Source organism: Rhamphochromis longiceps, linkage group LG15, assembly GCF_057381845.1.
Source record: "Rhamphochromis longiceps isolate RC_006_pf linkage group LG15, R_longiceps_female_GT1.1, whole genome shotgun sequence".
Lineage (NCBI taxonomy): Eukaryota > Metazoa > Chordata > Actinopteri > Cichliformes > Cichlidae > Rhamphochromis > Rhamphochromis longiceps.
The window spans coordinates 11,056,407-11,178,302 of NC_140571.1; the positions used below are offsets into that span (position 1 = coordinate 11,056,407).

The window sequence follows — 121,896 nt, forward strand, 5'->3', positions numbered from 1 at the left end:
CTCCCATCAATAGACACAGAATTGGAATTCATAGTTTTCCTGATCTAAAATCCACCTTGCCAAATTTGACCTGGAATAGCCTCAATCGACAAAATGTTGCAGCATCTGTCCAACTGTATAAAATCAATATTATGTATTTTGGATCATTTTAAGAGAATATATAAAGTTTTTCAGTTTTTACACGCTTACATACACACGCAGTTAATGTCCCTCCATTTACAAAGGCAGAGGCTTCACGGTGTGATTATTTTACGTGTAGTTGTTTTTTTCCTGTGTAATAATATTCAACATTGCTGTCAATACATTTTTCAAAAAAATACCTCTCTGTGCAAAATGGATTTAAACACATAAACAGCTGTGGGATACTGTTTGTCCGTGATTTGAACCAGGGAACAAATCGTGGCAGGATCAGCCTGATATTCGTATATCTCCAAAATGTCAGGAGTAGTTAGTCATTACAAGAAGTGTTTGTGAACTAAAAATCACGAATGTGGGATGCTGTTTGTCCGTGATTTAAACAGCCCAGCGCTGCTCCCGATGAAGGGAAAACCAATTCTGCAGGGGAGACCTACCTCGGCACTTGTGCAGGTGAAACCAAAGGGAAGATATGCTTCACCATATTTTCTAGTCTTTGGCTTAGAATGAAGTTGGTTTGGAAACATATTCAGCTATGCTTCATCTCCTGCTTTGCGTTTCTGTAGGCGCCCGTGCTAGCAGTGTCCAAGCGTTTTGTTTTTTCCCCCCCTTTTCATCCTGTGCCCCCCTGCCAAGGCTCTGCGCCCCCCTAGGGGGGGCACTTTGGGAAGGTCTGGTCTAGGGAGACATACCATTTGGTCATCAAAAACCTTCCCCTACACTCTGAAGACATTTATACAACCTACGTTTTCAGCAAAAAATAACTGTTACATCCCCCAGCCCCTGAGTATGTTCATGCAGTCTTTATTTATTAACTGTAAAGCCACATAGGATCAATAAAACACTGGTTCATATCTATTAAAGACATTTTGAATAACATATTGTATACATCATTTCATGATGTTATGAGCTATGACTAAACTGCTGGTTTGTCGTCGAAACTGACATAAATCCTCTTGTGCAGAAACAAGTGTGTGCGCGTGTGTGTTTGTGTTGGGGCGGGGGGGTTGTACACTAAATTATTTGATGTCTCGCTTAATCTATATTTATGTTCAGCTGCAGTTGAGGAATGTACATTGATGAACTTGCAAGGTTTACGTAAAAGTGGTTGGAACTGTCCCTAATGAGCAAAACACTGTAGTAACAACGTAGTAGGTGCCAAACATCTTACCCAGTCAACTGCAGATGTTGAGAAGTGCAGCTGGGGCCAACATAAACTGTATAGAAAGAACGAGAGAGAACACTGAAAGCTCTGGCATCATTTGAGATCATTTCCTTTCTGTTCTCCAGATATAAACTTTAAGCAACCATTTTGTGCTACAGAACATCTGTTTATTGCCATTTTTTATGAAATAATAAAAAAAGTCTCTCTGTGTCTGCTGCCAGCTGGCTCCGTAATCAAAAACATAAAATAAATGAAACCTACTGTAGGTTACGTCTTTGAGTCTGAAGTTTTCTTTACAGGTTTAAAATCAATCCTGACAGGGAAGCTTCACTCAGAGACTTCTCTTACAAATAGGTGGATCTTATCCGTGGTGTTGAAAGACTGAAATAACAATACAGGTCGGGGATTTGACTCCCTATCATGCCACGCATTTTACAAAAAACCCAAAGAGTGTTTACCAAGGAAAACTTTGCATACTGCAAAATATAAACAAAGAAATAAAAAGAAAAAAAGGAAAGAAAATGTATAATTGTGTATACTTAGTTTTAAAGGCATTCAACTCAGTATGATTTATGTACTGCTGTAGGAATAAAAAACAATCACACCACATACAGATAAGACACATGAATTCTTCACCTTTTAACATGAGAATGTGACACTGCTGAAAATTTAGCATCAAGAAAAAGAGTAAAAAAAACCCCAACCCACACAAAAACACATACATTCAAATTTTTTGACTAATCTGTCCAACACACCCTTGCAATCAAAGGAGCTTGCAAAGAAAAGCGTCTGGACTTCTTTCAGCTACTTGAAGACGTTTCACCTCTCATCCGAGAAGCTTCTTCAGTTCTAAGGTGAAATGGTGGAGAGTCCCAGATATAAACCTAGTGGGAGTATCCCCCCACAGAGGGACAAAAGGACCCCCTGATGATCCTCTAATCGCCTGAGCCAAGGTGTGAAACTGGGTGTGGGTCCCAATCAGCCAGAGTTTCGGGTGAGTTCATTGTGAAACCTGGTCCCACCTTATCATGCGAATTCCTGAGATCAGATGGCCCAGGATGTGAGTGGGCGTTAAGGCATCTGGGAAGGGATCTCAAAACTGGATTATAGATGGCAGAGAGTTGGTGTCGTAAACCACCGCCTCTGTTCAAAGATGGTCGCTCACAGTGGACATAGATGGCTTCTTTCAATCCTCTTTCAAACCATCTGTCCTCTCTGTCCAAAATGTGAACATTGGCATCCTCGAAAGAGTGTCCTTTATCCTTAAGATGCAGATGGACTGCTGAGTCTGACTGGCTGATTGGGACCCACACCCAGTTTCACACCTTGGCTCAGGCGATTAGAGGATCATCAGGGGGTCCTTTTGTCCCCCTGTGGGGGGATACTCCCACTAGGCCCTATAGGGCTTTGGAGTTGACGTCATGCCGCAATGCATTATGGGAGCGCAGCGCCATTTTCGGGGTCTACGAATCAAACCAAACACACTGTGTTGGAACGACGACTACAAGAAAGATGCTTAAAAGCAGCTCAAAAGAGAGTGAACTGTATAGAGACCGATTTCATTCAGAGGCGAAGCAGCGGTACTTGCAGAAAATAGCGTGCATTGGAAATGTGGACCCGTATGAAATACGGCCGTGGAGTAGAAACCCTGAAGACCAACCGCTACTGACGTAGCCTGACATATTTTCGTACCTTATCTGTGGAATCAGCGCATACAAGTCGTCATTCAAGCAAAGGTAAGTCAGCTCGAGTACTGCGAGTGAAATGCGTTTGATTTCCTTGCAAACATTCAGATTAGTGCAGCATAAATTCATTCATGAGGGGAAATTACAGTGAGAACATGTGGAGGCTGTTAGGTGGATAACATAGCGAGTTCAGTGCATTGATGTGACATTCTCCTGAAGGATTGTTATTCTTTATGGTTAAAGAAATTGCACTAATTTATTCATATTTATTATAAATAATCCTAATTAAACATCTTGCTTCCATGTTTGTATCTTGTGTCACTAAAAATACAATTTATTTTAATTTTATATATTGATCAATGACCTGCAGAATCTCCTTATCATATTAAGGGATTCATAATTGTCACTTTATGCTTTCTCCATCTCTAAAGTGATGACATCCTTGCATTACCGGTACATACTTTAGGTTCATTTTCTGCAGGCAGATTTACACTATAACATGCAGCGTTCTATAGATGGACACATAAAGAAATGAAAAATTACATGTATGTGCTAACTTTCTAAACACTTTGTTACATTTATGATAAAGTAGACACATTTCACCAAGCATTTCACTACATATCGTACTGTGTATGACTGTGTACGTGACAAATAAAATTTGAATTTGAACATTTACGTCGGCCTTGGCTCATAGTTCTTGTCTTTAAATGAACTTTGTCTGTGTGTGTTTCAGGTGCTGCACTCTCAAAGACTGAATGAACCAGCATTGCAGCCATGGGTCACTGTGAGCATCACAGGGAAGGTTGAAGCCGCCCACTGCACCTGTATGGCCGGAGTCGCAGAGACCTGCAGCCATGTCGCTGCTCTTCTGTTTAATGTAGAAGCAACAGTGTTGATCCGTGGCACAAGGACTGTTACAGATGAACCTGCATACTGGGTTTTGCTGGGTAATATGACCAAGATACAGCCAGAGGTTGGCCATAAGATAGACTTCTCCTCTTCAGCTGCCCAAAAAAAGGCTCTTGATCAAAACCTAAACAGACCATCTGTAGTGACAGGTAAAAGGAGCTGTCCTCAAAACAGAAAAATCCCACCTGCTACTTTGGAGGAGTTGTCACTGCTATTGGATACTTTGCTGGAACACAGTAAAGCTGTGGGTTGTGGGAATGACCCATAATGTTTTATCTAGGGGTCTAGATTTATGCCTGTAGTGCACTGCCGTGTAAATAATTTGCATTTACTGAATATATACTGACTGAGTACCACTGTTCAAAAGTTGAATAAAGAAACAAACTAATTTTTGCCTCTTTTTTTTTTTTATTGAAACCACCTTATAGAACATCACATCAGTTACAATGTAGAATCCATGTCATTTATAGTTTACAAATGACAAAATGTTTACACAAAATCATGAGTGTTTACATGACATCACCCACTACTAACATTATTTACTGTATCTTTTGAAAAAATACAGCAATTTTAACAGCACAAGACTTAAGAATATTTAACAGGAGCAGGTTTCATTCTTCCCTGGTTTTATTATCACACTGTTCACCAAAACGCAGCAAACCTTCACCATCTTATCCAGAAGGGTCCCCTCTTCACCCTCACATGGAAGAAGTAATCTGATTGGCATGGTGGTATGTTTGCAGCAGGTCCCTTGTGTAGCGCTGGAACCCAGTCACGATGTTTCATCCATTTCATAGGCTGGTTTGCTGCAATAATGCCAAATAATTAGCATCTCTATAGATAGAAGGTAGTTCTGCAAAATCACTCAGTAGGATGTTTGTTCTAATTTGCTATGACCTCAGAGCGCATAGAAAATAAAACTAATAGGCTATAAAGAGTGATATGAACATATTTAGAACTTACCGGAATGAAAATGTCTGGAGCACCAACAGATATTTGGAGATGGAAGAGAACTGCACGTCAGCTCGTCTCACAGCTGATATCCAGGCTAGACGCCTTCGTTTGGTAACATCAATACACGAGCTGCTGAATGAAAAGATAAACCATTTTCAACCTTATTCTCTTGCCGGTCGTGTGATCGAACATTGCAGCCGACCACACAGCAAATACGAACCATGGCTGGTGTGTGTGACTTCGCTCCCTTTTCACTTGCGCTAGACCCCCAAAATGGCAGATCGGGCCAAAATCCTTTCCACGCCCACCCCCCGTGACATCACGCTCCAAAGCCCTATATCTGGGACTCTCCACTATTTGACCTTAGAACTGAAGAAGCTTCTCGGATGAGAGGTGAAACGTCTTCAAGTAACTTAAAGAAGTCCAGACGCTTTTCTTTGCAAGCTCCTTTGACTACGATGACCTGGATGACTGAGAACCTTCACAGACACCCTTGCAATAGACTGCTGTAGACGTAAGAATGATGGTGACAGTAAAGCCGATCATTTCCACACTTGTATTCATTCTCGATGTGCCAAGCTGTGCAGTGTATTCTCTTTGCTTTTAGAGGGACTTTAAAATTTAGTTCAGAGGCATCGATTGCAACTTTCTGCCTCGGGAACCTCTCCCCAAAAATGTAAACTAACCCTTGACTCTCACATGTCTCGAGCACATATTGTTGAGTTATTTTTGAAGCAGTATTCAGTCTCTCAAAACATGCCGTCATGTTATCCATGACAAAAGAAGCTGCTGAGAAGTGCCAGGACCGCCCATTCATTTATTTTGAATAGGAGGTTATGGAGGCATTGTTGCACTGAATTGTTCTGTCAACAGTGCGACGCTGAGACAATGGCTTCTGTGCAGTGGATTGGGATGTGGAAAACTTGTAGTAGGGTTGAACACTTTTCACTGATCATTATGTTTGAAGAGTTGCTGCAATGTAGAAGGCCCAAGTTCCTGCCGGGTAAGTCCACTGCCATCAGGGAATGCTGTTTCTATGTGTGACAAGCTTCTTCTGCAACATTGTTTAGTTGGATAGTAAACAACAGAGTACATTATTGTGGAAAAGGTCTTGCGTCACCCCTCAGTTCATTATATTTTGCCTCTGAGGAGCCAGAATTTGTTGTAACTTTTCCATTGGTCCTGAGCAATAGTTCTCCAGGTGTTCTGAAGGTCTTTCAAAGGTTTGCTTTGGACATTGGCTGGTTTTTCACTCATTTTCAGTCCATTGTTGTACTTGACCATTTTCAGATGAATGTTTTATTTGTTAATTCATTTAACAGTGACATATCAATCACTTGAGCATCAACTCAAGGGACACCAGTGTTGTGTCCAGAAGACAAATTAGCAAAGAACCAACTTTAAATCTTTATACCTGTATACTCCAGATACTTGCAGCCTGTCATAAAAACACATAATTTGTTCCCATTTCTTTAGTTAAATCTACAAAAAATGATGTTAAAGATAATGATGCCAGGAAAAAATAGTATATGTGTACAAACAAGGTGAATCCCAAAGAGCTATTAGCGGGATAATTGGCATATTTCACCACAATGTGCACTGTGTCCTTCAGATTTGAGGTACCTGGACAAGCAGAAGACAAAGAAAGTATGACTACTGAGAAAACCCCAAAACAAAATACAAAACAATCTAAATCTAAAAGATACATCCTTAAGAAACAGGAAGGAATTTGGCAAAACTCAAAATGCATCTGGCCCTTCAGTTGATCATCTACTGTTTACTGAAGCCTCATCATAAAGGGTCTTGGTGGAACGGTGGCTGTCAAGAAACCAAACTTAAGGAAGTAAAAGAATGAAAAGTTACACAAGAAATGTACTGAACAGATAAATCCAATTTTTTTTTAATTCAAATCATCATTCAATGTATGGAGAATGTCAGAAGAGAGGTACAAAAGTAAGAGCCATCAGCCATCTGTAAAACACAGCACAGACTCTGTTATTGTTTGTGGCTGCACTTCAGGCAGTTGTGTTAGAGATCTTGTCAAAATGGATGGAATTATAAATTCAGAAAGGTACCATCAGAGTTTGATCCCACATAAAGCATCATATGAAAGATGTCTGACTGGCAACCTGACTGATCATCTTGACTGAGAACAACATATAAGGTGGCAAACATCCAAAGAAGACCTTAGAAAGTCCTTCAAATAGCCTGGAGAACCATTTCTGAAGACTAAGAACATTTCAAAATAAAGGTGGTCAATAAATTGCAACCTCATTAGTATCTTCAGGCTTTATTTTCGCCATATATGCTGTTTATTCACTTATAAGTTATTCACTTATAAGTTGCAACAATAAGTTGTTGCATTTATTTGCCATTTTCCAGGCAAAAATAATGAAAAGAGGGATTGCTTAAGATTTTTGCACAGCACAGTACATTCACATAAATGCAGGACTCAAGTTTTCCTAGCAGAACTTTGCATAGTAACAAGGGGATCAGTGACATTCACGTCACCTGTCAGCAGTTTTACTGTTGTGGCTGATCAGTCTATTTAGAATAACTCATGTTTCAACGCTCTCGCCATAAAGTTTTGATTCCTCAAGTCCTGCGCGAGCTTCAGCATCAGCCCTAATGCCATAATCCATATACATGATTCATCTTTGATATGTCATTTTCCCGGCAGTAATCCCAAACTGTTTATTAAAGTGTCTATACTGTTTTTAACTCACTATATTCAACATTTTCCTTATAAACGGCTCATTACATTTGGTAGACATTGTACCAGTTGTTTGTCTTAATTTACATCCATCAGTGTACAATGTACAGAACATTCTACAATATTCAATAAAAAGGTTATCAAGGGTCAATGTGTCTTTGGCTAGCGGGCACCTTTGACAAAGGCACGATGTTCATCTGCAATAGAAATCAGGGATTTTTGTGTGTATTCCCTGTCTTTAATCATAGATTTTCATGATTAATTACCCGCGGAGAATACAAGTCATTCATCAAAACTGATATTAACCATGCAGTTCATCAGCATCGATGTCCAATAACTTGCATGACCTACAGTGCACTGCACAATCTCCTCAGATCTCCTTCTAACGCATGTTTCTTCTTTTATCCAAAGTGTTTTTACTCGCAGGACTGCAGCTGACTGGATGTTGTGCAATATACGGTTCTACATGACAAAAAGAAAGCAGCCATATGTGAGATTCATTAACTGGTGAATTTGGCATCAAAATTCGCACCAACTGAAGCCAGATTTAAACAAGGGAAAGCATTCACTCTAGCCTTCTGCTGCAGAAGAAAAAGGCCTTCTGAAACTAGGGAGGGTACTTAATCATTAATCAGTTGTATGTGACTCATGTGTCTGGATAAGATGAGATGGTTGCATCAGTTGTGGTGTACCTCAAAATGTAGTAACACAGTCTTGTGATAAGCAGTCTCAAGGCGATACATACGTGAGTTTAACACCTGCTTTCACAGAGAAACTCGTAATGTTTCACCAGCTGTTCTGGAGGAGCCTTCAGCACAAGGGACGGAGTCTTGATCAATCTCGATTCACGTGTGCACACCCACACACTCACAACACCACCTTTTATCAGTGCAACACCACCGTTCCTCTTCCTTCCCATCTTTTTAGATAACTTCCATGGATCCAACTGCTCACTGCCAAAACTTAATAGATGCTGACAGATGAATGTAGGCAAAGCACGCCAATATATATATTAAGATTCATCCGCCCGGAAAAACAAATGAGTGATATAAATAAAATTTAAAACAACATTGTAGCCAGGATAAACACCCTGTCAAATCTTTGCAGAGATAAAAAAAAAAAAAAGAATAAAAATGTAGTGTGGACAGAGGAATGATTCTCTCGAGTATGGACAGCTGCACATCTCATGTCATTTTAGCTAATACTGCCTTCTAGTGGTGCACCATCGTTCCCAGAGACTTACTGAAACCACCAACCTGCACATAAACTTTTTAGTTGTTTCTGCCTTTTTTACAATTTTGTATTTTTCATGCTACAAAACAGCAAACATGTTAAATCTATTTGACCTTTATCCATCAATACAGGCACATCGAATGCTGAGGATTCAACCTGAGCTTCCTTCGTGGCAATGGGGGCTACATTTGCTCCTAGGTGGGAATAATAAACAATAAAACTTTGTACAGTTACTTTGTTTGCAAAGAGAGGAAACTACAATGTGAATATTATTCACATCTATTTATGCCTTTCCCATCCCTTGAGGAAAAAGAGCCAGTGCTCAGAGCTTTTTGAAGTCCTGCAGAGTCCTGGCACGATCGAGAGGTGTGGGGAGTTGAAGCTTGCAAGAAACCTGTTGTGCACTGGGGGACTGGCACATCTGATTACACAGTGTGTCCTGCACAGTTTCCACCCTCTGAGGCCCTACTGACAATTCATAGAACTTCAGAGACCCTCCAACCTCCCACAGCTACTGACATGTCAGATAAGTTTAACCAATCTGGGGATACAAAGCTGCAAGAACACGGAATTTATTAAGACTTAAATTTAACCCTTGTAGTACCTTTAAAATTTTAAAAGACAGTTTAACCTCGGGACCCCGAAAGGTCCCAAGGCAACAGGTGATATAGCAATATCATAAATGAATTAATTTTTTCACATCAAATCTTTTCAACAACTTCAGACCTAACCATAGGTATACAGTTTTTCATTAGTTTTTTTTTTTTAATTAATATTTGTATATTTCTATGCCCTTATTGTCATAAAGACCCCTGTTTTTTAACTGGAAAAACCTATAATCTGCAATATTTTTCAAAAAATTAGTTGCAAAATAGAATATTTGGCATGAGGTAATTGCAGTCTTGAATAGGTCAATAATTGACAACATTGATTTGGATGCATTATTATTTTTGGAGCAATGAGAGTTTAAAAAAAAAAAAGATAACTTTTGCCCTCGGGACCCCACATGATCCCGTTCACAAATGTGTTATAACAATGTCATATATAAATTTTCCCCCCCACTTTATTAACATCAAATCTTTTCAGCAACCTTAGACCTAACCATAGGTATAATGTTTTTTATTCTTTTTTATTAATATTTGTATATTTCTATACCATTATTGTCATATAGGCCCCTGTTTTTTTATTGGAAAAAAACATAATCTGCAATATTTTCCAAAAATTGGTTGCAAAACAAAATATTTGGGATGAGGTTATTACAGTAATAGGTCAGTAATTGATAACAACATTGATTTAGATGCATTATTATTTTTGGATCAATGACACTTTTTTGCAAAAACAAACTGAACTGAGCTGAACAAACTCAACAACAAACTGAACAAAGATGTAATTTACTTTTTATAACATAAAGCACAAAGTGTTTTCAAATGGATTTTGCAGACAGGGGCACCACATCTGCTGCAGTTGTTTATGATCCTTTTGCGCTGTTTGCACGATGCGCACTGCATCCGCTTTTTGGAAGGAGACTCCCACTCCTCCTCCTGCTGCTCTTCCTCCTCTTCCTGCTGCTCTTCGTCTTTCACCTGCTTCTGCTGCTCTTTGCCTTGGGCTTGTAAGACCAGGCTGAGTGCGAACGGTGTTCTAGGCAGGTAGTTTCTTTTCATCATGGTCGGGGTGATAAGGGCTCTGCCAACCTGGTCTATGTACAGACGCCGGATATGTCCCTTTCCTCTGTTCCACTCTGTGTCCACAGCAGTGAAGAGGACAAAAGCGTTGTAGCAGCTTACATCAAGCATGTGATACAGCAGACACATGGGCCACCTACGTGTCCTCCGACGGCAAGAGTAGTTGCCACAAACCTGCAAAATAAAGAGAAATGATCAGATGACATGAATAGATTTATACAACCTCCACTGTAACTATCCAAACTATCATCATCACATTTATGTTATCAGATAACTGATGGGACTCTCAGAGTTATAACAACGAGTAACAGTAAATAATTTGGCAAATAATTGATGTATAATTGTGCTTACCTGATCTAGATGATCCACAGCCCCTTTGCACTTGTTATAGTCCAGGATGATCTGGGGCTTTTTCTTGCCAGAGCTTTCGACTTGTGGCTCACGGTGCTTTGTGCTCAACAGGAGAACATTTCTTGATTTCTTTGGCACGTAGGATACCAAAGCAGCGTTGTGACTAAAAGCAAAGACAGAGGACATTAACTCTCTGTGTTGAATGTTCAGCAGCTGTGGGGGCAGCTCAGGTTTGTTAATCCTCAGAGTGCCCACCAGGGCCATCTTCCTTTTCCTCAATTCCTCTGCAAGAGGAAATGATGTAAAAAAATTGTCCATTGTTACTGTGTGGCCCTTCAGTCCGTCTGTCAAATCAAGCACCACCTGCATTCCTTGACTAACCTGCCTCTTTGCTGATTCAGACCTCCCAGTGTACAACTGCAGCCTCCAGGCATAGGCGGTCTTCACATCGCATAGGGCCCAGATCTTTAGCCCATATTTTGCAGGTTTGAGGCGCATATATTGTTTGAATGAACAGCGGCCCCTAAAAGGGACCAGCTGCTCATCCACACATATGTCCCTCCCTGGATTAAAAAATTTGGGCAGGCGGCTACTCCACTTGCTCCATAAATCCTTTATAGGACCCAATTTATTCTCCCTGCCACCTGAACGGGAAAGACGATCGTCAAATCTTAGGGCCTGATTAATTTGCTGGAATCTTTTTTGTGCCATTGTAGCAGAAAAAAAAACACGTCCTGTCACCCCATCCCACAGGCTTATTGTAGATTCATGTTGAGACCTGTACAGACCAGCCAGGATCAGCAGGCCCATGTAAGCCCGCAGCTCCTCCTCTTCTACGTCCTTCCAATCTTTTATCGACCTCTTCCCCTGCAGGTTGGTAAAATGCTGGATTAGCTGCATAAGGTCCTCCGCAAATAAAAGATCAAAAGCACTCACGGGGCTGCTGATCCTAGCAATTGCGTAATGGGTTGGTCCTGGGGTTAAAATGGAAGAAGGAAAATATGGCAGGGTCTCCTCGTGTGTGGGACACCACAGGATTTCCCCATTTTTCGATCTCCACTGACTTTTTCGATCTTCCTTCTCCTCCTCAGACGAGCTGCAAGGCTCCTCATTACCTGGCAGAAATTCCTCCCCTTCTTCATTGCTAGTGCTATCTTTTTCGCTTTCGGAAGACTGCAAGACTGCAGCAACATCCTCGTCTGAATTCGATGTGGGCTTCATCGTGCAGAAATGACCAGTGTTGCAAAATCCTCAGTAAGGAAAATCGCTATCGGTGTCCTTTTTTCTCTCTCCAACTGCATTTACAAGAACAATGGAGATCGACAGACCACGTGACTTTCGCGCATTGCATTGTGGGTACGAGTAGCAACAAAAGTTGAAGTTTTAATCCCTACTTGCATTTTATTTGCCCCCAAAACAGTTATGTACAAAACGAAGGAGAACACGGCAAAGACAAAGACAGACTTGACAAAAAGGCAAAAAAAAAAGTATGAGGAAAAAAATCAAAGGAGTGAAAGGGTTAGACCTGTGGACTGCCATAATGAATTAATTAAATACACCATTAAATAATTAATTAAATGTGGCAATAATTAATTAAAATCGGAAATAATCAATTACATAAATATTTACGACACATGTAATTAATTAATCATTGACATATTTAATTAATTATTGACACATTATTTATTTATTTATTCCACATTTTAATTAATTATTGCCACATTTAAATAATTATATAATTAATTCATTTTGGCACAGTTGACTCCTATGAAACGCCAGGACTGCCATAATGAATTAATTAAATACATCATTAAATAATTAATTAAATGTGGCAATGATTAGTTAAAATCGGAAATAATTAATTACATAAATATTTACGACACATGTAATTAATTAATTAATTATTGCACATTGGAGTTTTGCCTACATCCGGTGATGAGAGTGCTCATTTCATCCTAAACCTATTTTTCATGCCATTAGGTATTCAAGGGAAAAGCATTATAACATGTCAGGATCACAGTATATTTGAAATATATGATTATAATAGAACTCAATGGGCACAAAAAAGGTACGAGAGCAAACAGTGTTGGCATATATGCCAATATCCTTTTCTATACACCAGTCTTTCTCAAACTGTGGTACACGTACCACTTGTGGTGCTTGGGCTCTTCTGGTGGGAAAGGCATTAATACTCCAATTTCTTTCTTAAGATTAAATGATATACCATTGTGGAGGTATGCAAAGGCGACACGAGTCACACTGATGATAAAAACACAGCCCTTTTCCACGGTGCCCTGATCCTAGCCTCCATCGATGAGGCCCCTGGGAGAATCAGTGGGGGCGTGGGAGATGCTGCTGGTGAGTCGGGAACTATTGTCTGAATGCTGAAGCTCCTGGTAGTCAGGAGAATTCAATCTGCTTTTTCTGCGGGTGAGTGGTAACCCTTTGCGGCCAGCAGCAGGGAGTTGGTGAGACCAGCTCCCTGCTGCTGTCGGAGAAAGACGTGAGAAATCCGCTCTCATCTGTTCCTAACAAGGAGTGTGCTCTCCATGAGCTCGAGAGCGGTACCATCACCCAGGCCGTAAAGGGAGTAGCACCGCAGCAGCAGCGCCTTGAGAGCGGTGTATTTTCCATGTAATCGCATGCTAAACAGACAGAACTTCAGTCAGGAGAAGAACTGCAATATAAGGTTAGTCATTAATATACTGCTGCATGGGCTGGGTTGTAGTTACATCGTAAGGTTTTAAAAACTGAGCTTTAAAATGAATAGTGATGATAAAAACCATGAGAGGCCGACAGTGATCATTGAATTATTTAGGGGCTTGTTCAGATTAAATAGAACAAGATACAAAGTGTTACAACATGTTAAAAACACAACAGCTTTAATAAATGCAGAGTAGTTTGGACCCGGAAGCAGGTTTCAATCAGGTCATTAGTTAAAGATTTGATATCCCACCTGCTGTGAATGTTTTAATGTAGTACAGTTGTTATTATTATTATCACTTGTCACATCCTGTTTATGACAGTTAAAATAAATAGCATTTATATAAGAAATAAAATTGTCTGTGTAAACTGTATGTGGCCTATACTACTGTACTTTAATGTTGGTCATAAGGGTGGTACTTCAAGAGCCATTTATTTTATGAGGTGGTACTCATTGTGAAAAGTTTGAGAACCACTGCTACACACCACACTATAGAGGGGATCATTAAATTTTAAAAATAATCCTAAAAAACACACCCTGGCCAAGTTTCATGCAACTAGTGATGCAAATGACTGATATATTGATAATCAAAAAATGAGCAAAATGAACATTTAGGGTAACAGACACCTGGACAATTAAAACGATAGTCTTTTTGAGGGGAGGGGGTGCATTTTAACATGCTTTCACACGTTAAATACAAAACACTAAGTGTCCTTGGTCTTCAGAAATGTCATAGTGTACACAGGTTTTTAACAGTCACAGCCAAAAAACAAAAAAGACACCCATTCCTCAAATTAACCGACATCAATGAAAAAATCCTTTTTAAGTCATACGATGGAACTGACTTTCCATTTCCAAAATTCGGGATTAGCAAATCCGAGTGTCCAAATTCCTCCAAATGAAGCCCATTTATGGACATGCAGAGACGGATCAGTCATTCTTCTCTCTCTTCTCTCTGCGGGCCTTTCTCTTCAGCTGAAGGGTCTTCAGCTCAGTCATAGTGGAAAAGGTCCTGTACACCCACACCATCTGTCAAAGTATATTGTAGAGGGAGAGTTTGATTTTTTTTTTTTTCTTTAAAAAAAAAAAATCATATATGCCGAGAACAAGTGCCAAACATACCACGATGATGACAGCATTAAGAAGAAGAGGAATCGAGAAAACCAAAGATATGAACATGCCCTTGGAATCAAAGTACTGGAAGTTTGAAAAGGACCTGCAAGAAACAGTGAAGCTTAAGAACATTTTCTTGGCTTTGACATATCGCCTGTAATATTTAGCGCAACAGTAGTAAAAGAAAATATGGGTGATCAATGGTGTTACCTCCAGTTTCTGGCAGCCAGCTCATTTAGATATTCAGCACTATAAACCAGGCCAACTGTAAAGAGAGGGGATATCAGTCACAGGTTACACATGTAAATGGTAAATAAATGGTAAATGGCCTGTATTTATATAGCACTTTTACTAGTCCCTAAGGACCCCAAAGCGCTTTACATATCCAGTCATCCACCCATTCACACACACATTCACACACTGGTGATGGCAAGCTACATAGTAGCCACAGCCACCCTGGGGAGCACTGACAGAGGCGAGGCTGCCGGACACTGGCGCCACCGGGCCCTCTGACCACCACCAGTAGGCAACGGGTGAAGTGTCTTGCCCAAGGACACAACGACCGAGACTGTCCAAGCCGGGTACTACATGTACTACATGTAAACATCAAGTCATTTACATTTAAAAACAGCTGAAAAAAACGTGTAAAAGGTATAGCAGATTTACTAATAATGATGAAGTTAACTGGTAGCTTTGAGATTTATCAGTATTAATTAGGCTTAAAGTTAAGAAGCATTACGCTTTTTAACTGTAACTATTTTACATCATCACTATGAGCCAGTAAATATGTTTTCTGAGATTTCAAGGTCAAAAATGAGGGGTTGGGGTTTGTTTCTGCAGTTTATCCATGAGAAAGTGTTCAAAAAATGTCATTTTTCAGACATAGTTTTGAGAGGCATTTGTAGACGGTGATAGTTAAGATAACAAACACTGGAAATGTTGGAAAGTCTGGTTCCTGATTGCATCATTGCTTGGCTGGTTTTGTGCGCAGCAGGGATTCTTACTCTGCATCAAATGGTCCCATTTTCCCTACTGTGAGGTCTTCTTCTGACTTTGGTGCTTTCACGTGTTTTAGGTTGACATGGAAAAAAATTACGCTTCTCAGAGTGTTTCAGCAACACACTGGTAGGTTTTTTGTGTGCTTAAAGCTTTACTTAACATGTTAGCACTACTGCTAATGAGTGCATTTTGTAATGAATCCAGGTCAGTCTATATAAAGAGCAGTTAACAGTTTCTAATACTATCATCATCATCATGCCACATACATCAGGGATGTCAAATTCATTTCGAATTGTGGGCCAAATACACCCCATTTTGGTTGTAAGTGGGGCAGACCAGTGAAACTCCTCTTTCTGTCAGTGTAAAGACATTTGGAGATAATTTAATATAAAAGAGAAGTGCAATTTTAGTAAGGCATTTCACTTTTTCTACTTGAGAAAGAAATGCTGTTTTGGGCTTAAACTGTAATAAATAAATGTGTAAAATAACAGAAAGAGTTCTGTTAGCTCATTGTGCTGACTGTGATGTGATTATAAAGCAGATCAGCAGATTTGTACGGAGTCCCTCTGATGACATGGTGCAAAAAATAAATAAATTGTGACCACAAAATACTGTTTCGAGGGCATGAAATAGGTATAACGTGCGCACGAAATGCTAATTTGTGGGCACGAAACACTTGACCGATAACCGTGATCCTTCCCAGGCCCTTGCAGTTGGTTGACAATAAAATCTATCCCGGCGTCCAGGTCGTACTTACGTCCGTAAATCAACTGGGCTCTCAATATCCTGTTTAAATGTCTCTCCGTAATAATGGTTCGTTGCATTGCCAGGCTTTGCATTTGTAGCTCATTCGCAGCCTAAAATAAAACTCAATCATACTGTCTCTGTCCATGGTGTATAGGTTTAGCCTACTCCTATGCTTATGTCTCTACGCAGCTGTCCAGGAATTGTATCAATATGATGTGCACATGTTATCTATTTTGTTGCCACAAATGCGTAATTCGTTGCCACGTTATACCCAATTCGTGCCCACAAATTAGCATTTCGTGCGCACGTTATACCTATTTCGTGCCCTTGAAATAGTATTTCGTGGCCACAAATAAGTATTTCGAGGGCACGAAGTAGTATTTTGTGGCCACAATTTTTTTTTTTTTTTTGGGCCATGTCATCAGAGGGGCTCCGTAGATTTGAATTGAATTGAGATAGTTTAAAAAAACAGGAACTTATTGTAATTTCACTGTTTATCTGTTACTTTCATCCTACTTTATTCTATTTTATCCACACATTTGTATGGTAGATACAAAGAACCAGGCCTTTTAAGTCATTTACATCTTATTTTCAATGCTTAGAATTAAAAGCTCCCATTATTGATAATAATGTGCGGGTTAAAGTGTCTGACCTGTAGCAAAATGTTGAAAGTCATACCCTTCCCTCTTTTAGCGACCGTGTAAATGTGTGGTTTTAAATCGTGCTTGATGACATCAATAATTGAGCAGTAATTCAGGTAGTTAGGTTTATGAGTTAATGGCAGGTCAATAGTAACAATTAACAGAAAACACATGTATAAAAATCAATGTAAATATCAGCCGATGATATGAGCCGTACCACATATAGGATGGGGTCATTGCTGTCCTGTTTGACGATGCCTTTCAATGGCCTTCATGTTTCCCAGACAATACAACTGAGAACCTCTGGATGTTACAAATTGTTGTATTTACTGTAAGATAATGCTACAGATTGTCCAGGAGCCAAAGGCACAGTCCCCAATCTCATCAGGAGCATGCCCAGGCATGGTCAGGGATGCACAGAAGCACCACTCAGGCACATTATGAAGGAAGTTGCATCAACCTTTGATTTCAATTTTTAACTTTCATATTTGGTGTGATTTAGAATTCCGCTCTCAAATAGTGGATTGTTTTAGTTCCCACTTACTAGGAATAAAAATTGAGAAACGGAGAACTTGAGAGCTGGTTCCAATTTTTCCAATTCATCAGAATCATACAACACTGAGTTTATCAACTCCTTTATCATTGCTTGCAGGTGCTGGAAATGCAAACTGACTGCAAATCAGTAACATCATACAAGCACATTTGGTGTTGCCATAAAAAGGGAGCCATGGGAGAGATTTGGGAGGTGAGAAGCGGTCCAAAGACTTGCTTAATTTGACAGTAACAGCTAGCTTTAATGTCTGCATCGATTATTGCATGATTAACATGATTATTTCAAGTAGGGAGTGGAAACACCAGCAACATTCTGAGACATCTTTCTACACAACATGAGATCCACTTATCTGATCTTACGCCATACATTTCTCGGCCAAGCAGCTCATATGTTACTGACGCCAAATTATAATAAAATCAAAGGCACATTTTACTTGCCTAAGAAAGCCTAAACGGGAATGAATGTCATACAAATATTCTCTATTTTCCCATTGTTAATGTTAATTGAGAGACTGATGCTACAGCTAACAATAGGCAGTAAGCTTGTTTGGGATTTAAAATAATAAGACAGCTGGGTATATATAGATCTGGGTAAAAAAAAAACGATAAAGATGGACCAATAATGGCATAATGGACGCTTGTCTAAAGTTGTTTTTAATAAATTACAGAGCGTATATCAGTATAGACTTTTAACGTGATTATCAAGTTTCCTTCTTCTTTTTGAACAGTGTAGTTTGTTTTGTGACACGTACCTACGAGCAGGAAGTGGCAGATCTGAGCTCTGTAATACTTGCAGGTGAGCAAAGTCAGGAACAAGCACACAGCATGAAACACCAGCAGACCGATAAGCCAGGGCTCGGACCACTGCACCTGCATACCAAGACAGAGACACACATACACAACCGTTAATGGAGCTGCCAAACTTGAATTAAACTGAAAGAGACTCCTGTTAGCTGTAATAGCTGAAGCGTAGTTTGCTAGTCTCCGCTGGAATCGGGGAAACAAAATTGAGCTTACCGACATGAAGAAAGTCCATAACGACGTTATTCTTAAATTGCTGAATCCGTCGATGGGGATACTGCTAATATTGTCTGCTTTATTGACCGTCATCTTCTAAAAATATTAATTCTCCTGTGTGTAAACACCAGCACACTGCGGAAGTGACACGTTAAGTCGCAGCCGTTTGACGTCACAGGACGATTAGTTTCTACCAATGACTGTAGAAAACAGTCGTCGTAGTAAAATATAATAAAAACTGAATTAGAATAAGATTGCTAGGCAAAAAAAAATAAGACTGGGAAAAATAAGTTGAAACGTCATGATTTTTAGTTACCGAATTCGACATTTCGAGCTACAACCTGAAATGTTGTATTACCAAAGGAAGGAAGGTTGGGAAAAGAATCCATGGGTACATAATGACATGTGAAACATTAAAATACTCAAAATCGCATATTTTTTCGGTCTAAGATTGTTTTTCATTCATTTTAATTTTATTGATTGATTGTCTTTGTTACACTTTTTCGTTCTGCGTACTCAGCACAAATAGGGTGTCATCAGGTAAATTGGGGCATCAGGTAAAATGAGCCGTTTAAGGTTTAAGTCTCCTAGCTCTTTAATTTTTTACAGGCAATGGCCGTAAAGAATTTTCAAATTGCTGGCAGAACTGTACTTTAACAAAACAAAACAATTGATTTGATTGCTCTATAGTTGCTGTTGTGGGTGGGGAAATGCTTCACATCCAGCTTGGTGAAAAGAACTGAGGGGTGAGTGTTCTGGTTGACAAATCTTTCTTGAAAATGATACGGTTGATTTAAAAAAAGGAAAGAAAATATACATTGATTAAAAAAACGGGCTAATACTTCATTTTGTGATCGTTTCCACCAGATAGCAAGCATCTTCTTTCTTTAGCTATCTTTTTTTAAATAAAAATACATTTTTTATGGGCAGCTCAATTTACCTTAATGAATTGTGGTACATTGAGTCACCCTTTTCAGCTTAAATGAGCCTCCTTCAGCATTGAAATTTGATGGTTCCTTTTATCAAAAAAACAGTAAATATATCAATACATGTCAAATCATATACTAGATACATTTTAACATCTCCTTTCTAATTGTGCAGATCTAAAGTTTGTGGGTGCTTTAGCCTTGATGTAGTATGCATTGTGAGCAATGCACACTTAGATGCACGCACGCACACACACACACACACACACACACACACACACACACACACACACACACACACACACACACACACACACACACACACACACACACACAGGAAAAGATGAACTAGCCATGACCAGTTCTCCTCAACCAAGGTGCTTGGAGTGGTTGGGCAACCATGTGTGGAGGTCTGTGCAGGTGAGAAAGGTGAAACTACCACTTGCTTTCTTAACAGCCTTCAACGCGGAAGGTGTTTTCAGTTAAAACATGATTATCTTCAAAGGGAAACGACTACGATGTGAGTGGCTCCAACATTGCCCCGAGAATGTTACTGTTCAGGTCTTAGTTAATAGCAGGATAAATGCTGATCTCTTCTTGGAATGGGGTCAGTTGTTTGTTCAGTCATTACCTCAGGATGACGCCAGACCCATCTTGCTACTAATCTGACAGGCAGCACAAAAGCTATTAAAGTCTGAGTTTTTCTCAGTTTTCTGCCCAGCATGCAGAAAGGCTGCCACTGTTGAAAATGCACAGGCAGGGTTCAGAGGGACAGGAATGTTCCCCTTAAACAAACACATCCTCCAAGAAAGTGCTCTTGCTCCCAGTAAAACAACCGAGAGACCCCTTCCACTTACTTCCCCTTCCCCTTTCAGCAAACCCCCAGACATCACAAGCACCACCAGGCAAAACTCAGACAACACTAGCCACTGCCCAGCCGACCCTAGAATCCATCAGCCCCATTCATCACCCTGCAGTGGTATCCGAGGTGCCCCTAATCTTTACATTCTTGGATGCCGAGGCGGTAGGATCTGAAGAAATAACAGTCAACTTTGAATGTGTTCCTGAGGAAGAGATGGTCTTTAACCTGTTCATACCTCAACTTGTGTTACATTCAGTGATCTGTGTTCCCTGCCAAAATGACAGGACTGTCAGGAAGAGAGCTAAGCCTCCATCATGTAGACTACATTTCCACCAAGGCACTGAAATCTAAAAAGAAAGAAAAGACCAGAAGAAGCAAAGGCACAAAGAAGAATGACATGTCCTTCAAAGCATGTAACGCAGTCTATTGAGACAAAAGTGACCCAGAGGCCACTGAGGAGTGGAGTAGCTGTGGGAAATGCAGCGCCTGAGTCCATGAGACTTGTGGAGAAGAAAACGGTATCTGGGCTGATGGTGGATTCTTCTGTAAAGTCTCTAAGAATTTGTCTTTTTAAAAATAGAACATATAGTTGTTATGAAAATGTTCTAATAATTAATTAATTCTAGTTGTTTTTTAGTAAAATGGTAAATGGCCTGTATTTGTATAGCGCTTTACTAGTCCCTAAGGACCCCAAAGCGCTTTACACATCCAGTCATCCACCCATTCACACACACATTCACACACTGGTGATGGCAAGCTACATAGTAGCCACAGCCACCCTGGGGAGCACTGACAGAGGCGAGGCTGCCGGACACTGGCGCCACCGGGCCCTCTGACCACCACCAGTAGGCAACGGGTGAAGTGTCTTGCCCAAGGACACAACGACCGAGACTGTCCAAGCCGGGGCTCGAACCAGCAAACTTCCGATTACAAGGCGAACTCCCAAACTGCCAAAGTTGTTATTCATGAATTATTAAATCAACACGTGAATGTGTTATGTTTGTTAAAATGAGTTCACTCTAATAATAGTAGTAATAATAATAAAAACGTCAATTTCTCTTCAGATGCATTCCTAGTAATGCTTTATTTTAATCAAAAGTACAAACATCATGAATAATTAATAATTTACAAATGATCAAATCTACACACATCTTTAAAAATATCTTAAAAGTCAGAATATTTTGTTCCAAGCAGAGAATTCTTCAAATCTTGGGCGTCACATTACAGTATTTACAGCAAAGTTCTATTTTTGTTTTTTAATTTATATTAGTTTATTTAATTTGTTGTTGTTTTTTAAAAATTGTATCTTATTTAGTTAGCTTTCTGTTTTTGTAAAGGCTTTTGACCGTAAAAGTCATGTAGCCGCCCACCACCCACCAAAACACCCAAAATGAAAAACCTCCTCATACTTGTGTTCTCAAATTTGCAAAAAAGATTTTAACTATTAAAACTATTACTACTAGTTTTGAAAGTAAAAAAAATATTTATTTTGTTAGTTTTCATTTTTGGTTTCAGTCTTATTTCATTTTGTGTTTGTTAAGTTTAGTTTCACAGCAGAATTTGTACACCAAAAAGCACCTAAGTTGTGCCACCCAGAAAAGGACTGGGCCGGTTCCTTTCTGTTTACTTGCTCTTCCAGTATTACTGATAATCACCTCCTTGTTGAGTCTTTCCTGCTTGCAAATCCCTTAAAGAGGTCTCTGGCTTGACTCACCTCACCTGCAGCTACGGTGAATATTCCTGTTATTGCTGCCCTGCTATAGTTTCCACATGCCCACATAATCCCTTTGAACACATGCAGACACTTGATTTAAAAACAAGTGTTTTCAGTATTTAACCTAATACTTAATAAGATTTTATGATCTTGCATATTTCTGCAAATATGACCATGCAGTAGATCTTGTAAGATCTGCAAAAGCAGGGAATTTGAAAATGTAATCTGAATTGCACAATCATTATTCACATTTTTAAAGTCTTTGGTAAGAGTCTGCGAGTTACTGGTATATATAGTATGAAAACAAAGTGGAGGAGATCGACAGAGCTCGAATCAGGTCCTGTTCCTGCTCGGGTGAAAGTCAGGGACAAAAGTAGCAGCCACCGTGATGGGAGTGGAGTATCCGAGAGCAAAGCTGTAGAGACCAAGCATCAAACACTTCCATGTGGAACGCAGCGCCTTGCCGACATTCTGAAAGATAAATTGGAAAAATGACTTAATAAATCCACCTATCATTGACCACATTTTTATGATCTATAAATCGACTAATCCACTCATTCAGAGAAGGCAAGAAAGAAAAGAAACAAGCAGCGGTAACAAATGTGATTGTTTCCACACAGGTCATAATCATTTTTACTTTCGCAGTATTCAGACGCTGCATCAGTTCTCAGAGATTCTTCAAAACGCAGGTGAAAATAACAGAAAATCGAAGTTAGGACATAATTTAAGTGTGCGTGCTTTAGAACAATGGCGCAGCAGGAAGAGTGGCACACTGTGAGCACAATCCTCTTCTGTACTCTCTGGACAGGAAAGAGATAACTGGCTGCAGAGGATGCAGGAAGTCAGAAGTTTTACTGGGGAATGCAACAGTCTGCAATTTAAATTAATCAGTAACAAAACCACAACACACTAAAATCTGAGCACCCTTTTATTTATGATTTATTTACCTGGCCTACATTAATGTTTACAAGAAAGACAGAGCTCACGTTCCATTTCCTTATAAATCACACGTGAGCACTGGTTAAAAAGCAACTTGTTCTTTCCAAAAGGAGCCACAAGCCTTTGCTGTGTTTCCTGCCTCTAGATTTCCAGCTGGGGTTTGTTTTGTCTCATGGTCTAGTGGTTTATACATTTGCCTAACAAACAAAAGGTCCCCAGTTTGTTCCTGGGAAGAGACACAAATCTCTTTAGGCCTTTTGCCATGCAGAGCTAAGAAGAAATTCAAGTTATCATCTTGAAATTTCAACTTGTTGACACAGAATTCTGAGTAAATTGAAATTTTGAGATAATAAACCCGAATATTTGACTTATGGATGGCAATTTTTTCAGTAGTGAAAAAAGCTTCCATAGAGGAAGGACATCCGGTGTACAACTCTTCCAAATCAAACATGGGGATCTACCCACTGTGGCGACCCCTTGTGAATAAGGAAGTAGCCAGAAGTATCTTTATGGGAAATAATTATGATAATGATTATGATAAACAATTCAATAATTGTAGAAAGTAATGATAAACATTAAAAAACAAATGAAGAAAGTGGGGCGCATGCTGTGAGGATGAGAGACTTAATAATTTCAGGACAATTTATAGAAGCGATCTTGGCCATTTTGGTCATTTAAATTTGAATCATCAGCTTGCAAAAGATTTATTAGCCCTTTGTTCAATAAACAGCAGAATGTCTGTGTCACGGTTCTGGGTCCGTTGGACCCAGTATTTTGAGTTTATTATGTTTTGGTGTAATTTTGCATCATGGATTGTTTTCTTGTTCTCTTGTGGTTGTGATGATTATTATTATTATTAGAGTTTCATGTTTCTGTTATCCATGTTTTAGGAATTGTGGTTTCATGTATAGTTCAGTTCCATGTGTCCTTTTCTGTCTCTCTGTGTTGAGTCCATGTCTCTGAGTTGTGATTCATGTTTCCTGTTTTATTGTGAAAGTCTGTCTTATGTTAGTGTGTGTGCAGCTTTGTTTCCCCCGTCTCGTTAGCCCTGATCTCCCCCAGCTGTGTCTCCCTTCTGTGGCCCATTCCCCCATTACTACCCTGTGTATTTAAGCCCTGTGTTTTCCCATGCTCGATGTCGCGTCGTACCCTCAGACCCTGCCTGTGTGTTCCTGCTTGGTTTCATGGTTTGGTTTTTGTTTCATGCCAGCAATAAAAGCTGTGGTTTTAGTTACATTTCGTCTCGGAGTCCTGCATTTGGATCCACATTTCCACCTGCCCGCGCACAGAGCCCTGACAGACTGAATCATTAGTTTAAGGCTCATTGATCACATATTTTTTTAAGTGAAAAAAAGATGGAGGCAGAGATTATTTTCAACTTACCCAAACCAGAACTACAAGAAAAGACAAAAGTTTGAACAGTGTAAGTTTTCTCTTGAGTTCACCACATCATTATATTTTAATGTTACTTAAAAGAAGAAATGACTCCCCATTAATAAAGAATTTGGGAATTTGCTCTTTGGAAGTTGATTCATGGACTCTTATGTTTTGAGTTTGTTTGTTTGTGCGTGTGCACATGTTATGTTCAGGTCATGAGATAAGGTTGTTGTAAAATTGTTGCTTTCCTATCACTCACGTGGTATGGTTATAAACCTCTCTGCTTAGTAAACTGACTGTAGATGTGCACAGGGTTAAATACAGACATGCACTTGAACTGAGAATGCGAACGCTGAGAAGTTTGAGTGCAGGCTGCCTTCATACAGGAAGTGGGAAACTCCTTTGAACAGCATGTCCTGAGCTCTATTGTGTTAGCCTGAACTGTTGTCCACCTCGGTGCACGTGTCGCCACACGGCTGACACATATGAAGCTATAAAAGATCTCTAGAGAGAATAATCTCTGATAACCCAGAAGTTAGTCCTATTTGCCAAAGGAAAGGCCTCTAAAATATGTGCGTCATCATATCAGCCTTTAATCTTACCTATGATAAAAAGCTTGTTGTGATTATTTACGTTGGAGCATCTTAATCTCAAGATACTTTACACAGTAATGCTGAGAACTGTTTTATTAAGAGTTGTTTAAACCTTGATCAAATAAATTAAAATAATTTGATTGCAGCTGATTGATTTCATACTGAAAGCATTTCAACTTACCCACACTGACTCTATGAAGAAGAAAAAAAATTTGGAGAAAAACTGTCATTAGGCTGGATACACACAATGAATTTGCAACTTTAAACTTGGATTTGGAAAATTGCACTGTTAGAAAAAAAATGTGTAAAAATAAAAATACACAAACCTTCTTGACTTTTTTGTAGTTTTCCTTCTTCTTTTTCTTCTTCTCTTCTTTTGCCTTGGCTTTCGCCTCATCATCCACCAGTGGCTCGTACCTCTCTGGCAGGAAGGCGAAAAGTGTTTCTCTGTGGCACTTCTCGTGTTGCCTGTTGCTGTCAGCTGTTTGCTGCCCGTCGTTGGACAAAGATGGATCCAGCAGCTCTGGGTGATCAACGCAGTCCACATGCCGCTCATACTTTGCTGCACTTCTGCTGGGACTCTGGCCTGATGCTGTTGCAGGTGAATCTCTCTGAAACAGCCTGGATGGAAGAGACTTGGGCTTCATGTTTACCCGATTGTTGCAGTTCTCTGAGATGTAAGGAGGGGGGAAGAAAGGCACCAGATTCCTCAGGAGGTCAGGTTTGTTGTCAGCAGACGTTATGTGCATGAGTGGAAGTGCATTCCACTGGACCGCCTTGTGTGCTGGGATCTGGCTCAGAGCCCTTAAAGGTGCAAATCCTTCCTCCTCATTAGGCTGACCTCAATAGGTCACAGGGTTTCAGTTGGAATATTTTAATGAAGTACACTGAATAGTTTACCGCAGAGCAAAGTGCAAATCAATAAACTACCTTTTATCTGCACTTTTCTTAGTTTAGGTTTAGTTCAGAGCTAAGGGTAACAGGGTTTCCCACTCTAGTCCAGCTTGGAGCATTGCATCTCTAAGCTGTTTCTTTAGACTGTCTTAAAAATAGCTTATAGCATTTTAAAGAGAGTCATTTTTTTCTGTTTTCTCTCAGTACTGTTTATATGTGCGCAACATCCATTCATTCATACTCTTCTGCTTATCCTTGTCAGGGTTGCAGGGGCGCTGGAGCCTATCCCAGCTAACATAAGAGGCAAGAGGCAGGCTACACCCTGAACAGGTCATCAATCTAACGCAGGGCTAAAACAGACAGACAACCATTTGCAATCAAATTCACACCTATGGACAATAAGACAATTTAGACCTATGGACACATTAGATTCATCAAAATAGCTTAACCCCACTAAATGCATGTCTGTGGTAGGAAGCCGGAGTACCTAGAGAGAACCAACACAGACGTGTAGTTTGCATGCATGGGTTAGGTTAAGTGGCAGTTTTACACTGTGAAAGTGTGTGTGAAAGTGAGCATCAATAGTTATCTGTTCAGGCTGTATCCTGGCTTTTTCCTCATGGTAGCCGGGAAAAGCTCCTTCAACCCTGAACTAGAGAAACGATAGAAAATGGTTGGATGTTTTTATAAATACAAGCAATTTGACCTCATACTGTATGTTCAAAATGTACAAGGTGATGAGCCTGTATAGTTTTACAAACTTAAACTGTCAATATAAACATGAAAAAATTTTTTAGCAAGAAGTTAGAGAAATGTGTTTCAAAATCTTTCTGATTAATATGTCTGTTCAGATCCCTGTTTTAAATAGCACTGTGGTAGAGTAAGGAAAAACTAGTTACTGCCTCTCAGTTTTACTCCTTTGCTGGACAACCAGCTAACATAAATGTGCCATCATCGTGCATTTATGTCCACACTCATAAAGATGGAATGAGAAGTGAAGCCACAGCAGAAGTGACTTAAACCAGAATTATTTTTAATAGGCACAGGATAAGGGAGCAATATCCTGCAGAAACGCTCAATTTAACAGAGTCAATTTTGGATCGACTGAATTGTAATTATCAGTTTTTTTGCGAATGAACTGATGAAGAAAGCAACAGCATTCAGCTCAATGATTTCACCCATGTAGATCCATCTTTTATAACGTCTATGCTCATAATACCATTGCATCCCCCCACCCAAAATCAGAATAATGTGAAAAAGTTTTAGCTCATCCGGCATGAAGGACCAATGAGTTAATACAACAGGAAGATGTCTGTTGCTCCATGACAACAATCCTCCCAGAGGGAAAGATTCATTGAACTTTGCACACAATAACCAACTAATGTTTCTTCACCCATAATTTATTTTTTAAACTGTAAGCTGCCTGAAGTCAAAGGACGAATAGAAGAGGAAGATGTGTTCGGAGACGGGAATTTGGCACGGAGGACATGCTGACACGTGGTGTGAAGGCAGATGATCCACTGCAGTGACCTTAAACCTTTGCTGACAACTACCTCTGCCCAAAATTCAAGGTGTCCCTAAATATTGCATTCATGAGATGATCATGAAGAACAAAAAAAAAAAAAAAAAGCCGTTTTCTGAAACAGATTTATAAAATTATCTTTAATTATAATTATCAGTGAGCAACAGGTTGAAATGTCAGTGGGGATGAGGGATTACCCTTAAATTCTTTTAATAAGTACTGGGAAACATATCAGTTAATAAATATAACAATATACATAACATAGGCCAATTACAATAACCAACGGGTGCCCTATATCACCCCTTGCTTTGTGCCACAGCCAAACTACCACACAACCCCTGTAACCTTCAGGACAGCACTAGCACAGTAAATGAGATAGTATAACGTAAGACAGTCAAAGAAACCTTTATAAAGACTATACTTAAAAAACAAACAAAAATATGCTCAAAATTTTGGTGTCACAACTGTGTTTTAGGTTTCTTCAGCAGCACCTTAATACACTTACTTGCATTAGACAAACCTGAGGTGGAAAAAGACTCCATGAGGCTACACTTAAAACAAAATAAACCAATTTTGAACTGAATTTAAAGAAACTCAACCCGCGCTTACGATGACCCCATTTACTCCTCCAATGTGCCCGTTTTCAAGTCCGTTAACGGTTATTTTTTCTTGTGGGTATAAAAACACTCCTTCCCTGTAACTGTACTTATCTGAACATACAACATTTTTATTACTGTCTGAATCCAGTATTAGAGAACAAAATCTTTGACAAACAGCACACTGAACAGTTATTTTTGTTTACATGAACAAAGCTGAGGCTTCTCAAAACCGAAGTTTAGCTGAGAAGTAACTAACTTGCGGCTGAAGGCCTTCAATATTACAAACATTTCCGAAAAGCTGGCATCAGTGTTTCAGAGGCACTTTAAGGTTTTATCATGTTAAACAGAGCTAGCAATATTACTGGTCCTCGTCTTCACTTCTCTGCGTATTTCTCTGGCCCCGGTCTGGATCTTTGAGGCGGAGGATGCGGATGATTTTGCTTTCTGGAAGGGAACTTAACATAAAATAAAAATAAATAAAAAATTATGATGTGAATACTGAAACCAAGCAGCGCATTGAAGTCACACGACCTTTACCCTACAGTGGCTTAGTCTACAACGACCAAGTCAATAAATCACATCTGGGTGGTCTAGCTGCTGTAGCACACAAATGCTGTATATAAACACACAGAGGTTGTGTCAGTGGTTACCTCATGTTCTGTGGGGTTAAGAAAATGAACTGTCTGTAGCGCTGACTGGCAGCCACCTTCAGCATCATGTCCATGGATATCCTTCTGTTCACCATGTCCTATTTAAAGAGAACACCCAAAGCCAATGTTATCTTTAAATGGGGCCAAACCCAGTGGGACAGTTTTGCAACTGTAACGAAGTGTTGCATATTCTCTGTCTCCTTATCGTTTGTTGTTTTTACTGATGATTATCTCAGTTTGCAATATGCATGCACCCGCAATCTAAACATAAATATAATGCGAACGAAAACTATTGTATTACCATGTAAACATCAAACTCATCAAGACAGCGGAAAGGCGCCTCTGTGATCGCCCAAAGAGAGAGGACAAAACAAACAGTGGAGAAAGAGCGCTCCCCTCCGGACAGCAAGCGCATGTCACTCAAGTCAGCCTTGTTTCCTTGGCCTGGCTGCACCTACAAAGTTATCATAAGAATAATGAGTCTCTGTTTAAATAATAATAATCAAAAACCTTTAGGCACTTTAATATAAATCTGAGGCTGTAGTGGCCTCTTACTGATGAATGAAAAAAAGGCTTACGGAAATGGAGAGGGTTTCGTTCTTGTGATCAAAGATCATACTTCCACTGTAGCCTCTCTGGGCTAACATGCTATCAAAGTAGTATTTACAGCGGGCTGACAGGAACCTATGATACCAAGAGAGAGAGAGAGAAAAGTAATCATATAACCGCAATCTTAAAAATATAAATATAAAAAATAGAACTTTACGTATAGACTTCAGAGGGACCTGTAGGAGTATTTAACAAATTGTTGTCAAATATGGTACTAAAGCTACTAGAACTACAAGTCCAGGTTTTGAAGAATTAAAAATTCAATTTGATCGATCCAAATAAACATGCAGTGTCTGTGATTAAGCTAGGAGAGAAGATGAAACCTGAAAGTAACTAATGCTCGTGACTAGCTAAACCTGTGTGTGAAGCAGCGCACCCTTTTGGGGAAAGTTTGTGATATGTGTGATGAGTTCTTATCTGCCAATGAACAACGATGTCATGGTCACAGTCAATAGCGATAGCTCGCCAATCAAGGCGACTTTTTTGATGCATTAAAATTAATGTTGTCCATTAGTGCGGGATTCATCCATTTCTTTTCTTCCACTCATCCAAATCCAAGTGTTTGTGTGGAGCAACTATACTGACCCATCATCAAATGATAGGAAACAGCAAGATGTTTGTGACTGTTGAACTGATATTTAAATCTGTGCTTATTAGTGAAAAACTTACATGGTGGGCATGAGACGGGTGAGATATTTTACACAGAAAAAGACCCCAAAAACCTCTAGGCTGTTGTTTTGTTTTAATATCTTGTTCTATCATTTTGTAGTGCAGGGGCTAACTGGAGGGTCATTAGCATGAGCTCCTTTTAAGTACACATATGTGGGCAATGCTTTGAATTTGATTTCAAAGATTCAGTGTTTTATGTTTATATATTCATGTAATTTAAAGTGAGGTTTAAAAAAGCATCAGGCCAAAATACCTTCATTTGAACAGATTTGCACATGTGCTGTCTGGACTGTTAAGCTAACATTTGTTTTAAAAATCTGACTAGTCACTCGGTCTATCCGGTTGTTCAGTCTGACGTCACTAGCCGTGTCTGGGTCTAAACTCCGCTGCAGGTCCATATATCAAACGATCACTATGGCATTACTGAGAGTTGAAAAACTGTCTAAAGTCTTTCATCTTTAATAAAATGATCAGCGTTCTGCTCTACCAGGTGTAACAATTGAGTTTAACATCCAGGCATCCATGAAAACGGAATTTATGACATTTAACGGAGTTAGAAGTTAGCAGGGAGTTAGCTCGCTAGCTTCTATCTAAATACAATATAGCATGTCCTGACTGCGGGGTTTTGGAAACAAATTAAAACGTACAGCTCTGTTATCACTTCCAACATAAATGAAGACAGAAAACTAAACAGCAGTGACGTTTGTAGGGTTACTGAAGTTGGGCTAGCTGGTATATAATGATGTGCTACGTGACAGCTAGCGACACAGCTATGTTAGCATAATATAAACAAGCTAACTTTTTTTCCACTCGATAAAAGTTAACGTGAGTGTTCTCGGTGGTCAGGAACAAATGTAATCGCATGGCAGGATGCTGTAAAAGGACCAAACTTCAGCCAGGAGAACAACTGAGATAATCCATCCACAATACGAGGTTAGTCATTCATATACTGCTGCATGGGCTGGGCTGTAGTTACATCGTAAGGTTTTAAAAACTGAGCTTAAATAAATGATTAGTGGTAATAAAAGACGAGGGAGGTCAACAGTGATCACTGACTGTTTTAGGAGCTTTTTGAGATCAAATAGAAGAAAATACATAACATTAAACATGTTAACAACACAAAAGCCATATTAAACGCAGACTACTTTAGACCCGGAAGTAGGATTCGTCGCGTCATCACTGAACAACCGGATAACTAGACAAAAAAAGTTCCGATTCAGAAGCCACAGTCTTAATAATTTAATAATTATTACCTGGATTACAGATGTAACTATTTACTCTCTTTTACTTTATTGCACAGGTAAGTACATCACTGCAAAATACAAACAGCAAACTATGAATTCACCACTTACCTCCTGAGCTCGGCATAAGCCTGAAGTCTGTGGTTCATAACACTGTCGAGGCTTTTGATGAAGCTGTTGAGGTTCTTCATTTGCTGTGTCATGTTCTTGTAGCTCTCCAGAGCCTCGTGGTACTGCCTGTAAGTGGAAAAGGAAATCAATTCACATTTGGCGTCAAGGAAGGACATCAGTTTAAAATGCGTGTACATTCAACACCTCACAGAAACATCACTGAAATCATGTCAGTAATACACCGTGAGGATCCAATACCTCACAATCTCCTCACGGTCTCCCTGTTGTTCCTTCTGTGAAGTGATCTTAAGCTTGAGACGACTGATCTCGCTGTCCAGGCTCCTGGCTGACCGACGGCTCTCCACACGTTCCAGACAAATCTCTTTGGCTTTGGCCACTGACATCTGAGTCACAGAGCAAAACAAACCAATATTTTAGCTGCTAAATACAGGCAAAACTTCAAGAGACAGTGCTATTTAACTCCTAAAACTAAAGCAGATACATTGTATACAAAGTGCTTTTCTGATACTCATACCTCGTACTCCTTCTCTTTGCTTTTAAGGTTGCCTTCAAGAGTTTGAATGTTGTGGAGATGGGCACTGCGTTTCTCATCATAGTGTTTCTTGTGATGTTTGCATTTTATCACCTCCTGGTCAGTTTTACTGAGATCCTCCTGTATTAAGAGAAAGCAAATAAAGAATTCGGTAAAAACAGACAAACACCAACTCGGAGACAGGGCACGGTGGGCTGGCATGGCCAACACACAAAGAGTTAGAATCACACCAAATTATCAGGGTTGATATAATGTTAGGTAGTTGCATTGACACAATGTCCTTACCAATCTTACTGATCACTGAATGCACTGTAGACTACAAGTCACATTTAGCAGTACGTACACAGGAAAAAAATCATTTAGATCACGTTTGATATCCTGTTTTCACCTTATTTCTTGACTTTACTGCCAACTGTCTCAAATAAAAGAATAGCACATAGTGTCACTACAAGATTGCAACATTAAAAAGTTGTCCCCCCCATATATCTACTGAAAGTTACTTCATTTGATTGACCTGATACCTTATAAGTCAAGAATTTAGCAACTGAAAAACAAAGGTTCTCACACTGGGTCTTTCTTTCAATATTACCTTGACTGAGTCAGCCTCCTCTGCGATAGTGTTAATGCGCTCTTTGTGCTGCTTGTATTCCTGCTCTGCCTTTTCATAAGAACCCTTGAGGTCGGCCATTTGGGCCAGTCCCTCATCTAACTCCACTCGCTTGGACTTGATCTTGGTAACAATCTCATGAAGATCCTCCTCCTGTTGAAAATTAGAGATAATGGTGTATCATAAGAGTAGATCTGGTTGACATTATGTACAATATTTAAAAACTCTAAACCAAAATAAGCTGGGACAATGCTTATAGTGTAAATAAAAAGAGAATTCTTCTATTTGTAAATCTCATAAAAATCACAGAAAACAGATCGAATGTTTAAAGAGACATTCTACTTTTCAGGAAAAACATTAGCTCATTTTCAATTTGAAAGCAGACACAGGTCTTAAAACAAGTTGGGATGGGGGAAAAAATGGCTGGAAAAGTAAGCGGTACTACAAAACAGATGGATAAACATAAAATTAATTCGGTTTCTATGATTTTGTTCTCAGAATTAAAGCTGGACAATTTATTTTCTATGTTCTATTGTGAACAAAATATGGGTTAATGGGATTTTCAAACCACTGCATTCTGCTTTTAAATTTTACACAGCATCCCAATTTGTGGGATATAGCCAGCTCTAAGTCCAGTACAAGTGTGCATCTTTTTATACAGATGGAAAAATACATGGTGTTCTTTACAGACCAGGGGCCTGAGGTCCTCTGACTGAGGCTCTTCAACATTTTGTAGATCTGTGAGCTCTAGCTGCAACTTTGTGGCCTTGTCCTAAAACAAACACACAGACTTTGTTAGCAAATTCATTTCATATGATATCAGAACACTTTGTTCTCTTTCTAATGGATAAAGTATATCAAAGTAAGTGAAATGAATGACTAATATGCTTTAAACCCCAAATATGATTATATTAAAATATTAAAACTGAAAATACAAATTCTATTAGTATTCTTATCTGCCCTTCAGAAAATACCACTAACTTTAATGGTCTTTTGCTCTTGATGGGCTCTTCTTAGTAGGCCTTCATTTTCCTTGACGTCGTCATCCAACTTTCTCATCTGCTGCTGGAAGCGTGATGCTTGACCTTTCTGGTTTTCCAACTCCCTCTGTAAGTGTCTGAGAGGAATCAAAGAGACAAGGAGAGGCGAAAATGGAGAGACGTGGACAGAACATTTAAAGCACAAGTTTAAAGTCTAAAGACAGAGAATAAAATACGAGTTTTCATGTGTACAAGTCAGACATATACCTGATCTCCTCCTCAACATCTCCTGAGAGATAGTTGGCTCTAGTCTGCTCAGCAGCATAACTCCGGTTAGTAAAGATCTGATCTCCATCCTTAGAGAAAGCATGGATGCAGTTCGCAGGAGGATTTTTGCTCTGCATCACTCTCCGAGCTTCTGTTCGATTCTATCAACAAGGAAAACATGTAAATATGACATGAAGTCTGAACACAGAGTTCAGAAGGTAAGGAGCAGACATCTCTTCTATGGTATCCAAAGTCTGACTCCACATAAAGAATCTGTCAAATATTCTTATACAAATTTGAATAAAAAATAGATATAGTAAATATTAAGAAGCTTTCAAAAACATTATAGGTCTCTGCCATATTTCTGACCCAGCAGCTGAGGTTTAGGCAGATTTGTGACCATAACCACACTGACTCCACTGTGCAAAAGGTCAGATTCCTATTCCTGTACCTATGAAGCGCCTTGAGGCGACTTTTGTTGTGATTTGGTGCTATATAAATAAAATTGAATTGAATTGAATTAGATTCCTTGACTTGGATCATTTTCATTAAAGCAAAAATTCAGGCAACATTCAGGAGACGCGGTCAGGCAAATAAACAAATAAACTTTCAGGCACTGTTCGGCAAATGTACAGGTAGCTGTGTACACAATAAGCTGACTTTGGCAGGTATAAAACTTTGATGTAATAGCCATTCAGGTTGTAGAGAAGATCAGATCAGGGATAAGCTTAATAGACCTAAACAGCTGATTCATTATGGTTTGTTCACATGCTTAAGGCCCTTCAGTTCATTTACAGTATACTTTATCTAATATATGGCTTACTTTACACATTGCATCATATAAAAAAAGACATGTCTAACCACTCAATGTGCAACTATGGCTACCATCAAGCATCTTGTGTTGAAAAAAAGTTATGCTTTACCTTAATGAGCAGAATGCTCTCTATGCCCTTCTGATCGATCAGACAGTTGGCCACAACTGGGTCCTCAATTTCTAGAGCCTGAAGCACGGAGGGGTAGTTCGGATGACTGACAGCCCTGACACAAAACACATCAAAACTAATTTCGATTCATTTTTTCAGATATTTTGTAATAATTAAGTAATAAGCTACATAAAGAAAATCTTTATCATACATAATATATGTATGTATGATAAATTGGGCAGGGATAGCTCAGTATGTAGAGTGGTGGCCCCATGATCGGAAGGTCGGGGGTTCGACTCCACTGAACGGCTACCCTGAGGTACCCCTGAGCGAGGTACCGTCCCTACACACTGCTCCCCGGGCGCTGCATTGGTGGCTGCCCACTGCTTCACTGGGTGAATGGGTTAAATGCAGAGGAACTATTTCCCTATGGGGACTAACACATGCACATTACATTACATTACATAATATTTTCCAAAAGAAAAAAGTTACAACATTTGAGATGCACTAACACTCACTCTGAAGAAGGATACCTTCTAACTGAATACTTGTTGTATTAATTGTACTTTGCACAACTATTTTATATATATATAATTAAACCTCTATACTCACTTTCTTCTTGTATCATGAACTTGTGAGATGAAATTGCTAGTTATGATAGCAGGTCTGCGACCTCCTTGAAACATTTTGGCCATGAGGCCCTGCAGAACCTTCTCATCTTCATAGTTATCACATGTGAAGGCCAGCAGCTGGCCTTTAAGACATACTTCTACGGCCAGTGCGAGCTCTGGGTCCTTCAGACTAATTAGGTAACCTGTAAAAGAGAAGGAAAGTTAGAAGTGTTTTTTTGTTGCCACACATTTTGCACTGTGGTTGCGCACTTTGGGGGTGGGGGGTGGGCACATGCTACACTTTCTGTGCATAACCAGGTCTTACCCAACGGTCCTCGAGGTCTGTGCTTGAAATGGCCTCTTCTGTGAGATTCCTGAATGGCGTTTAGCAGCGCAGGCATCTGCTCTCCAAAACGCCGCAGCCGATTGGACCGACTGCTCTCCATTGTCTGCAGATTCCTCCTGTTGGCTTCAATGGACCTCTGGAGAACCTCCTGCTCTCTCCTGAAAACAAACAGGGGGGCAAAATACAGTCATTTCTAGAGAATAGCTTCAATTAGAAACTGCAAATACATTCCTTTAAGCTACCCTAGAATCAGCAATTATTGGTTATTGCATGTACAATGATTTTCCTTTGGTGCATTGTTTTACCTCATTTTTCCTTGTTCTTCTTTGGCGCGACTGATGGCATGCTGATACTGGTCAATCTGTTGGCCCAGTGTAGAGATCTGATGCTTCAGGTTTTCCAGCTCAGTCTGGATCTGCTCGATCCTTTCTGCTCTGGCTTTGCTCTCTGCTCCCGTTTTCTGACTGATGCTAGAGGTAAGAAAAGGGGTGTGATGAAATAAAGCACAGGCGAGCCAAAACAGAATAAATAACTTTTCAACCTCAATTTAATGCAGAAGACAACTAAATAAGATGACACAAAACCTCAGCTTGAGATCTTTTATCCTCGACATCAGCTGAGTTTTGTCCTTTTCCAAGTCTCTCAGGTTGGCTTTGCATCTGTGGACTGTGACCTGATGTGCACACGTAAATGAAGAGTTAAATATTCACAAGTTGACGTACAAGCATCACAAAGATAACAGTCATTTTTTAAAACTAATTTTGAATTAATTATATGACAGAATGGTGATGCAGCGCTCCTATACTGATGACGACAAACAAACAAACAAAAAAACACATCAGATGATGGAAAGCCACTGCATCTGCTGAGGAACACAAATGCACTTAGACACTGCTCAGCACTATAAACTAAGCCTCAGACTTGCTACATAAAATCATTAAGTACTTGTAAAAAGTGAACGAGCCGACTGTCAGAAATCCACCATATGCTGCGGTTAGTGCACTCAACTCTCACCTCGCTGGATTTTAAAAGGTTGTTGCGTTTCTGCGACTCAGTCTTGAGCTCAGCACATTTAGGTTGAAGCTCCTGGACTTGCTGTGTGATCCTCTCTAGCTGTTCCTGGACCTGTTTGTACTTTTTCTCTGCTTCATCGACCTTATTCTGCATGATCAAAAAGGTTTAGGGTTAAAAGGTTACAGAATGAACAGTCCAAAAGTCTGAGCCATAAAACTGAAGTAGCAATTACTTAATTAGTAGTAATTTGTGTTAATTCTAAAAGAATTATTAACATTTGAGATGTGTTATATGTTGATTTCAGGGTTACTACCGAAGAAGTTTCATACCTTCCATTCGTTCACCTTGTCGTCATATTTCTCTGTGGATCGTCTGTCTGCCTGCAGCTTCTCCTTCATTGGCTCTAAGTCCTTCTCCATCTCAGTCACCTGCAACATTTAACATATTTGTACAGGAATTAAAATTTAAACAAGTGATCTTAACTAAATAGGGAAAGGGAAATACTGGAAAATTGCGGGAAGTTGGAGGAAAATGATCTCACCAAAGCCCAAGCCATCTGCTTCTGCAACTCCTCCAGTTTGGTGTGCATTTCATCAAGTGAAGCCAGGCTCCTGTAACGGTCCTCCTTCTCCAGGTACTTCCGTTTTAGGTCTTTCAAGCACTAGGAATGACCACAAATTAATATTAAAAGATGCTTTAAAACAAAACTTAGCTGTGCAATCCAAATAAAAGGGTTTAAATTCAAGAAATGTAATAATATCACTACTGCCCATTTCAGCAACACAAATACATACTTCACTGTGTTGCTCAACTTTATCCTCTGTGAGATGCTTAGTGGTTTTGATGTAGATAAAGTCCTCTCTCATCTGCTCCAACTGGGTGGCTTTCATAAAAAACTGCAGAGAGAAAAATAGATTAAAAACAACCGGGGCTTATTTATAGTTAACAGTTAACAAATTCAAACAAGGAGATTGTGCTGCAAGTTAGGGAGCAGGCTAACAAGATGATCAAGCTGGTATAGAATAGAATAAACCTTTATTATCCTACGGATAAGAAATGTGGGTGTTACACAGCTCTTATAGCAAGGGGAATATATAAGGTCCTGTATACATAAGCAACTGAAGTTTGTATATGGTTTGCCATTTTACCAATCAAAACAAAACTGCAGATGAGGCTGGTGACAGCATCATTAGATATGTATATATGTGATCAGAAATTCCAAATGTACCAGAACAACATCTATACCAAATCTCTTCCATGCTAAATCTAAACTCTTATTGGCATTAGATTCGAATCAAAGAAGAGGGTTTTTGTTGCTAGAAGCTACTAACCAAACACATTTGGGCAGTCTTTTGTTACATGCAGGTAAAGAGTCTGTGTGGAGAATAAGAGAGGTGAAATAGAAAAGCTATTTTGTCCACACCCCCGCCCCCGCAATTTCCAAACAAATATTTGCATTTGGAAACAATGACTGGCAGATGAAACAGAGTGTTGGCCTGCCGGTTGGTTTTATATGTACTGGCCACACCAGAAGCCCTACAAATAGGCACAAACTTAATTGCCTTGACTGACAATCATTTTCATAGGTACCATAAAGAAACACGTTTCACGGTGTAGCAAACTGTCCACCCAATGCTGCTGTGTGGCTTAAACATGCAAGTACTCTGAACTAACCTTGTACTTGTCCCCCTCTCCTTTAGAATGTAGGAAGTACTTGCTCATTTCCTGAGTGAGAACTGATACAGGATTGTTGACCTTTGGGAGAGAAAACACATTAATAAGCATGACAGTAACACAGGTTCACGTGACACCCTTTAACAACTGACATGGCCCCACAATTTGTTGCTTAAGTTTCAGCTCAAATGTTGAAATTGTACAGATAAATACAGCTAAAATCACAGCATAGTCAAAAGTGCAGTTTAACCAGAACATCAATGTGTGAAGGACAAAAACAGAGTTGGCTGAAAGTTGGCGGTAGAGCATCTCTGAGTTACATGAAAGAAGACCTGCATCTCTCATACCTGAATATTGAAATTATCCAGAATAGAGACAAGTTCTTCCTTTTTGGTTGAGATTAGCTGACCTGTAAGAGAGAGAAAAAACAAAAAGAAAAACATTGTGAACATTCACTTTACTCTCACTGACGATTTTCCAGACTCCATTAAATGACTCATCTTTGTTCTTTCTGTTCTTATTTTAAATCAATGGACAATTATAAATATACTTATGGAGAATTTACTGCAAATAGTTTGCTGCAATATCTAAATTTACAAACTCCTTCGCATTTTTACCTGATTTACTTCTCAGCTTATATGTTCTCAGTCCGTCCCGAGTTATCCTTAGATCTAGAATAATAGCCGACCCATACACCTCTGGTTTGTAAGCATCCCTTCCTTTATTACGCAATGTGATGGAAACATCAGCTGAACTGAGGAGACAGAAATGCACATCAAGGGTCAGATACTTGCGTTTGTTATTTGTAATTACTTTTCACATTTATGATGTGCTCTCTCATCACAAAATAAGATAACAGATAGTGCGTGACGGATAAAAAAATTATTGTGAAATCACCTTTCTCCTTCCTTCACAAAACCCCTGAGGGATGATCCTCTATTTGTAGCCTGGGCATTCCCGCCTAAGGCAACTATGAGAGCTGTCAAAACGGCGCTCTTTCCACCTGTCACAAAACAATTGGCACACAAAAATTGAACAGACAGGACACTGTAATAAACAAAGATTTATGGACGATAATAACAGCCACTGAGTTTCCACTTCACATTTTATAAATGCACCGAAACAACTTCAAACCACTAATAACACCATATAAATAATGACATTTGCAGACATGTGCAACAGAAAGCACCAGCACTGAGAAAGCAACAAGATCTCACTAAACCAAAGTGATTAACTAGTAATTATTAGTTAATAATTTTTCAACTATTTTCAGCAATGATAGAAGCCTTTACATGATAATTACAGCACACAATAGAGACATTTTGGCCAAAATGTAAATATAGGGTTGCAGCCTGCATTGGCATGAAACGAGGGGGATTCAGAAGCCTCGTTACATCTCCGATCTGCCAGATAAGATAGTGCACTTACTTCCGTTGTTGCCAACAACAAAGTTGACATTGGAACCAAAGGTAAACGGGCCAAGGAGCGAGTGGCACATAAAATTCTTCAGAGTGATACTTTCTACAATCCCAGCATCACTCACCACCTCCGCACCACACTGCAACTGCACACAAAGTAACAAGTATCCACACTGTGAGCCTCTATCCTTTGCATTCTCAGAGAATTATTTAAGAAATAAGTAAATACACGAGGGTGAAATTAAACAAAAACTGGAAATCAAACAAAACTAGCGTGCTTCACTGCACGGCAGACGTACATTACTCAGAATGGGATCTTCCTGGTCACTGTCAGCAGCATTTTCACTTTCATTCACAGATCTGGATCTCTTGTTGGGATTTTCATTGACGGAGGTGCCCTTCCTTTTAGACATCGTAGACACCCCGTGTTGCTTTTAACGGTAAAAAGAAGAAGAAGAAGTAGTAATAATAATAGAAAGCGACAGAGTGAAAGAAACCTGATACACATATAAAACTACTAGCACAGTCAGACATCTATTTAAACTGTCGAATCAGCTCTCCATCTAAATTCTGCCGTCACGTCGGCTGCCAGTTAACGGATATGAGTTTTAAAGCATTGCCTGCAGTTTAAACCGCGACATTAGTAGCTTAATTAAGTTTAGGAAAAGTTACACACGTTACAGGACTAGCTTAGCTGGCTAACTAAGGCTACATGCTAAAAAGAAAGTCAACGACTGTCTATCCAAACGTGAGTCGAGTTTGCTGCGGGTTAGTTTTGTGCCGCCTTAAGTAACTGGAAGCGCAGGTATGGTATTTTGCGGAGTGACAACTGACCTACCTTGCGGTACCCTCACACTCTCCGACGCAACTGATGGGAACGACCACCAGACCGGCTATCGAATTCGCGCCCGCTATCCGCTTTGAAATCTCGCGGGAATACGCGAGATCGAGAAATCTGAACAGCTATTTTAAAAAAAGTAAAAAATAAAGAAAATGAAATATTATAGACTTTAACAATGAAGAAGAGAGTTAAAGAGAAGCAACGTGTAAGAATAAATTAAATGAAACAAACAAACAGTTGCCAGATTAATTCTTTAAGTAACAACGAATTAGTGCTGTAGTTGTGCTTTAATTGTACTAATGCTTTAGTTGTACCCTTTCCTTTCGCAGTCGTAGCACGCGGAAAGCTCCTGCTGTTTGTGTGTGTGTCAGATGATTATTTTACTGTACTCGGATGATTCTCCGGTGGAAATGTCTGTATTTAAACACACATTTACTAGAATTGAATGCAACGAGCATTTTCTAATTAAATATTATTGTCAAATGAACTCGCATATAGCTCTTTTTTGTCTCTTCAGTTCTTTGTATTTGCCTGGTTCCACTCATTGTAGACGTTAATATCACAACACTCTTTAGGCTGTTATTTGGGGTAGGAACCTGCAGTCATGTGCAGCATTTATCCACCCATCATCCAATTCACGGCCACACAATTTTCATTTTCATTTAATCAGCACAGAGGACCGCCAACACCCTGCTACCTTCACTACCTTCAGGTCTACAAAACCATCAAGGCCTCTTCTCATCCAAGCCACCATCTGTTCACTCTGTTGCATTCTGGAAGTATCAAAGTACTGAACTCTGTCTCATGACAAGGTGCACTACCACCACTCGGAACACCCTGTGTAATATTACTAAAGACTGTGAAACAGATATTCATATGTGTGTCAAACCCATTTCTGACTAAAACTGGATAAGAAAAAAACCTTAATAAAGTATACACGATCGTTGTTGAATGTTAAATTTATTTCAATCCAGGAAAAAGAAAATTAAATGCTTATGAAATGAATGAAATGTGTATGGTGAAAGTTACTGGTAAATAATGATACAGACAAAAGAGCTTTTATAATTAAAGATACAGTCTTTAGAAACATAAACGAAAGAAGTCAATGTAATTTTTTTTAATGTAATTGTATTGCAGACTCAGATTACCACATCACGTTAAGTACAATGACAATGCTGTAGTCAAAAGTACTAATCAAGCTGTACGCCATTAGCTCCGGGCAAGTCGCTTAAGGCCAAAAACCTGTTCAGCTTGAACTCAAAGTCAATCGGGCGTTCACTGGGAGGCCTGTAGTTCCCCTTCATTACAGTGCTCAGGTAGGGGATGAGCATGCAGTTCTCTTCAAATGAGGCCAGCTTCTTTTTGTACATCTGGCGAATGGAGTCTGTACTCCTGTGGTTGAAAGCTATAACAATGTAAAATTGGAATTATTACTTAAGTAGGAAAAAACACATGAACAAGTTCAGTGCTGGAAGCATATAACAAGTCTTAAAAGGTGAATGAGATACATTGTACATAGTAAACTTTGATAGGAAAACATTTCAGAATGAGGTAAAGCAGCACATAAAATCTTTACTTTAAACTTAAAGTAAAGAGCGATCGTGGCTCAAGAGTTGAGAGTTCGCCTTGTAATCGGAAGGTTGCCGGTTCGAGCCCCAGCTCCGACAGTCTCGGTCGTTGTGTCCCTGGCCATCACCAGTATGTGAATGTGTGTGTGAATGGGTGGATGACTGGATGTGTAAAGCACTTTGGGGTCCTTAGAGACCAGTAAAGCGCTATACAAATACAGACCATTTACCATTTTAATCATCCTAATATTTCTCATAATATATTAAATAAAGGTTTAAATATAACATTCCTACCTTTCAAATACAAGGCCACATAACTGAGAGCTGATCTCTTTAAACTGAGATAAGGATGCTTTGGTTTGAGACACCCGGCAGCTGTCATTGCCTTGATCACTGCTTCTGCCACACCCTAAAAAATACAATGTGGTTGATGGATGTACTTTTAAAAATCTCAGCAGACAGGACGATACTGCAATATTTTCCATGTGATACAGAGTTTCTGACCTGCTCCAGGTAGCCCAGCGTTGGAAGGGAGGTGAGATGTACAGGTTCAGAAAGGGGAGGAACTTTAATGGGCAGCTTTTGGGCCCAGTAGGTTTCAGGAGTCCTTAAATAAATAATTTCACATTTCAGTGAATAGACCAAAGGTTTACACACCACCCACTTTCTTTATAAGTGTAGCTCAAAGTAGTTTGTAAAAAAGTGAAGTGAAAAAAGAAAACATTAAAAAAAGGCACACGTTTTTCAAATATACAAAGAAATAACACCTCATGAACTTGTCCCGTTTCTCCTTGGTCTCAAAAATATAAATTCGTTCTCTGTACTCCACAGCATATTCCATCTTTCCTCGAACCAGAGCTTCGTACCTAAGAACAAATAAGACTTCCATGTGAAAAAAATGTCACAGAAGACATATTCAATATTTCTGACATACTGTGATGGAATAAAGTATTTAGATTTTAAATGCTACAAAAAAGAGAAGATCCTTAGGATCTTATGTATGTCTATCTGACACCACAAAGTCAGAATCACAAAGAAATATGTTTGCCAACTTTCTTTCTTTCTTTCTTTCTTTTTTTTTTTTTAGCAATTTGAAGAATATTTCTCAGTGACACAGTGGATAATGTACCTCTGCTTTCCATCCAGGTAAGTAACAGGACAGTAGCCCTTCATCTCAACTTGCTGTGGAAACCTGTTCTTCACGTGTATCTCAGTCAGCTTCCTTGGCAGGAGGTGGGGTTTTGGGAGGGTGTGCGGGCAGCCAGGTGTGACAAATTGATCAGGAGTAGACAGGAACATCTGTGATTGAGAGAGCAAGATAACAAGTTCCAGTTCCAGTTTTTAGGTTTGAATGCCTTCCCATACTCATTTGGGCATTTACCTATGAATCTTGCAATTAATTTATGGGGGAACTTCCAAGAAACTGACCTCTAAATGGTTTTCATCACACATCTTGAAATAATGTCCCCTGTACTCAGCCGCATGAGTCAATGCTGCAGTTTCTGAGATGTCCACCAGGTGGTAATGTAGGGCCATGCAGACAGGGCAGTACTGGCCAAACTCTCCAAGTCGGCAGTCAAACTCCTTGGGTGTGATGCACAGCTTGTTGATGCAGGCTGCTTGCCCTGGTTAAATCATCATGCGTGGAGTTAAGAGGTTCAACATTTAGGCGCATGTAAAACATTTAGCCCATGAGTTTGACAGCATCTTGAGGGGATTTCTGGTGAAATAAACCAGCTTAAACTCTTCTTGAACTTACCCTTCTGTATCCTGTCCAGGTAAGTTTGAATATATTTCATGCTGGTGCTGACCTCTTTTATCATTCTGTCCCAGATCCACCATTTGCTCTTGAGGCCATTGAGAAGCAAGCAGTTTTGATATTGTTGTTGGAAGTGATGCCTCACATGCACCACCTCCTTCTTGTAGCAGGAATTACGAATGTGTAGGATCTCAGAGCTATCGTGCGTCAAGTGAGGCCTAAAGTGTAAGAACAAAGGAAACACAAGAAGATTATAATTTTTGCAATTATAATCAGCTGTCAGACCTAAAATCTGTCATTATATTTATAAGTTCTGTGTTCTCTGACTTGTTGGGCTTCATCTTGTCTGCAAGACCTCTCTTCAGCACCTCCACTATGTCCAGCTCTAGCTCAACTACTATCATGGGGATGATGCTCTGAGACCCCATCAGTTCTGCCTGCTTAAGGGTCATTGGAAACCCATCAAGCACATATCTGAAATACCAGAAATATCATAGTATATTAGATACACACTAAACCAACAAAAATAGAGTAAATTATACAGTCTTGACTTAAAAAAACAAAATCCATGCCAAAGATTAAGTTCGGATCGCACCTAGCATTGAGTTTTGCTAAGTATTAACACATACATGTGATAAACCCTTTGTCTTACCCTTGCATGCTACAGACTGAGTTCATCAGTGCCACCTCCAGACACTGAATGGCCAGTTCATCAGGCACAACAAGGCCCTGTAAGAGATACTCTTTCATCTGAATAGCCAGATCGGTGTTCCCCTGAGTGTCAAGCACCATACGCATAACGCTACCAATGGACAGCTGAGCCAAGCCATATTTCTGAGAAAAAATTTGTGCCACTGAGGAAGCAGAAATACAAAAAGTAAAATAAAAGAAATGAACATAGTAAAAAATGTAATAAAGTTCATTTTTAACTATCTTGTATCTTACCGGTGGTCTTTCCAGATTTTGGAGGTCCAGTCACTGCTATTTTAATAGGAAGTGACGTGGTGGGCTTGGGCTGCCGCAGGTACTTTAAGGGGTTGAGCATAAATGTGTTACAGTTCTCCTTAGATGCAAAGAAGTAGATATACTGATGGAACAGCAGGAGGTATGTTGTGTTGAAAGGCCACTTCAGAGGCTGGATCAGGTCTCTTTCTTTGTGTAGCTACAGGTTGGAAATGGATGAAAAAAATGTTAAAGTATACTTTATGAAGGACATTTTACATATTTGTTTTTTCTGTCAACATTTCAGCTTAAAACAAAGGAGTAATTATATTAAAATATTTCTTGGAACTATTGGAAGCACAGCTGACGTTCCTAAACCCTGCCTACCTTGATGGGGTCCAGGAAGCCAAAGGCACTGAAGAACTTAAAAGAGGAGAGCAGCAGTTTGCATGCCAGGCTGTAGGGGATGGGGTGGCATTTTTGGAAGAGTGACTCCCTGTTGGTCAACAAGGGTTTGATTTTCTTGAGCAGCTGACACTGAACAATGCGTAGTTTGCGAGACGCATTGATGACCATTCTGGGTATATTGTGTTCACCTAGGAGTTCCTAACAATAGAACAACATATAGCACCATATATAAGATCCAACTAGTTTTATTGTAAAATACAAATATTTTAAAGTAAAGTCTTGTTGTGAATATGAAATACAAGTAGAATTGATCAGGGCTCATTTTTGTTTTGTGTATATGTACCATCACAGAACTAAGGTTGGTCTCTTGTGTCACAAAACGCTCTTTTATTCCTATCTCCAGCCTGTTGGTAGCTAGTTCCTCAGTCTCCTCATTCTCGATGTCTTCCTCATCCTCTTCTGCAGGAAATTCCTCCTCCAGCAGGGCCTCAATCATCTCCTCTATGTCTGCAGTTTCATGCTCTTCATCATCTTTTGTGCCATCTTGAAAACTGAGCTGTTTTGTTTGCAAATACAGAAAGAAAGAAGACGTTTGAATCAAATGCAGATGTGATAATTCGGGTTACCTCTTTTGCTTACCTCTTTTTTAGTTGCCTTTAAATCTTGCTCTGCCATGAGTTCAGCTTTTCTCTTGGAAATATCCTCCTCCTGAATTACAAAATTACCATGAATGTTTCAGATCCAAGAAATGAATTTATCCTAATTTGTCAAGACAGACAGCAAGACTAATGTTTCCTGGCAGAAAAATAACAGTTACTAAAACTGGGACCTAAGTATCACTTATTTTTTTACCCGTTTTTTTTTACGCAGGTCATGAAGGAGTTTCAGCTGTGCTTCACGTTTGTTTCGACGCTCACGCCAAATCTCCAGGTACTGTGGCAACAGACGACTCTGGACATCCTCAACATCCACTTCCATCATTACCACAACGTCAGGGAAAAACTTTTGCTCAAACATGTACTGCACCTCATTCAGATCAATAGGAAAGCCCTCCAAAATAAAACCTGTAGACCTAGAACATAGATGATCTTAAGTTAAAGAACAATATCTCTTGTAAGGTGACCAAAACTCTCAAAGAGACCTTGATGGGAAGTTACCGATCTAAAGTTCATTATGTATAAAGCTACTCCAGCAAATTTACATTTAGAAAAAGCTAAAAACTAGATGTTTACCCTAAGCTAGCTTTTTTTTTTTTTAAACGCGATTTGCTCTGAAAAAGACAGCAAATAGGCAGAAAACAAGAAGAGGCAGGAAACATCCAGTTTTGTAATAGCTACTTGTATGGTTCATGTTTCCAGTATGGTGCAATAGTCATGTCCAGAATCTTTGGATTGAGAGGATCTCCATCAGATAGGTAGGCTTTGATGGCCATTTCATCCTCAGTCAGTTCTTCTTGCTAAAGTTACAGAAAAGCACATACACAGAAATTCAAAACCTGAAATGAAATATCATAACAAACTGTGCTAGAATGAAACTGTGTTGAAGCTGACCTCCGTCTCATTCATGTTATCATAGGGATCCTCTGACTCCTTCTCGTCCTCCGCCCTGGCTTCCATTATTTTGGCATCCAAGTCTTCAGAATCATCTTGTAAGAGCACTAACTCATCAGCATCAGGTATCCGCATCTTTGTCTTGGCCATTATGAGCATTTGGAGCTGCTCTCTGAACTGGATATGGAAGAGTCCAAGCTGCTGTGCAAGCCACTTCCCATTAGTCGTCTTGCCTGAGCCTCCGCTGCCGAGCAAAAAGATCCGCAGAGCAGGAGGCTTGGATGGAAAAACATGACAAAGAGCCAGTGAGGACACTTTTGTTCAGAACTACAGCATATGACTTTCTCTTTTCATGTTAAGGTTATACCTTGAGAGGCTCAGTGTGTGCAACAAATTGATCAGGATTTTGAAGAAATGATTCCCTGGCTTCTAAGCTGGAGAAGTAGTAGGTCTTCTCACGATACTTAGCTGCAATTTCATCGGTACAGGGTCGCAGGACATTATGGTCTTTTAAGACAACAGGGCAGAAATGCTGGGTGTCACCTAAGAATCTGTTGGTCGTGGTGTCTCCCTGCATTCATTAAGAAGATAAGATAGACATACTTCAATGGATTGCTTGCCTTACTAATATTTGTCAAGAAAGCAGTAAGTTCTTTGTTCTCTTTCTACAATTTTAAATAGCGCTGTAAACATATGGATATTAAAGCTGAAAGACTCCTTAGTTTACTGACTTCATCTCTTTCCCCTAGGGAATAATCATCATCACTGCCTTCCTCTGTTCTCTCCAGCTGAGCTAAGGCCTCTATATCTTCTGCGTCTTTTTCCATGTCCTCCTCTGATAACTCCCAGGACACATACTGAAAGGGTTCTGAAGATCACACATGAGAGCTAAAGATTAGATTGGAACTTTTTAGCAGAATATCACATGATATATCACTCGTTAGTTCACCATTTATTTATTCCAATCCATTACCAGTAAAATAACATAATATTTGTCTCAGTATTTTTTTGTGTGTGTCTGGCGCAAATTTGTTTCTAAGACAACAGTGATTTGGTCTGCATAGCTTTACACTCACTGTCCATCTGCTGGATCATCTCTTGAAGCAGGTTCTCTGGGCTTTTCCTGCCAATCTCCAGGGTACAGTGGGTTACCGTTAAACCAGACTGCATTTTCTCCCATTCACCCACAAACTGTCGTAACTGCAGTTTATACTCGTTCATCTCGGGGCTATCTGCATAGCCCAACTCTGAATCATCATGTACTACCACTGCTGCTTGGACCACACAAAGAGAGTGTGAACGAGAGAGAGTTAGAGAAAGAATGCTAATGATACTTCAGTGGTGCTCACAAACAGTACAAATACAACATATAAATTAGTTAGCACATTCAAAAATGTATCTGTGATTTTGATTGAAAATTGGAGTTTTTATTGGGCAGCATAGCCATTTCAGCGCATGTCCAAATTCAGAGAGTCATGAGAGTCAAACCCCAGGAAATCCTGACAATGACTGACTGACCTGAATATGCACCTTATACTAGTTTCTCTCTTTAGTCAATTTGCATTTTTGATCTGAGAAAAACAAACCAAACAAAACAAAACAGCATGTTCTTGTTGTAACTTTACCTTCTTTTTGTACTGCATTTGGATTTGCAGAGCTGGTGGTGTTCAATTCCTTAGGATCTTCTGAAAATAAAAAAGAATGTAATAAAAATTATACTGATTGAATGGTATATGTTCAAGGGTAGTATATAAAAAAAACCCAAAACCAGCACCATGAGCTTCTCCCATAACTGTCTTCATATTTGATTGCCCCTCTGATTCTTGCTCCTCTTGGTTTCTAAAATGGAGAGAATTAAGGCACAAAAACAAAAGTTGCAACAAAAATCTAACTCAGAAACATACAAAGAAAAAAAATTCACAACATCATTTCATGTGCACTTACGAGAGCTCTATCGCCTGAGACTGTTCATCCTCTAACTTCTTTACAGTGTTCTTTACACTTTCTTTATCCATCTCATAAAGTCTTCTCAAAACTGCTCAATGAAAAAATGTATTAATGGAAATGTAAAAAGCACCAAAGTGTATGCGTAAACACTGAAGGGCATTTCAAACCAAATTGTTGCAAATTATAAATGCAAATTTATATGTTTAATCTTTTCTATTTGTGCCTCATACCCTGGTGTCCATCGCTGTCTGTGAGACAGAAGAAGACCTCTGGCAGAAGTCCAGCTTGCTGTAAGGCATCCATCTGGGAAAGGTTCTTGGGAAAGTTGTCAAGCACCCACCCAGTCTTGCCCTCCACCTCTTCAATCTATAACATCAAACTTTTTATCACGTAAGTTAAATTTACTTTATGCATGTGACTGTCTAAGTGTCGTGTCCCTGTATGCGTGATTTAGTGTTGGGTGTTGTGCGATGTAAGTCAATGATTTTATACAAATAAAAAAAATCTAACAATGCCAAACAAAGTTGCAGAAAAATCCTGTTGTGTGTCATTAATCATTCAAATATATGAACGTGTATGCATGCTAACTGCTTAAGACTGGGAAGTCGGTGTAAATCTCCCACCTGGGTTTAAATCTTTAACGTACCTCTTTTATACGCTTCTCTAGTATCTCAGCATACAAGCCAAAATAAGTAGTACTCGATTGCTTTGCTTGCTGCACAGCACTGAGTACCATGGCTTGCACCAGTGGATGATCCTCTGTCACTTAAAAACAACAGAACAAATAAGATCCTCTTTCATACAAATATACTGTTGTTCAGTATGCTTCAAAATGTTAGAACAACATAACACAACAACAACCAGAATATTGTTTAATTATGTCCTGATATGTTAAACCATGAAACTGAAAGAGGGTGCACTTTCCTTTTCACATATCTATGATACATATGGTTTATAAGAAAGTATTTTCACATCTTACCTTCACATTAATTCTGTGTATGACATTATCAGTCACTTGTTCAGCAATAGGTACAAATATTGCTTTATATCATACAGTTTGTTGGAGGACTATTACATACATATATATAGAAGCTACACTCTTAATAGTATATAGTGCTCAGACAAGTTATTATGCCATGGTACATGGCATTACTGTTATTGCAAAAAGATATTATTGTCAGTCACAGTTTATCAAATGTAATTCTACATGTGATTATAGAAAAAAAAATACCAACAAAGTTCAGCTTACCTGAATTTTGTCCATCTTCCTTCATCTTCATTTTGATTTTGTCTATAGCAGCCTGTGTTGTCTCCTCTTTAATTTTATTAATCCTCTCCTCTTTAGCCTTGACCAAAACTGGCTGCAACAGTTCCTCCATGTCAATTACCGCTGTGTTATAGTGCTGAGCTAGAAGTTTACATAAGGTGGTCTTCCCTGCAAGGGAAGGCCCAATGATTGAAACTTTGCAGGGTAACCTCGGCATTGGAGGTAACAGGTAAGGGCGAGGGTTTGTGACAAATTTATGGTGTGCCTCCGCTGACGAAAGGATGTACAGTTTGTCCTGGAATCTGTACAATGAATGAGAGTTGTTTAACATTTTCACATTGCTACTCAATAGAATCCTCATCTGGAAACAGTTTTTAAAAGACTGCTCACCCCACACTAAATTGTGGCTTGCCAGGAATGACCTTGCCCTCTTTCAAAGCAACAGGGCAAGTTCTGCCCCAGCGGCTCCTTCTCCACCTAAAGCCAGGGACCATAATCCTGTAAGAGGGCATAATTCTCAGTAGGTCCTCCTGAAAAAGATATGGTTTCAATATTAAAGCAAGTCCAGTCTTAATTCTTAGGATCAGGATTATTGGGATGGTTGTAGTACACATGTTATTCAAAATACAAGTATTTTGTACATGTTCCCATTCACTGATTGTGTTTTGAAATAAAATGTGAAGACTTCCAGACCGTGCTAACGTCCTCTGGCATTTCCTCATCCTCAGTCTGGTGGAGGAGGACTGGAACGGGGACGCGATTTATAGCCAAAGTTTCGAGACGCGACATAACAGACTAGAAGTACAAAATGTCAAAAAACACACCTTACAGAGACAACACTTCTGGAAAACACCAATACTATTTGTTGAAGTTTTTTTTAGTCTTTACCAAGTGCCACTCTTCTGTTGAATTATTTCCATCCAACTCCAAAAGGTAGAGAGGGTTGTGGTTTGCCATGTAGTCCTGAAAAAATATCAATTAATATACTTTTCATTCTGTGTTTTTCTTTTGTAATTTATTCTTTTAATAACAATAAATATTAATACAGTATATAGTTTGTCTGTAGTTAAATTTCAAAAGCCCTTAAGTACTGCCTTTTGAGTCAAAAAAATCTGGGATGTTCACTGCCTTATGATATAAACATACTGGTTAAGCAAAAACAGCATCTCCCAAGTAAATTCAAATACAAGGTTTAAAGGAATTATGAATTTTTATTCAAGATTTTTTTAAATAACACAACAAACTACATTTTTGGTGTGTCAGTAGTGGGTGACTTTGATGACAGGTCTAGGTCTGGGCAACTCACCTCCAGTGGTCTAAGCATGTTATCCTTGTACATGTTAATTCGAACAAAAGCATTTTTAGCCAAATACTCTGGTGTCCACACCATTCTGTCATTGGTATCCTTTGAGAGTTCCTCTTCCTAAGGAAAAAAAAATACTAGTATGGAACTCAAAGCTTGGCAGTTTTTTCTTTGCTATGATAACAACTGATCACCTGGGGAATAAAAGGTTAGCTAAAATAAAAACAGCCCCCTAAAAATGCAAAACTGAAATCCAAACATGTACGGAACTAGGAAGGTGCTAAAAATATTAATCGTCTAAGAATTGCTGGATAAAATTCTGATTAGCATTCAACACCCTTAAATCTTACAGTTAAGACTGAAACTAGATCAATAGCTTTATTTCACTAGGCAATAAATACATAGGTAAACATGGCAAAGCTTATAATATTTATGCTCCTACACCAAGACATGAGTACAACTGCTTCTGGGTATTGCTTCTGGTACTTTAGGCTAGTTTGCTCAGCGCTATCATGACAGCAAGGATAGCAAGTCCTATACCTGCAGACTGATGTCATTTTCTCTTATTTACTCAAGAAATGCAGTGGCTCTGTCATTCAAATCTGACCAGCTGGGATTGGGGAGGCAGAGGATTTTAAAGGCAGTGATTTCTGTCAGTTTGTTTTGGTTGATACAATGAAATAAGAGGAAAAGCAGCAAAACAGCAGTCATTGGATTATATTTGTTACAAGCATCAAAACAAAAGGAGGGGGGAGAACTAAAAGAGCTATGATTATGCATATTACATGATCAAGTGACAACACTTATTTTCCCTTAAGTAATACCTGCTCCTCCACATCCTCCACATCCTCTGCATCCTCTGCATCCTGTTCCTTGCTCTTCTTCTCCTTGTTATACACCTCTTCACGCTGCCACTGATCCCTGTTGTAAAACTGCCCTGTCTCTGGGTCCTGCTTCAGACCAGATAGCCTCTGGACAAGGTCCTTGTCTGGACACTGGTGAAAAGTAAAAGTATTTAATTTATAATCAATTCAGTAAAATCCTGACAGATCTTTTTCATAAATGAACTTAAAGAGATATTAGATTAAAAAATTACGACATTAAACTATGCAAAAGAAAAAAAATCAAATGCAATGGACAACTCCAAATAGAGAATGACAGTAACCTTGATGTTAATGATAATATCAGGCGTTAGCTTGAGGTTTTTGATCAGTTCAATCTGCTCATTAATCTTCAGATGCTCTTCTGACATGAACGGCAGGCAGCTCAGTACATAACCTGTATCAAAAACATGTGAATTACAAAACAGTGCAGAGCTTATCATATTGCTTATCGTCTAACCTATCAGTCATCTTATTTTCATCTGCAAAGAACATTTGGTGACTGAAAAGTTTGTTTTGCATGCATAGCCATAATTAAATGACGTCTTATTTATTACCATAGTGCTCCACATCTGGCGAGTTAAGCCTGGCAAGAATCAGCTTCAGCACCACATTCTCTGGTACACTTCTTCCCTCAGATAAGATGTCCAAAAGCTATATTCAACAGAATGCAACTCAGAGTTTCTAATGACTATAAAAGCATAAAGAAAACACATCACAGGAACAAAGGGCTTCCTTTCAAATGATACAGAAAATTTTACTTACCTCCAGGCCCTCTTTTGTTTCATTTTTTATGTGTGTGTTGAGAAGATTGGTATCTGAAAGATGTGAAAACTCATCTACATACACATCTCGAATTGGTAAAAAGATTTTTTTTATGAAAAAGTTTTTTTTATGAAGGCATAAAAGGGTACTCACCATCAATAAGGATACACCTCCAGGACTCTGCAATTTTTTTGGCCAAGGTGGATTTGCCAACACCCTGCCAAGAAGTGGAATATAGAGGAATTGAAGCATTAGAAAAAAATATTTGCTAGTGTTTGGGTATGCACTTGTTGAGCTTTGGTGGGGACTCTCTGCATGATGTTTGTGATTGTGGAGTGCAGCTTAAGACATGGAAAATTCTATAGTAGTTGTGTCCAGGAATTTTAAGTATAGCCTAAACATTTTACACTTGATGATCTACTAAACGTCATAATGTGTTTTATAACTGCATGGCATTCATGGTTTTTCCTCTTTGTTTATATATACATATCTGATTCACTGACAGATAGTACTGTGCATACTGTCTTTTGGACTTAAACACAACTACAAAGGTATATACGTAACCTAGCTAAATTTCACTTTATATTCACTTATATATATATATATATATATATATATATATATATATATATATATATATATATATATATATATATATATATATATATGTAGATTACCGGTCTTCCAACGATGATAAAGCAGGTGGGCTTAGCAAGAAGTCTCTCTCTTTCGGCTTCATCTTCAATTAAGTTGTCTACTAAAGTAGCCATTCAAACTTTGTGAACACAGAAATTATAAAAGTCAAATAATCATTCAAGCAATCAGTTTTATAGCTTGAATGTGTAGTTTACATAATCTGACAAATATGTAAAATATTATTATTATCATATTTTACTTCAATGTTACTTACAGTTACCTTTGCGAGTGTCTGTATTTTCTTTTATCTGCTAATACCCTTTTTAGCGCAGTTGTTCACTAGCGTTACAATAACCTAGCTATCCATATACGGTTACCATGACAACTTGCAAACTAAAGGGCTGGCTGAAGGTTTCTTAATACCTAGTTAATGCTACCTTTAGAGTTTGAGGGTTGAAATAGCGTTTATAAATTAATTAATTGAATTATTTATTTATCATACTCAAGAGCAGTTATAAACGTTTAAAGCCGCTGCATTACACATGTATCAATCGCATTTTCAGTCCTTCGAGCTTTTTGACTTTGCGAGGCACCGTACGACCCGACAAGCGAAGTCATTCATGACAGTCACCTGACTAAAACAAATTCAACTCCAACATGCTAACGGGATACACTGGGCAGAGTACAGATGCATTTTAACTGTTGTTAAGTGAAGCGTTTACAGTATTTGTTGCGACTGCATGGGGAGATGTATATTGTCATCAATGAAGACCATTTGTGGTTAATCATACAAGCTAAGTGGATGAATGGTGAGTGATGCTAGCTAGGAAGTACTGAGGGAAAAAAGTAAGCTATATACATGAACACATTTGTTAAATATGCTGGCTCGTCATTTTGTGTCTTATAATGTGAAGAAATGAATGTAACAACATTCATTTCTTTTCACTTTCGCTTTGTAGCTCCTCTGTAGCCTCTTCCAGACTGACTGTTGAACAATTCAAGAATAGAAAATGCCTCAATCAGCAGCTATCATCGGTGGGATCCAGCGACTGGTTCTGTACGAGACCAGAGCAGTAAGTCTTTACATGAGCCCTTAATGTCACCATTTCTTCATAAAGTCCAATTCACCTGGGCAGTTTACAACTACACGCGATGACAGTTCTTTAAACTGCGCTGTTTCTCCATTTTGCTAAGCTTCCTTAAGGAGTTTTCAGGAATAGTACATTCAAAACTCTTTAGATGGTGGTTGTCTTTTGTTGTGTCGTGTTGTTGTGCTGTGCACGCCGCTTCAGTAGTGTTGAGGTCCGGTGTTTTTGACGAGGCCAATTTATGACTGATGGTGTTCAGTTGTGTGTGTTTTCTATCTAGGGTCAAGTGAGTGTTTGTGGGATTTTTTTCCCCCTGTTTCTTAAGGACGCGACTTTCAGATATAGTCTTCTGCTGTAGATATTTTTTTAGGTCTGTCAGTTCTTCTTTTGTTCAGTTTCCTCAATTATTTTAAGCCACACTGCACAGCTCTTTAGCAATCATGTTGTTTGTGCAAAAAAGGTATTTTATTCCAGTCAAGCTATCTTATATTTTGCATTTTTTCAAGGTTTGGTTAAAGAAATTGAAATAAATTGTGTGTTTTGTGACAGAATGCAACAGTATTGATGTGCCTAAAGATAAAATTTAAAATGGGCTCTTTACTAAGTTGTCTGTTATATGTAAATAATTCATTCCTTGAGTTAGGTGCTTTTTCTATGCTTGAATGATTCATAGGTCAAGTGGCTTAACAGACAAAAAAAATCTCCAGAAAATAGACTGAAAATGAGTGAAAAAGCAGCTGATGTCTAGAGAAGAACTTTAATTTGTACATTAAAACCTGGAGAACTATTGCTCAAGAAGATTTTTAAAAATTACATGTTTTCATCTGCTTAGAAGGAAAACAAATAAGGGGTGGCTGAAGGCTTTCAGACAAGACCATACTTAAGACATATGTGCTTAATGGGGAAATGCTCAAAGGTTCATAAAATGATATTGCTCAATTTTTGTGCCTAATACATAAATGTCACAAACTTGATATATATTCAGGACAATCACTGTCTTTGAAGTACCATGATAACGACACTGTGGCACAACTGTTCATTTAAGACAGCCAAAACCTATTACCTATTACCTTTTTTTTTTTTTTTTTTTTTTTAAAGTGCTCTCTAGTCTTTGGTTCAAGAGTTCTATAGTTGATCTGGGAAAATGTTTGGGACACTAGTGTACACGCTACATGTCCACTAGATGGCAGCAAAAGCTGCAGGTGACTATATGAAACCTCAGGACCTGACATCCATGAGGTCAGTAAAGAGCATGTGTGTGATAATTATCTGGACATTTAATTGGTGAATTAGATTTTGGCAGTTAAAATTAGTTTTCTTTAGCTTTTTTTTTTTTTTTTTTAAATATTAGATGTATGTCCTTGAGAGGTAGAGTGTCTATGCTACTTTCTTTGCTGCGTATTCTAATAGTATCATGTTTTCAATTGTCGCTGCATTTCACCAGCTATGGTCATGCTTGGTTTAAATGTGTGCTTAAGCTGGGTTTCGGTTTGCTGTTCCCATTTGCTACAAATATTTAGACACTAAGGCAAGTAAACATTTGTCTTATTTGATTTATAATTTCTTATTGAACCTCTGCTGAACAGTGCACGTGCAGGCTTTCTGTTACAGACAAAGAGGGTTAAATTAGATACTGGAAAAGGTGGAACAGGGAAAAAAAATGCTCTAATGGTTGCTGAGTGTGCTGATACAGGATGTTCCAATTTAACACTCTTTAGTGGACTGAAAATTTTGGGCCATTTTGCAACCCTGAATGAGAAGAGTAATGACCTAAAAGAAAGAAAGAAAGATGCAAGGAAGACACACATCTTGACAAAAAGAACATTGTAAAAATGTAACTTGTGATGAAATATGTGCTGTGCCTGCATGTGCTCTGCACTGTATGCACTCTTATTTCAATCTGTGTTTTTAAGATATCGCCTTTAGTTGAATACATACTTGAGTGTAATTTCACAAATTTCAGACACACTGATTCTTACTCGGACTGTGGAAATAAAATGTTTTATTATAGGAAAAAAAGAAATTCAAGTTTGACTTCAACAGTGGTGCTGCAATGCAGGAATGTGACTTGTCATTGGATTGATTCTATGTCTATTAAATACATATCTGCTCTTGGTTGAAGTCTGAATTGGTCCCAAGTCAACATCATCCAGGACAAAGCTGCAGTCCACAAAGTTAGAAGACTGTATGCAAGATTCCCTCTATGCATTTATCACCACATGCAGCTGTGAAAGGTTAAGGTTGCAAAGACTCTTCTGATAATAGGCTCCAAATGCATTGCAGCACTCACTTGACTTGTCATTTTATTTTCAGAGGTATTTTTTGGTTGGGAGCAATCATGCACAGACCAAACATCGAGTCCTAAAGATTGACCGCACAGAACCCAAGGACCTCGTTATAATTGACGATAAGGTAAGTGACGACTTTCCACGAGTTAAATTTTAATGTATATTCTTATGTAATACACAAGAAACATGCCTAAGGGGGAAATTGTGCAATCACTCAGCTGATGTGAAGTGTGCTGCTGATGAGAGTTTGGCTGCGTTCACACCCTTTTCTTATTACCAGGATCTATGAGCTGGTTTTTGATTTGTTTGTTTGTGTTGTGGGTAATTATCCTTCTGATGCAATTATTATGAAGCATCCATTAATAATATTCATCACCCAACAGTCTCATTCCAAAAGATATTAAAATGACATCAGAAAACTGTGTGTTTTCAATTTTATTGGCATTGTGTAGCATTGTACTTGGATGCATGGATAATTTAATGAGTTGCTAGAGAGGTTTTAAAGCTAGAAATACTCCCTCGTCTTTTAGTTTTTACATAAGAAGTGAAGACAGTGGAATAAAAGACTTTGATAGAAGTCCTAAATTAATTATTTCCCCACAAGATAACAGAATGAGAATTATTGCAATCTATAGAATCATGCACTTAAAACAAATGCAGTAGCATACAGCACACAGTACATTACTACGTTTCTCTTTGGGGTCTGTGCCAATTGTAAAGCTTATTATGTAAATGAGATGGGGGTTTTTTTGTAGATGAAATGCACGCAAAGCTACTCTTTAGTCATTTAACATTTCAGAACCAATGCAGAAAGCAGCCGATCTATTTTCAGACTAATTGCCTCAATGGCAGTCAATCTAATCCCTTTTGTAGAAATTTTGGGCATTGATTAAACAGGGACTGTTATTCATTTACCTGCTATTGCACAGAAAATAGTCTTAATAGTTCTGACTGAAGCCATTAGTCACCCGCAAGCAGCACATTTAAGTCACTTTTGTCAGAACACAGCTTTATATATTTTAGTGTTGATTTTTAGATGGAAATCAGATAGGATTATGTGGCTAATTAATAAACTAAACTTTATAAACACTTCATCTAATGTGTATTTAATACCGTACATGCGTGCATGTGTGTGTTTCCAGCATGTGTATAACCAGCAAGAGGTAAGGGAGTTGCTGGGCCGCCTGGACCTGGGCAACCGGACTAAGATTAGTCAGAAGGGTTCCTCTGGCCTGTCCAGGACTGTCTCAGCTTTTGGCATTGTGGGTGAGTACATTTCCTCCACTCAATGGCAAAGCAACAGTCATTGCAGTTCAGAATAATGTGAGAATCTACCTCATCTCCAAAGTCTACAGTTGGGTGTGTTGGCCTAGTTTTTCCATTATTACTGCAAAATAAAAGAACACCTGGGAGTCTTTTGCAAACCACTGTAATAGTTCACAGCTTTTTCACGTGTTTTCTGCCATTATGTTTTTTAACATGTGTAACACGTTGTACAAAAAGATCCGGCCCCCAAATGTTATTAATTTGCAATTTTTTCAATAGTGGCTATGTTTAAAAAGATAAAATAGAATTATGCAACACTTGATTGTGTTACCGACCACTACTAACTCTTTAACACCTTTATGAATGTTTAATTGGGTACAAAAATGAAAAACCACAGAAAGAAGGTCCTGAGCTTAATTCCACCATCAGGCCGTGGTCTTTCTGTGTGGAGTTTGCATGTTCTCCCCGTGTTTGCGTGGGTTCTCCCCGGGTACTCAAATTCAAATTTTATTTGTCACGTACACAGTCATACACAGTACGATATGTAGTGAAATGCTACTCTGGCTTCCTCCCACAGTGCAAAAACATGCAGTAGTGGGGATAGGTTAATTGGTCAATCTAAATTGCCCATAGGTGTGAATCTGTGAGTGCGAATGGTTGTCTGTGTCCCTGTGTGTTAGCCCTGCGACAGACTGGCGACCTGTCCAGGGTGTACCCCGCCTCTCGTCCTATGACAGCTGGGATAGGCTCCAGCACCCCCCGCAACCCTGGAAAGGATAAGCGGAAGCGAATGGATGGATGGTTGGATGGATATTTTACTTCAGCTATCTGAGACAGTAAAAGCACATCTGTGTTTTGTACGTTGCCCTAAAGACCTGATTACAATCCTAAACTGACTTTTTTTCCCCTTATAAGCAGTTTTTTATTTTTAATTTTTGTTCCAAATAAACTACCTAGTGAGCTAGCTATCATTTTTCACCTCAAATACCATCATATCATTGTACCCATAATGACAAAGTAAAATAAGTTTGTTTGAAACTCTTGCAATTGGGGGAAAAAAATAAAAATAAAACAAAAAGCAAAAATATAGAATGCATATAAATATTCACTCTTTGCCATCACAATCATCATGTTTTCCCTGATCATCTGTCAGATGTTTCTACATTTTGATTGGAGTCCACTTAAATTCAATTAACTGGACATTATTTAGAAAGTCACACACCTGTCTATATAAGGTCCAAATGGCTGACAATGTCAGAGCACAAAACAAGCCACAAGGTCCAAGAAATTGTCTGACATCTGAGTCAAGAGTTTATCGAGGCACAGACCTGGGGAAGTGTACAGAAACATTGCTGCAGCATTGAAGGTCCCAGTGAGCACCGTGCCCTCCATCATTATATATGGAAGAGGTTTGGAGGACTCTTCCTAGAGCTTACTGCCCGGCCAGTCTGAGTGATCAGGGTAAAAGGGCCTTACTCAAAGAGGTCATCAATAACCTGGTGGTCACTCTGACAGAGCTCCTGCATTTCTCTGTGGAGAGAGGAGAACCTTCCAGAAAGACAGTCAGACCAGTCAGATCTGTGTGGTTGAGTGGCTAGACAGAAGCCACTCTTCAGTGAAAGACACATGACAGCCCACCTGGATTTTGCCAAAAGGCACTTGAAGAACTCTCAGACTGTGAGAAACAAAATTATGTAGTCCAATGAAACAAAGATTGAGCGTCATGTCTGGAGGAAACCAGGCACCACTCATCACCTGCCCAATACCATCCCTACAGTTAGCCATGGTGGTGCTGTGGGGGTGTTTTGCTGCAGTCAGGGTGGAGGGAAAGATGAACGAGAGATCTGAAAATGACTGTGCATTGATGCTCAACCTGGACCGTGAGAGGTTCTGCAAAGAAGAATGGGAGAAACAACCCAAACATAAGTGTGCTAAACTTGTAGCATCATATTCAAAAAGACTTGAGGGTATAATTGCTGCCAACTTCAACAAAGTAGTTCTGTGGACATTTCCACAGCAGGTTAGTCGGTCACCCTGACACAGACAGTTGTTTGTCCTCTGCTTGAATAATATAGATACTCCGCCAACCCCCAACCCCAATGACATCTTTGTTCGCAAGCCATCATTTTACTATTATGTAATAAAAGTATGATGTAGCCATGTAGGGTACAAGGTGTATTCTAAGAGGCCTTTTGCCCGGTAGCTTTCTTATTACAGTACAAAATGAATATGATTAGCGTAAGTATATTTTTATTCGCAGGTTTTGTCAGTCTGACCCATCTCCTCCAGGAAGAAGGACAGTACCGGTATACTCATACAGGAACTCATAAGTGTTATTTAATCTTACACAGGGTTATTGCTTCTCGGTCATCATGCAGAAAAAAATACAAAAACCTTTGATAATGTAGACACACTAGCACACCATTACTTTGAATTTGTCACGTGAATGTTCATGAGTGAAACAGAACTTCTTATTTCAAAGGTTTTACCTGATTAGTTTATGAAACGGAATATTTTTGGTTAACTTCAACTGCAGCGTTTTGCAGATTAAGTACAAGCCACTTCAAAGTATAACTTTAAGAGTCCTTAGTGTGTGTGTGTGTGTGTATATGTGTAGTATGTATGTTGCACTTACCAATTCAACACATTTTTTTTTCACCCAACTTGGATGTCAGGCCACTTTCTAGTTTGAAGTAACAAATTATTAAAGTTAGCTAATGTTGATTAACTTGTGACAAATTCACTAACTAATCATATAACTAATTACATACCACTACTTAGGCGGCATCATTTGCCATTGTTGGTTATCATTTGTCATTGATCAGTTATTTTAGATTTTAGCTCAGGTTGTGTTTGTCTTCAAGTGAGAAGAAATCTGTTACACTACAAGTGAAGTGGGAAACTGTTCAGTGGGATTCTCAATATACAGTGGCTTGCCCCCTTGAACTTTTCCACATTTTGTCACATTACAGCCACAAACATGAATCACTTTTATTGGAATTCCACCTTGTCTTGGTAGGTTTACAGTTGTGCCATACTCCTTCCATTTCTGAATGATTGCTTGAACAGTGCTCCGTGGGATGTTCAAGGCTTGGGAAATCTTTTTGTAGCCTAAGCCTGCTTTAAATTTCTCAATAACTTTATCCCTGACCTGTCTGGTGTCTAAATCTAATCGAGAATCTGTGGCAAGATCTGAAAACTGCTGTTCACAAACGCTGTCCATCTAATCTGACTGAGCTGGAGCTGTTTTGCAAAGAAGAATGGGCAAGGATTTCAGTCTCTAGATGTGCAAAGCTGGTAGAGACACACCCTAAAAGACTGGCAGCTGTAATTGCAGCAAAAGGTGGTTCTACAAAGTATTGACTCAGGGGGCTGAATAATTACGCACACCCCACATTTCAGTTATTTATTTGTAAAAAAAAAAAATGTTTGGAATCATGTATGATTTTCTTTCCACTTCTCACCTGTACACCACTTTGTGTTGGTCTTTCACGTGGAATTCCAATAAAATTGATTCATGTTTGTGGCTGTAATGTGACAAAATGTGGAAAAGTTCAAGGGGCCCGAATACTTTAGCAAGCCACTGTAAGAACTGTATAAACTGAAAAAAATGAATTGATATCCAATTAAGTTAAATAACACTAATTAATCAAAATATTTACATAGTGAAATTATGACTTTATGCATCACAATGTCATATACAAATAAATATATATCTTTGACTGCTATCAGTGCTATTGTGCCATATTTTCCTTTATCAGTTTTACTCTTTGTAAATATGTGGAATAAGAGTAGGAATTTGTATAAGATGTTCGATTTTAGCAGGGCAGCAGCCGGTGTTGTTTATACCTGAAAATATTTTTTAGCTTTCCTGTCTTCTCGCCACTGTTCTAGCTACATAAAGCTACTAAAAATATTAAAAATGTATCTTTAAAGCTCCAGGTTAGGTGGAAGATGGTGTCTCTTGTTTTTGAAAAATCCTTCTGAAACCGCAGGAGACATTATACAACTGTTCTTGAGGGCTGAGTAGCACTCTTGGCCGTGTGTCTGTATTGTGATCCTCAATTCATCCATTAACAAATTAGTTCTAGTAATAGTTTTATAATGAAGGGGAGGTATATTTCTAGCAGACACACTTACATAAACTGTGTTTATCTAAGTAAGATATTATTAAAAACATACAGACATTGTCTGCATTATTTTCTAAATGTCACAGATGGAAAAATAGCTTGTATGATGCTGAAAGCAAATCATTGACTGTGTTTGCATGATGTTTTCTGGGTCAAAATTTCAAAGCGTAAATGGAGCAAATTACATGGTTAATATTGTCAAATATGACACACATACATTCACTATCCACCTCCGCAAGTGGAGCTATTCACTTGTTTGTCCTGTCAAAACTGTAGCAGATTTGCTGGCAACAATAAAGTTGACCTACAAATCAACTTGTTTTGAGCCACACTACATGTTGCTGGAAAGGAAATTCCATTTGATGAGATTGTTGTAAAAGATTTAAAACTTGTCTTCTTTTTGCCAGGATTTGTGCGTTTCCTAGAGGGGTACTACATCGTGTTGATCACGAAGCGCAGAAAGATGGCTGATATTGGGGGCCACTCCATCTACAAAATTGAAGACACCACTATGATCTACATTCCCAATGACTCAGTCAGAGTTACACACCCCGATGAAGCAAGGTATTGTGTTACTCTGTCTCCCATTTATTACCTTGAGGCCACTCTATTTAAGTACATTACTGTATGATTTTATTAATTTTGAGTATGGAAATTTTCAGAAATAATAAAATATCTTGAAATGCATTTGTAGCAAACAACAACAACAACAACAACAACAAAACGCTTACTCTCTTCTGCTCACACCCACAATTGTAGTCTGGCCAAAAATAGTGTTGTCATACAGAATGTGCCAAAATAGGAAAAAAACAACAAAAAACCCCACAAAACAAAACACAAAAGCTGACTCATCCACTACCAGTGGACAAGGACTGAAGCTTTTCTAATAGTGGCTTGAAAAAAAACCCCCCATGATTTCACACATGTACACAATTTTAGTGTGAAAACATTATTTGACCACTTGACTGAGGAAAAGGTGTATCAGGTATTTATAAACCACCCAAAATCCCCAAATTGTATAAAACAGTGGAAAGTCTGACAAAAGAGGAAGAATCTCTCAAAGCTGAAGAAATATTGATGAGTGCATTGTTATATAGTATAATAATAGCATTCCCATTATTATATATACTATATATATCATATGCTAGTATGGTCACCACTTGCCAAGTTGTAACTATTTGTTCGCTTTGATTCATTAGTTTAACTTTCTAGTGCAGCAATGCAAGTCTTGTTGCTTAGTAGCCATCTTGAAATACACCCAAACATTTATTTGGTTGTTATTTTGAGGCTCTGTCCAAGTTAACCACTGTTTTTGCTATTGCTGTGCATTTCGGTTCAGGAGTACCTGAATGCAGTAGATGAAATGATAGCTGTTACACTGGATGTGCAAATTAAAAATGTTTTTAAAAATAGATTTCTTCTGACAGGTATCTCAGGATCTTTCAGAATGTGGACCTTTCCAGCAACTTCTACTTCAGGTAAGACAGTTTGTTATTCCAAACTCTCACTATTAGAAGGATACAGTAACTTGTATATGCACAAATTACGTCAGATTATAAATGCTGTTATCAAGGGGGCTTTCAGCACACTCCCTCTAGGCTTATTTAGTACAAGTGCCCTTTGAATTTTACAATATCGCATCACACCAGACTAAACACGTGTACCGATGCCCTGCTCAGCTTGAAGGCTAGGAACAACTAAAAAGCATTTCTTGACCTTGTGGCCTTGGTTGGGAAAGGAACTCTGGCTATGGCCTGGAGATTTAATTTGATAATATGAATCATTTTCTAACAGTTTTTGCAGTATTAAAGATGATAAGAGGGGAAAAAACCCTTTCCAGTGAGGAAAATTATCTCAGAGGTTTGAAATGAGTGATTTGCTAATCACTCATCTGATTATATAGTATTTTAAAACACCAACATAACTGCTGAAAGATATGTAAAACATTGTGTTTATGTTATAAATTTGCATTGCATTATGGTTTTACTAATATGTGGGGAAAAAAGAATTTCTGTGAGTGTATAAAGTATTGCTTGGTGTAATAATGGTGTTCAGCACAGGTTGTACTTGATTCATATGACTTTGCTTTTATGCTCTTTAGTTACAGCTATGACCTGAGCCACTCACTGCAGTACAACCTGACTTTGCTGCAGAGACCTTATGAACAATGGTCTTCAGCAGCTTCCTCTACTGAGGAAGAGGTACACACACAGAGCAAGCAGGACAGCTTTGACATCTTTGAAGATGAGGGTTTGCCTACAAAAGGTGAGAGGAGTTTATCTATATTCCTTTCATTTCTTTTCTTCATTGTATTGGCTGGGGAGGAGCTCATTGGGAGACACAAAACTATGATTTCAATCTGGAGAGGGAATACATGTTGTACCTGAAGTATATACAGTTGGGTCCATAATTTGTTATTTATTTATTCAAAAAATGCTGTGGTAGTGTACAGAGGTAAAACCACAAAATATATGGAATTTGCATATATGATTGCTAGTGAAACAGCATTACTATTATTTATTGGTAGTGTGTGACTGCTGATAGAAGTGGGAGAATAAATTGTGAATTGTACAGGGTTTTACTCTCTGCTCAGATTCAGACACATGCTGCAAAACTGATCAGACTGCACATGGTTAATGATCAAAAAAGTATATTGCTGAGAGTTTCTCAAGCCAAAGAAATAGGATATTCTTCAATGGACAAATCAGTCAGCTGATCTTAACCCAAGAGAATATACTTTCCAGTTATTGAATACAAGTCCAAATGCAGTGAGACACAGCAACTTAAGGTGGCTACATTAAAACCTAACATACCATTAAAGTCACAGATACTCTATTTGGGAAATACTTTTATATTCTTTGACACAGGATTCGTGCCATTTATGACATGTTTTGTAGTATACCAGTAGATAAAATTAATCAGTTATATAACTATCACTAAATATGATCTTTATGGTCTGATGAGCGTGACTGATACCAGTCCAGAAAAATGCTTCAGTCTTCTTTTTTTTTCTCTCTACAGTGGTTTATGGCCTTTACAACGAGCCTTACTACAAATATGTGTGGAACGGGAAGCTCCTGGAGCGAGTCAAGGACATAGTGCATCATGACTGGCTTATGTATATAATCCATGGATTTTGTGGCCAGTCCAGTATCCTTTGAGCATCAGCTGTTTATAGAATTATTTAGTGTTTCCTTTTTAATTGCCATGACACACTTGCTATGCTTTTTATGGAAACCATAAAAGAATATCCTCAAGGTTAGTACCTTTAGTGCAGCGGTCCCCAACCCCCGGGCCATAGACCCGTACCGGTCCGTGAGTCATTTGGTACCGGGCCGTGACAGTTGAGGCTCGGGTGTGAAATTTATGGTTTTCAGGGTTTTTATTGTTAACTAGGTTTCCCTGGGTTTTTTCCCGTGTTGTAGTTGTGTGTCTTATTTTGAAAGGAATATTTTTGCGTTATATTACCATTACCATAGTAACCAGAGAGCATTAAGGGGCAGAGAGGAGGATGTTACTCAATGTTGTTGGCACATTTCAAGAGGACGCTGCTAATAAAGTTACACAATTACACCGTAAATTTGCGCTTATTATTGTATTTACAAAATACCACCGTTTTTGTCTTGGTCGTATCATTTTATTTTGTTGTATTTATCCGTGACACTTTAAAGGTCGGTCCGTGAAAATATTGTCTGACATTGAACTGGTCCGTGGTGCAAAAAAGGTTGGGGACTGCAGCTCTAGTGCATTCTTTTAAGTAATAAAGTTGGTGCCATGTTGAGACTTTGTTGGGATGCATCTGTCAGCACTGATCATTTTAACCAACCACATAGATGCAGCTGCATGCCAGGGAGTCTGTGTCTTTGTTTTTTGTTTTTTTTCCCTTTTTGTCACAGCAAAAAGAACAGGGAACTGCTGTTATTTTTATTTATTTTTAACGGTAAAGGATTGCTTATTTGAAAATTAAGTGAATAACTGATTACTCCATGTGTGAAACTACACCCAACACCACAGAAGACTCTCACATTGTTATCCTTTGTCGATACTTCTCATCTCTCATTCGCAGCACCACTTGTTGAACTGTGCTCAGCCCCCACCAGATCACGTGGATCACACTGTGTGATTCATCACAGAACTGCACAAGCAATTATTTGGTTTTTAGGAATTTAACAAAGCAAATATCAGAGCGTATCAGGTATGCATACACGGGCACTTTCAGAAGTGCTCGGGCTGTTATCTGCAGGGAGAAACAACACTGTGCATATTAAACAGATGAGTTACACGTGCTTCTTTCTGGAGACGTGCCTGTGTTTTGTATGAATTATGAATACTTTTCTTTTTTTTGGTTTGTTTATGAGCTTCAGTCCTTTAGTATCATTTTCTTTTAAGTTTTGAGTACACACCAGCAAATTTTCTCTCCATGAATAAATTCTCCTGGATTTCTTTTTATTCATTTATTTTTTGTGTTATTGATGCATGGGTAACTGCTGCAGAGGGACTTTGCACTTGATTACCTCTGATTTATGGGAGTAAAAGTCAGCCTCAGGTTCAGTTTTCAAGTTTTAGTCATTCACCATTGTGTCTCGTTAAGCAATCTTTCCTTATTTTTGTTCAGCCAATATTAATAACGTTAATGGATGTTCAATATACAAATACTTTCAAACCAGATTTATCTTGTTTTTTGTCTTTAGCCACGTTCTGTGAGTCTTCTGCAGATAAACACAGAAGTGCAATAACTTAATATGCAATCAGGCCTGTTGCTGTTGTCTCCCTCTTTAGGCAGCCTGCTGCCGCTGTGGCAGTGTGTGGGTGTTTTGAGTTTATCAAATTCCTGGAAATTGTTTGGCATTCAGTCCTCTTTTCTGAGTGGATGAAAGGGCCACTGGGTGCAACAAGAAGAGACTCACCAGATAGGAAATATGCAAAACCTTTTAGCAGATGGGAAGACACAGAAATGCACTAAAAAAGATGTGGAATGGTTCAATCACGAGCTATAAGTAAGGTTTCTTATTGGTTTCTTAATATTGGTAGAGGTGGGATGAATCGGAAATAAATATATTTCCCAGGTTCATATTCTAACTACAAGTGAAACTGTCATCATTAAGAGCTAATGTCAAAGCATGACTGCTATGAATGAAATACAATTTTAAAAAGGATTTTTCTTTACATTTTACTAATAATATGTGTTTGTTTCCACAGGTCATTGTTAGGCTGTTAGGTCTATATTGGTATTATTATTATTTTTCCTTTACCGACCACCTACAGAACTTCTGATCTACGGCCGACCGGTTCACATCACCCTGATTGCCAGGCGCTCCAGCAAATTTGCTGGCACCCGTTTCCTCAAAAGGGGAGCCAACTGTGAGGTACAGAAGTTACCAGGGTAACTCGGAGGAACAGATAGTAGAGGGTGGCATCAGGGCCACAAAACAGATTGAGATGACTCTGGTTAATCACAGGGGGTTAATTGGACACACTTTCTCTTTTTGGAATGGGAGTGAGTGTCTTTGAGATGGGATGTTGTTCAGTTATATCCTTTTTTTCTGTAGGTAAAGAAGATGAAGAGTTTTCTTGCCCAGATATGTAACAAAAAATCCCCCAACAATTTCTAGTATTTACTGTTCACATGACTGTAGTAGGAAAACTGAGAATGAGGAAGGTAATTGCAGACCGAATGTTAGAAGTCTTATATTAGAATGTTAGATGAAGAACATAGACATAGACTTTATTAATCCCACAGTGAGGAAATTCAGTGGGGATACAGCAGCACAAGAGTCAGTGAAAAAGGAAGTGAATTAGAGCTATATTATAAAAAAAATAGCAATAGAAATGAAAAATAATTTTATTTTTTAAAAAGCCCAAAAAACTGTACACCAGTAATTTCTGTTACTGGTAAAATGGTTGTTATACACAGGAAATAAACTCAAATTATTTTTTTCATATGTACATATACATACATAAAGTGCAGTGGGAGTGTTTATATAATATATACACGTAAGTTGTACGTTCAGTTTTGAAATGTTTGCCATGTGAAAGGTGAAGAAACACTTTGATATCTTATGATAAACTACAGCACTGTGTAAAGCTTTGAGCCTCCCCTCATTGGTTCACAAGGCGATGGCATCGTAATTTTTACATTAATCTTGAGCAAAAGCTCTTCAAGCTTTCTGAAGTTCATGCAAAGTTTTTCTGTCCATTCTTCAGTATAGCAGTGACTGTCTACAGCCATCTATAAAACACAGGAGAGGTGGTTTTAGTGCTGCATTATAGTCATCATGTCAAAATTGATGGAATTATGAACACAGAAAAGTGCTATGTTATTTGGATCCATCATGCAATACCATCTGGAAAGTATCTGATTGGCAACGGCTTCATTTTTCTAGCATGACAATGATCCCAAACACACTGCTAATGCAGTGAAAACATACCTGGGCAGAAAAACATCACGGATAGTCCCAGTGCCCGGACCTTAACGTTACTGAAGTAATGTGAGATCATCCTTACAGAGCAAAAAACAGCGAACACCCAAAGAATAGCTCTGAATGTTCTTCAACAAGCCTGAAGAACCACTCCTGTAGACTACATAAAGAATTTAGATTTATATAATTGTATTATAATAATTGTTTTATGTTCTCTAAAGACATGTTCTTGGGTTTCCCAATCATGCCGAAGTTTATCATTTCTTTTTTGCTTTTCTCATTTTTTGTTTTATTTTGTTTTTTTTTCAGGGGGATGTGGCTAATGAGGTAGAGACTGAACAGGTCGTCCATGATGCCTCAGTTATGTCTTTCACAGCAGGGAGTTACTCCTCATATGTCCAGGTGCGAGGCTCCGTCCCACTCTACTGGTCCCAGGACATTTCCACCATGATGCCAAAACCTCCAATTCGATGTAAGACTTCTTCTTTACACTTCAGCATCAGCAGCTTTTGTTGTAGGCTGAAATATGTAACATGTGGTGAACTGTATATGTATTATTTTTGTCTTTTGATACTTCAGAAGAAATAAGTCATCGAAGAAAAGCTACATTAAAATAAGAGAATATATGTAGAGTATACTGAGGCCATTCCTTTCAACTATTGGCAAAAGATTAAAAAAAAAATAAGACTGTGAAGGCAGGATGGCCCCTTTTGGCTTCAGCTTTGTATCCGTCCTATTTCATTATAAGCAGGATAAAAACACAAAGCCGTGGCCAGAGGGAGGTGATTAGGTACCGAGACTGACGGTGAGGACAGCTCTGTGTGTGGGGGTGTACACACAGGAATAGACTGGTGTTTGCATGTGTACAATGCCTGTATTAGATTGTAATCTTTTTTTCGTTTGGTTTGCCCTTTAATTCATCCTCAGGTGACATTTACCTGTGAAAGATAGACACTGAGCATGTTCCTAAGATCTCTCCGTGTGTCATCTTCCCTCATCGTCCTGCTTTCACTTTGATCCTTCAAAACGGTCCTTATCTGACATTTCCTAAATGTTTCCCCAACCCTTCCACCATCAGTTTAACATTTGACCTGTTTACGTGTGTTAACAGTTTTCTCAGTGCATGGCATACTTTTTCCCCTCCATCATATTTTTGCCTCCACTGAGGAGAAGTAATATGCCATCTAATTAAGTGGTTGACGCAAACTAGTAGTTTAGTTTGTTGAGTCTTTAATCCTGTTCCCAATAGGTCTACTATTACTGGGGATTTCATTTTTAATAATTAAAAACACTTTAAGATCAATTTTAAAATTAAAATCACTAAATTATTCATTATTCGTTCCAGCTGGACTTTATTTTTGTACATTTCACATCTTTGTGCTTCCTGAGCCTTCCTAATTTTGAGTTAGGTGAAACTAAAAAGCTGTCCTGCTCACATTAGCCCATGTTTAATACGAGGAAAATGTTGCTTTGTTGTTGACTGGAGAGAAAGACATCTTCACTGGTGCATAAATGTTTATAGAAAAATTATATTTAAATAAATTATTGGTGTGCCAGTATAGCTTGCTTTCATTGATGGTACAACAAATGAAACTCAAAAATCAGTTTTATTTGTTTCTATTTAATAATATAGGTTATTATTATTGTGGAACCTTTCATATTAAATAACTGTCCGTCTCCAGGTCACTTATGTTGGTCAAAACAAATATGTTCTCTGTGGTAGGCTGATACACACATTTATTGATTGGACCATAATCTAAATTTTACCTAGGGCATCAAATTGACTTGGCTCTAATCAAAAACAGAACAAATCTTGGAATACTTGAAGTGGTCTGAAGAGCTTAAAATGCACTTTTGGGTATTGGATCAATCTCCTTAATAAATAAATGACCAACATGTGACATTTTTGTCACATATGTTTAGTTGGGTTCTTTTTACTTACTTTTAGGACCTATGTGGAAATCAGTTGATATTTTTTTCTGTTTTTCTGCTGAAATTTTAAAGGGATCACAAATATCCAAGCCCATTGTCGTAGCTGAATCTAGGTCAACAACGTAGCTAAGAGACATACTGGACTGAGTGCATGCAGAGTAGAGAGCGTCTATATTACACAATGCATCTCTCCTTGCCCCATCTCTGATATGTCAAGACTCATTATTGCATAATTGAATCCTTTAGGAGATGACCTTAGTTGACCGCTGAAGGAAAGTCACCAATGTCATTATCCAAACTCCCCTCCCAAGGTGCACAAGCGCTTTACATAAACTATCATCCTTTGAGGTGTGAGCAGTGGAAAACATGACGATTAAATGGTTTTGGGGAGAAGCTGAAAAAGGTGACATTTAATTTATCAGTTCTGACACACAAGCAGCTCTGTGGGATGAACTGCAGCACGATCTGACCTATTTTCTTAAGTCTCCTTTCTGGCAGCCGCACTAGTCCAATTTGGCAACGTGTGCAGGTGTGGGGTTGAGCATTAGTGGCAAGTAGAAGCTGTAAATGTGCTTTTTAAAAGGAACATTTAATAGAAAAATGAAAATGCAAAGGTTCAGTGCGGTGTTAAAGGTCGTCTGTTAAAATAGTCACGTGGAAAAGTTTTAAATTCAAAAAGAAAAGTATAGATACAAAAAATGTTAAGAATACTTGTTTTATTACAAATAAGACTACATAAACATTGGAGTGAAATCCAATCAAGTACTTTTACATTTTAATCAAAAAAATAATTATGTGCTTTATTGTTTTCTGTTTTTTAATTGTAAACCAGTTAATTTGGAAATTAATGGATAACAACAATATTTAAATTTTGACATGAAAAGTATAATTTCAATTAAAGAGCTTTCACACAAAGGTGTATTAACAGTTACAAACATTAAAGATGATTTTGGTAACTACCAGTACTGTTAATTTATGGTTGTGACATAAAACAAACATTGGGTGCTGATCTAATACATTTCTTAAGCCCTTTATGTAGCAGAAATATTTTTAAAAACACATGAATTAGGCTTGGTCTAAATTGTTTGTATCCCTTCTTGTAAATCCTGGATTTACTCCATGATGTAATGCCAGGGTTCGATAGAGGTATTGCTCTCTATATCAGGAATACGTCTTAGTAAAATTATTTTAAAGTTATCATCAGATCTAGGGCTGCTCAATATAACGATATACATCGGATGACGATATAAAAACGTCCATTGTTTCATTTTACGCTATCGTTTGTTTCGCGGTGTTGCAAAATAAACTGTTTACGGTAATATTTTTTCATCGTTTTGATGGTCACTGTAGTGGCTATATTAATTTCTTAAAGTTCTCTCTTTTTCTTATATTTAATATAACCACACTACAGACGGACAAGCGCCTGTTTTTATGCGTTGTGGTTAGCAACAACGACGGTAACACCATCGCGTGTCCGCTTGTTTATGTTCCACATAAACCTTTCACAATAAAGCTCAAGATCCTGTTGAGACTTTTCAAAATAAACTGAGTCACGTGAAAGAGCAGATTATTTACGGATGAGAAGTAAAAAAGAGCCGCCAGGTGCTAAAAACTTATGTCTAAAAATGTATAGTTTCATGCATCTGTTAAAACACTCGACTCCAGGTACATGACGCGCAGCTGGAAACACTTCACGCAAGTCGAGTGTTTTGTTCATATCGCACAGCCCTAATCAGATCTCTATTATCAGATCTCTTTGTCATGTCATGCCTTGACGCATGCTCAGTCATGCAGGCACAACACAGCGGATGGCTCTATCATAGTGATGTGTGATGGATAAGAATTTAAGCATTTAGTCAAGTGACTCAGATAACTTCTTTTTCATAGCAGCTAGACCAAGTGTTCCACTGTAGTGATCTTTGGTGGTGGTGGTGATGTAGGTCTCTCAGTGTTGTTGCTACTTTTACCTCAGCTGTGACAATATGCAATATTGTTTTGAAAAATAATTTATATTGAGGTCAATAAAGTTGTGTTATATTCTTGTGAGGACCCTTAAATATTTAACCATTAAAATATTTTTTCTGTCTAATTTTGCAGTGGACCAAGCTGACCCATACGCCTATGTAGCTGGCCTCCATTTTGACCAGATGCTACAGCGGTTTGGCTCACCCATCATCATCCTCAACTTGGTCAAGGTAGGGAGGTGCTGAAATAAGTATTCCAAAATGTGTTTAATGACACGAAAATACAGTCATTAAGTAATAAAATCACTTACAAGCTATTTACTATTTACATAAATTCTTGTGATATAAATAAAATCACATCTCCACACAGTTATGCAAGTATGCAGACTTCGAACGTCTTAGTTATTAAATTAATAGCAGATTTGAATGTACCTGTGAATCCATTCTAGGGCTAGAGAGTTCACGGTTAAATTTTTCCAGTGCTACAGTTAATTAGCACTTTAGGGCACATCTGCAACACAATGCTTTCAGAGAAACAATGCAATAAAGGGAAATACGTAAATACACAGCTCATGTTGTCTTCTGCTAATTTATCTACATTTTATTTTCTGTATATCAAATTTCAGTTCAATAAAGTCAGTAAAATCTGTTTTATTTACATAAGCCCAATTCACAAAAACAGTCAATTCAAGGCACGTTATATTGTACGGTAAACAGCTTAAAATAATACAGAGAAAACCTTAACAATCCCTCCCCATGAGCAAGCCCACAGTCTGACAGCAAAGTGCTCTATTGTGGTGATATGGTACTAGGAGGCCTTTAAGATAAAATGCCACCTGGTTATTGAAGACCTTGTAAGTGAGGAGAAGGATTTTAAATTAGATAAGCCAATGAAGAGAAGCTAACGTGGGAGAAATGTGGCCTCTCTTTCTAGTCCCTGCCAATACTCTCGGTACAGCACTTTTATTAAAACTGAAAGAGTTAAAAATGGCTAAGGATTATATATGCATCAGGCATATCTTTAGATCAAATATAACTTTCTTGTGTGATCACTCAAGAGGTAGCTATTTAAAATTATAGTGCAGGGCACGACTGTAATTTGTCAAGCATTCTGTTGATATTGGTGCGTTAGGTGTTGCTGTGGAGCCGTTTAGTCACAGGAGACTTTCTGAGTGCTTGCTGATTACAAGCAGTTGAAAAGCTGCCTTGAATATTGATCTGCTTCTGCATTGTTCTGGAAACACAAGCATACCAACACGCACAAGCACATTTGATAAGACACACCTAGCTTTCACCACATTATGCCTTCCATATTATTCTGCTGAAAAATTAACATAATTCATTTAAACTGCTGTCAGTTTAAAAAAAAAAAGCAAAAAAAAGCAAGATTATTATGTTTTATTATAAATTATGAAGATTGTAAAATGCTTTATCTTGCTTCATGCTGCAGATGTATCCTTGTGTGCATCACAGTTACTTTATGTTGGGCACATGGCCATATACTCCGTAGATTGGGTCTCCAGCTCACGTTGTCACTCACAAGGGGAACTGTGAGATGAGGAACGAATCACAGAGCTCAGAGGTGTGCACAAGCCACAGCCATGTGAAATTTGCAGACTGCGGGGAGCAAAGCAGGGGATCCCCTGCTAACACATTACCCCCCTCCAGATTATCCAAGAGAGACAGAAAGAGGAAGGAAATGGCATTTAACCATAAAACCCACTGCCATCTATCCCTTAATGGAGGTGGCATGGGCCATGCTGGCCCTTCAAACTCTTTTATATGTGCATCATTTTGGCAAGGGCTAATGCATGCATCCCAGCATGTAAGAAAGGAGGCGTAAAGGCACACATGGTAAAGCATGTGAATGACTTGTTCAGGATACCTTGTACGCTGTACCCTTAGATATATAATTTGGATTGTAACCTTACAGAAAAACATGAAACCCATTAAACCATTGTGGTAAAATATACACCCATATTATTACAGTGTTCATTAACGTCACTAATACGTCACTGAAAAGCCCACTCCCATACGTCAGTGTGCATGTGTGACTGTTTTATGTTATCATTCGTGATCTGCGACTGCACTTTTGCACCTCAACATTATTGTGGCCTTTTATTAAAGCTTGTTTATACCTGTGAACAATACAAGTCTGCTGTTCTGAGTGTTTGTTCACGTGTACTGTACTTGTAGCATCTCATCTGTGCTCAGAAAGTGTGACCGAGCGTGTATACGTGTCTGCCTGTATGACACGCTCTGCTGAATGGTCGAGGAAATGTGCTGGTAATTTGACTGGTTGCTGTGGTGCCACTGCTGGATGTTTGAATGGCGATGTGAGCTGCTAAATGATGCGTCCAAGCTGATTATCACCCTGGGTGATCAGTCATAAAGCTACAGTGGAGTTCATGTGGAAATAGCTTAATGGATAGTGTGACTGCAGATCACACAGAAGGATTATGAGTTCATGCATTTTAGTTGACAAAGAATAATTCCTTCGATTTTTTTTTTCTGTTTTTTTTTTTTTTTTTTTCACTTACTGATTACGACAAAATTAGAGGCAAGATTTATAATCACTGTAATATTGTTGCACCATGTTTGCTCGCCAAAGGTACTTTTAAATTTTACACCATCAAATTTGCTGTATTTTGCAGTTTGATGTTGTTGCCCATCATTTTTTTTCTTAGTGAGCTTGGAAACCAATCTGGTTGGTTGCTAGATGTTGACCAACAGTTCTTAAGGCCACAAAGTTTTGTAAGTTTGTGCAGGCATAACTGAAGTAAAAGGCAGGAGAAAGATGTTTTAAATATTACTTTGGACAAAATTTCTAAATGTTTTACTGTTTTTTTTGCCCCTCAGCCATAAAAGGCTCATGGGGTATCATCACCCCGCCAGGCAGGTGAGAGGTCAGGCGACGTGGACACCCAAGTTTGTGAATGGGATCATTCGTGAACAAAGCAATTTAGGACTTTCAAATTGATACCAATTAGTGCCAGAGGTATATCCTATATTTATATTTAAGTACCCGTGTGCGTGTGTGGACCGCTCGTTTTAATTTTTTACACACAAAACATAACCCCCTTTTTTTTCTGATTATTTATTTTCCTTGTGAAAGTCGTGTTTTTGTTTTTGTTTAATTAAAATGTTTTTTCACATTTAATTTTCATTTTTAGGTTGATTTTAGTAGGCTGGGATGTCCTTGGCCTGCATCATGTGGTTTCTATTACATATATTCTACTCTGCTCGATACCTGTAAATTGCATCTTGCAGCTTTGTGTTCTCTGAGGTCACTGTGTAAAAGACATGAACGGATGTTGATTAATACTTCAAAGGAAAACACAGAATCTGTTACATGTCTGACTACAGCCCTAATGGAAACCTTTCAAAGAACTCAGATACTATTGTGACTGTACATCAAGCTCCCCATAATGTAACACTTAAGTTGACGTTTGATAGAATCACACATACATGTGTACATCTCTTTGTTGTGCTACAGAAGCGTGAAAAAAGGAAACACGAGAAGATTCTGAGTGAGGAGCTGTTCCGTGCTGTGGTCAACTTGAATCAGTTCCTCCCTCCCTCCCATTGCATAGACTATATCGCTTGGGACATGGCCCGATACACCAAGAGGTATTGACAAATACTAGTGCACAGAATATCTTTAAGGTGCAGGTTTATTGTGTTTTTACCATCAAAATAAGAAGCTCACTTTGAAAGAGGGGAAAAATATCATGGTGTGACGTAAGCACATTACATAAAGAGAAAATTGAACCTTTGGACAAGTTTGTATGCCTGTAAGCACTCAAATAACAAAATCACTGTGACCCCCATGTCCACCTCATTCCTGTGAAAGTGGTATATCAGGAAAATCAGAGTCACTGTGAAAAACTAAGTACATCCTGGGCTTTAGTAGCTTGTATAACCAATATTTAGCAGCAATAACTTGAAGTAAACATTTTCTATGTGACTTTATAATTCTCTTAGAACTGCTTGAAATTCCTCTCACATTGTTGTTGAGGAATTTTGGGAAGGTCCGGACAGACGTGTTAAAGAGAGCTCAAAGCAGCTATCTGGGATACTCTGAAACTTCTCTGGATTAAAATACTGACATTATTCATTTCCAGACCTTCTCATTGTTTCTGATACACTCATATGAGATCTTGACATTTTAACCTGAGCCCTTTTGGGAGCAAAGAATAGAGATGTTAAAGTCTAGGGACTTGGATATAAAATTTGATGAATGAGCTTCTACAGGCACATCCATTTTTTAAAATGATTTATTCTTCAGCGAGTTAAAATGACATTTCCAATCTTTCTCTTTCTGTCCCAGCAAGTTGTGCAATGTTCTCGACCGTCTGAGTATGATAGCAGAGAACGTGGTCAAGCGAACGGGTTTCTTCATTAATCGCTCTGACTTCTACTGTCACACTCTCAGACCAGATGAAAGGTGAGACTTTTTCTTTTTTTTTTTTTTAAATCCTATTCGATTGCTTCTTTTTCTGCCCCTTTAAAACAGAGAAGGCCGAAACACACACTGCTGGACAAGAATTAAAACTTTCAGTCAGCCCCATGTGTAAAACAAACACATCTGTTACTGTTTCAGTTTTATTTGAAGCAAACTAATAAGTAAAATGGAAGCTGCTTAATGAATCTGAATATGACCGGGTTACAGAAAACTAAACCACAATAGTGTCTTTTTTTAGATTTATATATCGGATGTTTTCCACAAATTTTGTAAATTTAAGGTTTTGTCATTTTCCATATTCATGATCACACTTATCGACACTTGCTTGATTTTGAAACTTTCCACATATGAATTCTTAATGGAAATTATGCCTGATGGCAGTTGTATTACATTGAAATTTCTGCTAATGAGCTGAGTAGATTGCCATCCATGTACATAGTGCCTGGCTCTTCTACTGTCTGGATGATTTAATCGCTTTTACTCAGCATTAGCATTCTGTTACATAACACAACGACCATGCCAGAGCACATATTTATTACCCTTTCTTTTGCATTACATAAGCTATCACACTTTCTTTGCTTTAAGGACTCATACGCTCAGCCACATGCTCCCAACTACACACATGCACGCACACACATACACTGGTAGGTGTTTTGTTTGTTTGTGCAATCAGGTATGACACCTGTAGCATTCATCACATGCAGGAATTGGGTCATGGATAATGAAGATATTTACAAAGTCTTGATAACGCTGCCTTGTTCTGATCATTTACACGTTTGTCTGAAGTTTCCATCTCGCTGCATTCAGACTTTGTACTTTGATGCATACTTTAGCTACACCTGCTGATTGATTTTAAAGTGGGTCACGGAGTTTATTCAGAGATGATAAAATGTGTTTTAAAACTTCCTCTTAAATATCCACAGCTCACAAGGAGAAATTCAGAATTACTGGGGTTTCTTTGCATTGATTGATTTCTGCTTGCTTTTGTACAATTTAGTCTGCCTTTCGTCAAAGGGTGATTTTCTTTATTTGCTGTTTTTCCCTTTTAAAAAGAAAGTGTTGAATGAGAGTGGTAGAGAATTTAAATGGAATAAGGAAAATACAGTTACTTTGTTAAAATAAAGGGATTACACTGCAGTCTTTTCCTGTTTCATATGTTAGGCTGTCCCCTCTCTATTTTTGGTAATTCCACGCATGGCCGGTTTTGTGCCAAAAAGTGATTGTCTGCCAAAAACTGATTTCTGGCATTTGCCAAAAACTGATTGGTTGTATTTAAACTGCTATAAATAACTTGTTGATCTACGATATGTGAAACATATGTCAAATATATCCCTCATGAATTATATCCAGTCATCTTGACCAACAAACAACATTCCTGTAAGAAGGTAGAAGCCGCAATCACTTTTTGGCAGTGACTTTTATGTGTCCTTTATTTATGGAGTTAAAAAAAATTCTTGTTTGCTTTAAAAAATGTCTCTTTTAAGAGTATTCTGGCCAAGAGGACAGCTGAAATTGCAACAAATGCAAAAATAGTTCTGTAAACATATTTTAAGTGGACAAAAGGAAGCTTGCAGCCCACATAATGACGTGACAAAATATGTTTTTTTAATTATTGTTCAAAAAATTATTTAATATGAAGGCAATAGGCAGAGTGCTACAGGCATAACCCTAAAGAATGTAGCCTCATGGGCAGTGTAGCCCAGTTGTAAGTAAGCTATTAAGACTCGACTGTACACTGTGTTCGTGTTTTCCTCCAAAACAAGACGTTCTGTTGGAGCAGCCTTTCAACGCCTCTCTCTGTCTCTCGTTAGCAGAGTTGACCCAGACAACAAAGTAAAACTAGTTATCGGTTACGAGCCTGACGCGGAACCCGACGTATTAGCCAGAGGTCCATTTACTACGGTTCGGAGACACAGACCTGCTTTATATACACGCCGAATAGTTTTCGCTGCAAAAAGTGCAGCCTTACCTAATGTCCGCCCTACGGTTACTCATTTTATATTAAGATTTAAAAATCTAGTTGGTACTGGTATGGCGTGTAGCCTTCAGTAATAGTAATAAATCACACAGCAATAGTACATTCATGTAGTTGTAAAAAGCTTGATAATATATAAAGTAATCCATTGTATTCAGAATACGTTACTCTCATACGTTACATTTTGGGGCTTGTATTCTGTAATCTGTAGTGGAATACATTTTAAAAGTAACCTTCCCAACACTGGTGGTGGGAGATTTGCATCATGGATATGCCGCAGACAGATCTGCAGCAATGTGATGCTATCGTGTCAATATTGACCAAAATCTCTGAGGAATGTTTCCATGACCCTGTTGAATCTATGAAACCATGAAGAATTAAGGCAGTTCTGAAAGCAAAAGAGGGTCTAAACTGGTACTAGCAAGGTCTACACAGTGAAGTGTAAAGCAACGGCCAGCTACTGGATGGTTCAGCTTGGCCCCAAGTAACACAATATGTACCTACTAACAAGTTCACTAATCAGTAAATTGGTGTCCTGTTTATTAACATTCATGTAACAAAAAAAAAACTAGCACTCTGGTTGTTTGCCTCTTTCTGACTTCACGTTAACAAAATAACCAAGAATTAATCTCTTTTTTTCTAAATTTTAAACATACTGTAACTTTTTTTTCCTAGGGGTCAGTATAACTTTGCTTGGTTTTGCACAGAAAGTACTACAGCAGTGTAAATGTGAACATGAGTTCCACTTTTCATCTCTGGGTATTAGAATTTGTCTGCTGAACATTTTCTTCTGTACTTGCACTCCTGATGGGGGTGCATTTGCTGTGTCTGCACCCATTCCATTATGTTCATTCTCGTAATGGTGACAGTCACTGTGATGACAGTTATCATCGCAGTTTCATCATACTGAAGCCGGAATAAATTAGAAAATGTTCTTGCAGAAGAATAGTATTGTGATGTATGTGTTCGGTTTGTTTCCGTTTGTTTATTGACTTCAGTAAATTAAGTAACATTTTTACAGGTGGGGAGATGTAGGTGGACAAATAACATCCACTGGGCGACTGCAGGTAGGTCTTTTGCAGCTTTTTGCACACAATTGTAAAAATTTAGTCTTTTTTTAAAAAGGCTTGCCTGTTTGTCATCATCATAATGATTACTACTACTGAGTTAATAGGCTGTAGTTTATAAAGTCAGCTGTTTTCCTCTTGTTGCTTGATGTGTAGACTGGTGTGTTGCGGACCAACTGTGTGGATTGTCTTGACCGGACCAATACTGCCCAGTTCATGGTGGGCAAGTGCGCTCTGGCTTATCAGCTTTACGCACTGGGAATGATTGACAAGCCCAAGCTCCAGTTTGATACTGACTGCGTGAGGTAAAGTTCATATAATTGCCTGAAAATCTAATCCATGCTAAACTTTATCTTTTTCATTTATTTGGAATCCTTTTGGCAGACGCAGTTATTCCAACCTTTTATTCCAAAGTTTGCTGCTCTAAATTCAGTATTCGCAAACATTAGTCAGTAGTGTGTGTCTCTGTCTACTTTTACTTGAAACTGCCACTTAAAGCTCAGTTTTTTCCATCTGAACACAGCATGAGCTACAGTCAGTGCATCAAGGAGAACAAGAATCTGTCACATGCTTGAACTGAAGCGTTCTTACAAGCAACGTGAAAGCTGTTAGAACAGCACATTAACACCACTTAATATGACTCATAACTCTCTAGTAGTTAATCACTGTTGCACACATACAAAGAAACAAGCACAAAATACAGACCCAATCAGTTGAGGTATTTTTAATTACTTTTTTTTTTAACACCTTTTTTTTCCCAAAAAATAATCCTCCAAAAGTCCACATCACCAAAATAATAAATGAATCACAGTTTTATTTGCCCTTGCGAATTGATGACATTTTTTCTTTTGTGCTGTTCAGGTTGTTTGAGGAGTTGTATGAAGACCATGGAGACACTCTGTCACTGCAGTACGGGGGCTCTCAGCTCGTGCACAGGGTCAAGACTTACCGCAAGATTGCACCCTGGACACAGCACTCCAAAGATATCATGCAAACGCTGTCACGGTACTACAGCAATGCTTTCTCAGGTGTGTTCTACGCTAGTTCCTTCTATCCTCAGCTATGCTCCGTATTAAACAGAATCTACCCTTAGTTATGTTCAAGGTTTCCATAGAAATGGGCTCAACCTGTGCATGCATGTATAGTTTACACTCATGTGAAGTATGAAGAAAACGACACTCTATAATTACATATAAGCAAACATTTCTGCCTTTACTTGAACAGAACATAGGACAAATGTGAATCGGCTCACAAAACGTTTTGTGAGAAAGTTTGGTCACAAGTGAAAATCACTCAAGATAGTTGCCAATCTTCCCAGCAGACAACTTAACAAATTCACTTTTAAGCCAGACTGTGCGACTGTGTGACTCAGAGAAACTGCACCAAGTCAAAGAATTGGTGACTGTAAAGCCATATGTTAGCATGTTAAATATCAAAGTTCATGACATCTCAATTCAAAAGAAAATGAACAGGCATGGCTTGTTTGAAAGGGTTGTCGGGGAAAAGTATTGTTTCTCTAAAAAACAAAAATGGCTTATGTTTGCAAAGTTGCATCTGCACCAATCACAAGACTTTTGGAACAATGTGTTTTGGACAGACGAGACCATAATGCCATGTTTGGCAAAATCTAAATAATAATAATAATAATAATAATGGATTGGATTTATATAGCGCTTTTCAAGGCACCCAAAGCGCTTTACAATACCACTATTCATTCACTCTCACATTCATACACTGGTGGAAGCAAGCTACCGTTTGTAGCCACAGCTGCCCTGGGGCAGACTGACAGAAGCGAGGCTGCCATATCGCGCCATCGGCCCCTCTGGCCAACACCAGTAGGCAAGTAGGGTAAAGTGTCTTGCCCAAGGACACAACGACTAGGACAGAGAGCCCAGGGATCGAACCGGCGACCCTCCGGTTACAGATGCAATTCCCAACCCCCTGAGCCACGGTCGCCCCAAACACCTCATACCAACTGTCAGCACAATGGTGGATGCGAGAAGATTTGGGTCTGTTTTGCAGCAGCAGGACCGAGGCACCTTACAGTCATTGAGCCAAACATGAACTCCTTTGCATACTAAGCTATTCTAGAGTCATATATGAGGACATCTGTCTGACAGCTAAAGCTTGGCTAAAATTGGGACATGCAACAGGATAATGATCAGCTTCAAATATACAATTCAGTAGCTAAAAGACTGCAGCAACAAGGTGTCAGTCCAGAACATCAGCGCTGCTGAAATGCTGGGACAAGACCTTGAGAGACCTGCACACAAATAAATGCCTGCAAAGCTCAATGAACTGTGGGAACATGGTAAAGAGAGGTGGGTCAAAATTCCTCAGGAAAAAAAAAGGCAGTTACTTCACATTTACCTTTGCTAAACCCCTTTTTTCTGCGCATGACTGCAGATGAGATTTTTAATATTGTTAATTGCAGATATTTTTTTGATTGCAGCCAATTTGTAGACATGACATAATTACCCAGCAGTTACTGATAAAAGTGGCTTTGCAATGTCCGCAATTTAGATTTTTAATCATTTTAAATGACACCCTAGTGCGTGGTTACAATCAGTGTATCTAGAAATCTTAATGGGTTTACAAAGGTGTTTTCACAGTACACCAGCGAGTGTTCCAGGAGTGAAGAAGAAGACTGTGTACTGTGTCTTAAACCTTGATTAACAGACCTGCACTACTTGACCTACAACATCGACCTTGTTTGTGGTGCTTTGCTCTTGATTTAGTTTTGAGAAATTCAATCAGTAGTTTGTTGCTGAGAGTAGCGTGTATTAAGAATTTTTAAAAAGAAGCCCATATAATCCAGCAGCACAGACAGCCAGAGACCATCACACTCGAACGGGATTCATGAACTGCAAATTGAACAATCCCATGACCTGAATCAGGTAATATGATTAACTACTTGTTGCCACTTAAGAAGACTATATAAGGACAAATTAGCCTAAATGCTTTGTAGTCTGAGCACTGGCTGGTTTGTTCTGTCAACTTGACCCTTTACAAGGGCACAACCATTTTCACAGATTTTCCCGTGGTCATGTTTTCCGTGGTCATGTTTTCCATGCCCTTTTAGACTAGTTTCTGCAAAATTGGAAAAGGGTAATTCCACCCTTGTGTTGCTCAGTAATTTCTAAAAAAAGAACACCCGGTAAATGTTAAAACCATAATCCTTCCATAATAAGTTCTCCTATTAATGGCACTCATATGTGCATATGTATGTTGTATATATTTTTATTATGTATATGGGGAATTAAAATAAATACAGTAGAATAAAATTATAAAATGCTACTTCCTATGAGGTAAATGACATATAATTTTATATCATAGTCAAGCACTGTAACAGCTTCCCCTTGAATCACAGATCAATTTTATACACAGAACCATGTAGTGTAAGCTTCCATATCCTGTGCAGCCTTTTAATTGGTAGATGCAGTGTGACCTCATATGCTTATTAAGACAATTAACAGACATGATGTCAAATTATATTCCTCCTTCCTTTCATTCATAATGGTTGCACGTGTATATTATTTTCAAAGATCACCAGTAACTCGTATCATGTGTGATACACGAGATAAATCTCAGAGAAAAAAACATAATTGGAGAACAGTCTTGGTGGTGGGCTGTAATAAAACCCAGTTTAGTTTCTAATTACCTAACGTGACTGTTGGGGCAGCATGCACGTGGCTTCGTGCTGTAGTTAGGGAGGGTGAATTAAATGGCACTAAACCAGACAAATGTACAAAGCACGTGCCACATGCTGAGCACACAAACGCTCACAGAGATTATCTAAGCACACACTCATAGCCAAAATGCTGTAGTGCAGTTGTTACAAGAGTTTTTACTGCTATGATGTATGTACAAGTCAGCGTTACTTAGATGTTGATTCATTAACTTAAATCTTTTCAATGCTGCTCACAGTGAAGAGCTGGTGTAGTTTGCCATCATGGTAAAGGAGGCTTAAGTTTGCTTCACATTCACTTTTGAACTGTACTCTCCTGCATTAGGAACCACAGTAATTTATAAACTAACATTTTTTTCTTGTTCTTTTGTTTTTTTTTAAACAAGGCACTGTTGACACAAAACTCAAAAGTTTAAATATATAAAATGGTACATGATTAAAAAGATTCAATTTAAAGTATGCACATTATTTGGCTTTCCTCTTCCTGAGCATCTCTGGGCATTAGTAACTTCAAGACTTTTTTTTTCAAGCAGTATATTTTTTTAAGTCATCTACATCAGTAGTTTTCCAGGCTTCGAAGACTTTCAAGGTTTATCTTTTGCCATTGGCTGCTTTTTCAGTCATTTTGAAAAAGCAACCAATGGCTACCTAGACCAGTTGAGGATGAGTTCAGTCTGTCTATCTACTGTTCACTGAAATGTCATCAGAAACGGTCTTTATGGAAGTTTGGCTGTCAAGAAGCTATTTCTAGGTAAGAGAAATTGGAAGAAAAGGCTCAGCTATGTCAAATTACCCAAGAACTGGATTGGAAATGACTGGCAACTCTTCTGGCAAGAGAGGAGCTTTGAATGTCTTTCAAGAACCCTGGATAAATATTTCTGAAGACTACTTAAAGAAATGACAGGAAAGTTTGCCTAAGAGAGTTCAGATCGTGTATAATCACGTCTCTTGATGAACCAGTTATATCATCATAACCTTTACAGTTTGTTTTACAGTTTTTGGGTTTTTTTGTTTTTTTTAGCTATTCGTGTTTCCATCTCTCTCTTTCAGATGCTGACAGACAAGATGCAATCAACTTGTTCCTCCAAGTTTACCAGCCATCAGAGTTTAAGCCACACCTTTGGGAGCTTCCCACAGACTTCTATCTGCATCATACAAGCACCATGGCCATCCCCCAAGACAGACGGAGGTAACAGATAACCCTAAATACACCAACCAAAAGATTACTGTGCTTGCTTTGCATGAACACAGACTTTATTTCTCTGTCTTCAATATTGAAGTTGTTCATTTAAATGTTGGTGGATTTTTATAGGATTGGGATTGCACACTTTTTGCACATCCAAGTGTGCAAAACGTCCAGCTTTTTCTTGAGCTGGACAAGATTTTCAAAAATTTGATCCTGAAAGTTTAATTATATGCAGCTATATGTTTCCTACTGGGTTGAGCTTTATGCTTTTATACCTGTGTCTATGTGCAAATTGGTATCTTATGCGTGGGTTCTGAAAGTACAGGAATGCTAAACTTAGGGAAGGAGATCCAGAGGAAACACAGGCAAATTAAGAACAAATTTTTAATGTTTCCACAGCATATGTGCAAAAATCAGTGCAAAGTGAGAAAAAACAACACAGAGTTTTGCAACTACACACTTTACTATTAGATTGTAGTTGCTTCAGACTTCAGACTTTGACTGTCAAAAAAGTGACCAATTGTATTTATTTATTTTTGTAGCTTTCACCTGTGAAGCTCTTACACAGTACTTTCTTATGAGAAATAACCTATAAGAGATGCAACCCAAACATTAAATGAGGTATGCTCAAAATTCAGAAATCCAAAACCCCTACAAAGAGGAAAATGTATATATGCTGTAAGATAATCCTAAGAGGGTGATCAGTTTGATATAAATACTCATAAACAGCACAGAGAAAGACATTGAAAGCTGTTTTATTGCTTATCCTATCAATGACTTGAAGAAACTGTGTGTGTGTGTGTGTGTGTGTGTGTGTGTGTGTGTGTGTGTGTGTGTGTGTGTGTGTGTGTGTGTGTGTGTGTGTGGACAAAATATCCATTAGATTTTAAATACGTTGCCATTTTTTAATGCATATTTTGAGATGTGAGGATCTGGCTGCTCCACGACCATGCTCACTGATCTCATGGAGAACAGTCTTAACACAGTAATTACTCTCCTTGTAATTATCCTAGTGGTAATTTAACACTGGCACTGATGTCTGTAGTATCTGGATATGATATAATTTCTATTGTAAGATCAAATCTGATCTTTAAGATAGAATATAACAGTCGTTGCTGTCAGTTTGTCTCGAGGTAATGTTAGGTTATGCGTTTTATTGGGGAGTCTACGATCGCTTCGGTGAAATCTGAAATCCTTTTATGTGAGATATTGTTAAATATAATTGAATATATGATAAGACAGGGCTACATACTAAGAAAATATCAATAATCTTTTTTCCTTGTATTTCTGTTTATGTGGTTGATTGTTTATTTTGTGTCTTCTTAGAACCACCATGCAGTACATAAGCATGTCCGTATGACACATGTCTCTATCACCTGTTGTTTGTTCATGCAGGTGTTGTCTGTTCAAGCTGATGTCCTACAAATTTCACAATGTCAGTTTATCAATTGGTCTGTCCTAGTCATGATCCAGTAATGACTGCAATTCACTTCATGTTTTGACCCAGAGTGATTTTGTGCTTGTTATTTATGCGCGTAAGTGTGAGAGTGTATTCACTTTGGTTGCTTCATACTGTCTTCATGCTTACGTAAAAGCAGACCCAATTTTCTTTTTCAGGCCACGAATTTGTGTAGCCACAATGGGCCAAAGTAGCTCAGTCATTATTCCAAGAAATTAGCATGGCTGCAGCTAAATTCAATTCAGCTTCCACACTTTGCGCTTTTCCTCTCAAAGAGGAGTAAGAAGCAAATCGCACGCTAAACCAGATCATCATAAGAGCGTTCGCTCAAATTGCTCACATTGAATAAAAGTCTAGGTGGTCCAGACAGGCCAATTTTCCAAATGTAGGTTAAGTCCCAGAAGAGACTAATTCAGACTTTAGGTTGCGTTCACCTTCTCAAAAGTTTTAATATTTTAATGCTGTGTATTTTATTTGTTTGTAGCTATACACTCTGGTGGTCAGAGGGAGTCCTGTCCTACCTTCCTGTCCCCTATGATGAAGGTATTGTCAATGAATTTAATGGTTTTAATTGTAAGAAACAGAACTATTTATGAAACTGATTTGAACGACCAACCATCAATGGCTTTGTCTGTCATTGCTTACCATATTCCTTAGCCTAGCAGGAACTGTGTATTTGGTTGCAATTATTGTTGGTAAAAAATAAATGCAAAATAACTCTGCAGACCAATCTAGGGATTCAACAAACCTTATACTGATGTTGTAACTGACTTGTTTAAATATACACTATATTGCCAAATCATTGAGATCAGGTCTTCCAAACACTTTCATGGCCACAGGTAGGGCTGTTCGATACAACGATATATATCGGATGACGATATAAAAATGTCTATCGTTTCATTTTGTTTCGTGGTGTCGCAAAATAAACTGTTTACTGCAATATTTTTTCATCGTTTTGATGGTCACTGTAGTCGCCATATTAATTTCTTAAAGTTCTCTCTTTCTCTTATATTTTATATAACCGCACTACGGACGGACAAGTGTCTGTATTTATGCGTTGTCGTTAGCAACTACGACGATAAAACCATTGCGTGTCCGCTTGTTTGTTTTCCACATAAACCTTTCACAATAAAGCTCAAGATCCTGTTGAGACTTTTCAAAATAAACTGAATCACACTATGCAGAGTATTTACGGATGAGAAGCAAAAAAGAGCCGTCAGGTGCTAAAAAATAAACCTTAGACTCAAACGTTAGAGCAGGTTTTTCCCCACAGCACGCTGTGTAATAAATACAAGGAAAACGGCGGCCGTTACAACTTATGTCTAAAAATATATTGTTTCACACATCAGTTAAAACACTCGACCCAGGTACATGACGCGCAGCTGGAAACGCTTCACGCAAGTCGAGCTGCCCGAGATTCACAGAATTTACAGAAAATGTTAAATTTTTGTGATTTATATCGTTATCGGGACGATAGATATCTTATATCAGGATATGAAATTTTGGTCATATCGCACAACCCTAGCCACAGGTGTAAAAATCAAGCACCTAGGCATGCATTCTGCTTCTACAAATGCTTGTGAAAGAATGGGTTGGTCTCATGAGCTTGTCGAATTCCAGTGGTAATATGATAATGTGTGCAGAAAGTCCCAAGTTCGTTGGGGTGATGAATCTTCTTTAATCTGATGGAGGAGTCTGGGTTTGGTGGTTGCCACAAGAACGTGATCTGCGTGACTCCCTTGTGCAAAGTTAAAATTTTGATGGAGGGGGGATTATGATGTGGGGTTGTGTTTTTTAGGAATTGGGCTCAGTCCCTTAGTTCCAGTGAAAGGAAACTCTTAATGCTTCAAACCAAGACATTTTGGAAAATTTGATGCTCTCAACTTTGTGAGAACAGTTTGGGGATGACCCCTTCCTGTTCAAAGATAGCTGTGTATCACAGTACAAAGCAAGGTCGATTAAAACACTGACTAGCAAGATAGGTGTTGAAGAACTCGAGGTGTCTCGCCTAAACCCAATAGAACACCTTTGGAATAAATTAGAGTGGAGAATCCGAGCCAAGCCTTCTAATCCAACACTAGTGTTTGACCCCACTAATGTGCTTCTGGAAGAATGGCAAAAAATTCCCATAAACACACTCCAAAACCTTGTGGAAGAAGGGTGGGCTGATGTCATATCATATTAAACCCTGTGGATTAAGAATAGGATGTTATTCAATTCACAGGCGTATGATGGCAAATGAGCAAATCCTTTTGGCGATATAGTGTATTTTTGTGTTGAAAGTGTGTGGGTGTAGCAGTTGTAATTGTTATAAATATTAATATTATTTCTGTTCCTGTTTGGATGCAGTTCCCTGTGAGGAAAATATGAATAAGGTCAAAGTGAAGAGAATGAACCAGTTGGACGAGAGTATTGACATTTACACGGAATTCTTCAAACCGTATGAACTTACCTCCTTTGATGACACGTTCTGCATTGCCATGACCAACTCTGCAAGGTGGATATACACATACAAAAGCAATGATTTTGGTAGTGAAACATGTCTCTGATAAACAGTGTGTTCTGAATTTATTAGCTGTTGTTGTTATGCAGGATGTCGACTAATAGCTATTTTCTGATCATAAAGGGAATTTATGCCCAAAACAGTGGGAGCGGATCCAAACCCGTTCACAGTGCGCAAGCCAGAGGAAACGGGAAAATCAGTGCTGGGGTGAGTGTAGTACTACCATGTACACATCAACCTTTGTGTTGTAGCTTTTTATTTATTACATGAAAAATAAATCAGCCCGATGTCACTGTGCCCTCATGCACACAGCTTTGTTTAACCACAAGCAATGTTAAACTTTTCCCCTATTTTTTGGTTTCAAAAAACATTTATATGTTAATATATTTTCCAAATAAATATGTATGCACACAGGAAAAAATAGGATAATGCAATTCCTCATGTGCTTTTCATTGTCCCTACATTAGCAAGACCCTTACATATGAAATGCTTATTTTTGATTTGCTGTAGAAATAGAAATTAGAATCTACATGTTTAAGCATACAATTGAAGTCCATTTGTGTTCTGTGCTTCAGATAGCTTTCCCTGTACAAGCTAATCTACATCCCCAAAAGCTGCTCTGTGTACCTGTTGCCATTTTTCTGAGAATAAGAATTGTGTTTCATTACTCTTATCCTTCATATCTGCTTTTTCTTGCTTGTTTTGCAAGGTTCTCCTCCTAATATTGCGGTCAGGGATAACATTTGCAGAATCCTCTGTATACAGAGATCATGGGCTCAAACTCATACAGCCTTTGGGAACCATGAAGTCTGTTTCAGTTACATGTTTAGTCACATTTCTGCTGGGAGATGTTGTGGAAGAACATGGTGCCATTTCTGATCTGATGACTCATTAGACATGATAAAAATAATCGGGATTCTGCTGCTTGACTAAACTGTAAAATGTACAATACATGAACGATAGTTGTATGTGTTTATACTGTACATACGTTGATCTGTGTGCATGCGTGTGGATCTTGGCAACAGCAAGAGCAGTAAAGAGGAGACGATTCTCCAGAGGAAGACTGCAGCTAGCGCACCTCCTCCCCCGAGTGAGGAGGCCATATCTAGCACATCAGAGGATGACTCCGAGGAGGACCGTGAGGATGAGGGGACTGTATCTCAACGATCCACACCGATCAAACTGCTAACGGAGTCTGGAGAGAGTAGTCGCACCCAGGAGGTATGAACACACAAACACTGTCCTAACAAGGCAGATTCAAATCCCCAAATATATTAAAGGAAGCTATCAGATTTGAATTTGTGGATCTTATTAAATAAATTAAAAATAATTTCACTTCTGAGTGTAATTGTTTAACAAGTTAATATCCTCTAATAATTCAAGGATATGTTATGTTGTCTAAAGACCTCCCAGCACTTCTCAGTTTATGCTGGGTTGCTAACTGCTTATATTTTAGGCCTCAAATGAATGTTGCGTTCCAGTATGAGTATGTCACCCTGGTTGTGTTCTCTCTCGCCCACCTCCCTTAAGTCTCCCAGAAGAAATTAGTTCTTTGTTTTGGTTTACGTCAGACGGAAGAGCAGACGTCACCTTAATCGGTGTCAGTGATAGAGCTGAGGCTCTAAATAGTGTTTGTTTCTTCTAACGCATTGAAGAAATGAATTGAGATAGTTGCACAGTTTCCTCTCTTGTATTATTGCTTACAAATCTACTGCTGCTACTACTCTGCTTGTCAAAGGAAACAAATCAATCCTGCATAATTCCATTTGTTTTTATTTTGGTTTTTCTGGTTCTGTGCACGTGTATTGTGATAGCGTGTAAACCTTTTTGATGTCCTTGATGGTCCCTTTGGGTGAGAATGTGGGGCATGTGCTTTGGGATTTTTGGCTGCTTTTAGAACATCAGGTGATGAGAGGTCACCAGCGGGTTTCCGGCTTGCCTTAATTTTTTGATGACTGATTCGGTTCTCTTTTTTGGTTTCTTGCCAAGGTAGATTTTATGGTCCAAATCAGCTTTGAAACTCCCTAACACTCACATTAAAAGCCTAAAATCACACTAGAGTTAAAAAAAATAAAATACGAGAGGCAGTGAGGAAGAATTTGTTTACCCAATGATTGCACTGAATTCTTTTGCCTGCAAGTAGTTGTGGCAACCGGCTAGTAACAAGAGGTTGAGTATGTTGCACTTTTGATTGTAAATGGATTTCATGGGTCACCTGGTGGGAGGCTACCTGTCTCCAAAAAGTCAGTCTGACTCAGTTTCAGTTCAGTTCTTTTTTTATTTCAAACATATACATTCACCAACATTTCATAAAATCATTCCATACAGTTGTTTGAAAAGGAGTAGGCAGAAGTATATACTTATTTAGCCCTACCCCCTCAGGTTTACATCCTCATCATCTAAATTTGAACCACAAAAACGTATACAATACCTTCAACTTAGAACATAACATCTCAAAAAAATATTTTCACATGTTCAACTAAAACTATATTTAGATTTGCTAATTTGCAGAAGAAAATAAACATGAGTTTGACTGCTGTCTTGGGTTAATTGCATTTTCTTCATTCTTATACTTATTTAATATTTCTTTTTTGAGTTTTATTTTAAACTGGTTTATATCACTACTGACCTTTATTTCTTCTTTTAACTCATTCCAGAATTTAACTCCCGCTATTGAAATAGACATCCTTTTCAATGTTGTTCTTACTCTTTGTAATTTTAAATTCCACTTCCCTCTAAAATTATACCTCCCTTCTCTTTCTAAGAACCATTTACTTATTTTGATTGGGAGCATCCCTTTCCTTACCTTATATATTATTTGCACTGTTTTAAACTTCACCAGATCCTGGAATTTTATAGCTTGCGTCCTAATAAAGAGTGCATTTGTGTGAGCCCTATACCCCTCCTGATTTATTAGTCTAATGGCCCTTTTCTGCATTATGATTATAGTCTGAATATTACTTTTATATGTATTTCCCCAAACCTCTACACAATAACTCATGTATGGTAATAGCAAAGCACAATATAACAATATTTTCCTATCCAGAAATTTTTTTACTTTCCCCAAGACAGCAATGCCCCGTGCTAACTTTCCCCTCACATAAGTGATGTGTGATTTCCAACAGGCCTTTTGATCAATGATCACACCAAGAAATTTTATGGCATTAACCCTTTCTAGATATATATTATATCGACACAAATTTCAATGTTAATGTTTTTCTTATAGTTTCCGAATAACATAAATTTTGTTTTATTTAAATTTAAGGACAATTTGTTTCTATCAAACCACTTCTTTAATATCTTTAACTCCTCTGTGATCACCTCCAAAACCTGTTGAAATTCCGCACCTGAACAAAGTATATTGGTATCATCTGCAAAAATTACAAACTTTAGTATCTTCGATACTTTACAAATATCATTTATATACGTAATAAACATTTTCGGACCTAATACTGATCCTTGAGGTACTCCACATTCAATATCCATCAATTTAGATTTAAACTCATTTATTTGTACATATTGCTGTCGATTCATCACATAGCTGTTTATCCAATCCAGTACCACACCCCTGAACCCATATTTTTCCAGTTTGATTTTTAGAATTTCGTGGTCAACAGTATCAAATGCTTTTTTTTAGATCTAGAAAGACTCCAAGTGCGTACTTCTTGTTATCCATACATGCTGTTATTTCTTCCATTAAATCCATCAATGCCAAAACTGTTGATCTATTATTTCTAAACCCATACTGGCAATTTGCCAACAAATCATGTTTAGCCACAAAGCTATCAAATCTTTTTAGAAATAGTTTTTCCAGTATCTTAGAAAACTGGGAGAGTACTGACACTGGTCTATAATTTGTAAAACAATGCTTTTCACCTGATTTATAAATAGGAATAATTTTTGCAACTTTCATTTTTTGTGGAAAAACCCCTTCCTGGAAAGACAAATTAAAAATATATTGTAGTGGTTTTACAATACCATCAATTACTCTCTTTACCGTTACCATATCAATATCATGACAGTCAGTACTCGTTTTACTGCAATCACTCTCAGGCAAATTGGTAACAGTTTGAAAATGATTTGAATTTGTAAACACAAAGACAACACAATTGCAACTCGTCTGCTCAACGCATCTCTTTGCAATATGGAACTCGACTCGGCTGGTTGCCAACAGGTTGTGTTCTAGTTTTATTCCTATATCAAGCAACTGCATTATTATTTGTGGAGGCATTTCTCTTCTCTTTTCAAATCTATGAGAAGACGGTAGTTGTGGCTGTTTCAGTGACTGGTCCCCGTCAGTGAAAAAAACATTTCAAAGTCGATGAAACTCCAAATTCAGTGCACACAGTCGCAATAGCTGTGGTCGTGCTGACGTCTCTAACCACTGTTCCTTAGTGTGACCACAGCATTGATGAATTTAAGGACATTAATCACTTGCAGATACAGTGGGGCAAAAAAGTATTTAGTCAGCCACCGATTGTGCAAGTTCCCCCACCTAAAATGATGACAGAGGTCAGTAATTTGCACCAGAGGTACACTTCAACTGTGAGAGACAGAATGTGAAAAAAAAATCCATGAATCCACATGGTAGGATTTGTAAAGAATTTATTCGTAAATCAGGGTGGAAAATAAGTATTTGGTCAATAACAAAAATACAACTCAATACTTTGTAACATAACCTTTGTTGGCAATAACAGAGGTCAAACGTTTACTATAGGTCTTTACCAGGTTTGCACACACAGTAGCTGGTATTTTGGCCCATTCCTCCATGCAGATCTTCTCGAGAGCAGTGATGTTTTGGGGCTGTCGCCGAGCAACACGGACTTTCAACTCCCGCCACAGATTTTCTATGGGGTTGAGGTCTGGAGACTGGCTAGACCACTCCAGGACTTTCAAATGCTTCTTACGGAGCCACTCCTTTGTTGCCCGGGCGGTGTGTTTTGGATCATTGTCATGTTGGAAGACCCAGCCTCGTTTCATCTTCAAAGTTCTCACTGATGGAAGGAGGTTTTGGCTCAAAATCTCACGATACATGGCCCCATTCATTCTGTCCTTAACACGGATCAGTCGTCCTGTCCCCTTGGCAGAAAAACAGCCCCATAGCATGATGTTTCCACCCCCATGCTTCACAGTAGGTATGGTGTTCTTGGGATGCAACTCAGTATTCTTCTTCCTCCAAACACGACGATTTGAGTTGATACCAAAAAGTTCTACTTTGGTTTCATCTGACCACATGGCATTCTCCCAATCCTCTGCTGTATCATCCATGTGCTCTCTGGCAAACTTCAGACGGGCCTGGACATGCACTGGCTTCAGCAGCGGAACACGTCTGGCACTGCGGGATTTGATTCCCTGCCGTTGTAGTGTGTTACTGATGGTGACCTTTGTTACTTTGGTCCCAGCTCTCTGCAGGTCATTCACCAGGTCCCCCCGTGTGGTTCTGGGATCTTTGCTCACCGTTCTCATGATCATTTTGACCCCACGGGATGAGATCTTGCGTGGAGCCCCAGATCGAGGGAGATTATCAGTGGTCTTGTATGTCTTCCATTTTCTGATGATTGCTCCCACAGTTGATTTTTTCACACCATGCTGCTTGCCTATTGTAGATTCACTCTTCCCAGTCTGGTGCAGGTCTACAATACTTTTCCTGGTGTCCCTCGAAAGCTCTTTGGTCTTGGCCATGGCGGAGTTTGGAGTCTGACTGTTTGAGGCTGTGGACAGGTGTCTTTTACACAGATGATGAGTTCAAACAGGTGCCATTCATACAGGTAACGAGTGGGGGACAGAAAAGCTTCTTACAGAAGACGTTACAGGTCTGTGAGAGCCAGAGATTTTCCTTGTTTGAGGTGACCAAATACTTATATTCCACCCTAATTTACGAATAAATTCTTTACAAATCCTACCATGTGGATTCATGGATTTTTTTTTTTCACATTCTGTCTCTCACAGTTGAAGTGTACCTCTGGTGCAAATTACTGACCTCTGTCATCATTTTAGGTGGGGGAACTTGCACAATCGGTGGCTGACTAAATACTTTTTTGCCCCACTGTAAGTACTGCGTCGTCCTACCATGTAGCAAGAGAATTTGAGAGTGAGTAGAGCTTGCAGTGGATATTCTTAGAGATGCATTCATCCATTCATTTTCTTAACCATGTATCCAACTAAGACTGATGGCAGCTACAGCCTCTCCTGGCTGACACTGGGCAAGATCCATGCATACCAAATTAGGCAGAGCTGTAGATTGCATGTAAGACCTTTTTAGGCCTAAAAGGAATATTTTCATTGAAAAAAATTCTCAATATGCGATTCTGATAAATGCTTTTGCTACTTTCTAAACAGACACATCACTGTATAGTTCATCAAATGCAGTAAAATCTGCGTATGTGTGTAGATATTAGTAACGAACCTTTGTCATGTCCTGTCTATATTGGTATCTGTTTCATGTCCCGGGGGGACTGGATGCACGTTTTGACCCAGATTCCCTATAAGCACAGTGAGACCAAGAAGCACATTAATGAGCACAGGTAGAGTAGGTCAGTGTGTCAACAGGACTGATGCACCAGATAACTACATCCTCTTAAAATGTCTCAGTTTCTAAGAAATTACCTTTGTCATGCATGAAGGAGCCCCCAGTGATGTGTAAACTGTTGGTTTCAGAGTTATTATATTGCCTTTGCTACCGAAGCTGCTCACAGTCATCATGACATGACATGAAAAAAAGACAAAACTAAAACAAACGCTGTTGTGACAGTGATGTACACTGTCTTGTTGGTATATATATATGTATGATTTGTATCACCTTCATGTTTCCAAACCGATATCATGAGCAGCAGCTTTTACAGCTGTGGCTCCAGCAAACATCAGCTGATACTAGAAATTAATTTAAAATAAATTATAACAACAGCTTATCAAGCTTGAACGTGCTGCTGTTGTTGTTTAGCGCAACATCCGCTGGTTTCCTGTTTCTGGCGCAAAGTGGGAGATAAACAAACAAGAGAGACGATCAGCTGATCATTGATCAGTTTCATGATTGAAGTAGCAACAGGAGAGGGAGGGAGGGAGGGAGAATGAGGGGAGAAGAGGCAGCTGACAGCGTAAAGACAGAATAACTCCAGCTTTGTGTCTTTTTTTCATTCTAGCTGAAGTACGGGACTAATCGCGTTCCTTTTCCCCTCAATACGGATGTATTGTAATTGGTCCAGCCAATTACAATACATCCGTTCATAACCAATTGGCTAATCCACCACCTTTTAGGTGCCATTTAGATTAGTTATTGATTTAGGAAATCTTCACATTATTCTCAGCCTGGGCTTACTCCTGTTTTATAATTCACTAAAGGTCTTGGCACCTTAGACTGCTCTTGTAGAAAGTCCCAGCTGTCCTTGAGGTCTCATCGGTAGTCTCATTACATTTTTTCATGTAATTGTCCTATTTGTGCAGCACAAAGCTTTGAATCTACAACATTGTTCTAACAACAAAAAGAAAAAGCACCTTTGCTTGATTTATCTGGGCAGTGGCACCGAGAAGGAGAAATATCTTGAAGGCATTTGGTCTTCAGAGTTGAAAGCAGAGGCACTCCCTCTTTCTCCATCCATCTATTTCTCCTCCTGATTTATGATGTATTTTCCTTGGGTTTCCTGCCTGTCTTCTCGTGGCCATGAGCAATGAGCTGGTCATGAATATTTTGGGCCGGACAGCTTGCTCACGTGTTGGGCGCACGCAGTCACTCTCGTGCATCTCGTGTCGCTGCCTGCAAGCCTGTCCCCGAGAATGGATTGCCAGGGTGCCAGCACAACACACAACTGTTGAAATATTTAAACATCGGATCATTACTACGTTTACCATGTAATTACACATGCTCATTTGGTATTCCACCTCGATTTGAGCGTGCATGTGCTCGGTAGATTTGCTGTGTGTTGCTGTACAAGCAGATATGCGCCTGCACAACACCCTCGCCTGTGTGCTGCACGTAGGTGTGTATGGTGCGGTTAGTGTTTTGCGAATCCCCGTGTAGTCTTTGAACAGGGCTCTGTGTATTATTGTGATCTTGTGTGTGTTCACAGCTGCTGTTTTCCTGGACATGGTTCTGGTAACACCCTGCGTAATTCTCCCCTCCCTGCAGCTCAGATCAATACAGTTACTGGGAAAATTGAAAGCTTTATGTTGCACATATTACTGCAATGTCAGAAAAGTGAGAGAACGGACTGCGTTCATGCAAATCCTGTATATGCTGTTACATAACAGGCTTTTACCTTTTCCGTAGAGACTATAGGCAGAGTAAAATGTAACAAAACACCCCCACAAATCATATTTTGCCTAGAAAATGCTTTTTTATAGGACATTTTGAATAATCAGGAAGGTTATACAGATATATCTGCTAAATCTTGTTAAAATATTGACATGTTAATCTGGTCTAAAACTAGCAGATGTTGGATTGGAACTCAAATTTTGAGAACAAAGATGTTTTACAGGATATGTTTTGTGTTTTCCACTTTTTAATCATTTATTTATCAAGATTAAAACGTGTTGCACAATTCTGCAGCATCTACCATTTCAGCTGTTTCACCTTCCTTTTGATTCCTTTGGCAATTTTCAATTTCTTCAATAAAATAAATTAGCTCGAGCATTGCCTGTTAATGGAGGGTACTCTGTTACAATTTTATTGTTTTTATATTTACACAGCCCCACTTGATAGCAATGATAATCTTAATATGTGTTATATTGTAAAGAAAAGACTACAGACTACAATAAATTAATGATGAGTGTTTATAATTGTATTTTAAGGATTACAGTTCTCTCTAAATTAAAGTTTCTGTTGAGTTTTTTTTTAATTAAGTGTCACATTTGAAATGCCCCGTTGCCTCACAGTTTAATTCTATTCCGATCAGTCAGCTTGAACCAGTTTGACCTTTTTATTATGATCTCCTGTTTATTATGATTATTATATCCCAACAGACACTGAACACTGTGTGACAGATCCCCAGGAGGGCATGTCCCTAAGCACGAAAGAACATGAAAGCACCTTACCAGACACCAACAATTAAATTACTTTTGAAGTTGCTAAGATTAACCTCCTTGCGCCATCCTAATTACTGAATCTGTTGGGGAGAAGCAGCTGAACCTGATGACCTTGTCTGTATGGTTTTATAGTTATAAGTCGACTAGCTTACTTTTTTTTTTTTTTTTTTTTTTGCGGTCATTTAAAAGCCATGATTAAACATTTATGAAAACTGTTTTTTAAATATTTTTTCTATCTTGTCCACATGCGTAAGTATGTTTTTGTGTCTCTCTTCACATTTTCAGGAGGTTTATCAGCAGCACATGGCAAAGGAGCCTTATGGACTCAATCTGGCTGAGTTTCCCTCTGAAGATGACCTACTTGTTTACCAAAGGTAAATCTGAGCTACTAATTACATACAAGGGATGAAAACTATAACAATATGTAATAACATATATTCAGTAGTCATCATATCACAGATACTGGCCCACAATTTCACTCACGCAATCTCAGCAATATTACTTTAAATTTAAAGATGGCCATCCATCCATCAAAGAATCTGTTGACATAACATTTAAGCAAACTGGGTAATCTTTATTTTTCCCACTCAAAGACCTTTTGCTATACAAAATAGCTTCGTTGCCTGAACTTAATCACCTCTTCCTTCTTTTGACTGCTTCCTTTAGCGGTTGCCACAGTGGATCATCTTCCTTTATCCTCACCCCATCTCTAGCATCCTCCTCTGTCACACCCTCTGTGTGTCCTCTTTTGCAACATCTGAGGTTTTCCTCTTTTTCTACCGCTTGGCAGCTCCATCTTCAACATCCTTTGTACACTATATCTGCTATCCCTCCTCTGCACATGTCTGACCATCTCAGCCTTTTCTCTCTAATTTTGTTACCAAACTGCTCAACCTGAACTGTCTCTCTGACGTACTCATATCTGATCTCGTCCATCCCGTCACTCCCAGTGAAAAACTTTACATCCTCATTGCCTGAACCTAACCTCGTAATGACAGTGAAAACAAAAAAACAACGCAGATGAAAATAAGACAAAGGCACCAGCACACATCCAAATACTCCCACTGCAGGTGCATCAAGGCGCTGAGTATTTGGAGCTGATGAGAATGCACTTTTTCACACTGAACAAGTGTGTCCTTTTGGACTGTAGTGTAGTGGTGTCGTCGAACTGGAAAGATTGCGTCAGGAATATTATTGTGAAGTGCCAGTCTTGTAAACTGGACATGACAGGAATACAAGGAGAAAATTACATTACATTGTCACTTAGAGTTGAGGGGAACAGATTCAATTTTGGTGGTCAAAATATGTGACTTCCAAAGAAATTGTATATTTATAAGATAAATATTAGAAATAATATTTATAATAAAACTTTTGCACATAGCTAGTAAGCCAAAATTAATTGTCTTGCAGTTTCTCAAGAAAGAAATTGTGACCACATTTCAGATTTTTTTTTGGGAGGGGGTGAATTGATTTTTGTGGCACTAATGTTTACTGCCCACCTGTTAATTTCATTTAACCTCCCAGGACCTGGCGTCCACATGTGTGGACATCACATTTTGGGATGTCTAGACGAAAATAGTTAATTTTTCTCTACAAGGGCCTGATATCCACTTACGAGGACATTATACTGCCACTGTTAAAACCATACGTGGATCTCATTTGTCTCAGAAACAAAAATTAGGTTAAAAAAAATCTGGTAATTCTTTGTTTTTACATTCATCAGGTCCCAATCAACTCAAATGGCCAAGAAAAATTTAAAATGCATGCCGTGAAAGAGTTCAGGTCTTAGGAGGCTAATGTTTATATTAAAAGATTGAGCTGCAAATCTGGACTGCGTAATGAAATGAAAATGTTTCCATTAGTCCATTAATGCTTCAGTCACATTAAGAAAAACTGTGGTTGGAGATACAATTATTGCTATTTGGAGTCTCTTTGCCTCTGAAATGTTTTTTTTTCTTCAAAGTTTTGGTGCATCAAGACAGCAATAAAATGCCAATAAGACAGAGAGACTATTCTGTCATTCTGCTATCAGTTTGCAAGTGAAAGGGGTCATGTTTGCATCTGCAGTCTGCGAGTTACTGAATTCCTCAACAAATAGTGATGTAGTTGCTGTAGGATGGCGATTTAACTGTAAAAAGACTTAAGTGCTCGGCAGCCCTGCTTTCATTTAGGAATATAAGCAGTTGAGTCAGTTCCCACATTGCAAAGAGACTAGTAGTCAACATCAGCACATACTACCTCAGATGGGTTGTACCATGGTGATAATCTGTGTGTATATATTAAACAACAATTATTTGCAAATCTTTGATAATCTGAGAGCGACTGCAGTCAGTCAAGCTGGGCTGTGATTGTTTGGAGACAGATTGTGTCCCATTAGGGGACGTGTTTAATCATAAAATCATGATTCAAACCCTCAAACTTTAGTTACTGATACTACAATCAGTGCCCGATTGAAGGGTTTGGGGTCGTCACGTGGGTCATATGGCCTTCAAATAGTTTTTCTTTTTTAACTTCCTACCTTTTAGAAATGCATCTCAAACTTCTGTTCTTTTATAGCTCTATGCCACGGCTAGCAATTCTTGCTACCTTTCAGAATGACCATGATCCGCCATTGCTATAAAAATGAAAAAATGGTCAATTGAAGTGAACGGAGTCTTCCATTCAACAGCTCTGGTTGCAAGAAGGTTGCTGTCCTAATTTTATTCTAGTCATAAGATGACTAGGCACTGCTGGAATGTTAAAGTGAAAAGGTTTAGCTTCCTAATTTACTATTTTAGCGTCAACGACAGACATTCAGGTCAAATGTCAAAGTATTGGACAATCTGATATTTTCACCTGCGGATGCTGCTCAATAAAAGTAGTAAAATCTATGAAGTCTACTTTATCCTGAATGAGGCACTTAATATTATCAGTCAGAACAACGCAGTGTTCAAGACACAGGGGCAGAACAGGCAGCCACCCCCTCAGGGTGATATGGGTCATCCTGAAAACAAGCATCAACCAGGCGGGTTTATCACGCCTCTGACCTCACTATTCTTTCTCCACCTTTCCCTTCCTTCTCTTTTCTGCAAGTCCTTTCTATTTCATTTTGTACTTTCTCCCTGTTTGCTGCCAACACTGATTTAGGACACAGTGAATAGCCATCAGCAGGCTTTGAATCTGAACAGAACTGTCTGTCTGTTCTTTGGAAGCTTACAGCACGTTTTATACAGAATGATCATTGGATGAAGCTTTGATAGCTTTTTCCCCCTCACACTGCTGTCCTAAATCCAAAGAGGATGACTGAAGTAGAACTGTAGATGGTGGATAGTTATTCTTTTAAGAGAATCTTTGCTGTTTATAGAGTAAGTGCACATTATAGTTTGGAAAAGACCATGTGACTGCAGACCTCAAACACACTTCAAGGCATTGCAAGAACTGCTGAAGACCATAAAATACCAATGGGCACCTGACACCTGACCTGGAACCCATTGGATAAAAAATGGAAGATTTTTGGAACATTGTGCAAAACCTAAATTTAAGATAAGACAAACTTCTTGAGTTTATGTGAGCTCACATCCAAGCTGTCATTAAAGCAATGGGGGCCATACATGCTATGTGTTTATTATATCAGAAGATATGTAACATGAGCTTTCATCCTCTCATGTACTGTGCTGTGCAATAGTTTTTAGCCACGCCTCACTATTTTATTTTATCTTTTTATCTGGCAATTAGATGGTCAGTTTGCTATCAGATTGAATGGAGTCAAGTTGGGAATTAAACACAATCTTGTTCTGATATAACAGTGTGGTAACTTTGCAAAATTTGCAACTGTTACAGTTTGCGTACATAGAAATTCAGATTGAACAGAAACTTGACCAATAACTGAAATTCTTATACAAATGTTAAAGTAAGATGGACGTTTAATTGCGAAATGATATAAGTGTTCAGCAACCTTACTTTCATATTGCAGTGTAATCAAAATACAACAGTTGGCAGCTCATTGAGTCTGCTGATTCAAAGAGGTGCCCTCATTCCTACACACTGACTCTGACTAATTGCAACATTTTGGCGACCTGTTTGCATTTATAAATGAGGCAGCAGTTGTTTATGAACCTTTCAAAATGTTTCTGAGTGATTGTTGGTCAAGTTGCAAGTTGGTCTTGCAATCAGTCGCAAAAGCAAAAAAATGAAATGCAATCACCGATTTTTTTCTAGTTGCAAAGAGGTTGAATGGTAAATGATTTTTATATAGCACTTTACACTGTATGCCTCATTCAGCCATTCATACAAGCACTTTTTTCAATGCTTTCTATTGAACATTCACAAACAACCAACCTTGCAATCAGTAGATGACCTCTGAGCTACAACCCATGGCATCCTATTTTTACTCTGTCACCAAGTAGATGAAACTACTTGCAGCACAAAAAAAACAATTTACTTGACTTGACTGCCAATCAGATTAACTTAATTTTCAGCACTTCTATCCGGTCGTTAAGTGATGACGTGACGAATCCTACTTCCGGGCCTAAAGTAGTCTGCGTTTAATATGGCTTTTGTGTTGTTAACATGTTTAATGTTATGTATTTTCTTCTATTTAATCTCAAAAAGCTCCTAAAACAGTCAGTGATCACTGTTGACCTCCCTCGGCTTTTATTACCGCTAATCATTTATTTAAGCTCAGTTTTTAAAACCTTAGGATGTAACTACAGCCCAGCCCATGCAGCAATGAATGACTAACCTCATATTGTGGATGGATTATCTCAGTTGTTCTCCTAGCTGAAGTTTGGTCCTTTTACAGCATCCTGCCATGCGATTACATTTGTTCCTGACCACCGAGAACACTCACGTTAACTTTTATCGAGTGGAAAAAAAGTTAGCTTGTTTATATTATGCTAACATAGCTGTGTCGTTAGCGGTCATGTAGCACATCATTATATACCAGCTAGCCAAACTTCAGTAACCTTACAAACGTCACTGCTGTTTAGTTTTCTGTCTTCATTTAGGTTGGAAGTGATAACAGAGCTGTACGTTTTAATTTGTTTCCAAAGCCCCGCAGTCAGAACATGCTATATTGTATTTAGATAGAAGCTAGCGAGCTAACCTCCTGCTAGCTCCTAACTCCGTTAAATTTCATAAATTCCGTTTTCATGGATGCCTGGATGTTAAACTCAATTGTTACACCTGGTAGAGCAGAACGCTGATGATTTTATTAAAGATGAAAGACTTCAGACAGTTTTTCAACTCTCAGTAATGCCATAGTGATCGTTTGATATATGGACCTGCAGCGGCGTTTAGGCCCAGACACGGCTAGTGACGTCAGACTTAACGACCGGATAGAGAAATGCAATGTAGAAATGAAAACAAAAAAAGCTTGAATAGATCAGAATGACATGGAAAAATCAAACATTTGAATGTCATAAACATCATGAATCAGTCTCACACACACCAAAACACTGAAACTGATGCATACATTTAAAATACAGCATATGCATTACATAGAAATGTGGCATTGGTCGAGAATGTATGAGCAATTTCTAATAAGTTAGGTAGTTAACGTAACAATAAATAAAATGGTCCTGACATTTAGTTGTTACCAAAACATTTATTTATTTTAACATCTTCACTGACTTAGGTCTGTATTCTGTCTCATCGCACTTCGATGGCAGTCACATTTATACTGGGTGACTAAAGCAAGGGAGTAAACCTTAAAAAACACACACAATTCAAATTGCAGTGAAGAATGCTGTTCATATTCTCCTACTACAGTGGCACATAATGAGAATGAAATTGCATTCATTATTGAAGTTGAAACTGCTCCAAAGATGGTGGCTGCAGCCAGTGCTCTGCTAATCAATGCATTAATATTAAAAATCATAAGCAACAGCCAGAGGGGGACTCAGCAGTTGCATATTATTGAGTCTTTGTGAGAGAAAAATGACCTACAGGGAAATTTGTGATTTGATGATGGTGAGATCTAAATATTAGAGATCTCAGAAGACAAGTTGAACACTGAAGACAGTATGAAGCCTTAAATTGAAAGCATTCGGTAGAGCCATAACGACCCTATTACAGATTAGGGTTATTTGGATCGTTCCGCTCACGATGAAGAGGGCAGAAGCATTTGTAAGCAATGCACACCTACACTACTGGCTTATTTTGCAGAAATATCATTCATTCTCTGTATTATGTTTTGTATTTTCCTGCAGGTTTGCTCACTTGGGTGAGAGCCAGCACAGAGTGGAGAGAACTGAACACATAAACCCGGCAAACATCATCTGTCTGTGAGTAAAACATATTAATAGAAAAAAGGGGAAAAAAGCCACATGTACTCAAACTCAATAAACCTGGCTCACGTGTAATGTATGGTATTGTATTCTTGGTTTGCAGTTATAAATGACCCCTTTTATAAAGCACTCAACATTTTCACTAGCCTTGGGAGAAGGATTGCACTACTAAGTGGTCTCAGTCGAGGCTTCTAGCTGCGCACTGTTTAATTGTCATATGTTTCTTCACTTCTTTGCATACACGCTATTTCCCAGACAGTCCACTCTTTACCGTAGATGGTGTTTGTTTGGTTTTTTCCCCCCCTTTTTTTTTATCCCTCAGCCAGATTCAAAGTTCAACCACACGTGTGATGGCAATGTGCAGCCATGGAAACGCACAAGATGTTTTTGTCGAGCTGTCTTTTGAGCTGTAAGGCATGCATGCACACACACCTGTGCAAACACATAAATCAGTTTAGAAACAAATTCCTCCTCTACATGCACTTGTGATTTTCTTACATGATGGCTTCTTATATATCAACATTCATACCTGCTAGGTTTTGTCTTCTTGTGAAAGTGCAAAAAACTTGTTTGAACATTTAAACTTATTGATGGTCCTTGCGCACCTCCAGTTTTTAGTCTGTTTAAATCGAACTCTGGTGCAGTCCATTTGTGCTGATTTGAACACTGTAATCGCATGTAAGTGCGAGCCAAAACAACCACACTAAGACCCTTTGGAGGAGGGGGCCCCTGTGTGGTCCCAAATGAACTCCAGAGCAGTCTGTGATTCTGTGAACTTGATTTGACCCCTTTCCAAACCTACTACCAGGTATACATTGCAAGTTTGAGCTAAAAAAAACTTCCTGTAGCTACATGTGCTTTGTGTTCTGGGATGCAACAAGGCTCAATCGATGTGCTGGGGTCTGTATCTATTAGCAACCATCTGTGACATGAGCAGGAATTCTTCATTTTATGCAGTAGATCAGAACACAGCACCTTCTTACTGTATTTACTGCTCGCACCCTAGACATATATGCCCAATAAGCAGACTGAATATTCTGTAATGATACATTTTGGTTTGCTTGCAGTTCACTTGGATTTTTTCCTGTGTGTAAAGAAATCAAATCATGTGGAAAAGCTACAGCTTTACAACCCCCCTAAAATTACTTTACAACCCCCTAAAATTACTTACTCATTTTGAATCAAGTAAATACAAATTTTTTTTGTCCTGGCAAGAGTAACTATAAATAACTCCCGCACTCGCCTTCCCAATTTCATATATGTTGTTCATGGAAAATTCCCATCTTTCAGCCGCTGTTTTCTCTTTTAAAAAATTGTCTTTCTGTTTATAGTAAGACAATTTACCTACAACAAATCTCCATTAGTTCAGCATCCAAAGCCTCCCAAAGCAGAAATCACAGATTGATGTTTTTAATCATGTTTTTATGGATTATACAAACGAGATATGACTTGTTAATTTGTGACGATTGGCAGGCAGAGTCCATACTAACTCGCAGTTGGCTCTAAGACACGGTTTAGTTTAGAGATTTCAAATTTTACATATTTAGAAGTTTTGATGAAGAAGTACAGAGATGATCAGAAAGAGCTGTAATGTGTCATTTTGGAAAGCATGTGAAAGGATTTTATAGGATACCAAGAGAAGAGCTATGGTACTGTATGAGGAAGCATGTGATGAAATATTTAATTGTGGTGCAGGACACTGAACCCCTCTTGGCAGTGGTCATGGACAGCCTGGCAGATGAGGTCAGGCAGGAGTCACTGTCGACTGTGATGTTTGCAGTGAGATTAGGGAGGGAGGTGGAGGGAGCTCCTTGCAGTTGTAGTAAAAAAACAGCAAAAAAAAGGTAGTAAAACCTCACTTCAGGAAAATAAAAAAACACTTTGAGACACGTTGATTATTAAGCAAATGTTCCTGAAGGGAAAATGGCTTAGAGACTGCATCAGAGGGAATTGGTAGCGGTTGTATTGTTCAACAGACATTATAGAAATGATACCTTTTTACAGAATGAAAAAGTGCAAAAGTGGATAGAAATTTCATGAATTAGTTTTCTTTCCCTTGTTATGTTTGAATGCATGGGTGAGAGGTGAGGAAGGTATTCACTTTCAGTTTTCTAAGAAGACCATGAATGCGACTCGTTATCATTGCCAGTAATTTCCTAGAAAACCAGATCGGTTGTCATTCGGATCGACTAAGTTTGATGGTCATGTGGAACTGAAGAGGATATGGACAAGAAATGGTCACTTAGAGGAAGACTGACAAAGACACAGTGGGGACATGTAATCAACTTGGAGGAGGAAAATTCAAGGATGATGAAAGACATGCCTCTGATGTGTTTCTAGTATGTCTTTGGTGTGTGAACCGTTTTTAAATGTGAAAGTTTCTTGTATGTATCCCTTCTTACAGAACAGGAGAAAATTTGTAATTTATCTTACAAAAGTGGCAGAAGTATCAATATTTTCTTTTAGGAAATCTCCATCAGCAGGGAATCAAACCTTTTCATCTACGTTGTCTTTCTCTCTGGCCTTTCAGTAGTCCATCCAGCCATTGTTGTCATCCTCGTGTCAGGCCCGCAGGGTGCTACAGGTGTGTCTGTTGTTGTGCAACAGTGCTATTCTAAGATGTTACAGCACCCCAAACGTGTTGTCACTGTTAGAAGCCTTTTAGAGTGTCACCTCCCTCTATGTTCCTCTATTGATCCATCAGGCTCAGCCAAAGATGACTCAAGTGACGGAGATAAAAATGGAAAAGAAATGAATACTGTAGCCCATTCCTGTTGAGAAACATCAGTGAGGTGTAGAGATTAATGGCCCTCTTTTCTTCCTCTGCTCTCCTCTCACCCCAGCTGGTTAGGACAGATGGCCGCCCACCATGTATCTGGTTTCTAAGGTTTCTACCCATTAAAAAGAACTTTTCGGCACCACCGGGGCAAGTGTTGCTCATGGGAAGATTGTTTGATTTCTGTCTTCAGTATTGGAAGGTCTTGACCTTAAGACCTGACTGTACTCCGTTGCAAATTCGAACACGGACAGCTGGGGGCTCAATGGCCGAGTAATCATTCCTTTTACACTACTTTCAAGTTCGCCGCCTGAGGTGTATGCATCGTTGGTGCGCTGTAAATCCTCCACAGACAAATCCACGTGGTGTAAACAAACAATAGGCTGGCACGTGGATATCTGTATGGACCTTCATGCTGATGATGAAATTTATATCACTTGGACTGTAGCAGACTCATGTGGAAGGTATAATTGAGGCTTTTCTATGCTCTAAAATAAGTTGTCTTATAATAAGGCAAATGTAATGTACAAATTACAGACATTAAACAGTTTATACAGTAATAGTAAGCTCAACAGGCCAGAAGATGAAGTTTGAAATATTTGAAAACACAAACATATTTACTTGAAATGTTTTCAGTGTTGCTCACATGGTTTGTAGGAGTTTGTAGACACATTATACTTCTGCTTTATATTATGTGAACAAGAAAGTAAGAAATAAAAATTATTTTTATGGGTAAAAAAAAGGTCTGCTTCTAATAAAAATTCACAAATCTTGTCAATACTGTTTGAATAAGTTTGAAAATAGCCAAATTGTGACCCATGTTTCCAGCTCTGTACACGCAACTTATCAAATTTCTTGCTTGTTTAACTAATATCAGCACTATTCATGTGACAATGTATTAGGGCTAGTGAAAGTTTAAAATAATATTTTCAAGATGATAGTTTTACAAGGAAATAATAGCAAATTTAAGAGGATAAAAGAGGCAAATTTATTAAAAAAAAACAACCTCAAATTTAAAAGGAAAATATATCTGAAAAATATACCAGTAATCAATATTGCTTCACTTTTCATTATTAAATGCACATATTTAAACTGCCAACATCAATATCTCATAAGAACTTTATTTGAACACCAGCACCACCTCTTTATAGTCGTATTAAGTCACACTGCAAACTGTGAAGTTCATTTTCAATCAAACATATTGTCCTCTAACCTCATCTAACAGCACCGGTTTCTTTGTGTAGCAGGCTGTGAAACAAGTGAGACTTGTTAGTCAGATCTCTCCAGCAAGTCTCAGGTGTGTGTGTAAAATCCACTCAAAGTTCTGATGAATCTGTGCCACAGGAATCACTCCTCCTGCTGCATTGGGCAGATTTTAATCAAACTTACACACAGTAATCATCACGGGGCTTTTCGCCCAGATTGCGCCTAAGGGTCACGGTCATATTTGTTATTTTACGGGCAATAAACAGTGAATTGTAACGGATTGCGGTTTCTCAGTTTATGATGAATGAATGCATCAGTCAGTAGTTTTCATTTTCCACATTTTGCAATAAAAAGCCCCAAAACAAAAATGCTATTTGTTTTCTCAACTTGGCCTAGAGATATTTTTTACCTTCAGCACTACTGACTAGTCTGTGTAATTAAGGATTCTTACACAGCAGCCTTGGGGGGGGTTGTAGCCATATACTCTATGGCTACAACATCCTCCACAGCTCATAATTTATCTCAAGGCTTCCGAGAGCCTCCGCTGTGCCTTTGAAAACAGCCCATCATGAGGCAGGTGCCATTTGAAATGCAGCCATGTGTCTAAACAGCCTCTCACTCAGGCCTCAGCTGTTGTTGGAAGCCTAACTGAATAGATGACTTGACAAGCACGCAGTTGATAATTCACCCAGAAGATGGTAAGACATGCTTTAAAATCTAGTTTTTGGAAAATATGAGTAATACTGCTGTGAAAGCACTCATCTTCACCCTCCTCGTGTTGTTTCCACCTCTCAGCAGCAGTTTACAGTCTTTTGTTGGCTCAAACAAACTCCTTTCCACCTCTTGTTTTTGCCTTGTCTTAAGCCACGTGATTTGCCTAAAGTTAATGTATATGGTGATACACCAATCACACATGCTTCTCTCCCATTTTTCTTTTCCTTCTCTCTTAGAGAGCCAGTGTCCTGCTTCCCAGAGGACAGCATCTATGCAGTTTTACCTCCACAGGTGGGCAAAAACAGCCAGGAGGTATTTGAGGGCCACGTGATGACCGGTCAGGGCCAGGTGAGGGCGTTGTGCAGAGAGGACATGTTGATGTACAGGGAATACATCAAAAACAGATATATGTGAGACACGGATAATACAGACTGGATCTCTGTTACCAGTGTGAATGGGAAGCACGATCAGCTGCTGAAGATGTTTCGTCGTCATTAATCATGTTTGCTACTACAAACAAATGCAAAATAAAATGTTCTATTTGAAATTGATGTGGGGGGTTTTCTATGGTAAAGGCTGTAAAAAAAAAAAAAACAAAGATAACAGTGCATGAGAACTCCGCTTGGCCTCTACTTGAACTGAAGAAAGGTGTTTTTTTTTTTTTTTTTTTTATAGAAGTCTTTTTATTTTTTGCGATCCACAAGCGTCATTCAAAATTGAAATACTTTGAATGTTAGATTTATCATTCAAAACTGTGCACACATTAAACTGCATCACAGACTGGAGTTCAGGGGTTTGAAAGAGTCGGGCACTTACAAGCCAGTCGTTATAGTCTGTGAGGTCAGGACACGTTCATGTCCTTGTCTTTCCTTTGAGGGTTTTTTTTTTTAATTTTTTTTATTTCTTCAGCAACCTGGAAATTTCTCCTCCTCAGATGTGTTGCATTCCTTTTGTTAAACAGTTTAAGCTTTACCATTTTTAAAGTGCCTTTTGAGATTTTTTTTTGCATTATTTAAAAATAGGGGGGTTTTGTCCTGTATTGAAGAGTGCACTGGTTAATTTAAATAAACTGTGTCTTCTTGTGTTGTTAACGATCTGTACAGAAAAACGTAGCAGTGATAGCTTGATATTTGATTTGTTTTTGTTTTTTCAAACCTTGCCACCAGTTTACAAAGTCACACACTAATTTATGTTGCATAAATGCTCAGATCAGATAATCATTGTGTACATTAGTTCTACAATAAAATTGTATTTAGTAACAAAGTAACAGTGTGACAGAATGTTATTTGAGTTTTGGGTTGGTTTTTTTTGTTTTTTTTTTAGTTTTCCACTTTTTCTATTGGCTGCCAGAGCTTTTATTGCAATCTTACTTCACTCTTTGTACAGGTAGAAACGACAGTACCACAAGTTGTTTTGAACAGTAGTTTTTTGAGAAGGTCTTTTAAAGTCCTCTTTTTGACCTTGGTTACATATTCACTCATTTTCAGGTCAGTCTATGCACCTGACTGCTTTCATCATTAAAGCCATCATAATTCAAATACCAAAGATAACAGTTTGGGTTTCAATTCCCAAAGAACTATTATATGAAGACTTTGCATATAGGTATGCCAAATTACACAAGAACTGGACTGTAACAACAGGTCTTATGGAGTGATGAAAAATTTCAAAGAGATCCAGATTTTAAACTTTTGGTTCAAACCATGGGTCATGTGTCAGGAGAGGTATAACATGAGTACCATCTGTAAAACATAGTGGGGGCTCTGTAACAGTTTGGGGTTGCATTTCAGTCAGTGGTGTTGGAGCATATGATAAAGAAATGATGGGTGGCTCAACACTTTTGCACAGTACTGTAACGCTTGCTGCTTTCACGTGGCCTTTTATAAGTGTTCCCACTCTCCTGTAGTGACTTCTTCTTGGTTCTTTCCCCCCCCCCCCATCTTGCACCGCCTTTGCCCTTTTTTCTGTCTCACGCTTGTTTTCACTCTCTGCTCACTCTTTTAGCGCTTGGCCTTTGACTGCGGGTGTCAAAAAAAAAATGGCAAACGTGATGAAGGACGGCTTCCCAGCAATGCACATACACATTCAGTAAATGTACTGACTGGCCACTGGTCTCAGCATCACTGCCTCGTGAGTCTGTGAATAGGGGAGGAGGTGCCGGCTGTCTCAGCATGTGATGTGACAAAGAAAGCAGAGGAAATAAAGGCGAAAAATGTTTTCTTCTATATTTTAAGAAATAAACGACGAGGAGGAGAACGAGAGGAAGGATGTATCTTCAGTATCTGCACACCTTCCACGGGTACACTGGAAATTGTTAAATATGTGCTATAAATATCCATGATACAGTCCGATAATGACACATCCCACCTTGCAGGAGACTCTTGGAGTCTTTTCACATTGTTGCCTTCACAAGACCACAAGAGGGACATGAGGGAGGCTTTGTCCTTACCTTCAATGCTACAGTGTCACTGGGTTTTGCTAAGAATAACAGCTGTGGAAAGTTTATTATAAAAAGTGTTCATGCTTTGTTCGTTTTTTTTTTTTTTTTTTTTTTATACACAACATTTCTTGTCCCGAGTATTATGTGCTTTGTAAAGATTCTACATTCACTGAACTGTTTCTAATGTCTCTGTAAAGCACTTTGAATCACCTTGTTGTTGAATTGTGCTATACAAATAAACTTGCCTTGCCTTGCCTTGAACTTTTTAGTTTTACAAACTTTTAATTCAAGGCCAACAGATATGTGAGGGCTTTATATGCGTGCCAGTGAATCCTCACAGATCTCGTGCAGGCATGTTAGTTTTAAAAAATGCTTTGATGTGAATACGTTTTGCCTTTAAAACAGAATTCTTGCCTGTTGCCTTGTTGATTGTTCAAAATCTGCACAAGTCTAAGAGACAGTTGTCCTTAGACAACTATAGAAATGAACTATAGACTGTAATATTTAAAAAAAAAAAAAAAAATGTTGATAGCCATATCCATCTAGGTCCCTGTGAGATTAGGCATGACCAAATATCTAGACAAGAGGGCTATGGGAAGTTGTTAGCCATTGCCAAGTAGCAACTTCCAGACCTGAAAATGGCAGCTACAGGCTTGATCGTAAAGTTGATCCTCGTAGGCTCCCATATTAAAATGCACAACAGCATTAAAAAGCCAGGCCTTAGTCTCTGTGGATAGTTTACCTTTTGCCTTCAGAACTGCAGCACATCCACGATGCCAATTTCCTGTTCCACCACATCCCAAAGGTGCTCTTCTGGATTGAGATGAGGTGACTGTGGAGGCAATCACTGTTCTTTTTTTTCGTTACTTTGCACGTTCTCCCTGTGTTTGTGTTTGGGTCCTCTGGCTTCCTCCCACAGTCTAAAAACGTGCAATAGGTAGGGTTAGGTTAATTGGTGATTTCAAATTGCCCACAGGTGTGAGAGGGAGTGTGAATGGCTGCCTGTCTCTCTGTGTTAGCCCTGCAACAGACTGGCATTGTGCTCTCTTTTCTAAATTTAATATCTTCTGGCTGCAAAGAACCAACATGGCGGTGTCTGATACCTATTGATGAGGCTTAAAAATATAGTGGGCTGACATCACGGTGGCTGTTTTAATTACAGTCTATGACTAAGGCTAGTGCTGACTAAATAGCTTTATTAGCAATTAGCAACATTCACTAGGAAAATAACAGGAATGAAACAACACGAAGAGCTGACTCAGTCTACTGAAGTCTAAACAAGAAGAATAGCACGCACCTAATTTTTTAACCACTTTATTTACGCACAACTTTAAATCTGAATACAGCCTATGGGGTTGAGTTATACAATGCCAGTTCTGAAAATGATGTAATCATAGTCCAATCAAAAGTTAAAATAAATGTATTTGCAAATTGCATTGCAATAGTTTAAGAGTAGAACATAAAACACATCAGATAAACTTAGGAAATGAACAGTTTTACCAAAAAATAAATAAATAAATTTTTATTTATATAGCACCTTTCAAGACAGAGTCACAAAGTGCTGCACATAAGATTACAAGTCATAAAAAGATTTAAAAAGAGAAAATAAAACAGGCAAAAAATTAACCAAAAGCAGTTTTAAAAAGGTGAGTTTTGAGTTGTTTTTTAAAAACAGCTACTGAGTCCACAGTTCTTAATGCTTGGGGGAGAGAATTCCACAGTCTAGGGGCCACAGTGGCAAAAGCTTTATGCCCCTTAGTCCTCCTCTTAGTATTTTTTATAGCAAGTAAGCCCTGATCAGATGACCTCAAAGACCTGCTAGGGACATAAGGCTGTAGCAGATCAAAGATGTAGGCAGGTGCCAGTCCGTGCACAGCTCTGTAGGTCAAGACCAGGATCTTAAAATCAACTCTAAATTTAACAGGAAGCCAGTGTAACTGAGATAATAACGGTGTCAGATGTGAGTACTTGGAGGATTTTGTCAAAAGTCTAGCTGCAGCGTTTTGCACAACCTGCAGACGATCCAGAGAACCTTTGCTTAGACACATAAACAGCGAATTACAATAATCCAAGCGTGACGAAATAAATGCATGTATAGCAATCTCGAGTTCAGAGCGAGATAAAACCGGGCTTAGCCTAGCCACATTTCTCAAATGATAAAAACAAGACCGAACCAGAGATTTCACATGCCCATCCAATGTGAGACTCGAGTCAAAGGTGACACCTAAATTCCTGATAGAGGATTTAACATAAAGTGAGAGAGGACCAATGGCTTTCACTATCTGCGATAGAAACCTATCAGGGGCGCATACGAGGACTTCGGTTTTCCCCTCGTTGAGTTGGAGGAAATTTGCAGCCATCCAACGTTTGATCAAATCTAAGCAATCATTCAGACGCTGAAGCTTAGATAAATCCTCGGGCATAAAAGAAACGTACAACTGAATGTCATCAGCATAACAGTGATAAGAAATGTCCTCAAAAGAGCCCATTATATGCTGGAGGGGGAGAAGATAAATAAAACAATAAAGGCCCCAAAACTGACCCTTGAGGGACACCATAAGTAAGGGAGGTAGAGGATGACCTAAAATCGGAGACTGCCACAGAAAAGTATCAGTGATGGAGATAAGAGAACCACTCTAATGCAGTTTGTAGGAATGTTTAGCTTATTTTAGAGTTTAGAAATGTGTTATCATAGAATGTAGAACTATAGTAGAGATACTGACCCTGCCCTCAATATAATAAAGGCCTCACTGTGTTGTGAACTTAGGAGTAGATTGTAGGAGACCCCTCCCCCACTTCAACTGTGAAAGTAAAACAGAGAGGAGTTAATGCTGAGTGGAAATTCCCCAGAGAATGTTTGGGTGGGGGTCTCAACATTTGTAACTGGATAACTGTGGTCTGGAAGGGAGATGGGTTTTATGACCTAGGGAGTCACCTACACCCACAGTGTTTTAACTGTCACGCACACACATCCACACGCACACTCACTCATGTGCACACACATACACACAGGTATGCGTACACAGTCACACACGAGCACTCACATAGACACGTGGGAACGCGCACATGTAGGCATTCATGTGCTCGTGCACATAGACACAGACACAGAGTTTGCAGCACACCGTGGGGGTTTTATGATAGGGTCGCCCCTACAAAACTGTGTTACACAGACAAAGGAGTGAAGATTTGCAGAGGGACACACCGGCCTCGTCTTCCCTTCTAGAAGTGCATGCTTAAATGAAGATGAATAAAGATGGTTTTGTGAAATGACTACTGAGTTCCGGTGCCGTCTCTGGATGCCTCGACGAATAAAAGAACTGGGGTAAAACTGATTTCTTAACAAGTTCCAGATACACCAACCCATTTTTTCAGCCTTTCAATGAGGATGTGATGGTCAACTGTGTCGAAAGCTGATGTGAGGTCCAACATGAGTAGAACAGAGCATTTTCCTGCATCATTATTCATCAAGATATCACTTGAGACCCTAAGAAGAGCTGTCTCCGTGGAGTGAAATTGACGAAAACCGGACTGAAACTTATCATAAATGCCATGTTTGTCCAGAGCTGCCATAAGCTGCCTAGCCACAACCTTTTCTAGAAGCTTAGCGATTAACAGTAACTTAGAGATAGGTCTGTAGCTGCTCCAAAGAGAGGAGTCAAGCTGAGGTTTTTTTAAAAGTGGGAGAATAGCAGCGTTTTTAAAATAAACCGGAACTATACCAGATGCCAGTGAAGAGTTGATGAAAGTGAGCACACATGGGCCAATAGACTGGAAGACATTTTTGAATAATGATGCAGGTATAATGTCAAGTGAACAGGAGGATGCTTTCACAGAATTCACTAATTTCACTAGCTCAGGTAGTGAAACCAGAGAGAAAGTATCCAAGATAATGGGCCGGGATGGGGTAGAGATTGAGATAACAGGTGAGTGTGTAAAACTCATTCTCACGTTACGAATTTTTGCAAGCAGAAAAGACATAAAATTTTCACAGTCCTCGTTAGAAAAAATAGGGGCCGCAGGCAGAGCAGGAGTAACAAAATAAATTAATATAGGCAATTTGAATTTCACAACAGCAATGTTTCAGCACTTACTGCCGTGTAACATCATCTCTTTTTAAACAACACTCTGTAAACATCTGGGAACTGAGGAGACCACCTGCTGGAATTTTGAGACAGGAAAGTTGTCCAATTTTTGTTTGATCTGGGTTGGGGCAGCCGTGTTCAGCACCCAGACTCTACTCCTACATAGCCATGCTATTCTAACAAATACAGTATGTGGTTTAACATTTTCTTGCTGAAGCATGCAAGGCCTTCTCTGAAAAAGATGTCATCTAGATGGGAGGATATGTTGCACTAATACCTCTATATACCTTTTAGTATTGATGGTGCCTTTCCAGATGTGCAAGCTGACAATTCTATAGGCATAAATGCAACCCAACACTATTAGAGATGTAGGATTTGTAAGTAAGAGCTGATAGCGAGCCAAATCAAATCTCTCTCCTCTTTAGTCTGGGCAAAATTATCTGTAAAGACGAAAAGCGGTCTCACCAATGTCGTGGAGCCCAGAACATTGTCGAAGGGTCCAGTCCAAATCACAGGATTGGATTTGTACCGCTAATTTGAAACTATGTACCAAGAAGTCAAAGGGAGGTAGAAATGTTATTGAAACAAATGCTTCAGGAATATTTTGTTTTTTATTAAAATTAATATTAAACGTTAACCAAATGCTTATTTGAAACAGTAAGAAAACAACCGATAAATCTGCTCATTCCTTTTTTTAAAAGCAGGAACACTCTGATTTATGGTTTAATGCTGTGTTTACAGTTCATCTGATTAGGACCATTAGCAACACGTAATTACCGTAACATGAAGGTCATGTTGACATCTCCAGAGAAACAGGTACAGAACGGCAGGTCAGCCATCTTTATCTGATATGTGGGTGATTTTTTTTTTTCTTTGAGTTAGAGCCTGTGGGTAAAGGTTGCATCTGTTTTTCTTGTCAGAACTAGTTCAAGTTTATGAGTAAATTGAGGTGTTACGTCCCTGCAGTGCCTCCCTTCATCTGTCACAGTTTTATCCCTGTTTTCTATCAGCGCCTCACCTTCTACTTCCACTTATCTCCCTCCAGCCAAATGTCTTATCAGCCTTTTCAACCACAAATGAATGTTAATGAACTTTTCTCATCTTCTTTCTTTTCTCTCCTCAGCTCACCTCACATGATGTAAGTGAATATCATTACAACGGCCTTACATTGAGGTCTGAGTCACTGCGTGTGCCTGTGCGTTTGTGTACGTACGAGCATGTGCGATCAGGGGCGTGCTTTTTAAAACGAGAGCACGGCTGTTTGCCTCCTCGAGCTGGAGGAGTGGGTGGGGGGCTGCCTACGGTTAACATTTGTTTCCTGAAATGAGCTGGTTTGAAGGCTTTTTATGTAAAGCCCTGTTTTTTCCCCATGTTGTTACGTCCCTAATAGCAGGTGTCTCATTACACTGAAACCTCTCAGCACTCATAGGGGGGAAATAAAAGCATGATATTTTTTTGAGAAGCATATTCCTGGTAATTATCCCAAAATAGACCAAAGGTTCAGCTGCTTGATGCCTCCATCTTTGGTATTTCAATTATTTTCTGGAGGCAAAGAAAATAATCCAAAATTATTTTGAGATTTTTTGTTGTTGTTGTTGCTGGTCTCATGTGTTGTTGGGTATCTGCCTAGGTCTTTGACATGAGTCACTAGGCACTTCATGTGACTGCTTAGCTTATGAATGAGAACACCCCCACCCAGCCCCCAGTCCACTGACAAAAGGTGGCCAAACAGCTGTTGCCTGGAAACCAAAACTGGTTACCATATTGCTATGCTGTGCTGCCATGAATCTCCCCCTACTTTTCCTTGTCGCTCAGCATTTGAACGTTTCATTCAAATGACTAGTTTTTCATTCAAAAACTAAAGAAAGAGTGATGGTCACTCTTTCTTTAGTTTTTGCTGTTTCAAAACAGAAAAAATGATGTTATTTCTAAGTACTTTCAACAGGTTGCTGAAGCATGTAACAAACAAAAACGACAGCCAGAGGTAAGTATGAAAAATAATGACTGAATTCAAAGTGACGGTGATGGTTGCACCAAATGATTAAAGGAGTAAGAGCAGCACTCTCGGTACCTATAACAGTACAGTATTACATGAAAAACTGTGGAAAATGGTGTGACTTTTAAGCAGAGCGCACAGATGCTCACAAAAAACGAAGAAGGATCTGTTTCTGCTGTAAACACAAACACATATAAGGTGCTGAAATGAGATGGTAAATCTACAGTCCCCACACTGCAAACCCCAAGAAACTAGCAGAACTACTAAAATAAGGCAGTTGATTGCCTTCATGTGCTTAAGCTGATAATCTTCCAAGTCAAACATTACAAGAAATATAATGTTTGGATTTACTGTATGTAAATGCTAACTAAAATTAAATGAAATTGCTTTTAATGGCTGGATGGATGGATCACGTGGTTTTAGTCTTAGTGTTGCTTACTGAAATCCCATTACTTCTGCCAAGAACTGTACCTTCTCAAAATAAATGCTACAGTTACTGATAAAAAACAAAAAATGGAATGCTGTGTGAATGTAAATAAAAACATAATCTCATAAACGTATATTTTACTCACAACAGAACATAGAAAACAAATCAAACGTTTGAAGTGATAAAATTAAACATTTCAGGAAAACGATTGATAAAAAAGTTGGGACAGGAGCAACAAAATGTTAGCAAAAGTCAGTGTAAGGTTCTGAAAAGAAGGCTCTGAAAAGAAAATTGCAGGAGGAACTAATCAGTAACCTGACTGGGTATAAAAAGAGCATCTTAGACAGGCAGAGCTTCTCAGAAGTAAAGATGGCTAGAGGTTCACAGATCTACAAAAGCAGCCTCTTTCTTCAAATTTTGGAACATTTTCTAAATAATGTAATAATCTGCAGTACATAATATCATCAAAAATATCCAGAGAATTAATATTAATCAATGCTGGATGCTTGTTGTTGTCAGGTGGCACTGCATTAAAAACAGGCATGAGTCTGCCATGGAAATGACTGCATGGGAAAACTTTTAGATATCACTGTTTGTGAAGGCAGACTACAAATGCAGACTGTCGTGTGCACACGATCCAGGAATAATGCCCTTCTTCTCAGGATGAAAGGTTATTTAAAATGAACTGAAGTAAAGTGGAAAATTGTTCTGTGGTCAGATGAATCAAAATCTCAAATTCTTTTTGGCAAACACGGACACCATGTCCCCAGATTAAAGTGGAAAGGGATCATCCAGCTTGTTATCAGCACTCTCTGATCGTACATTAGTGCTTATGGACTTGGCAGCTTGCGCATCTGGAAAGGCACCATCAATGCTGAAAGGTATATTCAGGTTTTTTATACAGATTACGTTTTTGTTTTGTTTTCACAAAGGAGGCCTTGCATGCTTCGGCAAGGCAATAATAAACTGTATACTACGTCTATCATGACACTGTAGCTTCATAAAAGAAGAGTCTGGATGCTGAACTGGCCTTTCGTCGAGCTTTTTAGAATTTGCTTTCTATAGGCTCAGGTAAGGAGAGCGCGCAAGAACCTGCAGGAGGCTCGATGAGAGAGAGACGGAGACGTGCAAAGTCTCTCTCTCTCTCGCTCTCTCTCCCTCCCGCCCGTGACGTTACTCCGTTTTAAAGCCACCCTCGATCGTCCCCTCCGGTCCTCCTCCTCCGTCTCGCATTCACCTTCCTCACCGAGCTCAACATCAGCCAATGCTTCACGGCACTCCTACCCTGCGTGTCTATCCCATGCGTGGGAAGCACAGCAAAAACGAGGGCTTCACTTGAGTGAGTGAAAAGAAGAGATCGACGGAAAAGCGGGAATCGTTTCATCAGTTTTCATTGCTGAGTTTTTCGGAGGAAGCGGCTCCTGATATTAGCGAGAATCTCTGGTTTTTATCACGGTGGTAAGTATTCTTAACTTTTTAGAAAAAAAAATCGTAGTATCGAAAGAAAAACAGGTTTATAGACTGTTTATTTGATAAGACTGATTTTATAAACGGCGTTTGTCTCTTTAGAGTTTTATGTGGTAAGAGCTGCTGTGATTTCAGGACCACGGAGAGCTCTCAGGGCACCTTTAGTGGAACTTTCAAAAGGAAAATCTGCCCACAGCTATTTTCTATTCATTTATAAATTAATATTATACTACTACTTGATTTTAACAGATCTCTGAATACTGGACATTGGATCATTCAAAGTTATTACTGATTCTATATATTAATTTTTATGTCTATATTATGCATTTGATATGTGAAAACAAATAGAAATTGTATGCTAGAAGACAGCAAGAATTGTTCTTGTTTCCCTTAGAGAAGGTTTAAGCTTTGTAAGTAATTTTTTGTAAGTTATTTTTCAAAGTTACTTGAACACTTACTACTCCACCTTGCTGTCTCATAACAAGACTTGTCCTTTGGTCTCCTCATATAATTCAAGCTAAAAGGCACATTCACCTTGAAAAAGACCCTTTTTAATTAACAAAGCAATCTTCTTGTTCTCCTGCTGCCAACAGGACAGAGAGACGGCATCGTGGAGCTATGAATGAGTCGCTGGTGGTGAACGACTCTTCTGCGACTCCTGCATCAGGAGAAGCTCTCCCGTGGATAGAGGCTGAGTCTTCGGACCGGAACGGCAGCCTGGAATTCTCCACCGCCGCATTAGATTTCCCTATCAACCCATGGGACATCATGCTCTGTATGTCAGGCACCGTGATCGCCTGTGAGAACGCCATAGTGGTAGCAATCATCTTCTACACGCCCACGCTGAGGACTCCCATGTTTGTGCTGATCGGGAGCCTGGCCACAGCCGACCTGCTGGCCGGCATGGGATTAATTCTGAACTTTGTGTTTCAGTATGTGATCTCCTCTGAGACTATCAGCCTTATCACTGTAGGCTTTTTAGTGGCCTCCTTCACTGCATCCATCAGCAGCCTCTTAGCCATTACGGTAGACCGCTACTTCTCCCTCTACAATGCCCTGACATACTTCTCAGAGAAGACACTGCAGTACGTTCACTTGATGTTAGTGGGCACCTGGGGGGTGTCTCTGTTCCTGGGCTTGCTGCCGGTGCTCGGCTGGAACTGCCTGGGCGAGCCGGCCTCCTGCAGCATTGTCCGCCCTCTGACCCGGAGCAACGTCATGCTCTTGGCCACCTCCTTCTTTGCCATCTTTGTGCTTATGCTGACCCTTTACTTCAAGATCTGCAAGATCGTGTGCCACCACGCCCACCAGATCGCCCTCCAACAGCACTTTTTTGCCACTTCGCATTATGTCGCCACCAAGAAAGGGGTGTCCACTTTGGCCATCATCTTGGGGACTTTTGGTGCCAGCTGGCTTCCCTTTGCCATCTACTGTCTCGTGGGTGAGAGGGAGTATCCGTCAGTGTACACCTATGCTACACTGCTGCCGGCCACCTACAACTCCATGATCAACCCCATCATCTACGCCTACAGAAACGCCGAGATCCAGCGCTCCATCTACATGCTTCTCTGTGGCTGCTTTCAAGCCAAGGGAGCTTATCGGTCCAGGTCACCAAGTGAGGTCTAAAAAAGGTGCTACAGCTTGCTGCGTGTGTGTGTGTGTGTGTGTGTGTGTGTGAGAGAGAGAGAGAGAGAGAGAGAGAGAGAAAGAGAGAGAGCATGCATGTGTGTGCGTTAATGGCCGAGCAAAAAGACAAACCCAGTAATCATCGACAATCTGCTTACAGTTGACAGTGAATGCTTTAAAAAACAAAAAACAAAGCAGGCGTGATGTTCGGAATGTGTCTCTCATGCATACTGTGTCTGCACTTTATTAGCCTATGTCTCAACACAAGTTAGGGGGAGAGTTTGGAAATGCTGTGAACAAGAAACTTGTTTTTTTTGTTTTTTAAAAAAGACAAAGCAAACCTGTGAATGTACTTAAGTGGAAAAAATAGGAATGGAAATCTTGCACTTTATTCAATGTTTTTTTTCAAATGCCAAAGCAGTATTGTATAGCCCTTAATGTGTTTAAGCATTTGAACCTGTGAGTAACCTTGTGCCATTTTTCTATTTTGTATTGTACTGTCTTTGATGTCCATTTTGTACAAGAGGAATAAAGGGATAAAATCAAGTGGTGGCTCAAGTATGTGATCCATATTGCTGCACTTTCTGTGTGTGTGTGTGTGTGTGTGTGTGTGTGTGTGTGTGTATTACACACAATGTTTTCTTTTCTTTTAGTTTTTTACATCCTAGTACCATCCAAGTACCTTGTTCTAGTTCAAACCTAGACACATATGATTGCTTGCTCAGTTTTTGCGTGTCATACAGGGAGTGCAGAATTATTAGGCAACTTGTATTTTTGAGGAATAATTTTATTATTGAACAACAACCATGTTCTCAATGAACCCAAAAAACTCATTAATATCAAAGCTGAATGTTTTTGGAAGTAGTTTTTAGTTTGGTTTTA

General features: G+C 38.9%; 6 protein-coding genes across 11 annotated transcripts; 2 read left to right on the forward strand and 4 right to left on the reverse strand.

Moving 5' to 3' along the window:
* Positions 1–12,302: 12,302 nt before the first annotated feature.
* tmem18 (transmembrane protein 18) lies at positions 12,303–18,765 on the reverse strand. Its single transcript, XM_085382149.1, has 5 exons — positions 18,604–18,765; positions 18,339–18,456; positions 14,858–14,912; positions 14,657–14,750; positions 12,303–14,563 (listed from the first exon to the last, which is right to left on the reverse strand). Exons 1-5 carry the CDS (start codon positions 18,694–18,696, stop codon positions 14,465–14,467), a joined length of 459 nt encoding a protein of 152 aa, XP_085238275.1. The 5' UTR covers positions 18,697–18,765; the 3' UTR covers positions 12,303–14,464.
* Positions 18,766–21,469: 2,704 nt separating this feature from the next.
* LOC146652159 (required for drug-induced death protein 1-like) lies at positions 21,470–25,770 on the reverse strand. The gene is made up of 2 exons (XM_085382036.1): positions 25,341–25,770; positions 21,470–22,576 (listed from the first exon to the last, which is right to left on the reverse strand). Exons 1-2 carry the CDS (start codon positions 25,761–25,763, stop codon positions 22,439–22,441), a joined length of 561 nt encoding a protein of 186 aa, XP_085238162.1. The 5' UTR covers positions 25,764–25,770; the 3' UTR covers positions 21,470–22,438.
* Positions 25,771–27,555: 1,785 nt separating this feature from the next.
* On the reverse strand, positions 27,556–40,629 carry LOC146652160 (structural maintenance of chromosomes protein 6). 2 transcript variants are annotated; one of them, XM_085382384.1, is made up of 27 exons: positions 40,541–40,629; positions 40,002–40,133; positions 39,713–39,848; positions 39,182–39,287; positions 38,902–39,038; positions 38,632–38,693; positions 38,285–38,365; positions 37,405–37,506; positions 37,152–37,271; positions 36,940–37,038; positions 36,611–36,757; positions 36,181–36,269; positions 35,902–36,066; positions 35,576–35,754; positions 35,252–35,453; positions 34,640–34,754; positions 33,717–33,877; positions 33,451–33,586; positions 33,161–33,241; positions 32,452–32,622; positions 31,845–31,982; positions 31,568–31,713; positions 31,310–31,435; positions 29,258–29,363; positions 28,981–29,133; positions 28,680–28,777; positions 27,556–28,484 (listed from the first exon to the last, which is right to left on the reverse strand). In XM_085382384.1, exons 2-27 carry the CDS (start codon positions 40,113–40,115, stop codon positions 28,388–28,390), a joined length of 3,267 nt encoding a protein of 1,088 aa, XP_085238510.1. In that variant the 5' UTR covers positions 40,116–40,133; positions 40,541–40,629; the 3' UTR covers positions 27,556–28,387. The 2 variants fall into 2 exon arrangements, with proteins under 2 accessions (XP_085238510.1, XP_085238511.1); XM_085382385.1 differs by having other exon boundaries at positions 40,537–40,609.
* An 888-nt stretch (positions 40,630–41,517) lies between these two features.
* Positions 41,518–53,944, reverse strand: ak9 (adenylate kinase 9). 3 transcript variants are annotated; one of them, XM_085381793.1, is made up of 36 exons: positions 53,844–53,944; positions 53,611–53,708; positions 53,087–53,150; positions 52,934–52,986; positions 52,726–52,822; positions 52,453–52,565; positions 52,112–52,282; positions 51,291–51,407; positions 50,873–50,947; positions 50,678–50,779; positions 50,375–50,514; positions 49,967–50,286; positions 49,364–49,482; positions 48,948–49,083; positions 48,715–48,805; positions 48,545–48,609; positions 48,396–48,455; positions 47,847–48,041; positions 47,502–47,638; positions 47,138–47,341; positions 46,771–47,046; positions 46,558–46,676; positions 46,073–46,292; positions 45,860–45,928; positions 45,564–45,776; positions 45,200–45,418; positions 44,816–45,032; positions 44,523–44,724; positions 44,198–44,344; positions 43,871–44,088; positions 43,540–43,736; positions 43,241–43,410; positions 42,879–42,977; positions 42,616–42,718; positions 42,406–42,520; positions 41,518–41,948 (listed from the first exon to the last, which is right to left on the reverse strand). In XM_085381793.1, exons 2-36 carry the CDS (start codon positions 53,701–53,703, stop codon positions 41,734–41,736), a joined length of 5,151 nt encoding a protein of 1,716 aa, XP_085237919.1. In that variant the 5' UTR covers positions 53,704–53,708; positions 53,844–53,944; the 3' UTR covers positions 41,518–41,733. The 3 variants fall into 3 exon arrangements, with proteins under 3 accessions (XP_085237919.1, XP_085237918.1, XP_085237920.1); XM_085381792.1 differs by having other exon boundaries at positions 52,934–53,007; XM_085381794.1 differs by lacking the exons at positions 51,291–51,407; positions 52,112–52,282; positions 52,453–52,565; ... (3 more) ...; positions 53,611–53,708; positions 53,844–53,944 and having other exon boundaries at positions 50,375–50,482; positions 50,873–50,946.
* Positions 53,945–54,179: 235 nt separating this feature from the next.
* On the forward strand, positions 54,180–111,665 carry fig4a (FIG4 phosphoinositide 5-phosphatase a). Of its 3 annotated transcripts, XM_085381926.1 has the most exons (25): positions 54,180–54,378; positions 54,529–54,642; positions 56,971–57,069; positions 58,088–58,211; positions 62,749–62,905; positions 63,769–63,819; positions 64,443–64,606; positions 65,363–65,491; positions 67,607–67,707; positions 69,070–69,232; positions 72,790–72,887; positions 76,153–76,286; positions 76,987–77,103; positions 80,118–80,163; positions 80,320–80,468; positions 81,025–81,191; positions 84,902–85,040; positions 86,981–87,039; positions 88,846–88,993; positions 89,123–89,206; positions 90,025–90,220; positions 98,303–98,391; positions 104,206–104,280; positions 109,216–109,327; positions 110,981–111,665. In XM_085381926.1, the coding sequence occupies exons 2-25, from the start codon at positions 54,580–54,582 to the stop codon at positions 111,116–111,118; spliced, it is 2,802 nt and encodes a 933-aa protein (XP_085238052.1). In that variant the 5' UTR covers positions 54,180–54,378; positions 54,529–54,579; the 3' UTR covers positions 111,119–111,665. The 3 variants fall into 3 exon arrangements, with proteins under 3 accessions (XP_085238052.1, XP_085238053.1, XP_085238054.1); XM_085381927.1 differs by lacking the exon at positions 110,981–111,665 and having other exon boundaries at positions 109,216–109,905; XM_085381928.1 differs by lacking the exons at positions 109,216–109,327; positions 110,981–111,665 and adding an exon at positions 107,127–109,209.
* A 7,410-nt stretch (positions 111,666–119,075) lies between these two features.
* gpr6 (G protein-coupled receptor 6) lies at positions 119,076–121,540 on the forward strand. Its single transcript, XM_085382224.1, has 2 exons — positions 119,076–119,379; positions 119,982–121,540. The coding sequence occupies exon 2, from the start codon at positions 120,007–120,009 to the stop codon at positions 121,012–121,014; it is 1,008 nt and encodes a 335-aa protein (XP_085238350.1). The 5' UTR covers positions 119,076–119,379; positions 119,982–120,006; the 3' UTR covers positions 121,015–121,540.
* The last annotated feature ends 356 nt before the right edge of the window (positions 121,541–121,896 follow it).

Excerpts from the sequence above, each read along its gene's own strand:
- gpr6 (XM_085382224.1), top strand. The coding sequence starts at position 120,007 with ATGAATGAGTCGCTGGTGGTGAACGACTCTTCTGCGACTCCTGCATCA.
- ak9 (XM_085381792.1), bottom strand. The coding sequence starts at position 53,703 with ATGGCTACTTTAGTAGACAACTTAATTGAAGATGAAGCCGAAAGAGAG. Across the intron at positions 45,419-45,563 it reads CCAACCTTAGTTCTGTGATG|GAACTCCTAGGTGAACACAA; the intron begins GTACATATACAC and ends TTCTATTGTTAG. Across the intron at positions 43,737-43,870 it reads CCTGGACAGGATACAGAAGG|GGCAAGCAGCCTGCATCAAC; the intron begins GTAAGTTCAAGA and ends TGATTTAACCAG.
- LOC146652159 (XM_085382036.1), bottom strand. The coding sequence starts at position 25,763 with ATGCACATAACGTCTGCTGACAACAAACCTGACCTCCTGAGGAATCTG. Across the intron at positions 22,577-25,340 it reads ACTACAAAAAAGTCAAGAAG|AATGTCGGCAAGGCGCTGCG; the intron begins GTTTGTGTATTT and ends TTTATCTTTCAG.
- LOC146652160 (XM_085382384.1), bottom strand. The coding sequence starts at position 40,115 with ATGTCTAAAAGGAAGGGCACCTCCGTCAATGAAAATCCCAACAAGAGA. Across the intron at positions 37,272-37,404 it reads AAGTTGAGCAACACAGTGAA|TGCTTGAAAGACCTAAAACG; the intron begins GTATGTATTTGT and ends GGTCATTCCTAG. Across the intron at positions 37,039-37,151 it reads AGCAGATGGCTTGGGCTTTG|GTGACTGAGATGGAGAAGGA; the intron begins GTGAGATCATTT and ends TAAATGTTGCAG.
- tmem18 (XM_085382149.1), bottom strand. The coding sequence starts at position 18,696 with ATGACGGTCAATAAAGCAGACAATATTAGCAGTATCCCCATCGACGGA. Across the intron at positions 14,913-18,338 it reads CTGCCACTTCCTGCTCGTAG|TTGGCCTGGTTTATAGTGCT; the intron begins GTACGTGTCACA and ends CTCTCTTTACAG. Across the intron at positions 14,751-14,857 it reads CTGGCTGCCAGAAACTGGAG|GTCCTTTTCAAACTTCCAGT; the intron begins GTAACACCATTG and ends TGTTTCTTGCAG.
- fig4a (XM_085381926.1), top strand. The coding sequence starts at position 54,580 with ATGCCTCAATCAGCAGCTATCATCGGTGGGATCCAGCGACTGGTTCTG. Across the intron at positions 76,287-76,986 it reads ATGGCCCGATACACCAAGAG|CAAGTTGTGCAATGTTCTCG; the intron begins GTATTGACAAAT and ends TTTCTGTCCCAG. Across the intron at positions 87,040-88,845 it reads TCCTGTCCCCTATGATGAAG|TTCCCTGTGAGGAAAATATG; the intron begins GTATTGTCAATG and ends GTTTGGATGCAG.